Raw genomic sequence first — 144,179 nt, forward strand, 5'->3', positions numbered from 1 at the left:
CAACACTGAGTCACAACTGCAAAAGCTGCTCCCTTTGGCCATTATTTTTAGGAACCCTGATTGGCCTTATTAATGCCTTGGGGCTAGACCAGGAGTCAGCCCACTACAGAACACAAATTTAGTGACATTTCCATAAACTGGGGGTCAAGTCAGCTTCTGGTAATCTAGGGGCTCTGATGAAGTAGCATCTGAACAATGGAATTTGAAAGTTAGGGCCTGAGCTTCAGTCAAAGGGATGATCTTGAGTCTTTTCCATTCTTCCTCTATAAATTAACTTCTCAACTTAGAAGTCCTCGCCAACATTGGCCATCAAATCTGGCACACATTCCCTTCTATAATAAAACCTGACATGGAGGTTTTAATTCACCTCAAATGAAGGTAGATAATTGTTTTCTTTGTTTGTTTTTAACACTAGGTGGTGAGACTCCAAGGCAGGGGTGGTATATTTTCTACCCTTTGTTATAATTATGAAATCTGGGCTTTGGGGGGAGGGTTTAATAACAAAGTCACAAAGTGGCTGAGTTTGTTATCTATTACTACATAACAAATTATCCCCAAATGCAGCAGCTAAAACAACAAACATTTATCATCTCACAAAATATCTGAGATCCAGGGTGCAGGAGCAACATAATAGGTGGTTCTGGTTCAGATCTCTTGTGAGGTTGCAATAAAGATATTTGTTTGGGCTATAGTCTTCAGAAGGGGCTGGAAGACCTGCTTCCTACAAGGTTTCTTCACATGGCTGTTGGCTGGAGGCTTCAGTTCCTTATTACACAGACCTTGCTGTAGGGTTGCTTGAGCACTCATATAACATGGAAGCTGGCTGCTCCCAGTGCAAGTGACCTAAGAGAAAGAAAGAAGGAAGCCAAGAGGTCTTTGATAACCTAGTTCAGAAATTACACGTGGTTACTTCTGCCTTGTTGTAGTCCAGTGGTTCTCAACCTTCCTAAAGTTGAGATGTAATTTCATTGTTATGAAGGGGTCGCAACCCACAGGTTGGGAATCTAGCCCATAAAAGTGAGTCACTCAACCCACATTAGGGTAAGAGAATTAGGCTTCACCTTTTGAAGAGAGTGTCAAAGGATTTGTGGACATATTTTAAACTACCAGAGTAGTTTCCTTTCACATAGCTCCAGATTAGGAAACAAGTTGTTGCCACTCTGTGGCATTGGAATGTTCTGATGGGAGGCTGCAAGAAATATAGCATGCTCATTGAAATGATAAAAAAATAATACTTGTGAAGATAAATGAGAGAATATTCTGTTCTCTTAGGTATGAAAGGGGGAAGAATTTGGAAAATGGGGGGAATGTGATTTAGTATTTTCTCTTTAATATTATATACGAAGTTAACTAGCTATCTCACTAATTGTGCTCTTTGATTCAATAATTCAACACTAGATATTATGATGAATGAACAAAAAAATCCCTACCTTCAAGGATGAAATGGAGAATGGCTAACTCAGCTAATCTGCCCAAACCCAGCCCAGCCTAGACAGAACCTCAGCTGACCCATAGAAGCATGAGAGATTCCAGCAGAGACCAACAGGACTGCCCAGCTCAGTGCAGCTCAGACCTCCAGAACCTGGCAGAAGTCAGACATTAACATTTATTGTCACAGGCCTCTGATTGCATGATTACTTGTTATGCAGCAATAGTAACTGAACAAGTTTACAGAGTCATGAGAGAGACAAACATAAAGGCAAATTTTGCAAAGCAAAAATATGAAAAATACCATATTTGAAGACTGTACAGGGTGCTCTGAGAAGAGTGAGACCTGAGTGTTTACATCTGCTTTGGGTTGATCAGGGAAATTGAAGACTTCAGTTGATGCTGGAATGAAGTCCTAAGGATGAACAGGTATTTGCTAGGGTGGGGTGAGAGTAATGGATCCTTTTCAGATAACTTCAAGTATCTTGCAGTAATCTGGAGGGCAGTAGTAATGGATGGATCCTAATTGTTGGCAGCCACTTCACATTCTGCTGGGGTCTTACACTTCATTTTAAAGGTGACTTTTGGACTAAAGAGGCCTAACATTATCAGACTGATGGTGTGTTAACCTCACTCTGGGAGTGGTATAAGGGAGGGGGAGGCTAGACCTAGGCAGAAATTGGGGAGGTCCATCCTCAGTCTGTGTTCTTCCAGATATGGCCATAGGAAGGGAGGAGGCAGAGAAAGAGATATTCCAGGGTGATGTAGACAAGACTTGGTGACTGATTTAATGAGGGGGTGGTACTGGCTTTAGTCCCAAGGCAGAAAAGTTTATAAGGGGGTGGTGGTGAGCATTTCGTTGTGGTTCATGATAAGTTTGAAGTGCCCGTGGGTGAGCTGGAAGAAGGTGTTTAGTAGGCAGGCAGAGATGTGGTTTGGGGCCTCAGAAGAGAAGCCTGCAGCAAGCGTCTGGTTCAGGACCTCATCTGCATGGGGATTGTGGCTGAAGCTATTATCAGCAAGGACCCAATTTAGTATCTTAGGGAAATGCTGACACATAAAAGATGGACAGAGGAAGAGAAACAGAAGGAGATTGAGCAAGAGCAGCCAGAGGAGACCCAGGGGAAAGTGGTTTTGCAAAAAACAAGGAAGTCGTTTTTAAGTTGGAGGTTAACAGTATCAAATATCCCAGAGAGGCAAGAATAGCTGAGCGTTGAAAGATTTTGTTTGGTTGTTTTTTTTGTCTAGAAACTATGATGAGTTTCATGGTGACCTGAGCAAGGGTTTTGCCAAAGGTCAAGATGGACGGAAGATATACTGCAGAGAGTGAAAGAAGGATCAGGAGCAAAAATAACAGTGGTTCTCCACCGCTTGCGGTTAAACTATCCATCTTGTCTTGGCTTTAGCTCTGCCTTTATCCATGGCTGGATAGACAGGTCTATTCGGGCCTCAGCCCACTTTGGGCAGGCAGCATGTTGCCTCTTGTGTGAACCTTGGATTTTCCTTTCTGTCCCCGGACTTCTCTGATGCCATGAGCACCAATAAGAGCTTGCTCAGCCCAGTGCATACAAGCACGGAAATGTGGCAGAATTAATACCTCCAGCAGGCACACCTTTTGGGTGCAGAACAGAACTACAAGAGGGACTCTACTTAACAAATACAGATATTGTGATTTGGTTGTTTGTATCCTCACATCAACCTGAAATTAAAAAAATAAAGTGCTGAGAAAAAAAAAATTACCTCCAGCAGCAACCCTTCCCCTATAGTGAGGACAGTCAGTGAATATCTTTTGAGGGGGGACTTCTGAGAGGCATTCTGAAATTTCTCAGAGGGGTGACTTTGACAACAATGCTTCTATTGACTTCTATTGACTTTTCTCTTTTACCAGATTCCTTGCTCCTGCTTGTTGGGATGACTACCCAAATAAACCACCTGAATCCTAGGCTGTGTTTTATAAATGGCTAAACTAAAAAGCATGTGTTTTAGACACTAGAGATTTAAGATGATTATATAGGTATCAATCAGTACATTTCTGATATGTGCACTCTCTCTACTACAGCTCTTGTGGCTTAGGTGGCCCTGTTTTGTGTCACATGACCTAACTCTGCATCAGTAGCTCATTGGACCAAAGGTAAGCACATGATTGAGCTTAGCCAATCCACACATGGCTTTTCAGCAACCTATGATGTGACCTGTTGTGAACGTTAAGGGAGAGCTTTTTCTTTTGTTGTAGGAATTCGTTTTTTTACTTAAAAAATTTTTTTTGGAGACAGAGTCTCATTTTTTTGCCCTTAGTAGAGTGCTCTGGTGTCATAGCTCACAGCAACCTCAAACTCTTTTGCCCAAGTGATCTTCTTGCCTCAGTCTCCCGGGTAGCTAGGACTACAGATGCCCACCACAAGGCCAGGCTAGTTTTTTTCTATTTTTAGTAGAGACAGGGTCTTGCTGTTACTCAGGGTAGTCTCAAACTCCTGACCCCAGTCAATCCACCCTCTTTGGCCTCCCAGAGAGCTAGGATTACAGGTGTAACCCCCTGCACCAGCCTCTTGTGGGGATTTGCTTAGGAAGTATCTAGAGAATGAAAGAATAAGCAGTGAAAGCAGAAAGGTTGAAATGAGAAGGGGGAATGGAGAAATCATGGCTGGTTCCCTTTAATGAACATTATGAAGGAGCACAAGCAGTGAGAATATAAACACAGTTAGACAGAACAGAGCTACCATGTAGCCATAAGCAGAGAGAGAAGGGTCCTTTATTCTCTATGGCTCTCTAATTTCTATTCTTCTGTGTTACTCTTCACCACAAGCCCCCTTTTGCCTGAGGTACCTTTAGAGACTGTTTTCTTCAATCACACAACACCTCAGCACAGTGTGACCATAAGAAAAAGCCAGCGGAGAGAAAGTAGGTTGGCTGCCATCACTCACTCCTCCACACCAACTTTACCCTTCTCCACCCTGTTCTGGGGCCTAGAAGTACTGACTTGTGTGGACTTTATCACTGGCTGCTTCCCCTGGTTTCTGGTGGGGTTTGGCACAAGGGAGCCATCAGAAAGGGAAGAAATCAGGTGGTTGGGTGAGGGAGCCTATGGTATTTATTCCAAGCTTTCTCTCTACCATGTTGCCATGAGTTGGTTCCATTTCTCCACCAAAGGCCACAGCTACAGCCAGAGTCCTCTCCATGTGATATAACTACCTCTTCTAGGTTCATGGAAACTGCTTCTTGCCCATGCCTCCTTGGGACTAGGGATAGAAAGGGTCCATACCAGTCCCAGGGGACTGCACTCTCCTTCTTGGTATCCCTAACCTGCCCACGCCTTTATAAATAGTCCCTGTTAATTACATTCTTCTTACACTCTCCATTCCCTCTGGGAGCCTGACTGATGTAGGGAGGTAGTGCAACGATGATGGGAAGGGACATTTGGAAACTGATGAGACAGGAAATGAAAGTGGTTTGCACTTGATAATTGCAGACTATGATGTTGAACTATTACAGGAAGCATTTTCTACTTTGGTGTGGTATTGTGTCACTTATGCACCTGTTGATAACTTCGTTTTTTTTTCCCCCTTCAAATACAAAATAAAGTGATGCTAAAAGAGAGGAAAAGAAAAGGATAAGGTAGGAGGGGTTCCTTTGTATTTGGAAGGCCCCTGGAATTGAAGGGAGACCCAAAGTTAGGGACTTTGTTTTCATTTTTGCAACTATTTAAAGTTTTCTCCTATACACAGAAAAGTATAAACATATCAGTGAATTTTCACTGACTGAACACAGCTGTGTAGCTAACACCCATATCAAGAATAGAATATGCCAGCACCCCAGAAGTTTCTCTCGTGTCTTTTGTCACTATCTGTTCACTCCCAATGGTTACTACTTTTCTAATTTCTAACTCTATAAATGAATCATTTATCCTGTTCTTGAACTTTCTATACAAGGACTCAAACAATATGTTCTTCTTGTATTTGGTTTCTTCCATTCTATGTTGAGCTAATAAGATTTATGTATGTTGGTTCAGCAGGTAATTGCAGTTTGCTCATTCCCATTAATGCAGTGTTCTATGTTTATACAGCCATAATTAATTTCTCCATTCTATTGTTGATGGGCACGTGGATAATTTTCAGTCTGGGATATGAACATTCTAGTACATATCTTTTGGTGAACAAAAGTGTACCCAGTAGACCCCTGAAGAACACAGGTTTCAAGGATGAGTATCCAATTATCTGTGGATTGTTTCCAACCAAACAGAAGTTGAAAATACAGTATTTGTGTGATTTGAAACCTGTGTATAAGGAGGGTGGGCTTCTGTGTATGCACGACTGGCCATGGGACTTGAGTATGTAAGGATCTGGGTAGAAGCGGAGGGTTCTGGAACAAATCTTCTGCGTATACTGAGGGATATCTTTGTTTCTTTAGGTAGATCCTTTGGACTGGAATTGCTGAGTCACAGTTTATGCATGAATTCAGCCTTAGTGTTTATGCCAGTTTTCTGAAGTGGTTACACCAATTATACTGCCACCTGCTGGTAAGGAGAGCTTCCGTGGAACCACTTTTTTTTTTTTTTATTAAATCATAGCTGTGTACATTGATATGATCATGGGACATCATTCACTAGCTTCACAGACCGTTTGACCCACTTTCATCACACTGGTTAACAGAGCCTTCCTGGCATTCTCTCAGTTACTGTGCCAAGACACTTACATTCCACATTTACCAAGTTTCACATATACCCTTGTAAGATGCACTGCAGGTGTAATTCCACCAATCCCCCTCCCTCAACTCACCTCACCCCTCCCTTACCTCCCTTTCCTCCTTCCCCCTATTCTTAGGTCGTAACTGGGTTATAGCTTTCATGTGAAAACCCTAAATTAATTTCATAGTAGGGCTGAGTACATTGGGTACTTTTTCTTCCATTCTTGAGATACTTTACTAAGAAGAATATGTTCCAGCTCCATCCATGTAAACATGAAAGAGGTAAAGTCTCCATCTTTCTTTAAAGTTGCATAAAATTCCATGGTGTACATATACCACAATTTATTAATCCATTCGTGGATCGATGGGCACTTGGGCTTTTTCCATGACTTAGCAATTATGAATAGGGCTGCAATAAACATTCTGGTACAAATATCTTTGTTATGATGTGATCTGGGTATAGGATTGAATGGTGGATCTATTTTTAGATCTCTAAGTGTTCGCCAAACATCTTTCCAAAAGGAATGTATTAATTTGCATTCCCACCAGCAGCGCAAAGGTGTTCCCTTTTCACCACATCCACGCCAACATCTCTGGTCTTGAGATTTTGTGATATAGGCTAGTCTTACTGGAGTTAGATGATATCTCAAAGTAGTTTTGATTTGCATTTCTCTGATGATTAAAGATGATGAGCATTTTTTCATATGTCTGAAGGCCATGCGCCTGTCTTCTTCAGAGAAGTTTCTCTTCAGCCTTCCCATCTCCCAGCCTGCGATGGGATCCCTTGTTCTTTCTTGCTAATGTGTTTGAGTTCTCTGTGGATTCTGGTTATTAAACCTTTGTCGGAGACATAACCTGCAAATATCTTCTCCCATTCTGAGGGCTGTTTGCTTGCTTTACTTACTGTGTTCTTGGCTGTGCAGAAGCTTTTTAGTTTGATCAAGTCCCAGTAGTGTATTATTGAAGCTGCTTCAATTGCCCGGGGGGTCCTCCTCATAAAATACTCGCCCAGACCGATTTCTTCAATTGCAGACCGATTTCTTCAAGGGTTTTCCCTGCACTTTCCTCTAGTATTTTTATAGTTTCATGTCTTAAGTTTAAATCTTTAATCCAGTGAGAGTCTATCTTAGTTAATGGTGAAAGGTGTAGGTCCAGTTTCAGTCTTCTACAGGTTGCCAGCCAGTTCACCCAGCACCATTTGTTAAATAGGGAACCTTTTCCCCACTGAATGTTTTTAATTGGCTGGTCAAAGATTAAATAACGGTAAGTAGCTGGATTCATCTCTTGGTTCTCTATTCTGTTGCAGACATCTACTTCTCTGTTTTTGTGCCAATACCATGCTGTTTTGATCACTATCAATTTGTAGTATAGTCTGAGGTCTGGTAGCGTAATTCCTCCTGCTTTCTTTTTATTTCTCAGTAATGTCTGGGCTATTCGAGGTTTTTTTCTGATTCCATACAAAAAGAAGTATTGTTTTTTCAAGATCTTTAAAGTACAACAATGGAGCTTTAATAGGGATTGCGTTAAAATTATATATTGCTTTGGGTAGTATGGACATTTTAACAATGTTGATTCTTCCCAGCCATGAGCATGGTATGCTTTTCCATTTGTTAACATTTTCAGCTATTTCTTTTCTTAGAGTTTCATAGTTCTCTTTATAGAGATCTTTCACGTCCTTTGTTAGATAAATTCCCAAGTATTTCATCTTCTTTGGCACTACTGTGAATGGAATGGAGTCCTTAACTGTTGTTGCAACTTGACTATTGTTGGTATATATAAAGGCTACCGATTTATGAATGTTGATTTTGTAACCTGAGACACTGCTGTTTTCCTTGATCACTTCTAAGAGTTTTGTAGTAGAATCCCTAGTGTTTTCCAGATATACAATCATATCATCTGTGAAGAGTGAAAGTTTGATCTCTTCTGACCCTATGTGGCTACCCTTGATCACCTTTTCTTCCCTAATTGTGGTGGCTAAAACTTCCATTACAATGTTAAAAAGCAATGGAGACAATGGGCAGCCTTGTCTGGTTTCTGATGTGAGTGGAAATGATTTCAATTTAACTCCATTCAATATGATATTGGCTGTGGGTTTGCTGTAGATGGTCTCTATCAGTTTAAGAAATGGGAGCACATGTTTTTAATGGCACCAGTCTAGGATTTTCCCATGTTCCCAAGGACTCTAGGCATAAAGGGGAATTGGGTAAAGAACCGTATTGAGCCAGACGCTGGGGTTCACAGTCCAGGAATGAAGGAAGAAAACCGAATATGCTGATACAGGAATGGAGAGTGTCATACAGTGGGGCTCTTAGTGGGATTGGCAAGATGGACTCCTTGAAAGAAAACTTAGAAGAAGGTCCTAGAAGTTTAGGTGCATTTGAAGGGCAAGTGTAGAGATGTAAGAACTTAAGAAAGTGGAGATATAAACATTTTGGTCAAAGAACGACATATATGGAATTTAAGATTTCTGAACTTTGGAGAAATGTTGGGTGAGTTGAGACCCAGAATGAGAGTGGCTCTGTGGTGTAGGAGGAGTTATGCATGGTCTCTGTGATGATGGCTGTGAGAATAAAGGCAGAGAGGGGACTCAGAAACAGTTTATTTCAGGAAGATGAACTGGATATGGCCTAGAAGTGGCACTGTAAACTGAATCCCTAACCAGCCTCTCTCCTCTCCTTCCCATACTATTATTGAAATGTTCCTTTTTATATTTTTTTGCTTGTTCCTTTTTAACTAGTTATGTCAATTCTTCCCCATTCTCTCCTGTGTCATCATTTTGCCAGAATTGTTTAACTCCGTTTTCTTTGTCTTAATCCTTTCCTTGTCTTCTTCATGCTAAATTTTCTGGCCCATCACCTCTGAGTCTTCAGGATTCAAAAACACACACGCACACACACACACACACAAAAAAACAAAACTTATCTATTATTTTATCTATCATTTTAAATCTTCAATCCACTGTTGATATTTAACAATTTATCCCTTCCTTCCTTCCTTCCTTCCTTCCTTCCTTCCTTCCTTCCTTCCTTCCTTCCTTCCTTCTTTCCTTCCTTCTTGAGACAGAGTCTCACTCACTCTATCACCCAGATAGAGTACAATGATGTCATCATAGCTCACAGCAAACTCACACTCCCGGGTTAAAAGGACCCTCCTGTTTCAGCCTCCTGACTAGCTGGGACTACAGACAGATGCTACCGCTGGGCTAATTTTTCTATTTTTAGTAGAGACAGGGGTCTTGCTCTTCCTCAGGCTGGTCTTGAACTCCTGGGCTCAGCCCTCCTGCCTTGGCCTCCCAGAGTTCTACAATTACAGGTATGAGCTACCTTAAGCACCCCACTTTAGTCTGCTTTTAAGTTTGTCCTATTTATCTTCCAAATATATTCTAGAACAGTGGCTTTTAAAGACTTCCCTCCCTTCTTTTCTTTCTGCGCTTGTTTTTTAGCAGTGGAAGTTCTTTTTAACAAAATCACAGAAGAAATCCTATATGTGGAACTGGCCAATATGGTGTGAAGGGCAGCTGCTAGGGTTGAGCAGCATGCCCCTTGAACAACCAGATGCGGTGCTCTGGGTGGGGCCAGTAGATGTGTCTTGCATACATTTTCTTGTCTCTGTCTCTTATTCTACCCACAGCAGTGGCAACCATTTTCATGCAGAATTTAGCCTTGTAGAACTACAAGCTGACCATGTCCACCTTAGCCCTAACCCCTTCTCTGAAATTTCTCTGGTCCTCCGGTGTCAAACATCCTTGCAAAGAACCCCTTGGTCTTCCTTCACACAACCCGGAAGTTAACCCCCTGTCCTGTGACAGTCCTTGACCAGAAGGAGCTGGGAGCTGGGTGGTAAATGCTTCTCCCTCTTTTGCCCCTGACAGATGGTCCTATTGTGCATTTCATAGGTTTAGCTATCCCCTGGGATCAAACTGCAATTACATGCTGGGATCATTTCATAGGTCCATGTCGCTGGTTAACTCCACAGTGCATGTTCACCTTGGCTTTCCAGTGAACTGTTCATTACTAATTCTCTCTCCATCCCTCATTCCTGCTCCCTGGAATCCCATACCCAGATAAGCAACTGAGACTTATGCCTTTTTCTCAGGCTTTGTTTTTAGAGGAACAAGCCTGTAACATCCCCTAATTTGGGAAAAGCACTTCCAAAGTACTCTAAAGCTGTTTCTTGGTTCAAAATCATTGCTCTGGAATAACATTATATTGGGAGTGTCAGAAAGGCTATCTCCACCAAAGAACTCCGAATTAGAATTACCCCCAGTGCTGAGCAGGCTATTTGCATTGAAGGTACATAAGCAAAAGTTCTGAGGGTAGAAATGCCAACCAGGCATTGTTCTGTTCAAGTCAATAAGCATGGAAAGCAATGTGGATTTTTAGTGGAGTGGTGTAAAAGCTCTAGTTTAGCCCCTTGGGGACTCCATTTGCCCTGGTTTGGAGCTAGGCCTTTAAAAACAAATGAGAGTACAGATTTAGGTCTCTAGGGCTTTCTATCTCCACAGTCTGAAAGTTTAAAAAAGTACACCATTAGCACTTGCCTCATCTTTCCTAAACTGGCGGTTGTCACGGTTCCTTTGAAGAAGTAAGACAGTGCCTCAGAAGGCAGCAGCCACCTCCCACACCCCCACACCCCCAACACCCAGGATATATCTCGTGTGTAATTAAGCTGTCTCTGACACACATAATTTCTTTTTCATTCCTGAGTCATCAGTCTTTTTTGTCCCCTTAGTAAAGAAAACACTGTGTTTCTGTACAGAAAAAATTGGGAGGAAAGAAAAAAATAAAAGAAACCTCCTTCCAACAAATTTCAGTATAAATTCCCACAAAACAGCAACAAATAAAAGGTGGGAGGGGAAAAACACGGAAGTTTCTAGAATAAGGGCATTTTTCAAGTGTTAGTTGAGAGTCCAGTTCTATGTGTATATTTAAAAATGTTTCCTTTCTAGTTCTGGGTGTTTAAGGGTTAAGGATGGTGACTGAAACCCTATTGCTTTGAATAGGAGGGATTAGTCTCTTTCTTTGGGGATTAAGGTCATTCTTATCAACAGGCTGCCACATCCTGTCACCAGCCATCCCCAGCTCTGAAATCACTCTGCCCATCCTTCCAAATCTCCCTTTGCTGCCGGCCCACTGAGCTCTGTGATTTTCATTTTTATATTACTAAATGGTAAAAACACTAGGATGTATCCCCTCCAGGGCACAATACGCGCCCAATATTAGGATGACACACAGAGCTCACCCCAAGTTTTTATTGCCACGAGACTCCAGAGACACAGGGGAGAATTCTGCATGCCTTCTTGAGGTTTGATGGGTTGACTGAGGAGATAGCCCTTTATTGCACGCTAACTGTATGCACACCCTTTGCAATATGACTTTGAAGAATTTCCCAATAAGGGGTGGAATGTATTTCCCTGTCTGTTGGCTGTGGGCTGGTCTTGTGACCTGTTTTGGCCAATAGGATGTGGCAGAGGTGAGGCAGAGCATAGGCCACAGGAGGACTTGCAAGCCTCCCTGTCTCTTGGGTGGCTCCTGACTTTGCCATGACAGCATGGCCTGGTTCCCTGCTGAAGAACAAGACACCACACGGAGAAGAGGTGAGGGGCCTCAGCCAACAGCTGTCAGCTCCCAGAGGCTGAGCTACTTGGCAGCCGTTGTTGACTGTAATCACATGAGGAGCCCGGCCAAGACCAGAAGAACTGCCAGCCCAGCTGAGCCCGATGTGCCAGACTGCAGAACTGACAGCTAAATATTTGTTGTTTTCAAACATTGTGTTTTGGAGCAGTTTGTTACAGAGCAATATGGCCTCCACTATATTCCTTGGGTCCTTTGTCTGGTTTCCCTTATTATTATTAATAGCAAAAATAGTAAGAATCATTAGTGGCAAAAATAATAAAAACAGTAATGTGAGGATAGAACTGCAGAGTGTACCACTCGGTTTCACAGTAATATCTAAGGAACTATTCCTATTTTTTGGACATGAACTATGGAGAAAGCAATATCCATACTCTTGACTTTTACAACTTTTGGTTAAAGGTCAGAGAGACTATCTGAGCTTTAATGAAGTGAAAAATTTTGCACACCCAACTGCACACCCAACAATTAGGAACATAGAGATACTTAGTTTATTGGTAGATCTGACAAAGGTGTGAAACATCTCTGATGTGAAAATTACTTAAACCTAACATGAAGTCCAGTGTGGACTCTAGATGGACACACACGTGCTGCACGACTTTCCTGAAACAGTGAGCAAGGCCAGTCACTGTGCCTGATGCTGTTGATTCTGTTTTCTTTCACTTTAATTGTCATCTTGGTGGCATATAAGATTTACAAGGCATTTTAAGGAACATTATCCCAGTTGATCTTCCCAACCATCCTGTGAAATTGGTAGGGCAAGCATCATTATATACATTTGGATTATTCTTTTTTTTTCCCTCGAGACAGGTCTTGTTCTGTTATCCTAGGCTGGAGTACAGTGGTGTGATCACAGCTCAATGCAACCTCAAAATCAAAATTCTGGGCTCAAGCAATCCTTCCACCTCAGCTTCCTGAGCAGCTGGAACTACAGGTAAGCATTACCATGCCTGGATATCTTTTTTCTTTAGAGATGGGGTCTTGCCATATTGCCCAGGCTGATCTCAAACTCATGCCCTTAAGTGAGCCTCCAGCCTCAACCTTTCAAAGTGCTGGGATTACAGGCATGAGCACCACACTCAGCTCCATTTTGTTATTCAAATATAGACAAAGGCTCAGGGAAGTCTTAAGACTCCTGGTTGAATTCTTTTTCATAGCATCTCCATGCTGCTCTTTAGTTTATAACTTTGTTGGCAGCAGCAGATTGCCTTTTACTATAAACTTTGGTTTTGTCAACCCTGTTTGGGGAAGGTGTAGTGGGTGCATGATGGAAAAAGCTAAATTTCAGAAATTAAGGGTGGTAGTTGGTATTATTTGCATGTGGCTTCTTGCTCACCAGTGAGGAATGCTGGTTTTTAGACACAGGCAGGAGGCATTACAGGACATTTAATGTCCTGAAGAAGGATGGATCTGGAGAATGCTGGGCAGGAGGTGGAAGGCAGCACATTCCTCTGTTAGCAGTGTTTGGGGAGCTGTTCAGGAGTTGGCGTGAATCTCATGAGGATGCTGTCCTAGGGAATGCTCTCCAAGTAGACCCTGAGATAAGAATTGGGGCCAAGTAGTTTCTTTGAGGAGAGACTCCAGGAAACACAAGTAGGAAGCTGGAAAAGAGAGACTGAAAGCAGCCAATAAGTGAGTACAACTGGAGATTAATTCGGCTGGGGACCCTGGAACCTGGGATCAATGCAGAACGCACGGCAGAGTTATCCTAACCTGGGGCCCAGGACGCCAAGGTTTCACTCTCCATCCGCCTCTGTTCTTGGTCGGCGGCGTCCAGGGGCATCAAAATTTTAACACTTCCTGCTTACCTGCCTCATGGCAGAGAATCGCAGGGTTCTTCACTGTAAACAGCTTTTTGTGAGTAGAGGAGGTGGGCAAGGCACCAGCTGCATCTGTTAGGGGGATTGCGAGCCAAATTATTCTCATTTCTATGTGGAAAGAGAATCGTATTTTCAATGCAGAGAACCCCCGGAACAGTGTGATTCTGAGACTGTGTTATAGCAAGAGGTGACAGAGCTAAGGATTGTGGTCTTTTATTTTTTTTTTCTTTTCTTGAGACAGAGTCCCACTTTGTCATCCTTGGTAGAGTGCCGTGGCCTCATAGCCCACAGCAACCTCAAACTCCTAGGCTTAAGCAATCCTCTTCCCTCAGCCTCCCAAGTTGATGGGACTACAGATGCCCACTACAGCACCTGGCTATTTTTTAGAAATGAGGTCTCACTCTGGCTCAGGCTGGTCTCAAACCTGTGAGCTCAGGCAACCCACCTGCCTCGGCCTCCCAGAGTGCTGGGATTACAGGCATGTACCGTTGATATCCAGCTGTGCAGTGGTCTTGATTTTCATCCCTTGCATATGTTTGTTTCATTCTCTGAACTTGCCTCCTGGCCCACTGGGCCAAGAATTTTCCATGTTTCTTCTGGACTATGCAGGAAATACTTAAAGCCAGTATTGAGTTAATCACTCCCAGCCCCTCTTCCCAAAGCACTCTGGACATCACATTTTTGTAGTTATTCTACCACGCCTGGCTGGCTGAATTGAGAGAGGCACATTTCCGGGCCTCTCTGGAGACTTTGGTGTCACACATTTCTTTAAATCACACCTACATCACTTATTTGCTAAGAGAGCTTATTAATAAACTATCAATTTCCTTATCTGCAAAATGGGGCTAATAATGGCAATTTCACCAATTTTGCTGAGTCTTTCAGAGATTTTAAGGAGTCAATATAAAGGAAGCACTTACAGTGCCCAGCACGTACTGGAGGATTGCAAAAATACGGATTTGCCTCTCTTTCTCTTCATTTCTATTGCAAGCATCAATTTGATGTTGAAGTAGTGTCCCAGAGATTGGGGAAAGTTGTGAAAGCAGAGGTTCAGGGAGGATGCGGAAGAAGGATAGTAGAAATTAGAAGTGAGAGTCAGACCCAAGGAAAGGACTCTGTTACAGGATTTGGGATCACTCTTCACCCTCTGGTCTTTGGCTGAAGGGTCCTCTGCCAGTGCCTTGCATGAGAGAGGTAGAAGATATAGCCTTCACCGTGCTCTGGACTGCCCTGATCATTACATTTCTAATGGACTTCCTGAGCTGGCACATTACCCAGAGCCGACTCATCCCTGGGGAATATGTCTCCTTGCAGCCTGAAGGAGCTGACTGCATAAGAGCCGAGGCTGGACAAATTAAATCATCGAAGGAAATATGCTTTAGAAAGAATCACATGACAGGCCTTAGCACAAAGTGCCTACACCTCACTTTTCATGTATCCAGTGGGAGGTTAAATTACCCAGGCAATGTGGAAACACTCACTCATCTACCGGAGAACAGATGGATTTTAGAGCAGAATTTTCACACATGGCCCATGTGTTGACCCCTTGGTGGCTCTGACAGAGGGAGTATATTTATTTGCTTTTTATGTCTTCTTGCTTCCTTTCTGTTCCTTTAATTTTAAGGAGTGAAAGTGTTACTGTTGTTCCTTAGAATAACTTCCCTGAGCATCTGTGTACCCCCAAGCATCTGCGAAAATGAAACTGTTTTCAGACTTGGGAAGAGGTAAAAGAACGGAAAACATTTATCAAAAAATGATAAGTTCATCATCCCTGTTCTTGCTTCTTAATTGCTTTTACCAAACAACCCAAGATCCTTTCATGGGTAAAATGGAAAGCCAACCAGAAAAATTTATCAGTATTGCTACTCTGTGACTGTAGAGAGAGGTAGAGGTTGATGGTAGACGTGATGAATGTGATGGTGTTGTTGGCACAGCAGTAGAGCAGAGGGTGCGGGGCAATGGTCTTACGGGGGTGGGGGCAACGGTCTTACGGGGTTGGGGGCAATGGTGTTACGGGGGTGGGGGCAATGGTGTTACAGGGGGTGGGGGCAATGGTCTTACGGGGGTGGGGGCAATGTCTTACAGGGGGTGGGGGCAATGGTCTTACGGGGGTGGGGGCAATGGTGTTACAGGGGGTGGGGGCAATGGTGTTACGGGGGTGGGGGCAATGGTGTTACAGGGGGTGGGGGCAATGGTGTTACGGGGGTGGGGGCAATGGTGTTACAGGGGGTGGGGGCAATGGTCTTACATGGGGTGGGGCAATGGTCTTACATGGGGTGGGGGCAATGGTCTTACGGGGGTGGGGGCAATGGTGTTACAGGGGGTGGGGGCAATGGTCTTACGGGGGTGGGGGCAATGGTGTTACAGGGGGTGGGGGCAATGGTCTTACGGGGGGTGGGGGCAATGGTCTTAACAGGGGGTGGGGACAATGGTGTTACAGTGGGTGGAGGCAATGGTCTTACAGGGGGTGGGGGCAATGGTCTTAACAGGGGGTGGGGGCAATGGTGTTACAGGGGGTGGGGGCAATGGTCTTACAGGGGGTGGGGGCAATGGTCTTACGGGGGTGGGGGCAATGGTGTTACAGTGGGTGGAGGCAATGGTCTTACAGGGGGTGGGGGCAATGGTCTTAACAGGGGGTGGGGACAATGGTGTTACAGGGGGTGGGGCTGATGGTAGCAGAGGCAGTGATGCTGGTGATGGAGGTGCTAATGGTGATTGCAAGGGTGGTGGTAAGGCACATGGAGGGGCGGAAGTGGCACTTCAGAAGGCTTAGTGGTAGGGGCAGGGGAAACGATGATTCACTGGCTGGTGAGGCGGGGTTTGGTGGCGGAAGGAGCAGAGCAGGCGATGGTGGTGGTGGTGGAAGTGACGGTGAGGGTGTTGGTGCTGATGATAGAGGCCATGATAGTGGGAAAACAGTGCTAGCAAGAGAATAGAACATATGAGATTGGACAATTTAGTTCATGAACTTATCTTTGAAAAAATGCTACATACCTCATTACTGAATATCACTACGGTCACCTTCAAAGTACCCACCTGGGATGCTATGCACTGACACCAGCACCTAGTCCACCTTTCAAAGCACTTTGTCTAGGATGAGTTCACAAATTTAATTGTACAAAGTCAGCTTTGATAGCTTTCCAGAAAAAGAGTTCCAAAATTTCTTTGAAGGGTAGACTAGGTGCTGGCATCGTGCATAGCTTCCCAAGGGCAGTACTTTTGAAGGTGACAGTAGTGATATTCAGCAATGGTCTGTAGCACTTTTTCTAGAACAAGTTCATGAACTTCATTGTCAGACCTCATATGTCCACACAAAAACTTGTATATGAGTGTTTGGAGAAACATTATTTATAATGGTCAAAAAGTGGAAACAGTTCAAATATTCATAAACTGATGAACAGATAAAACAAAATATGATATACACATACAATGGAATATAATTTGGCCATAAAAGGAAGGAAGATTCCTGTTAGAATGACTGTTACTAAAAAAGAAAAATAAATAAAAAAGGAAGTATTGATAAAAAAAAAAAAAGAAGTCTTGATACATACACTACAATAAACTTTGACAATTTTATGCTAACTGGAAGAAGCCAGTTACAAAAGGCCACAGATCGCATGACTCCGTTTATATGACACGTTCAGAGTAGGCACATCAATCGAAAGATCTAGGACCTGGTGAACTGGCTGGAGCTCAGGGCTGGGAGAAGTGAGATGGGGGTGACTGCTAATAGGTATGGAGTTTCTTTTTGGAGTGTTAAGATGTTCTAAAATTAGGTTGTACAACTCTTTGAATGTACAAAAACCCCCATTGAATCATATACGTATTTAAATGGGTGAATTTTATGGTGAATCAATAAAGCAGGTTAAAAAGAATGTGAGGGCAGTAGTGGTGGAGGTAATGGAGGGCCCAAATCTGGTTGATGGGGATTTGGGGCAGAGGAATGGAGAGAAGAGCTGACCGACACCAGATCTACCTGAATGCAAGTAGGGCCAAGTCTGAGTATCACAGATTTTGTTTCCATTGGAATTTTTCTATGTCTGCCAAAAAAACTACATTTCTCCCACAGCCAATACTGAATTTATACAAGAGTATTTCTAACAGAGTATGAAAATCAAGCCAAGTTGTCAGTTGCCATTGGAATTATGTTTGAAAGGGAAATCTTTGTTTTTTCCACACACTGTCCTTGGCACACAGAACCGGCTTCTTAGGAGCCAGGGGACGGAGAAGCCAGGAGTCCTGTTCTTGTGTGAGTGCCAAACCAGACGGGTCCACGAAGAAATTAAAGCAGGTATCTGGGGTCTATAATTTTTAATAATTTTAAACTAGCTACAAAATGTCAATCACTTCACAAACCAACAAAGGAGACAGGAGGAATTTAATATTACATGCTATAATGATATTTATCTCACAGTTTATCTATATTTCATTCATTTATATTATTTTTTAAAAGGTTTCTTTATCAGCTACTAAACATCTCAGCAATTTGGTGTGCATAGCTCTAGATTAAGCAACAAAGAATTGTACTGATAACAAACCACACAGGAAATGGTGATTAATAAGTCAGCCTTATAAAATTTACATCTCCACAGTTTCACAGCAGGCTTGCTTTCTCCAAAACATAGCCTTCAAAAGCAGCAAACAAAACCTATATTACATCCATTTGACATAGTTTCAGCTAAACATATATTTTGCTGGAAATGATTGAATGGCGAGTGTGTCAAATCCACCTTTTTTTAAAATTCTTTTTTTTAAAAAAGGATGATTGTGGTTTATAAGTCTATATATGACAGAAAGAGAGTGACACTACTGCGGTTTTGCTGGTATAACTTAATCGTGACAGTGTCTCAGTACTGAGCATGCTTTGTTGTTCTGTTGTTGCTGTTGTTGTATGTGTGTGTTTTCTCATCAGTATGCTACTGTCATGGAAAGTTGTTGTTTAAGTAGGAATCTAAAAACTCTATTTAGTTCTCATGCATAAATGCATAAATCACATCACTTTTAGTGCATTGCCTGTTATGTAATTCCACATTGTCTAATCATGAAATCATAAAGACAGATAACAGCCATGAGGAACCAAAGACAGCACATTTTGAGAGATTCAGAGCCTGACACTCAAAGAAAGGACCGTGGCAGTAGCTCTGTGGAATGTCACAGTTTTACAAGAACAATACTGTGTATTGAAAGAATCAACAGCACATTGAGCATTCCTAAACTGTCATTCAGCAAATGCCACTGAAGAGAGGAAAGGAAAAATGAAACTCAAGACATCTTACATAGGGAGTTGGAGCCACCAAATGACCACTATATACAACCTTCAGAAAGAAAGAGACCCAGAGAGAACAAAAGACACATCGTATTGTCAGGAAGCCGACGGATGACACAAGACAACATTCACGATGAGGTTGGACTGGCGTGTGTCTATGTGCAGACCTACTAGGTGATACAATGAGAAAAGCATGAAGGAGCGAGCTTGCCCGACAGCATTCAGAAGAGAACCCGGGGTGTACCCTTAACCACTTCCCAGCATCTTTGTTGCACGTTGGTTAGCTTCATCAATTCTGGTTTTGTTGGAATCAGCCTAGAAAAGGGGAAAAGAAAACAGAACTCAGTTATCTCTTAAAAATCCATTCATCCTTCTGGATACAGGTCAAATGGTTCCTCTTGGGTGAAAACACTTGAAATTTCCAGCCAGAGTTGACTGCGTTTCTTTTGTATCCCCAGAACTATTTGCTATGGCTGTACTTGGACATGACCCTAGAGGTTTGATTTCAGTTTTTAACTGTTTTCAGGATCCTTAACCCATAAGGATCCTTTATTTTCCTACCCTAGAGCGCCACTTAGTGACTTCCGTCATAGGCCTTCACATCTGTTGGACTGAGTTGAATTATCACCACTTAGTTGGTTTTAAATCAAGGCTAACTTACTACCAGTGTCACATTGAGCAAATTACTTCTTGGGTCCTTAGCTTTGCTGTCTATAACCTGGGGATAATAAAGAATATTTCCAATAAGCCTGAACATCTATAGTTGACCCTTGAACAATGTGAGTTTGAACCGCCTGGGTCCACTTATATGTGGATATTATTCAATAAATATATGGGAATTTTTTTTGAGATTTGTGATAATTTGAAAGAACTTGGAGATGAACGAAATATTGAAATATTGAAAAAATTAAGAAAAAGTCATTACTGTACAAAATATATGTAGATACTAGTCAATTCCATCATTTGCTAACACAAAAATATACACAGATCTATTATAAAAGAATATAGTAGATATTATTATGTAAAAATATTACACAAAATTTGTTAAAACTTATGCACACACACACAGAGCCTACATGGCACTATTCTAAGTCAAGAGAAATGCAAACAGATGTAAAGATGCGGATTTAAATCATGATGGCAAAAATTAACTGTTGACCATAATGTACTAATGTAATAATTTCATAGCTACCTCCTGTCAGTATTGTGGTGAACTCAAGTGTTAAAAGTCACTTGTCACTTATCATGCCCCCACCCCAGCGGTTTGTCTCTCTAGTAAATTGCATATCACAGTAAAATGTGGTCTCGCTCTGTTCTCCTACATGTTTCCTTGTGTTTAGTGCAATACCACAAACCTTGAATAACACTACAGGCCCCAATCCAGGTGCCACTTGAGTGGTGCTGGAAGTGCTCCCAAGAAGCAGAGAAAAGTCATGGCATTGCAAGAAAAAGGTGAAATGCTTGGTATGTAAGGTAGACTGAGATCTGCAATTGTGGTCGCCTGCCATTTCAGACAGAGGCTTCGTCTTGTAAACAGATGACATACACAGGACTACGGACTTTGCTCACTTTCAAATCACTTATTGGTAGATTTCTTTACTGCATGGATTATATTTTGCTGTATATGCAGGATGAAACCCAGGGCTGCTACTGAGATAGACCTTTAAGCCTTAGAAAATTAATAATTCCCATCACCACTGAGAGATGCGTCAGCAAGTACAGATGAAGACAAGCATTCTGTTGGAGCTGTTGTTCTGCCCTATCCTGACTGATAATATCACCTGTTCTTCTATAGCTTGGGAAGAGGGGAAGTGGGCTGCAAGCAGTGTAGGTAAACCCAACCATTTCTCTCTCAACCAGTATTACTCAATGGTTACTGACTTTGTACCTAGTAGCAATCAATGATTACTGTGCTTGATGTTTCCAATCTCCACCAAATTGGGTCATCTTAATTCAGTTTGCATTGTGAATTCTCAAGACACGAGAGTTATCCATATTCAAATAGAAATTTGCAAAGTTAAAAGAAACATATTTCTAGATTATTTGTAATTCTGAATTATCTGGCAATATTCTCTGCCATCTGTTTGGATAATTGAGAGTTGTCTTTCAAAACAAGCATTTACATAGTAAGATAGAGCATTGATTTTCTTTGTTTTTGTTTTGAACTATAGACTCCTATTTTTTGACCTTGGGTTCCATATTTGGAAAATAGACCATCTCTCCAATTTTACTGGGCTCTTAAATCCTCCCTTACCAACTACAAATAATATCAGAAGGAATGACACTTTAGGGCAAAGGGAAATGGCAGGCTCAGAGCAACATGAAATGTTCCTGTCAATTGGATTATGCTAACTGTGTTTCCAGACTGAACTCTGAGAAAAGCTCAAATGAGAAAATAACCCACTTAAAAATAGATGGCATTTCTGAAAGCAAATATTCTAAGATCTCTTGTGTAAGAATGCACTGATGAGCCTTCACAGAGTGGCACAAGGACATATTTGAAATAGAGCATGCGGTCACTCCTTGGATATCCTCAAGGGACCTGGGAGGAACCAGAACAGACACGTGTTCAATGGGCATCTGTGACTTCCTAAATTCTTTCTGAAGCATATGAAACTTCCAGCCCATACAGTCTCTGACACGAAACGTACTGCATCTTTATTACACAGAGGAAGCGGTGCTTTTAGAAAAGGAATCCTGAATCTCCTTTTAGACGTCTTCCTGGTATTTGGAGAATGCTTGTGTGTTCACCCTACATGCTTTAGGATTTCTTCTATTCCAGTTTTTATGTTTCTATTTAGAGAATCCTAAATTGTTGGCATACCCAACATATGCTGTACATTTCTGCTTGTGATGGAGCCAGGATGACCACAGAGAGCCAATAAGAGATTGGACAGAGCTGCTCAGCCTGCCCTTCTGAGTCCTCTGGGAATCTCAACTTCAGATCACAGCAAGTAGCGTTGAGGCCCCAGTCCAGACTTGAAGCCTGTTCTGATCTAGGTTTGAACTGTTCTCTTACTTTCCTTCAGGTGGAGCAACCAAGTCACAGAGCTGGTGAATGGGAGAACCTCCTTAGTACCCATAGCCTGAGTTCTCAATGTTGTGGAAGAATTTAAGAACTGCTAAAGCATCAGTCCCACTGTATTTCAATGTGTACCTGATATCTACCACTGACCGCTTTAAATCAAAGTTTGAACATTTCTAAGTTATGTTCTTAGCAACAGCACCCATAAACCATCTGACATAAACTTGCCTCCGATTTAATAGTTTTCTGAAATAATTGTATGTTTTTAATCTTAAAGGATTGTACATATGAACACCCATAAGCAGAAAACAGAAGTAATTTTTTGACAGTGCATGGGGATGTATTGAAAATCTCATTGTTTGGCACTTCCAAAACCTCACTGTCCATCCAGTGTTGAGGAAAGATCATGACTGATGGAACTGGGTGAAGGTGGCTTTTGGGGTCATGAACGAATATGGGAGAAACATCACACACACTCTTTATCCCTACACTGTGATTATAATTACATCTTAGATATGCGGGAAACTTTTCCACACGGTGTCCTGTTATCAGCAATGAGAACTCCCATGAGCAGGTGGTGAAGTCTATTAATAATTGTGCAGCTCATGTAGGGGGAAATTCTGGGTTGAAACAGTCTCTAAATCATGAGCAGACTATGATTTTTAAAAAAGGGCTACAGTGTTGACTGGAATAAACGAATTATTCAAACACAACAGGACCTCTCCTCCACTTCTTAAATGATTCAACACTGCAGGCTTAATACAAACTGGAAAAGCTATTTCCCATTCACTTGCCTGGCTTCTGATTAAACCTTATAGCTACAATATGTCTTGGCCTCTGTAGTACATTGGGCCTAGAATAACAGATTTTTCCCTAAAGATAACAACTAGGAATTCTGCAAAGTATTAGTATCAAGATGCCACTTGCCTTTCCAGGAACACTTTTATATATTTATTTACTTTTTGCTTAAAGCACAGTTCTATCAATAAGAGTTTGACCTTCTATTAGTAAAACCTCTTCTTCGGGAACCCTAATTAGCTTTGATGCATTATCTAGCCACATCTTCCAGTAAATTGGGTCCATTAATAGAAAATGAATACTTCCTGCTCTCTCCAATCATTTTCCTGTTGGAAGGCAGTTCAGCAATTATTTCCTAGTTTATTTTTCTGGGCCCTAATGGGTTAGGTCAGCTTTTGTCGGCTCCAGTGCTTTTTAAAACTCTCAGTATTATTCTAAAGATCTATTGACTTCCACAGCTTTAAAAGCTCTATCATATCAAAGCCTCCCTAACAATGATTATGCATGTTATAACTTGTAAAAACTAAGCAAAGCACAAGCATTTTTCCAACCAACATTGACATTTGTGTGGCTCAATGCTGATCAGGTAAAATATAACACAATCAGATATCTTTAACATGGAGCACATTCAACACAATAAATAGGGCAAAGTGGTTCTCTGATCTGATGTTTACTCGTTCCTTTTTTGAGTCATTGAAGGCTGCTTTTGTATCAAGAAATTACTAGTTAGCCTTATGGTTTGAGAAATCTCAAAAGTATCCTTCTGTTCTCACCAAAGTAAAATGAAATAGAAATTCAGGATCTCAGACTAAGAACTTCCCTGTCTCTCAGGGAATAAACATTCAAAGTAGGGTAGAGTAGGGATTTACAATTACTATTAACCTATAAAGTGTCTGTCTGTTTCTCCTTTTTGGCATTTGGACACTTTATGAGTTTCTAATCAATATTCAATATGCTACTGATTGTGGAAGGAAGGATATAAAGAAATAAAAATCATGCCAGGTTTATATGGTAACAGATCAGTGGTTCTCAACCTTCTTAATGCCTTCTAATGCTGCAACCCTTTAATACAGCTCCTCATGTTGTGGTGACCCCCAATGATAAAATTATTTTCGTTGCTACTTCATAACTGTAATTTTGCTACTGTTATGAATCATAATGTAAATATCTGATATGCAGGATATATTTTCATTGTTACAAAGGAGTTACGACCCACAAATTGAGAACCACTGGTATAGATGTAGAACGTCAGATTTTGGTGCCCTAAATCTCTTTATAGCAGCTTTCCAGTGTTTCTTTCTTTTTTTTTTTTTTTTTTGCAGTTTTGGCTGGGCCTGGGCTTGAACCCGCCACCCCTGGTATATGGGGCCGGCGCCTACTCCTTGAGCTACAGGCACCACTCCTATTTTCTAATTTTAAGCCCTCAAATCCACCTCTTCTTATTTTATCCTCTCCAGTCTTCCTATGGCCCTTGTTGACACTGAAGGCCTTGGAACTAAGTCTGGTGTCCTGGTGTGGTGTGAATTCAGTTTCATCAGATATGAGTCCCTATTTTGAGGTCTGGGGATGTGAACTGTTGGTACTGGAAATGGAGCCTGAATCTTCTTAAATCATCATTAAAGCTTTGGCATTATAAAAACAAAGGTCATAATTATTTTCTAGCTGAACTGACGATTCTTTCCCCCATTTTCTGATTCTATTCTTTCACCATCTTTACTTGACAAACAGTTAAACATCCTCCGAGACTCACCTCAAGGTCAACTTTTTCTGTGATTTTCCTAGCCCCAGCCCCTTGAATTTCTTTCTTATTTGAAAAAACATCCTTCCCCCTGTGGATCTCTTAGTGAATTATATTTTGTGTGCTTAGTAAATTCGTCTGCCTCCTGTGCACTGTGAACATCTGGGCAGTAGAAATGGTGACTTGCTCATCTGTGTCTAACCCACAGTGTCTCCCACATTGCCTGGTATAGAGCAGCCTTCGAGAAACATCTGCTAGATTAAATCCTACCCTCTTATCTTCACTCCAGCTCTACTTTTTGTTGTTGCAGTTTGGCCAGGGCTGGGTTTGTACCCATCACCCTCGCTATATGGGGCCGGCGCCCTACTCAATGAGCCACAGGTGCCGCCCCCACTCCAGCTCTCTTTCTGCCTTTGCTGTCCTGTGTTTTTTGTCTTGGAAACTCAAGGGAAACGTTTCCAGCAATCAGTGTATCTGAATTCAAGGTCATATTTTGAGGATCTTGCTATGCCTTTCACACTTCCTGATGGTCACCTGATGGTCATTTCAGAAGAACTGACAAGCAGTATAGCAACTTGCTGACTGCCAGGCGCCTACCTTCTCCATGATCCTGTCGATCTGGCGATTCTGTGTATCGATCTCATTGCCCATATCCAGGGCCATGTGACGGAGGTTCCCAATGATGCCGCTCACCTGCTCCAGATTTTCATCCATTTCATTTTCTCGGGCATCATTTGTTACCCTGGGAGCAAAAGTGCAATTTTTAGAGGACAGAAGGTGGAAATAAAACTTGAATACCAAGGACCTGAAGCTTAGGGGAATTCTGTAGTCTTGTAGTCATCAATTTTTATCTATCTTTAATCTTCATCTAATACAAGAACAGATTTTGGCTTTTGTATATTAGAAAGCAATTTTTTAAATTGCATTTTGAACCTTGAATTTCTACTTTTAAGGACACAGAATAGCAAATAGATTCATTTATCCAGATTGTCCCAGTTTTTATTTTTTAAATAATTTTAGATGGAAGGACTCTAGGTCAGAGAATGAAAATGAAACTGATAGAAACTTGATTTTTCTTTCTGAAATACCAACCAGAATCTCCAAGACTCAAATTGAGAATTAAAGAAAAAGATTCTGTGCTAAGTCAGAGTCTCTTTGCTCAACTCTTTTCCCACGTGGGACCAACATCTCCGAGAAGAGTCATGGTCATTACAGTCTACCCCTTAATCCTGCTTGCTCCCAAGAACTCCAGAGGGAGCTGCTTGTTCAAGATGATTTTTGTTTACGCATACCTTAATGCTGTTTTTTTTTTTAGTGGTACTATGAATGAGTGATTTCAGAGTAGAAAACCATGATAAAAGATTGTTGAAATGAGGAGGAAGAATTTGGCTCACAAAGTACCTTACCATCTTGCCATTTTTGCATTGTCCAACTTGAAAGTTAAGGATGCATTTTATTGCAAACAGCAGGTACTTATTCTTTTCTAGTACATACAGTGATGGGCTAAAAAACAAAGGGGTTCAAAGGGGTTAACATCTTCCCCTCATGAAAATCCACAAAGTAGACTGGCCCATCACATTTTTTAAAGGCAGCCCAGGCCAGAGAAAATTTAAAAATTAAGGGAGAACTTCCTAGCTTCCTCATGTAGGGAATATTATTTAAATGAACATCAACAGCTAAGATGTATTTCTAGCCCATGGTTCTCGGCCCTGATTGCATTTTAGAATCACCTGAGACACTTTTATGAGGCACAGGTGATTGTGTCTCACTTCAAGAGATTCTGATTCAATTGGTGCTGATTGGGCCCAAGCACTGGTGTTAAAAATAAATAAATAAATATCCCCAGGAGATTCTGATGTGCAGTTGGGTTTGAGAAGTCTGGGCTGGTTTCCCTGGGAGCAGACAGAGACCTGAGTTCTGAATTGGCTGATGTGTGTAATTTGAGATTTTTAAAATAGATATTTAAGTTAGTTGTTGCTTCTATATCTCAAAAGGAATGATTAGCAAGAAGTTTATTATTCTCTATTTTCACGCTGAGTCCATTTTCAGATTTTTCTTACTCTGTGCCCTGAAGGAGGCTGATCTCCACGACTGTGGCACCCAGCTTCTCCTACCTCTGGCTTATAATGGTCTTTTGCTAATGGCGAATGAGAAATTGAAGGGCCGGAAGAGGAAGGGGTGAGGATATTTATCTGCTTTTCACTCCCTGCTAGCTCTGGCAGTGGCTGCATGTCTCTGTCTAGCCCCATGTCCACATTCATAACTATTATTGGGTCCCTCTCTTGTCTATTCAGGACTATGGTGATACATTTCTGCTATAGCCAGTCCAAAAGTGCTTTACCATAACTTGTTATTCACCCTACCCACACCTCAAAGAAGAGACTACAGTCTCTCTCCCTCCCTCTGCCTTTTTTTTTTTTTTTTTTAAACAGAATCTCACCCTGTTGCCCAGGCTAGAGTGCTGTGGCTTCATGCTAGCTTACAGCAACCTCAAATTCCTGGGCTCAAGTGATCCTCTTGCCTCACCCTCCCAGGTAGCTGGTACTATAGGCACCCACCATAATGCCCCACCAATTTTCCTATTTTTAGTAGAAATGGGGTTTTGCTCTTGCTCAGGCTGGTCTTAAACTTCAGAGCTCAATAGATCCTCCCATTTTGGCCCCCCAGAGTGCTAGGATTACAGGCATGAGCCACTGCGCCCAGCCTGTGAACAGTCTCTTAAATAAGCTCTGTTCAATTAAACTCATAGAATGAGACACCAGTTTACTGCCATGTTGAATCCGGATGCAGTTGTGTAACTTGCTTTGTCTAATGAAACGCTGGAAAACCTGATATAAGCAAGATTTGCTAAGTGCTTGTGCACTGGGTCTGGCCACATTGGAATGCTGCTGCCACCATGTAAGAAGCCTGTGCTCTCCTGCTAAAGAAGTCACAGCCAAGAATAGGAGTGTCCTCACTGGCAGCCCCAGCCAACCACCAGACAGGAGTGAGTGAGGTCATCTTGGATCTTCTGGTTCCTAGTTCCATATAGTCCCATGCATGAGCCCAGGAAAGGCTCCTGGAAGAACTGCCGAGCCAACTTGGAGATTCGTTAGCAGTAAAATGGTGTTTGTTTTAAGAACCACCCCAGTGTGGGATGGTTAGTTATTCTACAACAGAGAACTGTTAACAGTGTACATATAGTACATGAAGCTCACCTGCGGATGAAACCACCACTGATGGCCATCTGCTCCCGTTCGTCCACTACACGAGCAGGCTGGCTAGCCACCACTCCATCCTGATTATTGCCCCAGGCTTTTTTGTAAGCATCACTTGATTTAAGCCTATGCAAAAAAGAGGGTAAGTGACAAGGCACAGGGGTGGAGCAGTAACCTCACAACAATTGTCACTTCTTCAAGCGAAGAATCTAACCAAGCGAATGAGATTTAAGTCGAGGCATTAGGGAATACCGATATATCATAATCCAGACCCAAACAGTTGGCCACCACCATGCCTCAGCTACTCGACACTTCATTTCCAATTGAGTCAATTGCAGTTGTCAAGACTGCAATCTTTGCCTGCCAGGTTGTTCTACTTTTAGTTTGTTTTGTGGTTTCCTTTGGATTTAAGACAAGGATTGAGGTAGCTGGAAGACATTCACTTCTATTTCAGTGATGTGGTTGTATTTCGAGACACAAAGCACATACACACAGAGAAACATACCAGCAGACAGACACAAAACAAGACTGCCAAATAGAGTGTGTACGTCACACCACAGTAACACACTGTCGTTAAGAAAAACAGACTCAACCAAATTTTGTACATACCACCATGCAAAGATCCCTGTTTAATATATATTTTTTCCAATACATGTATGAAACTAACATTTACAACTCTGCATTAAGGACATAAAGGATTGGTGGTTGGCCAAGGGTGATGGTCTTTGAATTGCCTCTAGAGTTATTTGAATTAGATAATATATCGGTACTTCCAGTCACCATACATCCAGAGTTGATGTACAAACCTTTGTCCACAGAGACAAAAAGTAAAAGAAGCATAGTGAAATGAATGCAGGAAAATAGAAGAGAGAACAAGCCATCTAGCACCAAAAAAGGGAAACCCCTCTATGTCTTCTTCATGCACCAGCTACAGGCATGAGTAGAAAGTGAAGCATTCTCATTTAAGCCAAACTACTCCAGAAGTTGACCATTCTCGAGAAAGGCACTAGCAGGACAGTAATAGCCTTCATGAGGATTTGAAACGCAGGTTCAGTAGCTTCTTTGTTGGGCTGAGGGCAGGGTGGAGAGTGCTTACAAACTCCTACTTGGAACTACCCTGGGGTGGTGGCGGGAGGCGAGTGGTTTGAAACTGGTGTGGTCTCCATGGGCGGTATTTCACTGAGCTGCCTTGGAGTAAGACTTAAAATCCAGGCATACCTATTGTGCCCAATAGAAACATGTGCAGCATATTTTGGTGGGTGTTATAATTTAAAGCAATCAAAGATGTTTTTAGGTTCTTTGCATAGTAGAAACCACATGCTTTTTCGTCCAAAAACAAGAGACATCCTTTGGTTCTATTTTCACATTTTTTTATTACAAGATACTAGAATTTAACTTTTCTTTTCTTTCTTTTTTTTTTTCTTTCAATAGAGGACCATTTATTAAAAGTGGCTCAAATACTTGCAGATTGGGGACCAAGAAACTCTGGAGACAAATGGGAAAATTATACCAATGGAATTTCAGCAACTCCCACAAAATTTTGGAGGCCTCAGAGTGGCTGAAATTCACTGCACCAGAGAGCCATGGGTCCATTCAGAGATTAGATCCCCAAACTAATTTTAACAGAGTTTAGAGTCTGGCTTTTTTCCCTGCCCAACTCCTCATCCCCTCTTTTCTGGGATAAAAGAAGTTATATGGACTTTGTGATGTTTTCTGCTATGTAAAATGTCTGGTATACCATCTTTGGCACAAAGTCAAAGGAGCAGGAAATACGCGTTTCTGAAAGAAGGCAAACCACTGCACCCACAACGCTGCACATAGACTCACATCACTGCTGTGCATCTACCATAGTCCTGGGATACATGCCGAGAGAGTCCAGGGCACCACCAGCCACTGCATTGTGACACATGGTTTTTAAAGCATTATTTACACAAAATAGGGAACACACTTCAGTCAAGCTTTGAAGCTCCATTAGGGTCTCATGCTCATTTAGGAATTCATGACCACTGATACGTGGAATTCGTAGGGGCCGTCATTTCATAGGAACATTAGAATCCATCCCAGGGGCCCTTGCCTCCCCAACTTTCTTCACACAGTTGATGAAGGGAGGAAAACATATCTGTTGAAATTTATCACAAAACAGATGGAAATCTCACTTGGGGTCAAGTTACCACTGGAAAGGATATACAGTCAAATCTTGACTAACTGGAATGCTTAGGAATAATTTTGTTTTTGATACATGATATGACTTTCTTAATGAACAGTGGACTGGGGAGGACAATTTTATTTCAAGGGCAATGGTGAATACTTTGTTAGACTCTGGAGCTACTTTCCTGTTTGAGTAGCATAGGGTTGGAGCCATACAGTAGAATCTCTGTAAGTTGACCACCCAAGGGACAGTAACAAACTGGTCAACACACAGAGGTGGTCAACATAAGGAACTGGGCCTAATGTATTGATATGTACAAGTGGTGCAGGTCCAGTCTATGAAAATTAGGTCAAGTTAAGGAGGTGGTCCGTGTAGGGATGTGGTCAACTATGGAGGTTCTACCGTGATTGAATTTTTCCTTGGCTATGGTTTACATTGATGTGTCTGATGGCCAACCCTCAGAAGATCAGTTCTTATTGTTTGGTCCTCATAGATGTGGAAATTGTAGGAGGATGAAGTCTGAGTAAGATAATGCAAACTATCAAGATTGCCCTGGAAGAAAAAATATTTTAACTATCGAATGGGATTTTTCTTTTTTTTTTTTTTGTTTCTTCTTAATAAAAGTGGGAGGTATCAAAAGTATTGTTTCCCATCAGCTAGATTCCAGTTAATCAGACTTTGCTGTAGGTCATTCTTTGAAACATAAAAGATTGTAATTTATTTGTAAATTGAGCCCCTCCCCCTCCTAAACAGGAAGTGGGATATTTTAAATCAGCCTCAAAGTTTAAAGGATGTGAATGGTCATATAATCTGCTAAAAATGACATTGATTTCTATTCTAAAAGCTAGGATCAGGAGAGCTTTTAGGAAAAAGGCTTCTTTTAAAGGGGGAAGGTGGGAAGGGGTGAGGGAGATTGGGTGACGAGTTTAATTTTCCAAATGCATGTTGGACAATCCACTCATGCATTTAATTTTGTTTTTTGTTTGTTTTTACTGCTAGTCAAATGAGACTATCTTCCAGAACCCTCAGTTTTAGGTTCCTTCTGTTGCAAACCTTTATAACCACATGTCACATTTCTGCTACATTCCAAAAGAAGCATTGCAGAACCTTTAGAACAGTTGAATGTTTTGTGATGTCGTGCATGCAAAATCTACACATTTCAACATTTCAGCCAGTGTACGGGTAGATCTTCCAAGGAGAAGAATTTGAGAGGGACGGGTACAATTTAGGTGCAATTTGCCAAAGAACTCATCGCCTCTGTGTTGGGTGCAGTGGCAGCCCCTCGTGACCAAATTTGGCAAACTGGCGAGCAGTAGAGAGGAAGAATCTCTGTCATACTCTCTAACTTACAGAATGCTTGCTTGGGCCAAATTACCTGTCTCTTTCACTTCTGAAAAATCAAACCTTGCTATATCTATTTCTTGTCTTTCCAACTTACCGGCAGCCTTTTCTCAATCTGCAATTTTGGTTAGGGGGAAATAAAGTTCCCTGGGTGCCTCTTTCTTGAGGCTAGTCTCTGTCTCAAGGTACACTTTCTGGAAAATGTTGAAACGTTCATCAATAAAAATTGCTGACAGTGAAGCTTTCACTGTAGTATGCCTGATTTTTAATGCATCAACAGTAACTTCCACTAGTATCATCTAAGCTATGAGATGAATGCATTGGAGACGGTATTGATCTGTTCTGCATGCCACATGCTCATCCTGTCTCTGAGCCTGGCAGGAATGAGCTTGTCAAGGCTTGGAGATGGGCCTTGGGAAACCAAAGCTTCAGGCAGGCAGGCAGCACCTACTTGTTACAGGGACACACACAAAGCCCGCAGAATTTTCCTAGGTCCGTCAAATTCTTTTCTGCTTCTTTCATGTCCTTATTGATTTGGTCCATCCCTTCCTCAATGCGTTCCAGTTGTTCTGATTAAACACAAGTATTTTATCCCCACAGAATGAAGCAGATGGAAAAGGACAAAGAAAAAAAAGACAAAACTTCAGACATTCACTTTGACATTAAAAAAGAAAAAAAAAAGAAGAAAAAGAAAAAGAAAAAGAAAGAAAACTGGACGCCACAGATTAGAGCTGGTACCCAGTACCTACTTGTTACAAGGACATATGAAAAGGCCACAGCATTTCCCTAAATCTTTTAAATTTTTCTCGGCCTCCTTCATGTCTTGGTTGATATGGTTCATGCCTTCTTCGACACGATCGAGTTGTTCTGGTTAGGACAAAGGGATGACAGTGTGGAATGAATTTTTGGGGGGTTTCCAACAGAACGTGAGAAATGACTATGTGAAACAGAATTTGAAAGAGAAGGAGAAATAGCTCAATGTATTGTCCAAGAGGATGCACGTTGTAGACGCTATGGCTGCCCCAGCAGGCATGAGTTGGTAGGTAAGGAACAGAAACCATGCTCAAAGTTGCTTGTAATTCAAACACCATGTGAGGGGGTCTGAGCGTCCAGGAAAACAGCACTGCAATTACTCACTCAGACACCAGTGAAACCCAAGAGAAAGAAAAACAGGTGTTAGTTCACGTTTCAGGCATGCCAATTTATTGCTACTGGGGAAAGTATCTGTTTCAATTTTAAAATATCTGTATCTTTTGGTTTTTAAGCATCTTCGACCAGATAAAGGTATACAATACATTTTCTTCTTTGGGAACAACATGGGCAGCAATCCTTAGCAATGGGTATGGGCCTTTTTTCTTCCCCTAGCTGTGGCTATCTAACCAGCGGTAGCTCATAGTCTGTTCTTGGGTTTACATATTTAATTCATAGAAACTGTAAAAAAAAAAAAAAGAAAAGAAAAGAAACATCAGCACAGCAACATTGTAAGTACTGGGACATTTCTATTCTTCTCTCATCCTATGACTTATTTTCTATAAAAGCTTTGGAAGGGTTTTGAATTTTCTGCCCCTGATTTAGTCTCCCCAGTGGAGAGCATGCTAACTACTGAGCCCAGGCAGAGAGAGCAGGGAAAACAGCTGTCTCTTTGGAGGAGCGGTGATGGATCAGATGTAGGCAGTACCCTGCTGCTGCTGGTAGCAAAGCTGACCTTACTGTATGTAGGACATAAATCGATAGTCATAAAAATGAACCAGACTTCTAGGTTGCTAGGGTTACATATACCAAGTTGCTTAATTTTTCAAAAATTGTGAGGTAACTAAGTTCAATGAAGGAATTTGTCTTAAAACAGCTTTTAAGACCATTAAAGGAAAGCAGTAATGGGTGTCTTGATTGTCTAATTGCAAAACCTAATTATATTTCCATTCCGTTTTTTCATCCGTATTTTCAGGCATGTATGCCTATGCTTCTGGGAATAAAGGAAATGCTTGGAAAAAAAACTGATAAGTACATTTGCAGCCTGGGAACATACACTATCACTTAAAAACAATTTCACATTAAATCTTGCAGTAGAAATTGTTATTATAAAAAACTAAGATAGTTTCACTAGTGAAACTATTTCCAACCTATTTCCAATAGGTTGGAAAATAAAAATGTGAAAAATAAAATCCTATTGTGTTCTTCTATTCAGCTTATTAGGAATTTTCTTTTTCTGCTGTGCTTTTCAAATGACTGGTGAAAACTAAATCTCAGTGTTTATATATCCATCATCAGATACCTGGAAGATATAACCATGTGTTGCTAGAGAACCTTCATTGAATAAATACAGGTACAGTGATGTCTTCAAAAAACCCTTAAACGGGTGTGTGCGTGTATATATGTATATATGTGTGTGTGTGTATACATTCTCTCTATTTGTAGATGGCAATATTTATTTACTTTAGAGATAGGGTAAATCTCTGTTGCCCAGACTAGAGTGTAGTGGCAAGATTATAGTTCACTGCAGCCTTGAACTCTCTTGGGCTCCAGTGATCCTACCCCTCAGTCTCCCAAGTAGGAGCAAGTGGGACCACAAGCACACCATCATGCCTGCCCTAGATGGCAATTCTTTACATTCCAGAAGATATTTTTTCCCTAACATTTCATTTCAGTTTCCTTCCTTTCCTTTTTTTTTTTTTTTTGAGACAGAGTCTTACTATGTCGGTAGAGTGCCATGGTGTGACAGCTCACAGCAACCTCAAACTCTTGGGCTTAAGCCATTCTCTTGCCTTAGCCTTCCAAGTAGGTGGGACTACAGGTGATTGCCACAACACCCGGCTATTTTTTGGTTGTAGTTGTCATTGTTGTTTGGCAGGCCCGGGCTGGGTTCGAACTGCCAGCTCTGGTGTATGTGGCCAGTGCCCTAGCTGCTGAGCTGCAGGCACCAAGCCACACTCCAGTTTTCTTTTTATAATGCAAATGTTAGTTTGTAGCACAAATTAAACACTCAAGTGAGGGAACTGGTGGGAGGAAAAGGAACTCGATATCATCAAATGAAGAACAATTACATGTGCGTACTGAAAGCAACACGCCAAATCCCAAGTGCTGGAGGCTTCTGGTTGTCTGGGTTCAGAGGGAAAGGAGGCTAGGCTCAACTAATGACAGCTGAAATAAGCCACAGGATGAAGACAGGGGATACATATTCAGTTATCTGTCCTTCCTGGGGAGTTTATCCTAAGTTAGAAAGCAAGTTATTAAATTTCTTTTTGTGAAAATATTGACTCTCTAATGAGATTTCAAGAACTCCATCGACTGTGTCCGTGAGAATTAGGAGGTAACATCTAAAAATTCAAATTGTTTTACAAGTGTTATACCTCTGAACCAGAGAAATAAAATTAAAAGTAAAAACAAAAAGGCAAGTCTAAATCCATCTTTCTGAGAGCTGGGTGCTGCCATGGGTCGCCAGCTTAATTTGGCAAAAGTCTGACTAAAAAGAGGAAATTCTGAAGCTGAATTTGATTCAGAAAACTATTTTCTACCTATCGATATCATTTAAATGTGTCTTTATATAAAAATTCTAAGTCATTAAAAAAATGCACTGGGACCAATTTTATCACCACATTCAACAGTTATATTCGTTTTTAGACAGTACTGAGTTATGTTTTTGGATACATGTGGCATCTTGGGACTACGCAGCTCTTCAGTGATTTCTGTGAATACATTTCTTAGGAAATGCTTAAAAATAACTAATGCCTTCATTCCATTCAGGGGCAGACAGCAGCATCTCTGAGGCCGATATAATGCATCATCTAGGGTTGATTGCTTCTTACCTCCCTAAGCTTGTTTTTTGGCTGTTTTCACCTGTACTTGAAGTCTGTGCAGAGAATAATATTTTGGGTCAGGAGAGGTCTTCCAGTAGAAACATTGTATGTTGGGGCAAGGGCTTGGGTTTCTTTTGCCAAAATATTTGGATGATCAGTTATTTGTGATAGATCCACCAATGGCAGAATGCAGAATGATCTAAATTGATATGTATTTTCTACTAATCTCACCTAGATAAGTCAACACTGGGCCCTTAGAACCCTCAACCTGGTAGAAAACAGTACAAGGACAGCAAGAATCAATGCTATTGACTTAGTGTGAAATACCCAATTACAAGATATGGCCTATATGATTTCCAGTTTCCTTAGCATTAGTAAACACATAGAAATTCATATAAATAAATTTAAATAGCCAAATGTGACCCATAGCTACCATATTGGCTAGAGCAGCCTTAGTCATTTATAAAAGTAATTGGTGACTAAACTTTAGCAACTGCAGCCTTGGAGTGCCATGAACCCTTTAAGATAGCTGCTGGCCTTCCGGTGGGGTTTTACTTAGGCTTTCTTCTTCCAGGCAGTGGTTAGAGATAGCTAGCAGTTGATCGCAGGGAACGTCTAAGAGCCACATCTTCACCATCAAAACAAACATGTAAGCCAGCAAAGACCCACAAAAGCAACAAGAGGTATGGAGGTGAAAGCCCACATTAGTGTCTCTTGGAGACAAAGTTTTCTAGAGGAATGAAAGTCCCAGGGTTCAGCATGTCTCCAGGGCTGTCTCTCATGTTCATTGCTCCTTGGTGTCTCCTGATACCTGGGTATAAAACAAGAAGCCCACAAGGAATTTCCCAGTGCAACCATTTAGCTGGACAACCTGGAATGGTCTGGCCTGACCCAACAGTGGTTGGAATGGTTCTTTAGAAGGATGACTGTTTCTTGAGAATCTTGTGCAGCTGTGGGGTAGAAATCGTCAACACATTTGGTGTTCAGGCACAGATAAAATTAGGAAAGCATAACTGAAGAGAAATTTTAAAGCAGTTACAGATCTAAATAACTAAACATGGCATATATAGAATTAAAATGCATTTAAATGGCAATAAAGGTTGTTATTGTATAAATGGAATGTGTCCCACTTCAGACCAGGCAGAAATCACCCACTTTGGGGGGCTTTATAGTTGCATGCCTTTTATCAATATCAGCCTATTCACTACACATCTGATAAAAACCCAGACGATACTTGTTCAACTGAGGAATTCACCAACTGTGGTATGGCCACAACTGAAATGTTTTAGCCAAGAGCATTAACTATCTCATGGGGGAATCTGTCAAATACACTCCATTCTGTTTTGTTTCACAAAAAATAATATGTGAATGATCCTGGTAATCATTTGTGCTAAAGAATTATCTATTTCTGCATTTGTATGAGGATTTTGGCAAATGATATCTCTAGATTTTCTTCACTCAGTGAAATTTGCAATTCAGGTAAGCAAGTTATTTATTTTCTCTTTTTTTGATTTCTGGTTTGTCTGTATGATTTTCCACGTCTTCATGTCAGTGCTTTATAGTTGGGGGGGAAAAGGCTCTATCTTGAATCTTTCCTAAACTTTTCTTACGTTGCAATGTCCCTTTCCTATCCACATTACAATTATTAAACTGAAAAAGTTAATAAGGCGGAACTGCTCATTATTTGAGTGTGTATCTTTCAATTTTGCTCTGGAAATGAGGTACCGCTGTTCTACATGGGCACCTGCTGTTTTCTTTAAAGCTATGACTTGAAAAAAAGAAATAAAGCCAGGACTTGCTGTATCCTGAGTTTCCAAGCCTTTGTCATTGTTATGCAGATCAAGCCAGCAACTCTTACAATGATAGCCAGCTCATCTGGAGACTTTTGAAGGCTGCCACTGCTATTGTAATACCTTCAAAATAGAAACCCACTGGACTTTGCTATTTGTGTATACATTTTGACAATTGGGGTTTTGAAAATTGTAAGGGAAGTGCTGGGGTTGATGTTCAATTGTTTTTTCAAAACTTTTCTCTTAATTTTTTTGATCGATTGTTGGAAGTTTATTAAAAACATTTAATACAAATAAATAATGTAAAACTAAAAGTCTTTAAATGACAGCCATGGGGGGTGCCCCCTCTGCGCTCCTTTTAAGAGGGACTCTCCTGGTGGGCGTGTAGTTAAGTGATGCCTCCAGCTGCACACCTGTGCGACCTGCCACAGGCTATACTGAGACCTGGCTCTCCCTCCACGCCTCATCCCAAAGGCTGAACACAATGGAGTTGCTAAATGGGGCTTCTCTAATGAGCAGTCTTTGCTCCTGGGCTCCACATTGGCCTGCCTGAGAGTTTCTGGAGCATCAATGCAGTCTGAGGCTCTTCCCACCCAACACTGCTTCCTTCCTCCTCCCTTTTACAGGTGTCAGACCCACAGCCCCGTCTGGAGGCTCTCCCAGACCACTCTTGCTTCCTCTCCCCTTGACCCATCATAGACATTCCTCTAATAAATCTCTTATACTTGTAACTGACTCTTAGCACTCCCAGAGGACCCCAAACAATGCACCTTCCTCCAGTCACTGCTCCCACCCCAGTCCCTTTGAAGCCAGTAAATACAGATTTACCTCATTTATGGTATTGTTCGCATAACAGTTCTTTTCTGGCCTCCCCACTGACAGGCATTTAGATTCTTCCTAGTCTTGCACGATTATGAGTAAGGCATGTACATTTTTCTTTTAAGTGTATGTCTGCACTTAAAATTCTAGGAGTAGAATGTCTTGGTAGAAGATGGGTGCACTTTAAAATTTGAATATATTATCAAGTTACTTCTCAAGACATTTGTATCAGCCTACAGTTCCCATCTGTAGAATGAGAGTTTCTGTTGTCACAACGTATTCACAACATTGGTTATTATTGATTTTTAAAATTTATGCCAGTCTGCTACAAAAAGTGGTTTCTCATTACCACTGATGGTTAAAGCATGATTTCATAGGTCTGTGATGGTTCAAGTCTTATCTTACATCCATTATTCTTACATGTTGCTGACTGTTGATGATCTATGCAAAGGGTCTCTGTATTCCAGGAAAAGCAACTTATAAGGCAATTTCCCCCCAGTTTGAGATTTATGCTTGGTGTTTGTTTACGGGGGCTTATGCTGTGAATAAACTTTACATTTTTGTTTTATGCATTTAAAAAAAAGCCTCATGATCTGAGAAATTTTCTAAGGTCTTCACAAAATATAAATAAAGAGAAAAACTGCTCAATGTTTGTTTATTATGACAAAATTCAATATGGAATTAAGTAGCTAACTTGTGGCTAGGATTATGTATAATATTACCAGGTAGCTCAATACAGTGAGGCAAAGAAGAGTTAGTGCATCACTCTTTTAGGTTGTACTTCAGAGTACTGAGATGCTATACCACTGGCTTTCTGATTTTCACTGCTTGTAGCATTTGTATAATAATTTAAAGAACAGGCCAGATATTTCAGTTGGTTCAATTTTCTGTTTTCCAGATAATTCCTCTCTGCTTATACCCTGTTAAAAATAGCTTTCAGTTATTTAAGGAATCCTCACAGTGACTTGGAAATCAAAACTGTCAGATATTGAATCAAGATGGTCAAAAAAAAAGAAGTTGACAGCATGACATATTATACTGTCCTTCTATCTAAGCATTATTTGAAGGAAGCCAAATTTACTGGGAAAGTTTGGGGGCATGGAGAATAAAAGAATTCTCACATTATGCAACATACTATCATTAAAAAATACAAACCGATGGCTTTTGCCTTCAAAATTCTGTTACCACAATGTATAGGACAGAGACAGTTGTACCATTCATTCAGTAAGGAAGAAAAGCCTCGGCGTTTTCAAACATTCACCAATCTTTTCAACAGAGAAAGATAAAAGCAAGATGAAAATTCTAGAACCCTCACATTCACATGGGTAACACATGTCAAAATGGCCACATGCATCTGCACAAATAATTAAAAAAAATACACATTATTCAGATGAGGATTGTTCTTACTGAGGAAATCCGAACTTACCTCCTTGTTCATCCAACATAACCAAAGTCCTGATACCAGCATCTTTACTCTATATTCCAATAATGGTAGCAAAGTTGAAAAAGGTTAGAGAGAGAAAAGAGAGAAAGAGAAATCAGTAAGGGGACAATTAGCCCTAGAAACGGGAAATGAAGAAGGACCAAAGGAAAAAAGGGAGGAAGTATGGCGAGAGCCTTGAGGTTGGGGAAGGACTTGCAGGAATGGGTACCCTGCAGACTGGCTCCATCAGTGATGCTCATGGGGCCGCAGCACAATCTGTAGGGAGGGGGCCTGGGGATGGGCCTTGGTGTGGAATTGGAACATACACACTTAATATTGCATTGTGATTTTATATTCAGAAAATAAAAATGCCTGTGTTTTCATAACACCAACCACAGAAAGCAAATCTTTCCAAATCTTCTAGACTGAATTTTTCTCTCTGGCATAATCTAACAGAAAGCTTCCATCAGTGAAGGGAGAAGGATGTCCCATTGGGAAGATGTGCAAAAATCTTGCAGGAATGGGGTTGGAGGGGAGAGAGATTTGTAGGTTTATCAGGTGGCTTCACAAAGGTGGAGAAACACAGCTTAAAGGAAACTCGCCTTCCTATTTTCCCTCTATGGAGAGAAGTTCTGTGATATTAAGAAAGGAGATTGAGAAGAAAAATGAGGGCTCTTTATTCTGAAATCTGAAATTCTGCACAATTATGTAGTGTAAGGAAGTAATTCCTCTGCAAGCTTTACTGCAGCTCTTTTGTGCAGGAGAAGTCTTCAAAAGGCATCTTATTCCTTATTGTTCAAATAAACTGAATGCTGCCCGAACCATAGGCAGGAGGAGAGTGGGAGCTGGTGGGTGGAGAGAAGGCACCAAGCTGCTTGCCTCCCTGGTACTTAGGAATCACCATTCGAGGAATTCCAACCAGTTTTGACTTCTCATTTTACAGAGCGCCTGTTAGTGAATATCAAATGGCATCCCTTGCAGCTCAGATTCATTGGTTTTTCAAGAAAAGCTTACGCATGGCAGCTCCCAGAATAAATTCTAGAACAAGACCTCTCTCATAGCCTCATCTTATTTCCCACTAGCTTGCTTTGAACTAAGAAAGACAAAGATGTTAGTCGAGGCCAACAGAGGCTCTGTAAAAATATATACAGTATTTTAACAATTAAATTCCAATAGTGCTTCTAAATAAAATTAAACAATGAAACACTGAAAATGATTTCTGTGAGCTTCTATAAATCCATTATTTAGAGAATGTATTTATTTAAGTCCCTGGGAGTCAAAATCCTACCTCACCTTTGAAAATGCTTTGACAGACTTTAGTGGCAAAGCCAGAATGCAGTTTGGAGAGTGACCACCCAGCGTGACTGCAAGAGTTATTACCAGTGCAGATCCTGGGGCCAGACTTTGGGCTGGAGCCCTGGAGGCTTCATTTCCTGGCTCTGCAACCTCAGTCAAGTGTCCTAACTGCTCTGGGCTTCAAGTTTCTCCTTTGTCCTACAGCATTAATAGTTAACACCTCATTACGCTTTTATGTGAATTAAATGAATTACTGTGTGGAATGTGTTAGAGTGGAGCCTGACCTACAGTTGGTATTACATAAGTGTTTCTAAAATATATATATAATTCCAAAAATGCATCTGTAGCAGAATATCTAGGCAAACTAGAAATATCATCATCACCCAATATCATAAGAAGCTTCTAGATCACTAATTCTCAAACTTTAATGTCCATATGAATCCCCTGCAAGATGGGTCACCTCGAAGATTCTAACTCAGTAGGACTGGGACAGAGCCTGAGATTTTTATCTTTAACAAGTTCCCCAATACATGCAGCTGGTTCAGGGACACACACAGAGCAGCAAGATTTTAGACCTCAAAAGATACTCTAAATTTTTTTTCTTACATGTGTTGTAAATGAACTTTTATCTGTATTTCCCTTGTACTTTTATTATTTCTTTCCCCTTTTTCGTGTAGTGTAGCCATTTTTTTAATGAGATGGAGTTATAAAAAGCAGATGGCTGTTCAGGCTATAAGGCAACGTGAGTTCTGGGAAGGACCAAGGCATCTCAGAGAACGCCTTGTCCTTCAGGGTCCAGTCAAGGCCATGCGTGGGACCCCTGCTCCATTCTACTGGGGACAGTGGATGGGGAAAATGTTGGTGATGTTAGTTCATTCAGTCCAGCTCTCATCTGTTAACACATTCTTGATATTCTGCTCTACCCGTTTATTTTTATATGAAGCCCGGCAAGCATTCACATGTGTCCAATGTGGCGCTCCATGTTTCAGCATTAACATGATTCTCAGACATAATCTGAGGGAGCCAGAGCTTTTTAGGCTGCTCTAGTTTGGGAGAAGAGCAGCAGAGCACTGATCTGGGAGTCAGGAAAGCTGGGCTGTCTCGTAGCTCAACCACTGACTAGCCACGAGACTACGGAAGAATCCTCTGACTTTTCAGCATCTCTCCCCACATTTAAGATGAGGGTAGAGACGCCATATAAGATTGTGTGGCTGATAGGTCCATTCACTCACTCTCTGGCTCATTCTCTCTCTCCCTCCCCCCCTTCATTCATTTATTCAATAAATGTTTATGGAGACTTTGCTTTGCCCCAGGCACTAAGCCTAAGGGGTTAGATAAATGCTTGGCTTCTCATCTGCACTTCTCAGTGTAGAAACCATTTAACCAGGTGGGCAGAACGACGATCTAGGAGTCAGGAATACTGAATTCTAGACCTATCTCTACTGTCATGGTTCTCTAAAGTGTGTGCCTCAGCTTTCCCAGACGTCAAATGGGGACAGAAACCTTTCCTTCCCACAGTAGTTAGGAGCACAAGAAAAGCCACAGAATGTGAAGCCTGTAGGGGAGGCTGAGCTGGGCTCAGAAGGAAATACATGAAGATAAAGAATTTAATTTCGGTAGGATCCTGATCAGTGGAGAACGAGCTGCTTTGCTTCCATGGATCCTTTATCCTTTTGCTTTTTGTGTCATTCTCAAAGAAAAAGAATTCTCCTAAGAGTTGCTGGTGGAAGGGAGGTTAAGTGCTGTGCATAAGAATGTACAATCCAGGGCAGGGGATCAGAGTGCTCCCACTTAACGGACACAACCTAACTGTACATGGCACACCTTTGGGTGCAGGACACAATTACAAGAGGGACTCTACCTAACATATGCAAATACTGTAATGTAGTTGTTTGCACCCTCACATTAACTTGAAATTAAAAAAAAAAAAAAGAATTTACACTCTAGAATTCAAGTCAACCTGGGCTTTCATTGCATCTCTGCCATTTATAGCTGTGTGTCTCAAGCAGATACTTAGTCACTGTGGACCCCAAACTTCTCCACGGCAAAATCGAGATCAAAGTGGTTGCAAAGGCAGCTATGAAGATTAAGTTAGATACTAGAGGTTTGATGATAACGATGCTGATAGCTCCAAGCTCAGTACCCGGCACATGGTCAGTTCTCAATAGATGCTAGAACTTACATGTAGCCCCGATGCTTTGCCGGTAGCTTCTATCAGAATACCTGGACTGTTCTTGGAAGCTCCAGGAGACGAGCAAAGATGAGGACAAGATTTCAGGGAAGGCAGAATATTACTTTCTCTTGTTCCCTAAATAGTATTTTGTTTTAGTAGCTGGGAAGTGAGAGGAGGTGGTTCTATTTTTGACTTAGCACAATTCTTGGGTTCTGTTTGAGATGGCTGGGAAAACAGCGTACCTAAAAGCAGGGGAGTGGAAGTTATGAGGATTTTTATTCTTTATTATTTCTTCCTTTTTCTTTTTAAATTTATTTCACTGGTTTACTTTTTAAAATTTGTACTTTTTTGCATATGAACTAAGACTATGTTTCTGGAACATTTATAATCTTTCTTCTGTCATTCTGAGATATTTTCCCTGAAATCTGATACATTTGAGTTAAAATAGAATACCCTAGGCACTCCCTTATCTGCTGAGTTCCAAAGGACCCCATCCATATGTGCATATCTGAAAAAAAATGTCCAACCTGAATCTTTTCCACTTTTAAGAGAAAGTCCAGCATAAGGCAAACAGCTTCGGAATGCTTATTCTCTTCCTGTGGCTAAAGTGTCATGAAAGATAAGCTGGCATAAAAAAGGAAAAACACTAAAACATTCGCAAGATGTTAGCAGTTCAATCACCACTCCATGAAAGCTGTGTCTGTTGTGCCTGTGAACTGGCCTGCCCAAAGCAGTGTGGCTTTTGCTGGTTTAGTTTTCACATTGAGGTGTAGAATCCAATGCTCTTTCCTTGAATACACCTTGCATCAGACTCAGTTGTTCCTTCTATGCCTCTAAGGCAAATATGGCCTTGAATTTGGAGAGCTATTTGTGTATCTGTTCCTCTGCAAGATATCAATTTACATCTCCCCTCCTATCCTCAGAGTTAGGCATTCCATAAATATTTGTTCAAATGCATCTATGAAAATAGAGTTCCCAATTCCAGGGGTGGGAGGACCAAGTGCTATGGGATTTTCTAACCTTGTCACCTTTCTATGGTATTCATTCGGCTTTTCTGAACTTTCCCCACTGCCCTCTGTGTAACTTCACTTTGTCCTTGAAATGCTGAAAATGGCTTCTACTTAAAAGCTGGTTCCCATCTGGGCCATACTTTAGGTATGGTGCAAAGTTATATATTCCACTGAAAGTGGGATTGTTTGCCTCAGGGAGATCTCACAAGTTTAGTCACCTTTCCCTTCTTTGAGCCTGAATTTCCATAAGCATTCGGCTCAATTCAAATTATGTGGCGCTGATGAACCTTGGGATCATGGGCAAGATCCGGGTATTTCAATGCTCAGATTTTCTAAATGATTTCTGCCCTTGATGAATATTTCATGCTGGTTCTCTTTAAAGTGAATTCCCTTTTTGATTGAAATACAGAACATCATCTGAATAATCGATGTCCTAGACATTGGGGTGTTGGATCATAAATATAAAATAACCCAGGAGGAAATAAGAGCAAATCAACCTCCTTTAACAGTGCCTTGCTCACAGCTTCCTAAGGATGAAAGGCTGGTAGCCTCCTCTCTCTTATTAGAGGTAGGAGATATCTTCCACCCATTTTGCTCCTTGTTCTAAGATGCAGCTTCATGCTTGATTGAGAAATGCTTTAGAAGAAACAAAAATACATGATTTGAGAAACCTACTTCAATCAATAGAGCTTTTGAGATTTTTTCCCCTAGACTAAATTAGATTCCTTTGCATATTAAAAATTGCTCTGATTTGCTTAAAGTGATCCAATCTTTTGTAATTTCTTGGGAGCATTGACTAGGAAACACTTGCTATCCAAGTCTGGTTGTCACTGGTTGCAATTTAAGAAGACACATGAAAAGGAAGCACTTGTGTCCCAGAGACTCTGACGGGTTAAGTGGTGCATCTGATTCACTTGTGTCACTACTTGCCATGGTCTGGGCGGCATCTCAATTTGCACAGGTAGGCAAATTGGTGACAGTTTCTAGTATTTTAGAAATTTACATCACACGTGCATAAGTGCAAACAAGAAAGAAACATCAGCTTGGAGGTATGGTTCAAGGTCATAAAGATGTATTATGATAATAATATAATAATATACAATAAGTGATTATGTCGGTTGACTTGTGGACATGAGGAACATTGCTAACATTTTCTTTCGTTTTTCTTTCTCATGACAAATTGAGAGAGAATACGTCTAGGCTGAGAGCCTTCCCCAGCACTCAGATTTAGGATATCTGCCTCCTTCTTGGTCCTCAAGTATTTCTACAAGAGCAGTGTTCCCAGGACAGAGCAGGAGAACGTTTCTCCTCATGTAGAGAAGGAAGATTGCTTTCCAGGGCTGAGGGTCCTTTTGTTGGGCCTGCCTTCCCGGGGGGCCCAATTTGTGCTACCCTGCAGGCTTGAAGTGTCAATTATGTTTATGGTGAGAGATCACGCTGTGTGCACCCTACCCCAGCTCTCTCAACTTCCCCAGCCTCCTGGGGAGCGCAGGCTTGCTACCTTCTTCCTACTGCCCCCGTGGCATTTTGCATTTAGCCTTAGCCTATTTCATTCCTAGGTGAGAAGATGAAGCTGCACACGTGAGGGAAGATGTCGGCTTCCGTAGTGTGAGAGGCAGCTGCTTTTCCTTTTAGCCTTGTAAAATTTATCTTTTTTTCCCTTTCATGTCATTTCATAAACAATTTACAGTAGCATGAGGTGAGTCGGCTCATTTAATAATTCCACTAGAGAAACTCCAAGATCTCAGAAAATGATAATCACACACGAATTTCTACATTGATAAGCAGTTTTAAAGCATAGCTAAAATGGCATCTCACTGAATAAAAACCATTAGGCTTGTTTTATTAGGTTAAGATAAATATAGTCCAACCCATTCTTTTTCCACTTCATCTCTCCCAATGGACAAGTTCAATTAATCCTTTTATTCTTTCTTCCTGGTTGATGACTGCTGTACCAAATTGGAATGAGTGGGGTTTATTGCAAATGCCCTTTTGATTCCATTATTGCTCTCTGCCCTATTTTACCCATTTAAAAATAGTTTGGGATTCATTAACATGCCTCGCAAATGGATATTTAATCCAGAACCCGGAATAGAAAAGAACTTCTGGTCTTTATATTATTGGATTGGATATTTCCCTTTGTTAAAGACTTTTCCTATTTGCCCATCAATTTTAGTGACTAATGCTAAATATAGCTGTTTCTAAAATGGTATACAGGGGCAGTGCCTGTGGCTCAGTGAGTAGGGCATCAGCCCCATTTACCGCGTGTGGTAGGTTTGAACCTGGCCCTGGCCAAACTACAACAAAAAATAGCTGGGTGTCGTGGCAGGTGCCTATAGTCCTGGCTACTCAGGAGGCTGAGGCAAGAGAATCGCCTAAGCCCCAGAGCTGGAGGTTGCTGTGAACTGAGACGCCACAGCACTCTACTGAGGGTGACAAAGTGAAACTCTGTATCTAAAATAATAATAATAATAATAATCATGGTATACGGATACATATTTTTAAAAGTCATCTATGTGACTAAGTTCAGATCAGAATGTCAAGATTAGATGAGATTTATAGGCATCGAAGTAATTGAAGTTTTCTTTTTTTTTTACAGTTTTTGACCGGGGCCAGTGCCCTACTCCTTGAGCCACAGGCACCACCCTAAATGAAGCTTTTATATAGACAATTCCTTTGCATATTAAAAATTGCTCCAATTTGCTTAAAGTGATCTAATCTTTTGTAATTTCTTGGGAGCACTAACTGGGAAATAACTATCCCTTTCTGTCCCAGTTTATAAAGGCATCCTGGGTTGGGAGGGAGGGTGAGACACTGCATCTCCCTCGTTATGCAGCTATGGGGTACATTCAACCTGGACTCAGTGGGGTCATGGCTGAGGGAAAGGCAGCAGGCAGCATCTCAACCTAAGGGATTAGTTTCTTCATCTTAAAATATAGTCACTCCTTACCTCTTCAACCAGTTGCAGCATACGACGGGTGCTTTCCAGCGACTAAGATTAAAAAAATAAATAAATAAACATTATGAGTGCAGGATCCAGAGGTCTTGGAAAGTCAGAAATTCTTCACTTGAGCAACACAGAGGGTCCCTATCACATATTCTTTTTCAGTTTGTAAGTAAAACACACCAATATTGTTCCATTTTCAATCTCTTAGTCCTATCAGGCTTTCTACATGATTAGATTCCCTAAAGCAATTACATTAAAGCTTATCTTCATAAAATCAAAACCATATGAAGCTGATCTTGATATCAAAGACAGAGTAATCTGGAAATGATAATTGTGCATGCTCAGAATACATGAAAAATTATCCCGAATGCTCAGAGGACTCATTTGGTCTCCCTGGGCCAGGAATATTGAATTTTAAACACTGACATAATTTTTCATGAATTGAGATGAATATAATATCAAGTTTCTTATAAAGCACTATTGCAAGAAGTTCTTATCAATATAAATTAAAGCTGTTGCCTAAGGGTGAAAAAAATCAAGCATGTTTGAAATAACTATCGTAGAAGAGACAGCTATAATAATTATCTTCATCCTTAGATTAAAAAAAAAATGAGAAGGAATGTCTGAGCTCCAGGATGGTCCCTGGGGCACAGGGTGTCACTTTTTTCTCTGTTCCTTTGAAACTACTAGAATGTAACCACTGGTGTGATTTCTCAAAGCCGAGCTTTTAAGTGACAAACTTATTTTGAACAAGATTCTGCAAGAACTTGAAGGATGTTAACATTTCTGAAAGAGCTGTCAGCATGGCTCCTTTTTGAAATAAAATGGCTGTAAGCAATGGTATGCTAGCAGATGTTTAACCAGCTCTCCAAAAGAAAAAAAAAAAAAAAAGAAAGAACAAGAATATATAAATGTATTGAAGATTACTTTACGAATATAAAGAATGAATAAAATTTACAAATAATAATAAAATACATAATACTCTTTATTGTAAATTTCCTATAGCCAATTGATTCTCACAGAAAGCTTTTGTTGATTTTTGCTGAACTCTGGTGTCTGTTGCTAACTACGTGATGAACAAGTATAGTTCTGGCATGAATGGTGGTTGAATATTTTCATTTATGTTAATGAGTAACTACAGGAAAATGAAACAACAAAGACATATTGGAATTGTTCTTGCTTGTCCATGACAAAAGGGATTTCTTTGCTTTAGAGAATCATAGTTTTCAAATACTGGAAGATTTCTCCAGTTTTTGGTGTTAGTCATAGTGTAGTGGCTGAAGACAAGCACACGTCTAAATTTAATCTACCTTATGTTTTTTTCCCCACTTTCTTAAGTCTAGGCAATCCAGAAAACAGTAACTTAAGCCCTGATTGCAGTGTTTATGAGTTCCCATGGCATAAATATTACTCTTATCCTGTCTTGTTTTTAACTGTAATATAATGTCTTTGAACATGAAATTGGGAAGGTAGACAGTAATCTACCCCTACACGGTATTCCTACCCTCCCTACACGGTATTCCTACTCTCCAGACACAATGGCTTTAGCTCAAGAGCATAAATAGTAGTAAAATAACAGTAAAATAATTAGGAGGTGATGAGTTTTGAGTATTTCTTCCTTTTGTTTTAATACAAGCTAATTGTCAGGTTATACAAGCCCATGTTAATAATGGCTGTGTTTAGCCACCAGCTTGCAAAGCCCCGCAAAATGTTCACAATCAGCTTTTGGAATTGGGGCAGCCCCCACTGAACTTATAACACCCACAGATGCTACTTCCCGCAGAGGACCTTGACTTCTCAGGATTTCTAGAAGTCGGGAGGTAGGGCCAGGACTTCAAGTTGTATGCAGGTTTTATTATCAACCCAGTGTGATCCGCAGAGGCCTTACGTGTACAGGAAATCAGAATCATACCCACACCCCAACTCTTTTTGAGACATTAAAACAAGCCCATTTCCTACCCAAACCTAAGACGAACTCTCAGCCCCCGTCTTCCGCCTCCCTTCGCTCCTCACCTCGTCTGCCAGCTGGTCGGCCCTCCGCTGCATCTCTTCCAGCTCATTGCGCATGTCCGCGTCCTCGGCCATGGTAGCGGTGGGGGGTGGCTGGGCGCCCGCACTGGCGGATCAGCGATGCGTTTGGCCCCCGAACCTGGGAAGAAGCAGATTGGAAAGTATGAGGGATTAGGCGTGTGTGTAAGTGTGTGCAAAGAGTGGAAGATCCGAGTGACCCACCGTCTGTCTCCAAGGCTCTGTCATCTTCTGAACTGGCAGCCACGCCCACACAAGAATCTACAGAATTACGCTCGTTCCCCCAAAGGCTCCGTGAATACACTTGCCAACTTTACCATGGAGACAGGTACCTGTCTACCTATAAAGTATTCTTAAAGACACAAACCACTTAAGGGTTAGGAATGATGGGAGGGAGCAATGTGGTTTGGGGTTGGTACACTTTTAGTATCACATTTATTTATTTTTCTTGTTTCTAAACAACTTTTACTGTGGTATAGTTGACATACAGTCAACCCCACGTACTTGAACTGCATAATTTGAGAAGTTTTTACTTATGTATACGCCCAGGAAACCATGCCCACGATAAAGAAAATGAACATATCCACCACTCCTAAAAGTTTCCTTATGCTGTTTATAGTCCTACCCACCCACTGCTCCCCTTCCTAGCCCCTCCCACCTCCATGCCCAGAAACTGCTGATCTATATTCTGTCACTATAAATTGTTTTGCCTTTCCCAGAACTTTATATAATTGAAATCATATAGTATGTATTTTGTCTGCCTCCTTCACTTAGCACAATTATTTTGAGGTTCACCCATGTTGTAGCCTGTATTAATAGTGCATTCCTTTTTGCTGTTGAGTAGTATGCCATTGTATTTGGAGGTGCCTAGAAATGAGATTGCTAATGGGACTTGTGCAGGGGTGAGCCGCTATCACTCCAAAGAGGGGTGAGTCTTTGGCCCTGAAATGTGACCAGCCCATTTCTTGGCTATTCTCTTAAAATCTCATAGGGTGCAAATTATAGGTAGCAAGGCTGAGCTCCCTAAAGAGCAAAGCCTCTCCCTCCCTCTCTCTCCTTTCTCCCATCCTTCACTCCTTCTCAAATATTTATTGAGCAGCTATAATCTGCCAGGGCAGTGTTAGACATTAGGAAGACAGGCAAGTTCACTGCCTTTATAGAACACAGTCTGATTGGGAAGATAGAAGTGAAAGAAGGAAATTAGATGATTCAATGCGATAGTTAAGTACACTAGGGGACATGTCTGGTGTCAAGGGTGTCTCTGGTTTTGCAGCCGGCCTCCCTAACAAAGCTGTGTCCCCAGGAATGGCCATTAGGGGAAGGGGTGAAGGGCTTGCAGATGGGCTGCTGCAGATGGTAAGTGTTTGACGTGGTGAGACTTCTCTGTTAAGTAACACATTTGCGGAAGGCGTGGGCTCTTGTCTTGTGGCTGAGATGGCCAACTGTGCACTGGAATTTATCTTTTCTCCTGCATGGTAGAGCACTGTCTCTGGGAAACAGCTGTCCAGCCAGGAATTACATTTCAATCCCATTCCAAGGAGGTGATGCCATGTAGACGGTCCACAAATTGTAGCAAAATCATGTGTGTCCCTGTCAGACAGGGATGGTTGGTTCAGAAGCAGGCATTCTATTCCCTCTCTTTCCCCTTCTGCCAGAAAAACAGAGCCCCAGAGGATGGCTTATCTACGAGGCAGCAGCAAGTTGGGTCTTCCGGATCCTTGAATGGAGGAAAGTTGACTACCGGCCAGGAACACCTGAACTCTTAGATGAGCAAACAATACACTTCTATTGTGTTATGCCACTGAAAACATGAGGGTTTTGTTTCGTTCTAGCAGCTGGTATCATATTAACGGATAAAGGCCTGAAGAAACTTAAAATGGGATAGAAACACCGCTTAAGAGCATGACTAACCCAAAACGCATTTGTGATATTTGTGCTTGTGCTTCTATTGAAAACTGAAGCTGGGAAAGGAAATTATATTTAGGGCGTTGGGGCAATACCATGTTTGTATTATTATTTGCATGATAATTACTTTTTGCAAACATAAAAATGAAAATTCTTTATCCCCCCAAATCGGGAATATATTTACTGGAAGGAAGGGAACAAAAGCTCACTGAAGCAGGGCCTTGTTCTGAGCCTGGGTCAAGGCTCTGAGATCTCAGCTCCCAGGTTCAAGTTTATACTGCTTTTTCAACTGCTCAGGCTGAATTCCTATGAGATTCTAATTTAGTACATATTATTAGAATCTTTCACATATTATCACTCTTGTGAAAGAAGTCATCCTATTTAAGGGTACTTAGGGGGAATCCTAAGTTGAAACTTCTTTGGAGATAATAGACTTCATTGTTCTTTTCTGCTCATTGATTCTGGGTAAAGCATCAAATATGAAATCAAAGTGAAAAAAATGAAATAAAAGATCTTCAAGGCTGCATTCTGTCACTGCCATGAAAAAATCAGGTAATAAGCTTGAGTTAGGTTAGTTTTATAAGCATCCATTTAAAAAACTGACAGAGCATCTTATTGTATTCCTGTTAATTTCCAAACACCTGTTCTGGCCACCAGAATGTGTGCTTAGGATACAATGTGAAGCTGTAAACACAAGTCTCCATTAGAGATCTAGAAAACAGAAAGTGGAAGGAATTTATACCAAATCACTCCCGAACCTCAGGATGAGCAGGAACAAAATTCCAGTGTCCCCCTTCGTGACTGGAAACCCACCCTCCAGTGTAAAACCATGGGCCCACGGAGAATTGAGCAGACTGTGGGCTATAGCTTCCTGGAGCCAATAAAGGCTTTGAGGTATGAAAGGCCTGTTTGGCCTGTTGGCTCTGGCACACAGAATCTGGGTCTGTGCAAGTCATAAGCCTTAAGTTTTCTCAACAGGATAAACAGTGCCAACACAGGGATAAACAGCCCTCACAGGGCTGCTGAGGGGAATAAATTATAGAAAGTTCCAATCAACCTTGTTTGTAAGGATGTGAGGGCTTAATGTTCAGAAAGCCTTGCTCATGCAGGATAGGCTCATCCCCTTTGCTCAGAGGGGAAGGAATCCAGTGTTTGTTAATTAGCTTTCCTTTCTTAACAGGCGGGGCGAGGCCGTTGCCGTGGTGCTGGGCACCCATGGAAACCAGGAGAGCACCTGAGCCTTCAGTCTCTAAGGGGCTCCTCTCCCAGGATCCCAGGAGCACCAGCAGGAGACAAACACGATGCCTTCTGGCCCTGCTCGCCAGCCCTGTTCTCCAGCTTGACATTGTGCTGCTGGGCTCTGTGGGGGAGCCTCATCCTCCAGCCTAAGCACAGAAATGACCTTTGAATAGCCCAGTTTGTTGGAGGCAGGGGTCTCTGTGCTTTCAGATCTGTGGTTCTATTACCGGTCCCCACTCCTCTGCCTTCTTGCCCATGGATGTTTGTGTGCTCTTTCTCTCCCTTTCTCTCTCTCTCTCTCTCTCACTCACACACGCACACTGAGAGCTCATGTGTTTCCTTGGCAATCTCCTCTCCAGGCTGCTATTCTCAGCCTGTGAAGAACAGCTGCAGGGCCCTAGCTCTGAGCTGACAGCAGCACATCGGGTCTGGCTGCTGGGCAGTTGACATGATGGCAGAGAAGCCACAGGGCAGATACCCTTGATTTCTGTCACTTCCATGGTTCCGCCAGGAGTTCTTACACCTTTGTGCCTCTCTAAAATTCTGGGATATGTCTGTAATGTGGTAGGTGGGCTGACGAATCTGACAGGTCTCAAACGCACAGAACTGCAAAGCTGAGAAACCATAGGATCTGGCTAGAGTCACTGCATGCACCTCCATACCTTCTGTTGGGATGTTTATTGCTAGTGTTTGATAAATCGTTCCCATGAACCCCACCCCATGCAAGTTAGCATTCTATCAAATAGTGACTGAAGAGGCATACCAAAGTTAATTAACAGTAATTTCACTAGCTGAAAGGATGTTAATAGGGAAATGGTATTTATTTTCAAGATGGTCTCTACCATATCCCTCATATCAGCACATTAAACCACTATCCTCTGTTACCTGAGCTAGTAGCTTGGCCACAACCAGCAAAACCTACTTAGTAAAGGAGGAAACCAGGAAGCAGAACTGCTCAAAACTATGCTCTGAGGCTCTGATGTAAGGCAATCAATGGCCCGGTCCATTAAAGGGCCAATAGTATCTTATTAATTATCTGAAACCAGTGCTTACTGCAGGGGCTGGCCATTCATAAGTGTTCAATCTAGGTTAATTGCCTGTGCAATGAATAACTACATGAACTATTCTGGCGTCCCTAGGCAGCATTTCATGTTTCCAAATCAACACATTTCAAGGTGTGGTCTAGGACAGTGCTTCTTAAACTTCCACAGAGTCAGAATAACCTGAAACTTTGTTAAAACAGGTAGCTGGGCCCCACCTCAGGGATGGGTCTGAGATGGGGTCCCACATTGCATTTCTAACAAGCCCCCAGGTGATGCTGCCATTGCTGATCCACAGAGCACACTTTGGGTACCTCTGGTCTATAGAATACCATCTCCTGGGATGTTAATAATTGCCACCACGTTGTGGGGGTGGGAGGTTCTATAGTTATACACATATATGAGTGGAGAAACAGCAAGATAAGTTAATCAGAGGCCTTGGAAGAATTAGGGTCCCTGGGGTTTGCTACCTATTTTTGTATTGGTCTTGGGCTAAGGATGAGTTTTACACTTTTTTTCTTTTCTTTTTTTTTTTTGTATTTTTAGAGACAGGATCTCACTTTGTTAAGGGCTGGAGTTCAGTGATGTGATCATCGCTCACTGTAGAGTAACCTTGAACTCCTGGACTCAAGCCTTCTGAGTAGCTGGGACTACTACTAGTGGTGCCACGATACCTGGCTAATTACTTTTACTTTCTGTAGAGACAGGATCTTGCCGTGTTGCTTAGGCTTATCTTAAACTCTTGGCCTGAAGTGATCCTCCCTCCTTAGTCTCCCAAAGTGATGAAATTACAGATGTGAGCCACTGCACCTGGCTGGTTTTTACATTTTTAAAGGGTTAAAAAGACACAGAGAAGAAAATCTGTGACATGTGAAAATTACCTGAAATTCAAATTTCAGGTTCCATAAATAAAGTTTTACTGGAGCATCCACAGTTCGCTTACCCGTTGTCAGTGGTTCCCTGCACGCTACAATAGCAGAGTTGAGTGGTTAACAAAGACCAGATGGTCCCCAAAGCTGAAACTGTTTACTACCTGGCTCTCGACTGAAGACATTTGCAGATCCTTGGCCTAAAAAACGTTCAATGGAAATCTTTAAATGTTCCCCATGACTTTTTACTATCCCTGGGGCACTGTACTTTTCCTAGAGACAGACAGCATAGGATATTTTTATCTGTCTGTGTTTGTCTGTAAAATCCCCTTTCATGGTGCTTCCTATGGTGGGGTTAGTGTTTGCTGCAGGATATTTTAAAATAAGAAATGATGCATGGAGTAAAATATAAAATATGAAAACAAAATTGCCTCTGACTAATCCTATGGGGTCTGAGGATTGCATGCCAAATTTAATCTGTACGATTAATTGCAAGGTTATAGGGCGCTCTCGCAGTCCTCATAAAGATTCCTAATTTCCATGACCAGCTGCAGACGAAGTTTCCCTTCCTCAGTAAGAAGTCCTGGGCCATTTACATCTGAGACAGGAACATCTGAGGGTCTATCACTGTCGAGGTATGTGGTACGAAAAGGGTAAGATGCAGTTATTTTTGGTGTCAGGGTTATTTGCAAAGCTCTTTATTTTGGTACATGCCAGTCTATGTAAGACCCTCATTAGACAGGGGACACATGGAGTCCAGAGAAAACTTTTCTCACTGTCAAGGGCTTACTTATTTAGCTGCATTAGGGTAAAACTGCTTTCTCGATGCAGAGTCTAGAACCAAGTGTTGAGAGGTGAAAGTGGATTCAGCAGTGTACGCTTTCTGATAAACATGGTGGATAGGGGCACAGCTATCATGTGAGGACAGTGGCCATTTGGGTAAGAAGAACGTGCCCTGAGCTAATAAATAATCTACTTCTTTCCACGTTTCCTCTTTTAATTAATAAAAGCCAAGAAATTTATATAAATCAATACCTATCATAGAGCTGAATTATTATAGAGAGCTGAAATCTACTTTTTAACGTCTTCCTGCATTGCTATTTATTTGGATGAAGCTTCTGCAGGGCAACCTTTCTTTTCTTTCTTGAGCCTGCCTGCTTTCTGGTGGAGATGCTTTTAAATTTGACAAAAATTGATGAATACTCTCTATATGCAACAAAGCCCAAAGAAGAACAAAGAGACTATAAATCAAGTTGGACACTCTCTTTGTATATTACCAATAATCATGTTAACTATACTTACTGAGGGCTTGCTCTTTGCTGGGCACTATTTCAAGTACTTTCACATAATGCACAACCTTACAAAAACCTTAAATGACGAGATGACTATCACCACTTTGTAGATTAGGAAACTGAGGTTTAGTGGTAACTATTAACATTTGACTAAATTATAGATCAGGAGTATAGGCCATAAAAATTTTTTTTTTCAAAGCATATTTATTCTCAAAGCAAGATGTGTGGATAGTTTGTATTTTAATTGAAAACTGGAGACTAATTTTTAATTTCATTGTCATATTGGAAAACAACACAGAATGGGCGGATAGATACATCTCATTATGTCCCAGCTTTTGATAATATTTAGGTGTATTATCTCTACCTATGTTTTTAATCTCTGGCTCCTCCATCTCCCACCTTTATTATTCTTATTTGTCTTTTTTCCCTAAGATATGTTATTGTGTTGGGCATAGTATAACTCTTTCAGTTGACAAATGATTATTTTTAATTTTTTCTTGTTTTTGGTACAGTAAAAATTGTCTATAAATTGTCCTCAGTGTGTTACTTTGGCTTTACCCTGGTTTTGGCATACAGAGTGTCCTTTGTTATTTATTTCTATATAGTTTTAAATTACAGTTTTAATTTCCTCTTTAACTCAAGAGTTATTTAAAAGTGTGATTTTTAAATGTTAAGTATTTGAGTTTTGTGTTTTCTAATTTTATCTTCATTATGGTGAGTGAAGGTGGTCCATGTGATTTTTGCTTTTTGGAATTTGTTGAGATTTCCTTTGTGCTCTACCATGAAGCCATTTTCAGTGAATGTTTAATTTGTGTTTGAAAAGAAATCCTACTCTGGGCTCAGTGCCTGTGGCTTAGCCACATACACCTGAGCTGGTGGGTTCGAATCCAGCCTGGGCCTGTTAAACAATGATGGCTTTAACCAAAAATAGCTGGGCATTATGGTGGATGCCTGTAGTCCCAGCTACTTGGGAGGCGGAAGCAGGAGAATTGCTTGAGCCCAGGAGTTGGAGGTTGCTGTGAGCTGTGATGCCATGGCTCTCTACCCATGGCAACAGCTTGAGGCTCTGTTTCAAAAAAAAAGAAATCCTACTCTGTCTTTAACCCTATCTAGTGACATAGATCAAATCAAACAGAAAAGGAACGTTTATGTTTTATTTAAACCCTCTACATTCCTTAGTCAACTGTGATCCATTGATTTCTGAAAGGGGAGTTTTTAGGTCTCTTATAATGACTGTAGCTTTATCAATCTTCTATTTCAGCCCATTTTTATCTTTTGCAGCTGTCTTGTCATATCTATAGGTCCATGATTGTTACCTTTTCATGGTGGGTTGTAGCTCTTATTATTAAGGATTAAGTATTGCCACCATACACTCCATTTCCTGATGTTTATATATTGCACAACTTTGATCAAACTCAATCAAATCAAATATGCACTTAACCTTACCCCTCTTATCTTCATAAACCAAACCAAAACAACAGCAACAACGTCAAACTAGCATTAAGCATCTAAGTCATGGGTTAATGTGCTCTCATTTGGTTTAAGACTCAGATGCTAACAGTAGGTCAGTCACTTTTTTTCTCTTGGTTTGTAGTCTCTCCCTCTGGGAAAAGTCATGGATTTGTTTGGAGGCTAATGATCTCTTCCCCCTGCTGTAATGGCATGAGAATATGAACAAGTGCTATTATTTTCATTGGATAAAATTTTTCCTTTAAGTGAATGCAACTGGGAGATGCAAAGTGCCCATTCTCAGGCAACAGCTAAGACAGTGATTGCTGCTGAAACAACTCCTTACAGCTGGGCAGGTGCCTCTGCAGCAAGCCAGGTGGGATTGGTGAAGAGGTGACTCCTTCACTTTTCTAAGTCACCAGAATTTGCCCCAGGTTTGAAGCAGACTTTTCCGCCTAAGCAAAACCAACATTTTATGACATGCAACTCTTAGTTGTCAAAGTATTATTCATAATAATAGTTATTTATTGAGAAGTAGGAATCAAACAGGAATGCATGCTACTCCAAATGTGGTCCCCAGAACAGCATCAGCCTCACCTAGGAGCCTGTTATGCAAGCACAACCTTAGGCTCCACCCCGTACCTGTTTGGTCAGGTCACTTCCTGAACAAGTTGCCAGGCATTAAAAGTTTGAGAAGTGCTGCCTCAAACCACATTATCTTCACATTAAGCATAAAAAAAAAGGAAGTGCAAATTGATTTGATAAGTAACCAGCTAAGATCTCAGAGCTGGTAATTGGAAGAGGCTGAGCTTCCCACTTTGGGGTTGATTCTATTTCTGTGTTTCCACTCTTGAGGATGAATTGCTATTTTAATTTCTACAATTTAGACATCCTGCAGACTTCCAGTATCCTTTGCCTCCCAAGAGGACTGGAAGTCTGTGGGGTGATGGGTTTTAAGAGTGTCCCAATAGTGCCCTGCCTGGAACTGTGGACAGTCTGGCTGATTTACATAAGATAAAGTTTTTTATTCAGAAAACAAAAGGGAGATGGTTATCAGAAAAAGCACACCAAAGGCCTTCTGTCTTCCTCAAATAATAGTGTCTGTGAAATCTAAGAAGATTGTTTAAGATAATCAGAGGAGGAAGACACTGAGGATTTTGAATACTGGAAATTCTAAGGATGGTCCTAATGTAAATTATTCTTCTTCCTCTGAAAATGGTAATTAAAGCTCACATCTTAATGCTAACTCAAGACCAGAGCAAAGAGTACTTTTAGCAGATAACATGGAACAAGGTTCTGTTAACACTCCTATTATTAAAAATGGCCATTTCTTAACTCTTCTGAGTCCATGGTTGTAAATTTGTAAAAGTGTGGACTGGACTCGGCTCCTTGTTACTGTATTTTGAATGATCTTGCACATGAAATTCAATCTCCTTCTCCTTTCATAGAGGGTACTATTGGGTTTAATCAATATCCTAGTTAAATCAATAGATTATATTTCAAACACAAAAAAGTCATGGTTCATGAGTGAAATGATTTAATATCTTGCATTCATTTTTCTCCCATTTTTGGGTTAGTGAATAGTAATTCATTCAGTTGTAATGAATACAACTGCTTGCAACAGGACTTCTCAGTCACCTGGTCTCCTTGCATCAAAATCTTTTATAGCTGCTTGTTGAAAATGCAGATTCCCAGTTGTGTCATCCGTGGAAAGAGATTTATGGAGGTCGGGCTAGAATTTTCAACAACCACACGTTCTTCTTATGCCTCCCAGAATGGAAGGGAGGACCCGCGTGTGGCATCACCTCGGGCTGAAGGTTGTTTCAAGTATCTAGAGGGAAACACTGACCCCCTGTGATAAAACATCACAATCTCATAGTTCCCCAGCATTTAGGAGGTCATCCTGACCTGAGGTGGTAGCTTCCTTTTCTTCTCATCATGTTATTTTCAATATTTGATGACATCGTATATACTTAGTTAAATACCATGAATACATGTCTTAAAGGAGGGGTTGGCTGAAGAATAATTTCAAATGGCAGGTACTTCAACCAGCTCACAGAAGTGTCACTCCCTCCCTCAGAAGCTCAATTCTTTTCAAGCATGGCTTATTTATTTTCTAGACTATTCTATCCCACATCATTCCTAAATTGGACTCTATCTATATATCTGGGTATAAATAGAAGCAGTCCGGATATGGTTTCTTCTGGGAAGGGAAGTCTGGCTTCCCCAAACAGCCCCTTCCCTGGGCTATTCCAGAATTATTGACAGCAACAGGGACAGGAACCTTTGGCTTATGTTTTGTTTTTTAGGGTGCTGGGTCTGGGGAGGCTGGCATTTAAATGCAGCTAGCATTGGCGTTTCTTAATTGCAATGGGGCAGCCGGCCATAACCAACACTGATTATGCCTAAATCTCTCTTTTTCAAAAATGCCAATGTTTCTTTTGTCTGTTTTGCAAATGTGGCTAAATGGGTATTTAGCCCTGTGGTTTGTGTTATATAACAGTTCCTGCTTGTTTACTTGGGAGCCAAAGCACAGTGAACTCACCGACCAGGAGAGAGGGAAAGGCAGAACCCAACCTTGTCCCCTTTATCCTGATCAGAGTCAAAGTGGGCCACAGTAACTGGTCCGTCCATTGGACCAGTTTATCCAACATTGCCTGAGCTGCTGTTAGAGCCCCATATCCTGCCCATAGCAGGAGAGCCCCTTAGTGGTGATCCTAGGAGCTCTAGCAAGAAGCCTCCTCCACTGTGCAGTGACAACTGATGGAAATGTTTATATTCTGAGGTGCACGGCTTGGTTCTTGGGAGATGAGCAGTATCCTCACAATAAAAAACAAGTCAGGGAGACGAGATTAAAGATGGAGGCCGAGTAACAGCTTCCCCGCAACTGGGAACAGCGAGTCTGGGGAGACAAGACTCCAGGCATCTCTGGCCGGTGGAATCTGCCTATAATCATCCCTTTGAGGATACATGGAGCCAGAAAGGGACTTCTGGACCCCAAGAGGAGGACAAAAACAGTGGAAAACTGGCAAGTGGTTGCGTGTGCTCGATTGACCTAATCACACAGGCAACCCTAAGTATAAGCAGCAGTGTGACTGTAAACCGGAAAGGCCTTACCTGTGAACTGTTTCCGTGTTCTTGGACTTGGCACTCAGTTGAACTGCCTTGGGGAGAGCTTGAGCAGGAGTGTGGAGAACTTTGGGCATTGTCTGGTGTCCCAGACTGAGACACTGAGCTGGGCACAGGAAGCCATTGTGAAAGAACTGCCCCAGCAAGCTTCCGCCCTCAGGGTCTCAGAGCAAGGATTGGGCGGGTCAAAGTAACCTACTGACTGAGCAGCCTAAAGGCGGGGGCTGAGCTGCCTTACAGCCTTAATCCTTAGGGGCAGAGTGAGACGGTTTTGGCACACTGGAGCCTTGGGCTGTTGCCCTGGGTAGAGTGCCGTCATGTCACAGCTCATAGCAACCTCAAACTCCTGGGCTTGGTGCCGCCCAGACCTCCATAAGAGCTGTGCAGCGACTCCCAACTTGTGACCCGCACCCACCGGGCCTCCGCATTCCCTGACCAGGAACTGCGGGAGCAACGCAACCCTGCATCCTCCCTCCTGTGTCCTCCCAGCTTCCACACTAGCCCATTCATCTGGACAGGGACTCTGGTAGCTGTGTGCCCTTTGGAGCCCTCCTTGCCACTGCTCAGAGCTCTTCTCCTGGCCAGAGACTGCTGGAGCCTTGGGCTCTCTGTGCCAAAGTCACTGGGCACCTGGCACTCCCAGAACTGTGCGCACCACCCCCAGCCCTGTTGCTAGATCCAGGTGTGTCACAAACTGGGGCTGCTTCCACAACCAGAACTCCCTAGCTAGAGCAGCCCCAGAGGAACTACACAGGGTCACTCCCTACAAAGATCCAGCAACAATAGAGTGATCCCGCTGGGGTCTAATTTTGGAGAGACACCTCCCCAACTCTGAGGACAGCCAGAGGCAATGGTGAAAAACAATCATGAGGCGAAATCAACAGAAAAACTCTGGCAATATGAATAATCAGAGTAGATTAACTCCCCCAAAGGATCAATGGGGCAGAAACAGCACAAGACCCCATGCCCAAACAAATAGCTGAGATGTCAGAAATTGAATTCAGGATCTGGATAGCAAATAAGATCGAAATAGAATTCCAAAAGTTATCTCAAGAATTCAATAGATTCAAAGACCAAATGACCAAAGAATTCAACACATTGAGACAAGAAGTTGCATCCCTCAAAGATCTGAGAAACACAGTAGAATCCCTCAGTAACAGAATGGAGCAAGCAGAAGAAAGGATTTCTGACATTGAAGACAAAGCTTTCGAACGCTCCCAAACCCTCAAAGAAGAAGAGAAATGGAGAGCAAAAACAGACCACTTTCTCAGAGAGCTCTCAGATAATTTGAAGAAAACCAATATCCGTCTTATAGGGATCCCCAAAAGTGATGAAGTGGCTTCACAAGGCACAGAGTCTCTTCTCCATGAGATTATGAAGGAGAACTTTCCAGACATGCTAAGAGTTTCCGAAATTCAGATAGCAGACAGTTTCAGAACTCCAGCACAACTCAACCCAAATAAGACATCCCCCAGACACATCATAATCAATTTCACTAAAGTTAATATGAAGGAGAAAATTCTGAAAGCTGCCGGACGAAAGAAAACCATTACCTACAAGGGGAAGAATATCAGAATAACTGCAGATCTCTCTGCTGAAACCTTTCAAGCTAGAAGAGGATGGTCATCGACTTTTTATCTCCTAAAACAAAATAACTTTCAACCCAGGATCCTGTACCCAGGTAAACTGAGCTTAATTTATGACGGAGAAATTAAAAACTTCAACGACATTCACATGTTGAAAAAATTTGCCACAACTAAACCAGCTGTCCAGGACATTCTTATGGACATTCTTACCTATCCTCCATAAAGACCAGCGTAATTCTCCACCACAAAAGTAAACCCACCCAAAAATTTTTTGATCAAATTCCAACTTTCACAGTCGCAAAAGGATTAAAATTGTCCACCGGTCTCTCGAAAGGCTTATCAATACTCTCAATTAATGTGAATGGTTTAAATTGTCCTCTAAAGAGGCATAGGTTGGCTGACTGGATACAAAAACTCAAGCCAGATATCTGCTGCATCCAAGAATCGCATCTTACATTAAAAGACAGATATAGACTCAAGGCGAAGGGATGGTCATCTATATTCCAGGCAAATGGAAAGCAGAAAAAAGCAGGCGTTGCAATTCTGTTCGCAGATGCAATAGGCTTTAAACCAACCAAAATAATTAAGGATAAGGATGGACACTTCATATTTGTTAAAGGTAATACTCAATATGATGAGATCTCAATTATTAATATTTATGCACCCAACCACAACGCACCTCAATTTATAAGAGAAACACTAACAGACATGAGCAACTCGATTTCCTCCACTTCCATAGTAGTTGGAGATTTTAACACCCCTTTAGCAGTCCTGGATAGATCCTCCAAAAAGAAGCTCAGCAAAGAAATTTTAGATTTAAACTCAACCATTCAACATCTGGACTTAACAGACATCTACAGAACATGTCACCACCCAAAAAACTGAATACACATTCTTCTCATCAGCCCACGGAACATATTCCAAAATCGACCACATCCTAGGCCACAAGTCTAACCTCAGCAAATTTAAAAAAATAGAAATTATTCCTTGCATCTTCTCAGACCATCATGGAATAAAAGTTGAACTAAATAACAACAGGAACCTGCATACCCATACAAAAACATGGAAGCTAAACAACCTTATGCCGAAGGATACATCGGTTATAGACGAGATTAAGAAGGAAATCACCATATTTTTGGAACAAAACAACAATCAAGACATGAATTACCAGAACCTCTGGGATACTGCAAAGGCAGTCCTAAGAGGGAAATTTATAGCACTGCAAGCCTTCCTCAAGAAAATGGAAAGAGAGGAAGTCAATAACTTAATGGAACATCTCAAGCAACTGGAGAAAGCAGAACACTTCAACCCCAAACGCAGCAGAAGAAAAGAAATAACCAAAATCAGAGCAGAATTAAATTATATTGAAAACAAAAGAATTATACAACAGATCAATAAACCCAAAAGCTGTTTTTTTGAAAAGATCAATAAAATAGATAAACCTTTGGCCAACCTAACCAGGAAAAAAAGAGTAAAATCTCTAATTTCATCAATCAGAAATGGTAATGAAATAACAACAGACCCCTCAGAAATTCAAAAACTCCTTAACGAATACTACAAGAAACTCTACTCTCACAAATATGAAAATCTGAAAGAAATCGATCAATACCTGGAAGCACGCCACACCAAGACTTAGCCAGAGCGAAGTGGAAATGTTGAACAGGCCTATATGAAGTTCTGAAATAGCATCAACTATACAAAACCTCCCTAAAAAGAAAAGTCCAGGACCAGATGGCTTTACGTCAGAATTCAACCAAACATTTAAAGAAGAACTAGTACCTATACTACTAAATATAGAAAATATAGAAAAAGAAGGAATATTACCCAGCACATTCTACGAAGCAAACATCACCTTGGTCCCCAAACCAGGGAAAGACCCAACAAGAAAAGAAAATTATAGACCAATATCACTAATGAATATAGATGCTAAAATACTCAATAAGATCCTAACAAACAGAATCCAAAAACACATCAAAAAAATTATACACCATGACCAAGTCGGATTTATCCCAGGGTTTCAAGGCTGGTTCAATATACGTAAATCTATAAATGTAATTCAACACATAAACAAACTTAAAAATAAAGACCAATTAAAATATGATTCTTTCAATTGATGCAGAAAAAGCTTTTGATAATATCCAGCATCGCTTCATGATCAGAGCACTTAAGAAAATTGGTATAGAAGGGACATTTCTTAAACTAATAGAGGCCATCTACAGCAAACCCACAGCCAATATCGTATTGAATGGAGTTAAATTGAAATCATTTACACTTAGATCAGGAACCAGGCAAGGTTGTCCATTGTCTCCATTGCTCTTTAACATTGTAATGGAAGTTTTAGCCATTGCAATTAGGGAAGAAAAGGCGATCAAGGGTATCCACATAGGGTCAGAAGAGATCAAACTTTCACTCTTCACAGATGATATGATCGTATATCTGGAAAACACTAGGGATTCTACTACAAAACTTTTAGAAGTGATCAAGGAATATAGCAATGTCTCAGGCTACAAAATCAACACCCATAAATCTGTAGCCTTTATATATACCAACAATAACCAAGCCGAAGAAACAGTCAAGGACTCTATTCCTTTCACAGTAGTGCCAAAGAAGATGAAATATTTGGGAGTATACCTAACAAAGGACGTGAAAGATTTCCACAAAGAGAGCTATGAAACTCTAAGAAAAGAAATAGCCGAAGATGTTAACAGATGGAAAAACATACCATGCTCATGGTTGGGAAGAATCAACATTGTTAAAATGTCCATACTGCCCAAAGCAATATATTATTTTAATGCAATTCCTATTAAAGCTCCATTGTCATACTTTAAAGATCTTGAAAAAATAATACTTTGTTTTATATGGAATCAGAAAAAACCTCGAATAGCCAAAACATTACTCAGCAATAAAAACAAAGCAGGAGGAATCACGCTACCAGACCTGAAACTGTACTATAAATCTATAGTGATCAAAACAGCATGGTACTGGCACAAAAGCAGAGAAGTAGATGTCTGGAACAGAAAAGAGAACCAAGAGATGGATCCAGCTACTTACCATTATTTGATCTTTGACAAGCCAATTAAAAACATTCAGTGGGGAAAAGATTCCCTATTTAACAAATGATGTTGGGTAAACTGGCTGACAACCTGTAGAAGATTGAAACTGGACCCACACCTTTCACCATTAACTAAGATAGATTCTCACTGGATCAACGATTTAAACTTAAGACAAGAAACTATAAAAATACTTGACGAAAGTGCAGGGAAAACTCTTGAAGGAATCGGCCTGGGTGAATATTTTATGAGGAGGACTCCCCAGGCAATTGAAGCGGTATCAAAAATACACTACTGGGACCTGATCAAACTAAAAATCTTCTGCACTGCCAAGAACATAGTAAGTAAAGCAAGCAGACAGCCCTCAGAATGGGAGAAAATATTTGCAGGTTATACCTCTGTTAAAGGTCTAATAACCAGAATCCACAGAGAACTCAAAGGTATTAACAAGAAACGAACACGTGACCCCAACTCAGGGTGGGCAAGGGACTTGAAGAGAAACTTCTCTAAAGAAGACCAATGCAAAATCTACAAACACATGAAAAAAAGCTCATCATCCTTAATCATCAGAGAAATGCAAATCAAAACTAGTCTGAGATATCACCTAACCCCAGTAAGAGTAGCCCACATAACAAAATCCCCAAACCAGAAATGTTGGTGTGGATGTGGAGGAAAGGGCACACTTCTACACTGCTGGTGGTAATGCCCACTAATACGTTCCTTCTGGAAGGATGTTTGGAGAATACTTAGAGACCTAAAAATAGACCTGCCATTCGATGCTATAATTCCTCTACTAGGTTTATACCCAGAAGACTAAAAGTCACAATATAACAAAGACATCTGTACCAGAATGTTTATTGTACCCAATAATAAATGTACCCAATTCATAATTGCTAAGTCATAGAAGAATGGAGTGCCCATCGACCCATGAATGGACTAGCAAATTGTGGTACATGTATACCATGGAATACTATGCAGCCTTAAAGAAAGATGGAGACTTTACCTCTTTCATGTTTACATGGATGGAGCTGGAACATATTCTTCTTAGCAAAATATCTCAGGAATGGAAGAAAAAGTATCCAATGTACTCAGCCCTACTATGAAGCTAAATTATACCTTTCACATGAAGACTATAACCCAATTATAGCACAAGACTATGGGGAAAGGGCCAAGGAGTGGGAAGGGAGGGGGAAGGTTTTGGTGGAGGGAGGGTAATGGGTGGGGTCACATCTATAGTGTATCTTAGAATGGGTATAGGCGATTGCACTAATGTACACAGCTATGATTTAACAATAAAAAAAAAAAAAAAAACAAGTCAGGTGGTTTTCGGCTGGTGGAGCCATGAGAGGATCTTAGATGTGCTGCCAAAAACGTATGCTCTAGAAAGATTTACCAGGAAAGAAGGCAAGTTCTGTCTTCATTAAACTTCTAATTTCATTAAACTAAGAATCTAAAAAACCTCAGCCAGTCTAGCTATATCATACTTCATATCATTTTGTTTTATATGGTTAACATTTTATATGGTAAACATTTCAAAGAACAAAAAAGTTCAAAGACAGTAATTATATTCTTTTTTTAACTGTTTTCTTTTTCTTTTCTTTTCTTTTTTTTTCTTTTTGACAGACTCTCACTCTTTCAGTGGAGTACCCTGGTATCAGCCTATCTCACAGCAACCTCCAACTTTTGGGCTCCAGCAATTCTTTTGCCTCGGCCGTATGAGTAGCTGGGATTACAGGTGTGTGCTAGTTTTTCTATTTTTAGTAGAGATGGGGTCTCACTCTTGCTTAGGTTGGTCCTCAATTCTTGAGCTTAAGCAATCCACTCACCTTAGCCTCCCAGAGCGCTAGGATTACAGACATGAGCCACCCTGCCCAGCCTTGTTTTTGATCAACTTAATTTAAGTGTGTCACAGAAGTTTAGCTTGTGCTGCAAAAAAAGGTTGAGAAACACTGTGTTAGATGCTAAATGCAATAATTCCTTTCAGGGGTGCCTGAGCAGACAGAATACAAGACCAAACAGAAATATCCCCATGCCCCTGTTCTCATTAAAACCAAACTATAGTAGAAGCTGTGTAAATTGACCACCAAAGGGACTGTAACAAACTGGTCAACATACAAAGACAGTCATCATAAGGAACTGGGCCTACTGTACTGATTCATATATGTCTGGTGTATGGAAATTAGGCCAACTTAAGGAGGTTATCAGTGTGGGGAGGTGATCAACTATGGAATTCCACTGTATTTCTGTGCTCATATGGCCAGATCAATCTGGAAGCTCATATGGAAGGTGCTGTGTATGCTGGCTCACTGCAGTTTTGCCCTCAGTAGTGGATGTTATGGTGCTTAGTTCTCTAACCAGTTCTTTAAGGTCAACCCTGTTCTGTGCCTGGGACTCTGTTTGTAAGATCACCCTAATTATAGTTTGTCTGACCATTGAGTGCAGCAAGTATCTGGGAGCTATGGTCCCTGGTAGGGCAGCCCCATGGCTAACAAATGGCTGGAACAGGCATTCTAAAGGCCAGCTCTTTTGCCTTAAGGTATAACAAGCCACCAGGTATGAGGAACCCTCCAAAGATTCCCCCAGGACCTCACCCAAGCTGGGATACTGCCTGCAATGGTTCCTTTGCTTGGTTTCCACCCATCCTCATTGCCCTTCTTTTCCCACTTCCTTGTGGGTTTCTCCTGGGAGCACTTTCTTAATAAACCACTTGTACATAAATCCTCGTCTCAGAGTCTGCTTCTGAGGAACCCGAGACAGCTTTCATTTGTTTATGAGCTATATTTTATCACATATAGATGGCTGAATGCTAAGTACTTCAAGGAATCAATAAATTATTGCATGAAGAAAAGAAGGAGAAATAGAAAAAAAATTTTCTGTATTCCCAGCCAAACCAAAAAATATCCATATTAAGAATATCACAGAGCATCTAGAACCTGAAGGTTATTGGAACATCGTTTGTCGCAGGAAGAAGGGAAGCTTGGAGAGGTGAGATAATTTGAGACCATATAGTCATCCGGAGCCTGAATCTTTTAACTTCCCGATCTGGGGCTCATCTTAAGGTATCTTTGAAATAGCAAACATCAAAAAACTTGGAGGAAGGGACTTGTCTCATCTATGCTTATTGAGGATGTTTTTAGAGTATATAAAAATAACATGACTAAGGCTGATGTGACCGTGCTTTTTTAATGTTAATTCAAGATGTTTACTATTTTTATATTTCATGATATCATCCTAGCAAAAACCAAAACTCTAGTTTCTTCTGGCTTAGATCTTTCTTGGTGGGTACTGTATGTGTTAGAATAGAATGCTTTCTCTCCGAATTAAAAGGAGGCATACAAACTTCAGGGTATTTATCAAAGAATCAATGTAGTTTGTGTTGTTAAACTAATTGAGTTTTGGCATTTTCTATTATTTTCTACTTTCTCCTGGAGACAAGATGAGCAGATTGGCAGGAGAATGATGCTAATCAACATGACCTCTGTTGTTCTAGAGAATGTCCTTTGGGTGAAAGAAGGCATCTATGGCCAGGGGCCCCATGTCCTGAACCCTTTATCCTTGTGAATAGTTTTTCCAAAACCCTGGATTTCTTGTGCCTTCTTTGTAATTAAGGCATAAATGCACACTGGATTATTAATTTATTTAATCTTCTGAAAAACTGATTTTATTTATTTATTTATTAAATCATAGCTGTGTACATTAGTGCAATGTGCTGGTTTCATATACAATCTGAAATATTTTCATCAAACTGTTCACCATAGCCTTCATGGCATTTTCTTAGTTATTGTATGTAGTCATTTGTATTCTGCATTTAGTAAGTTTCATCTATACCCATTCTAAGATGCACCGTAGGTATGGCCCCACCCATTACCCTCCCTCCACCCCAACCTCTCCCCCTTCCCTTGGCCCTTTCCACATATTCTTGTGCTATAGTTGGGTTATAGCCTTCATATGAAACCTATAAATTAGCTTCATAGTAGAACTGAGTACATTGGATACTTTTTCTTCCATTCCTGAGATACTTTGCTAAGAAGAATATGTTCCAGCTCCATCCATGTAAACATGAAAGAGGTAAAGTCTCCATCTTTCTTTAAGGCTGCATAATATTCCATGGTATACATGTATCACGATTTGTTAATCCATTTGTGGGTCAGTGGGCACTTGGGCTTTTTCCATGACTTAGCAATTATGAATTGGGCTGCAATAAACATTCTGGTACAGATGTCTTTGTTATATTGTGATTTTTGGTCTTCTGGGTATATATCTGGTAAAGGAATTATAGGATCGAATGGCAGGTCTATTTTTAGATCTCTAAGTATTCTCCAAACATCCTTCCAAAAGGAACGTATTAGTGTGCATTCCCACTGGCAGTAAATGATATCTATAAAATTAAAAGTTTTGTGGCTATGTTTTCTTAATATACATTGAAATAGAAACACAATTAGTAAAATTTAAAAAACAGACATCTTCTATCTTCCTCCTGAGCTCATCTGCCCAGCCACTGAGGGCATATGTGTTCTTTGGGAGTTCATTGCTACAGATGGGGCTTGGGGTCAAATGCCCTTCATTCTTGCCTATATTTCTACATGTCTGACCCACGTAGAGAGTACATAGAGGGGCCAGGGAAACTTGGCAAACAAGGACTCTGTTTGAGCAAAATCCAGGTTGCAAGGGCCCAGAGCATAAAAACGAAAATTTTGAGCGCGTGTAAGAATCTTCATCTTGGGATCAGAACCCCTGCAGGACAAATGATTTCCCTCAGTCATTCACACTCAGTTTATTTGTTTTTACATACATTCAAGCTGGGAGGGACACAGGGTGGTCAAGAACTTTGAAATTACATTGTACTAAGGGTGGTTGAAGGTATGAGGGTGTTTATCTGTGAGAAATGAAAGGAGACAACTCAATAGTTTACCACAAAGAATGGATATTAGACTTGTTCTATGATAACTTAAATTATTTGTGGTTTAACTTAAGATTCTTTAGCATGGATATGTATTAGTTGTGATCTGTACCAGAGAGGGGGTTGGTAAACCCTGTAGCTACCCTAATCAGGGACGGTACATGTTCAGGACGGGTAGACGGTACATGTTCAGGACGGGTAATTAGCATTTGAAGGGTTTTTATGAAGAGCTCACATTCCTGAGACACATTCCTTGAGCTGCTGTAAGTGCTTCAACTCCCTCTGTCTGTGATCAACTGGAAGGTTTGCTAAGTAACATAATGGATGTATAATTTTTTTTATTAGCACAATGAGTGTTCAAAATATATGAATTGGCTAAAAATACTGTATAGACCTCGACTCCTAAAAAAATGAAAAACCCAGCCTGGTGCTGCGTTGAGCACCTGCAATCCCAGCGGTTTCCAGAGGCTGAGGCAGCAGGATGCCCACAGCCCAAGTCTGAGGCCGCAGTGAGCTATGACACCACTGCACTCTGCTCAGGGCACAGGGTGGGACTCTGTCTCAACAACAACAATAAACACAAAAGCAAAGAAATCAAAATAAAAAATAAGTTAGGAAATAACAAAATATATACATATGAATTGGCTAAAAATACTGTACAGATCCTAAAATGCCATATAACATAAACAGGGTGTGTGTAGATGTTGTGTATTATGTGTCTGTATAGTTTATATATACGAGGCGGACATAAAGTTCGTGTGCAATTTAAAATAGTTTAACATAGTAAATTGTACACAAACTTTATGGACACCTTGTATACAGTGAGTCTGAAGCTTAAAGCTTAAATTTGCCCCTTTATTCTTTCTTGTTTAGGGGATTCTCTTGATCCCTTGTTCTCATCTGGAGGTTCTTGCTAAAACTCAGATTGCTGATATAGTAAATGAGTCTGGGGTAGGGCCTGATAATTTCCACGTGCAAGGTTCCCATCTGAAATGTGGCTTTTGGTTCAAGGAACACACTTTGAGCACCACTCCTTAATCTGATCTGATCTGAATCCTGCCATTAGAATTTTATGTGCTTATTGGAAGGGGCAAAAGAACAGAAAGCTGGTACTTCATTATGCTACTAGAACAAGTGTTGCGATTAGCCTTGGGTCTGCTTGCTAGTAAATCCTTGAATGAGGGAAGAACGCATCCCTCTAACAAAATATCTAGTTTCATGGTCATGAGGGATGAGACCTAACAACTTCACCTACTCTAACTACATCTGTTAAAATAATTACCGAGAATTACCATGTTGGCAGAAGACAATGTGCATCCGGCTCCAGGAAACGGAAAATCATCGAGCACTGAGAGGAAGTTACAGAAGAACTTCGTAAGAAATCTGTTCAAATGTGGATTGGAAGACTAGGAAGAAGTAGTTCCCAGTTCTTGGAAGTATTCAAAGAAAGGCCAGCCAGTCAGCAGGTGGTCTTTATGGATATGATCCTTTTATAAGATGGGACATCAGATCAGGGGATGTGTAAATTTCCTTCCAAATCTGGGATCTCTGACTCTATGGAGAAAGGCAAGATGTACCGACAGTGCCAATGCCACAGCCTGGCTCTCTTTATAAAAGTAGGTTCTTTGCAGCAATTGAAATTGGGATTTGGGGATTAGCTGGGGCAAATCCTTTAACTTCCTAAGCCAGCAGACTCATAGGAAGGAGCTGATTCACTTTCAGGAAACAAAAATGCCAACCTAATTGTTATTTCTCTGGTTAATCTGATAATCTCAGAGCAAACAACATGGGCATTCACCCTGGACTTTATCATGTTCACCTGGGATGGAGATAATTGTTTTTTCCTTAGATAACAGGTCTGCTATGTCTCTCCTTGGAGGAACCAGGACTTTGAACAAACCCACCAACCTACTAAGCAGTTAAGCAAAGAGACTTCCCTAGAAAATTATTTGCTCTAGAAACAAATTCGCCATGGGGTTTCTTTAAATAGCAAAGCTACAAGCTTACATACATTTTAGCATCTAACAGATCCTTAAGTACTTGACACAGAGAATGGGAACAAAAAATAAAAATGGCCAAAGTGTTCGGAGTCCCAGCTGATGGCAGATGGGCTCCGTGTAAGTGGATGGGGACAAAAGACTGATTTGTTAAATTAGATTTACCAAATATCCAGTTGCTTAAGATAAGTAACTAGGGTGACTGTAACTCCCTCAGTGTGTAAATTTGACTTCTCCAGTTACGCAGTTTGGCATTCACTATCATTAACATGGGAAGGATTGAGAAAGCACTTTGGATTAGAGCTTGCAGGCCAAGAACCTGGGGATTTTTGTAAACCAAAATCCATCTTTGTACAGAGAGCATGTACTGAGAATATCAGTTGGAAGGAAGCAGTTTGTGGCCAATTGCTAAGATGTTTTTGCTGGATCAGCCTCCACTCAATGTGAGTGTTTTATGTTCACATCTACCACTGGATCCATGTTTGACTATGGCTAGTTTCAAGGCACCATTTCAAAAAGTTCAAAACATGACTGTCATAAAGATAAAGAATGAATGTGTGCTGACAATTTATTAACTCATTAATGAAATAACGAGTGAGGTGATAAAAAGCTGGTTCAAAGATAATCCATACATGATACCGGAGAAAGCTGGCTGATAAAGCTGTGACTTCGAGAGTTATCTCTTCTATCAGACAGAAATCATTTAAATTTTTATCACACAAAAATCTCCAGATTAACAAACATATAACCGTACAGGGTCAGAATCCTGATAAAAAGTTAATGGTTTAGTCAAAGAAAGAGAATAGATAATTCTTGAGTGGGTTCACTGGAAAATGCATCAAGTGAAAAAACATGCATCCAATATTTTGCCTTATTTCTAAGTTTTGGATAATAATATGCTTAATAATACAAACAGGTGAAATTTGGTAGCACCTCCCAGTGAACTACAACGTCTCTTGCTTTGGAAGGCTGAATAACTATGTAATATTTCTCCCGGTGTTCTTAGTAAGAACTAAAAACAAATATCTTATGTCCACATTTGTTGAATCCAGAGGAGCACATTCAAGCTTTCTGGGGAACTTTAAAACAATTCCAAGTTGACATCCCAGACCAGTTCAATCAGAATCTCATAGAATAAATCCAAAGAAGCAATATATTTTAAAGCTTCCCAGATGACTTTAATATTCAGCCAAGATTGAAAACCACCGCACTATTTAGAATCAATATATATGTATGTGTATATATGTATATATATATACATTTATTTTAAATAAAAAATCAAAGTTATATCTGTCTTATCTTGTTTTGACTTTATGAATTTTTCCGCTACTCACTAAAAACTGCTCAAATTCCATTTTTAAAGACTGCATTGTGGCCCATCATATAATGTATTAGGATTTATTTAGTTAATCCCCTATTACTGGATGTTTAGGGTTATTTCCCTCCCCCTTTCTTTCCTTTTGCCATTATAAATTAGCTTGCCATAAACTTTCTGAAAGTTTTATCTTCATCTTGGGTTATTTCCTTGTAATGGATTCTTGGGAGTGGACTTATAGGTCAAAAAAAAGTGAATGTTTTAAAGAAATCTGAGATTTATTGCCAAAATGCTTTCCACAGAGGCTTATCAATGTGTACTTGTGATTTCCTCATTTATTTACTTGTAAAATATTTCAAAAAGAGTTTATAATTCATTTTTTTCTAATTTCCTCAGTGGCCATTTATAATTTAACTTTTTAATCCAGCGAAAATTTATGTTAGTATAAGGAAAGAGTTAAAGCTCTAATTTGATATCTTTACAAACAGTCTCCTTTGCAATATCATTTGTCAACTAATCAACTAATCATCATTTGTCAGTCTTTCCCTATTAGTTTATGACTCAAAAAAGTTCATAACAAAATATGTAGGTTAATAAACCATACTTTGTAATACTGGATGGACTCAAGAGATACATGTGATTCTAACAAACTAGTTTGAGTGTATTCTTGCCTAAATCTTAACCATTATTGTTTCTTAGAGACACCTAGTTCTGGTTTTAACTCTTACTCATTTATAGAATACTTAGGTGTTGAAAAACAACCCAGAGCTCATCCTCTCTAAGATGGTTTAAATCTGTCTACAAGCAGCTTGTAGCTTTGCCAGTAACAGGTCTGCCTAAACCCATCTGTTCTCCTTTACAAACGTTACTTCTGTGATATTGTTTATGCCCTTGTATTATCTGGGAAGATGTTTTTCTACATAACATCTCAGAATGATTTATTACCAATTCTGAAGTTAGTGGGATCTATGTTTTGTTCTTATAGATTTATTTATATGTTTTCATCTTGTAATCACTGTAATCTCACCATTCTTGCCATATAGCCCTACTTAAAATCAGTAAGTAAAGCTCAGAGTTATTAAAGTCACGTGACTCACAAAAAAAGGAAGCTAGAATTTTTAATCATATTTAAGAAAACAGAAAAATTTTCTCATTTCTACAATTCCTGTGTTAAATCGTAGAAAAGGTAGCCTTGCCTTTTTTTTTTGTAGAGACAGAGTCTCACTTTATGGCCCTCGGTAGAGTGCCATGGCATCACACAGCTCACAGCAACCTCCAACTCCTGGGCTTAAGTGATTGTCTTGCCTCGGCCTCCCGAGTAGCTGGGACTACAGGCACCTGCCACAACGTCCGGCTATTTTTTTTTGTTGCAGTTTGGCCGGGGCTGAGTTTGAACGCGCCAGCCTCGGTATATGGAGCCAGCGCCCTACCCACTGAGCCACAGGCTTGCCTACTAATTTTTGTAATGATCATACTTCGTTTGTAACTTCCCTATGCAACTCTTTCCAGTATTAGCTTTGTTGAGTCTGAGAAACCTTTCTCATGTGTCTCCTGTTGCCGGCATTGTACAGATCATTAGTGATTGTTATGAAGAGGAACAACAGGCCTCAGTGAATTCCCCATAAACTCTGAGCTGGCAAAGGAAATAACATATGTGTGTGTTACTACTCCAGAAATATGGAAGCGCTTACTCTGACCCATGTAGCCTCTCACACCCAGTCTCTGTACTGACTGAAAAGTTATTTGCTCATTTGAAGAACATGAACAAAATGGTAGTTAAGATTAAGGGTTCTATCCATGGCAGGGGAGCAGGCGTCGCTCTATGGCCCTATAAATAATCAGTCTGAAGTGCTTGGCTGCACCTGTGAGTCTGGGTGTTACCATCCAGACTTTTGGGAACCTGGCAAGGTGGCAGTCACGGTCATTACTCTCACCCATGGGCCTGCTTGGACCCTGTGGTTTGGCAAACTCCAACAGGCAAATGCCCAGGTCTTTCTCTTACCCAAAGGTTAGGCTATGGGCTGCCCTGAGAATTGGGGTGGCGGAAGAGATCCCCCCACCCATATCATTTTAAGTACACTCAGCTAGCAAATGGCAGGTCTCAGGAGTCCCACTGGGATCCAGATGAAGAAACTAGTCTGAAGCCTCACACCCCTTTCTATGTGGGCTGAGCTAAAAATGGAGAAGCTAGGGAAACTTTCTCTGTGGTCAATGAGGTGAAAAGCAGGTTGTATTTGTTTTAGAAGAAGTTTCTGAGGCTCTGGGATTGCCCAGTGTATTTAAAAAAAAAAAAAAAAATCCTCCAGACTGGGGCAGGTCTGACTCTCTAGGACTTTGCCTTGGGGGAACCATATTTTCCCTGGAGGATTTTGAAAGGCTGCTTTTCCACCTGCTGCGAGGCCCATATCTTCCTATTGGCTGCTCCTCCTGCCGCCACAGTATTCATGAAGCACATAGCATGAGATGGGCAAACTGCTCGAGCAAAGCATCATGTTTCTGGGAGCTTCAAAACAAGACTGCCTTCTTTTGGGATTTCACAAGCCATCTGCAGAGAGGAGCTTCTCTCCTGGAGGTGGGAGTGGTGGGAAAAGGAGGTGGTCCTTCTAGAAGAAGCCAACCCTGAGGCAAGGGTCTATGTGCAAGTGATTTATCAAGGGGTCTCCCAGGGAGACCAGGAAGGGAGAGGAAGAAGTAAGTAAGAAAGGAGGAGAAGGCCAGCAAGGATGGTGTCCCAGTGCCAGCCTTACTCTCAGTGGGGGGGAGGAGGGGGGAGTCTGGAGTCCTTGTTTTGAGACAGAGTCTCGCTACGACACTCTCAGTAGAGTGCGTGGCATCACAGTTCACAGCAACCTCAAACTCTTGGGCTTACGTAATTCTCCTGCCTCAGCCTCCCAATAGCTGGAACTACAGGCACCTGCCACAACGTCTAGCTTGCTTTCTTTCTTTCTTTCTTTCTTTCTTTCTTTCTTTCTTTCTTTCTTTCTTTCTTTCTTTCTTTCTTTCTTTCTTTCTTTCTTTCTTTCTTTCTTTCCTATTTTTTGTGGAGACAGGGTCTGGCTCTTGTTCAGGCTGGTCTTCAACTCCTGAGCTCAGGCAATCCACCTGCCTCTGCCTCTCAGAGTGCTAGGATTTCGGGTGTGAACTACTGCAACCAGTCAGGAATCTGGAGTCTTAAAACACACCACAGAGTACACCTCGTCTGCAGGCCAGAGTGCTGGAATCTTGTACTCTTACATCAGCCAGTCATGGGCTAAAGTCACTTATAAAGTTCAAAGACTCCCAGCCATTTCTGGCATCCATGCGGATGAAGCGATCCTCTGTACAGGTAACGCCACACATTGCCTTTAGCAACAAAACACGCAGAAGCTGCTCACTGGGCTGGTGGAGTAATCCAAGGGGCTCTCAGTGCCTGCTGGAGGAACCCCCCCCTCCCCCGAGCAGTACCCCAGAACTACAAGGAGCCTCCTTCCCAAGGCAGGTGGTGGGCCATCTGTGGGCTCTGTGGGAGCAGGAGGGCACATCCTGCTTAGGGAGCCCTGCCAGGCAGCAGGGGGAAGGCCTGGCTAGGTCAACCTGAAAACTGCCTGGCCAGCCCCTTTGAGGATGTCTGCACCTTTTCTCCAGTCCCAAACTATGTGTGACATGTAGATCATGCAATATTTTTATGTATATACAGCTGTCAGAAAACTCGTATTAGTACTCCAAATACATCTTTGCAGTTATTGCCTAGTGACACTCCAGAGGGGAACTGTCCTCCACATAAAAATGACATTTTCCACTTTTGTCACTCTGGAAGTCCGTCAGCACTCCACTTGCTGGGTGTTGGGGACCCTGGGCTGCCCAGTTGCTCATTCATAATTCCTAGTAATAGAAGTGGTGATTGTTGAGCATGCAGTGTCTGCCAAGCACTACATAGATCTTTGGTTGTGATAACTCAGTGTAATAGTCCCAACAACCCTACGTGAGGTGGGTGCCTATATTATCCCTGCTTTATAGATAAGAAACCAAAACAGGGGTTAAGTGAATGGCTCAGGGTCACACAGCCAGTAAGTGGGGAGGCAGGATTTGAATCCAGAGAGTCCTCACTACTGACCACTGAGCTACGATACCATGGATGGACAGCCCCAAGAGATTATGGGTAGACTGCATGTGAGGCAGCCAGGATGCTACCAGAATTCATTTTGAGGCCTGGTAAATTGAATCCTACTCTGAAACTCAGAACCTGCCTTGTCTGTCTCCTACTCTTCTCATAGCATATAGCTGGGGAAATTGGAGAGAAGGTAAAGACACGTGACCCGGTTGAGATCGCAGCTCTAAGTGTCAGAGCCTGGGTTATGGTCTTTCTTACCCCATCATTTCCTTTAGACAGCTCCTCTTATGGAAGTCAGGTTCTAATTCTGTGGAAATTATATGTTGCCACTACTGAATTTTCATATGAGCGTCTTGGTATATGCAGATAGTGTATAAAATATTCTTCCTTAGAAACAATAATTAAGAACAGCTAACATTTACTAGATCCTTAATATGTACCAGGTGCTAGGCTACGCATACCACATGCGTAATTTTATTTATTTCTAGTGCTATGCCTATATCTTTGGAGTTTACTATTATCTCTATTTTTTCAGATGGAGAATCTGAGCCTTAGGGAGGGTTTAAATATTTTCCCTAAGGTTATACAATTAGTAAGTAGCCAAAACATAAATCTTTTAAACTCTAGAACAATTATTATACTTTAATTATTAATGTCAATAAAATTATGCAAAATTTAGAAGCAAAGAAAAAAAGAAGACAATAGCATTTTTTATATTGTAAGGGAACATTTTCTAATACACTTCCCCAAGGATTCTCTAATTTTCTAGGGGAAGGTACCTTTGTTTGGCTTATTATTTTTCTCTCTTCTTTAAAAGCTTTACTGAAGTATAAATTATATTCAATTAACATACATATCTAATGTATAATTTAATAAATTTTTATATATGTATTTTGTGATGAAACCAGCACCACCATGAAGCTAATGAGCATACCTAACACCCCCAAAGGTTTTTGCTATTCACTTTTGTTTAGAGACCACACTGACAAATTACATATTATTTTATGGAAGATTGAGGACATGAATTTTGTCCAATAGAGATGCAAATGATATCTTTCTGGTAGAAAAGATAATTCCAAGGGTTATAGTCCATTAGTCAGTTTTGAACCCAATTTACAAATCTATTTTAGCCTTCCTTTTCTGACTGACTATATGTAAATCTTTATTCCTCAAATACTCTGTAAACTAACTTACTGGTTCTCTCCCTAATAAAGTAGGAAATCAATCTTTGACAGGTACTCTATATTATACTTATGAGAGTCCGGTCCTAATTCTCTGGAAATTGTATGTTGCCGCTACTGAATTTTCATGGGTGTGTCTCAGTATGTGCAGATGAGGTATCAAATGCCCCAAGAACAAATCAGAGGACATGTTGTGCTGCCTACCTGAAGGTGGCAGGGTTACAGATGGGTCTGTAACAGTGCTTCTCAACCTGTGGGTCGCGACCCTTTGTAACAATGAAAATAGATTGCGGCCTCAGGAAGAACCACTGAGCTAGAAGGTCACGGCAGCCATATAAGAAAGCAAGCCCATGGAACCCCCTCTACCTTGTTGGTGTATCCCGGAGAAGTGGAACACCGGTCGGCAGAGAATTTAGGCCTCAAGTCTCTTTAGGTTCCTGTTCTTTCCATCTCTCCAGATTTGAGATTTCCTCTCCTGTCGCTGCACAAATATCCAAAATTTCCATAAATCCACTTTCTAGGAGGAACGCGCTATAGGCAAACAGGCTTTTCTAGGCCTGTAGTTCATTTATCTGGAACCTCAGGGGATAGGATGAAAACAGAAGATCTCGTGAATAAGCCACCCAGGAAAGGTTAGCCTGCTTTAATCACAAGTGCAAACATGGTTCCCTTCCAATAGGTTTATGTGTCCCTTTCTGGAGGTAGCAGCAGGTTTGCCTAACATTTTCCAAGGGATCAGATCTAATGCTTATTCATCATCGTTCCCTTGGGAGCAAACCTGATGAAAATGCTTATCTGCCTAATGTAATCCTTCAAATGTCTGCTATTTCTTTCACCATAATATCATTCCTTAACCTTGCACTGCTTTCTAGATGAAGAAGCTTCCATCCAACCTTTAAAATTCAGTACGAATGGCTTCTCCTGCAGGGGCCTGGCAGCCCGGACCAAAGCCTCCTTCTCTGTACTCTCCTGTGGTTCTCAGATCCCGTCCTGGCACTTCTTGCTTCACCCACATTGGCCTCTTTATGTCATCCGTGTCCCCCACTACACTGTGATAGGTTCTCAAATTCCCCTTGAGGCACACATCCTCTGTACATTTTTTTTTTTTAGAGACAGAGTCTCACTCTGTCGCTGTGTGTAGAGTGCCGTGGCATCATCATAGCTCACAGAAACCTCACACTCTGTGTAAGACAGGTCACTCCACCAGCACCCTTATAGTCTGTGTGCCTCTCACATAGAAGGCACCATGTCCTCAATAGTAGTGAGGACGGGGATCATACATATCTCATGCTTCTTTATAACTTTCTTCACTTGACATAATGCTGTGTGCTCAAGTTTAAGTATATAGACATGCATTGCTTAACAATGTTCTGAGAAGTTTGTTATTGGGGGATTTAGTCATTGTGCAAACATCATAGGGTATTATTAGCAAACCTGGGTATCTAGGCTGTACAGCCTTTTGTTTCTGGGCACAAACATGTACAGCACCTTCCTATACTGAATACTGTAGGCAACCATAACATAATGGCAAATATTTGTGCCATCTAAACATAGAAAAGACACAGTAAAAATATGATATTAAAATTTTGCAGGACATAGCCAGGTGTTGTGGCGGGCGCCTGTAGTCCCAGCTACTCGGGAGGCTGAGGCAAGAGAATCGCTTAAGCCCAGGAGTTGGAGGTTGCTGTGAGCTGTGTGAGGCCACGGCACTCTACCAAGGGCCATAAAGTGAGACTCTGTCTCTACAAAAAAAAAAAAATTTTGCAGGACCACCACCATACATGGCATCCTTTGTTGAGTGAACCATCATCATGTGCCCCAGGACTGTGGATATTTCTTAATTTTTTCCCAAAGCTTTTTATATCAGTCTTCCTTTGACCATTTAAGGCAACACATTTTCAACCAATTTGAACATGTTAATATTTATTGGAGAGTCCAATGAGTCATGTAAGAAATTATACACACCTTTATCCATTAAAGTCTCGATATTCTCTCAGAGAAGCAGCATTTAACTAAGTTCTGAACTATCCCCATGAGGACTAGAACCTCCCCAAAAGAAAGGCATGAGCTATCCAATGAGGTAAAAATTGTCCATGAAGGCGAAGTTGCTGACGGCTTAAAAGCAGAGGTGAGTGAGTGTAGGGACAACTCTTTCAGATTTCTTCTTCAGAGGACTTGGGGACCACTCTTGGACATTTGGGCTTCACTTTCACGGTGCTTCACTAACGCACCCTGAACTATGTAGCTGACATAGTGTATCTCAAAAGTGCGCTCTCCTGCACCACCATCCACTTTCCCTGTTCTGCCCTCTATACCCAGTGGTCAAATTTCATCCTTTTATGGGAGGGTTTTAGATACAGCTGGACGATCAGTAAGGGTAAGTAGCAGGCAGCAAGTAGAGCAGAAATGAAGCCAGCTAGGGAGATACATCGGTAATGGACGGTGCCGTCCTCACAGCCTTCACTAAGAGGAAACAGGCCAAGAGGAAAAAAGGAAACCGGACTTAATCTAAATTTTTCATATGGCATCTCAGGAACAACTGGTGATTCTATTCTTAGCTTCCTTCTCAACTAAAGCTAACATTTGTTTCCAGTTTAATGCCTATCTTGGTCTGAAAAGGAATAATGAAGTTGTGGGTTAAGACAGGAAGAATGTTGGCAAAATAAAATTTTGTAACTTCAGGATCCTGAAAAAAAAATCACTGCAGGGTTGGCCCCAGATGTCACTGCTGATCAGCCCAGTCGATTGTTGGTGGCACCTCTTTACTGCTCTGCTGATGGTCATTCATTAATGAGAGCTCGGGGGCAGTGTCCTGGCAGAACCAGGGTGTTCTCTGCAGCTTCCCCAACTCTTTAGGGAGTAAGAAAGATCCTCGTCTTTGCCATTGAGAAATTGCCTGTTATTTTTAAACTTTTGGATCGTTTGGGTCTTAATCAGATGCATGATGCTACCTTGAGTGCCTAGAAACACCAACCATAGTTGGTTAAACACGTGGCATGAAGCACTCGCTTCACATCAGCTAGTGTTTCACCTCTTTATGTGTGCTGATGCTCACAATGCCACCTTCTCACCCCCACTACTTTAGATGAGAGGAAACTCAGGAACAGGAAGGTTAAACAACTTTCCCCTAGGTTAAGAACACCAGCCCCTAACCCTTATGTGAAATTGTCACTGGCTGCAGGACTGTGCCTGGGCAAGGTAGATGCCCAATAATTATAGTGCTTGACTATTATGTGAGCTGAGCCCTAACAGAGATGCTGTACCTGGGGGCTGGTGAACACGTACGTGTACATAGAATGAATATTGGTGATGGGGCATTGATTTATTCTCTCCTGTCACTATCTCTCAACTTAATGGGCCACTCTTGACACATCTTTCTGGATTTCAAAGGGCCCATGAAATTAAAAGGTGGCAATTTTGTAGGAAGATGGGGAGACTTGTTTGGAAAGCAAGCTTTCTCCTCAAGCATGCAGTTTTCACTCAGCTGTGTGTGCATCGTGGAGGAGGGCCAGGCATTGATGGATTCTCTCTGGGCGTGGTGGGTAACAAAAAAATCCACCTGCCTGCCACTGTCGGGTGGCTTCCTTCTTTCTTTCTTTTCTCTGAGATGTTTTAGCCAAATATCAAATTTTCCTAGGCTCAGCCAATTATTCTATCTTCACTGACAAGGAGAGAACTTTGCAAATGCAATTTGCTGTTCCTCTCAATAAACAGGTCAACCCCTTTTATCTCTATTTTCTACTCCACCCTACTTACATGTACAGATATGCCTAGAACACACACACACATACATACACCTCATCTTCTCTTTTACTCTAATCCAATAAAATTCAATGTGAGACCCTGTCTTTAAAACGTAATGGCTCAGAAACAGTTCAGAATCAGTTGGAATCAATATGTCCTCAGTGAAACCTAAGTGAATTCTAAGTTTTCCCAGCAGGCTTCAGACAGAAGCACAGTCAACATATTCAGACATAAAATGAATTTCAATGAGCTCCATTAGATAATGCCAAGGCTCAAGGACGTGCGTCAGTTACCTGGGCTGAAGGGCATGCAGTTTGGAAGTCTCAGACTTGGGTAAAGGGATGTTTAAAATTTCAGTCATGAAGTGAATTCAGATACTTTATTCCTTGCCAATTTTGGAAGCAGAAAGATGATTTTACAAATAGATGGGGACAAGATGGGACAAAGGAAAGGACAAAGCTTATGATTTACATGTGCTCTTGGAACTTCAAATACAGGTGCAGTGGTGAATAAGCAAGTCACAGCAGCTTATCATGCTTCTATTTAATTATGCTAATAATTCATCTATAACACATCTGAGGCCAGGTATAATGACTCAAGCCTGTAATCCTTGTGCTTTGAGAGCCCAAGGTGGGAGGATCACTTGAGGCCAGGAGTTCAAGACCAGCCTTGGCAACACAGTGAGACCCCTATGTCTCTACAAAAAATAAAAGAAATTATCTAGGCATGGTGGTGCATACCTGTAGCTCCAGATACTCAGGAGGCTGAGGCAGGAGGATGACTTGAACTCAGGAATTTGAGGTTGAAGTGATCTATTGACTATGCCACTGAACTTCAGCTTGGGTAAAAGACCAGATCTCATCTCAGAAAAGGGCACATTTGAGCACCTACTATATGGAAATTGTCAGTGTGTGTGTGTGTGTGTGTGTGTGTGTGTGTGTGTGTGTGTGAGAGAGAGAGAGAGAGAGAGAGAAAGAAAGAGAGAGAGAGAGAGAGAGAGAGAGAGAGAGAGAGAAAGGTAAAGAAGATAGCATTCCTGTGACCCAGAAGTTTACAGTTGAATTCAGGTGTAAGGCTTTGTATCTGGGGACACCTGCAAGGTGAGGGTGTAAGCGCAATACTTTGAAATCCACATTATCCCAAGAAATAGTACTTTTTTTTAGATCCCAAGATTCAAATAAACATTCATTTGCCCTAAACATAATTTGATAGCTAATTTAAATTCTCACAATCAGAAACTTTCTTTTTCTTACCAAACTCCTGACCTAAAAATTAAGGATGGTGGATTAGTTTTCTTAAGCATAGAAGACAAAGCATCAGGAAGTTGCTTGGAATGGTCTGTGTTCTTTTGGGCTGGCATTGGTCCCAGCTATTAAAAGAGATGTCCTACCTACCCCAAACTTCCTAAAATCAAAGACCTACTGAATTTCCAAATATACATTCAGAAACAGAGAGAAAGAGATTGAGATTTTATGAGACTTTCCGCAGAAAGGATACTTCCTTTCGGCTGGGTTTGGGGGAGTATGCTGCATCTGGCCAGGAGGCTCTTTATAATCTCTCCAAACAACACTCTCTTTCCTCCCTCCCCCTGGCCTGCCTCCCCCTCACTTGCCTAGCATTTGCTTACCTAAGATTTAGCCGATGATTTTCCTGACTGGGCTCCCCTCACCATACCAAACCAGCTTTCATGCAGTCTCATAACACTTACCCTTCTTGTTTATGCCATACAGTGAAATGTGGTGGTTACAAGCATGGATTTTGAAGTCAGATGGCTTCAGCATATAGACATCTGATACACAAGGTTAGGGTAATGAAGGCATTATTATTATAACAGCTTCTATTATTACTACCATTCGTAGCTAACATTTGTTGAAGAATTATACTATACTCAAAATTTTATGGGCACTATCTAATTTGATCTTTGCAATAATTCTTATAATACCCATTTCTCAGATGAAGAAACTGAGACTCAGAAAAACTAAACAAACTTTCCTAGGTCATATAGCCCGGAAGCACTGGTAAGTGAGTTCTTATTGATTACCAACCCCCTGCACATAGATCAAATTTCCTGGGTGGGCTAGACTCAGTCAAAGACTAGAATAGAAAAAGGGAAAAATACAAACTTTACAGTGGTGGGATCCAGTAAACATGACTGTCCCCCAAAATGAAGTGTAATGTCACCAGTCATGACATATGATTTGCTGTACCTCCCAACATGATGTGATAAGTAGGACTCTTCACTTTTGCTGAATTTTTTCCCAAACCCAGCATCTCGGTCTAATAACCCTCGTCATGTTCAGGTACAAGAACAACAGCTGACAAACCCAGATTGAGGGACATGCTACAGGATACTTGCCCCATGTTCTTCAAGACTGTCAAGGTCATGAACAACAAAGAAAGACTGAGAAACTGTCACAGACCCAAGGAGAGAGGGGAAGCTTGACAGTTGTGTGCAGTGTGATACCCTGGATTCATCTTGGAATGGAAAGAGCACATATTAATAGTAATATATTAATGTTGATTTCTCAGTGTGATAACTGTACCATGGTGTTAACAATGGGGACCTTTAGATGAGAAGTGTGCTATCTTTGCAAGATATTCCAAAAAGGATAAAAAGTTCATTTAAAAAATATGCTTCCCCCAGCCAGACCTGTAATTTGACTGGTTTAGGATATTGCCCAGGCTTTGGAATTTCTATAAGATCCCAGGGTATTCTGATGTGCAGGCAAGGCCTAGAAACCACTGATCTACATTCTAAAGAGCTACACAGTCAGGTGTCAAAGTCGATATCATTTAACTAAAGCTACAAACATAACTGGAACAGCTGTGTTGGAGGCCCCACTTCTTAGCTATTAGATCCTTCTCTGCAATCACAGCATAGTGGTTATTTCCAGGGCAGCTCTCCTTACTAATAGACTGCATTAACCTTCTGGTTTCTCTTTAGATCATATAAATCTTTTTGCCTAAAGGCATAGACTGCATTTATTCTCAAAAACAGAGGATTGGACCTCTTTGGTGGAAGGCTTTAATGTACTGGTTAGGTGTACCCTTATCCTAATCTTGTTTTATGCTGGCTAAAAGGATATTCAGATACAACCTTTCAGCGTGTGATGAATTATTCCTCAGAAGTTAGGTGAATGGAATGCCTGCAAATAATTCTTATTTTAAGTACCCAGTGGAAGCTGATTATTTGAAGGTATTTTGAAGACAATCTGTGGGCAAAGAGACTCCAATAATAGTCCGTCTATGTTAACTCATTTAGTTTTAGAAATCCGATCCTGTTCTTTCTTGCAGCTGGGCCCCTTCAGAGTCAGGCATCTTTCCTCTCCCTTTTCAGTGAAGCCATGGCTGTGATAACAGGGGCTGGAGGTGCCCCGCCCGCGGAGGTGCCTGGCCCAGCTACCTGTTAGGCCTTAGTGGCAGGTGGCATCTGCTCTTAGACGCACTCACATTCACACCTGACTTCCCCTGAGCTCTGCCTTTGACCACCAGGAGCCACCTCCCCTACAAATATTTGGGGGGGTCACTTGCACTGCCATGCTGTGCTGGGTGCCACCTGAAAACTGAATAACGTCCAGTTTCCAAAGCCTGGCCCTCGGTGTCTTGAGGCAGGAGTCACTATAACATGATGCACCCACACTCCAGAGCTCCTCTGGAATCAGACTGAGGCCAGTCTCCAGCTGTGACCACCCCCTCCTGCCCAGCCCTGGCTCCCTCACTTCCCTGCAGGTGAGGGAGAACCTCCCGCGCAGAGGCGCTTGCGCATGCGCTCTGCTGCACGCACCCAAGGCGCTCACCCTCAGCCTCTGCTCTATTCCGGATGGTGATGGAGGGGAGAGGAGCTGGGGCTCTCTGGTGCCCCCCAGATGACGCTCACCGGCTGGCTACCCCGATCTAGCCAGCAGTCCCCAGTAAGTTGCACCGCTGCTCTGGCCCTGCGTTTCTTCACCCACAGCCCCGCTCTGAGACTGCAATTGCCGCCCTCTCTCCACCCAAACTCTGTGCAGATCTAGAGTGATCTTGTAAAAAGATAAATCAGATCACATCGTTCCGCTTCTTACAGTTCTGGGGGCTCGGCGGTGCTCTTGGAGCAAATGCCAGCCTCCTCGCTGGGCTGTCGGGCTGGTCTGGCTCCTTCCTAACACTCACATCTTCCTGCCACTTCCTCTGGCAGCACCAGGCCCCCTGGGTCGTGACCCCGTGACTTCGTGACCTCGAGCTCACCACACCGGCCTGCCCTGCCTGCCGCACTCTTTCTATCATCTCCGGACGTCAGGCCTGTTCTTAGGCCTCTCCTCCTCGGATGGACCGGCCCTCCCTGACCCGTCTCTCAGGACCTGCTCACCCTATTTTAGTCTCCCTCTTAGCCCTCTTCTCCATCTGATGTTTTCCTTGTCCGTCTGTCTGTTTTAAGTCTGTCTCTTCCCATTAAAATGTTATTGCTGTGAGAGGGGAGCTTGCCTGATGTGTTCATCCCCATTTTTCCAGTGGCTGGAGCAGCTTGTGACAGATGTTCAGTAAATGCGTGGACGACAGGAAGAGGGAGGAGAACTGGGGGATGCCGTGGGCCCGGACACTGCATGACCCGGAGCTGCCGCGCTGAGCCCAGCCCAGCCCTCTGAGGCTCTGGAGCCCCCGCCAGGTTTCCAGTGTGTCCCAGAGCAGAGATGCTGCTCTCACCCCCACACCCCACCCCCGCCAGCCTGCCCCGGAGGTCTGCCCCTTCCCTGCTCTAGCCTCTGCGGCCCTTTTTGGCTCAAGGCAGCCCAGCTTTGCCAGGAAAGCCCACCTTGGCCCTGTGGTTCCCACTAGGCAGCTCCTGAGCAGGGCAGGCGGCCCTGAATGGGAAGCCCAGAGTGGCTGCAGGCTGTTTCCTTGACCCCAGCAGCTGCTTCACAGAAGCTTTTCTGCAGCTCATGTCAGGGACCCCCAAAGCCCGCTATGATTGCTGGCTCCACTGAGAGAGCAAAGCCACTGGCATCCCCTCCCTGGGTCGCTAAGGGCAAACACTGAATGGCAAACACTCCTGAGCCCCCTGCCTGCTTGCAGGCCTCTTCGAGGCTCACCCCCGCCCCTAGTCTGGCCTGTCTGGCAGTGATTGTGGATGAAGGCAATCAAGAACAGAGCAAGGGGGCGGCGCCTGTGGCTCAAGGAGTAGGGCGCCGATCCCATATGCCGGAGGTGGTGGGTTCAAACCCAGCCCTGGCCAAAAAAAAAAAAAAAAAAAAAAAAAAAAATCACAAAAAAAGAACAGAGCAAGGCATGAGGGGCCCCAGCTCAGGCAGGCAGCCGGGTCTGCAAACATCAAAATTACCCTGTTCAGAATGAGGCCTGGAAGCTGAGAAATGTTCACCAGGGAGGCCTCTGTGAGATGTGGACCTTGGCCCTCTGCAGCCTAAGGGAGAGGCGGGAGTAGGGCTGAAGGAAGCAGGGCAGCCCTTTCCCAACGTGGAGGGTGGAGTGTTAAAGTGGCCCCCAGCATGTCCCATGTCCACCCTCTGGTGGTCAAGTTCTTGGGTGTGGGTGGCACCTGTGAATATGACAGGATGTCACCCCAAAACTCCACAAGTGAAATCAAGGTCCCCAGTCCATTGATAAGCAAAAATGAGATTACGTGGGGTGGGTCTGACTTGATTTGATGAAATCCCTACGCCTTTCCTGAAGAGAAATGTCCTCTGGCTGTGACTGAAGTCAGCTGTCCTGTGGCAGGTGGCCCCAGAGAGCAGGCGGTAGAGGGACTAAGGGTGGTCCCTGGCTAACAGCCAGCCAGGAAACAGTGCAAGGAACTGGCTTCTGCCTCAGCCTGAACAAGTTTGGGAGTGAAGGGAGGTCAGGCTTCCCTGGATGTCAGCCTTGAGAGGACCTGAGCAGAGAGCTGGACCCCAGCGCATGATCCTGGACACTCTGGGATAAGAAATGTGTGTTGAGTTAGGTCACTAAGTTTGCAGTAATATTGTTCCATGGCAATAGCTAATGAATATACCCAGGTTCCAAGAAGGCCCCGTGGGTTCCTGGTGCTGTCTCCCCAAGTCAGGGGCTTCTAACCCCTCTCATCCTCCTCTGATCCTCTGCTAGGGCTGAGCTCATGGGACATTGTGGGGTGGCACTGGGCCTGGGGCTCAAGGTCATGCAGGTGCCAGGGATGCCACCCTACTGATTAGCATGGGACTCTGGGCATGTTCCTTATGACCTCTTGGAGTCTCAGTTTCCCTAGTTCCCCCTCCCCAGGGGAAATGTTGCAATTACCAAATAGCATTCAGCCACCATTTGTACTAAATGACTTCATACATGTAGAGTGCTCAGCTCAGTGTCTGGTAGCATGTGAAATTTGCAACGACTTCTTAAAATAATTCTCTACTGCTTGTACTCTTGCTCACAACCACTAAATTAAGTCTAGGTTGGGCCTAGGAAAAATTCCTTGTGCTTCAAAGACAAAACATTTAAAGGAATGCCCACTCTGTTTAAATACAGTAGAACCTCTGTAAATTGACCACCCAAGGGACTGTAACGAACTAGGTCAACATATGGAGGTGGTCAACATAAGGAACTAGGCTATTGTACTAATATGTGCATCTGGTGCATATCCAGTCTATGAAAATTAGGTCAATTTAAGAAGGCGGTCAGTGTGGGGAGGTGGGCAGCTATGGAGGTTCTACTGTAAAGGCCCCCCTCATTCTCTCTATTCTTTCCTTTATTTTTCTTCAGAGCACTTATATCACCTGAAACATCACCCATGACACCTGTGCTTGTGAATTTCACATATATAATACATATACAGGACTAGAGCCACAGACATGGCTCAATACACCAAGTGGTTCTAAAGTACCTGGAGTTGGGACCTGGGATGGGATTTTAAAATACTTTGGATTTTGTCATTTAAATGGCCCATTTGGACACATGGTATAAAATTTACACTTCCTGATCTCTATGAGGGCATTTTCCATCAAAGATCTCTGTCACATTCTTTCAGTTCTTTTATTTTTTTCATTAATATTAAATCACAGCTGTGTACATTGGCACCATACACTGGTTTTATAAACAGTTTGATACATTTTCATCACACTGGTTAACATAGCCTGAGGCATTCTGAATTGTCTTTCAGTTCTAACTTTATTTTTTATTTTCTGTTGTTTTTGTTGTCGTTCTTGGGTTGTTTATACCTGTGAGAGGTGGAGAAAATCTGTCACTTGCTGATACTGGCTTCTGAGCCACCATCAGAGACAGTATTAGCATTGATGTTTTATTGATATTGTTTTTAAAATAATTGTTTGATTTCCCCGAAGTTGAATATATTGGGTCTAAAATGGAGCCACACAGTGTCTGTGGTCACCCCGCCCACTCGCCTTATATTTCCTGCCACCTGGAAACCACAGTTCTCTGTGTTATTGTTGTGGTGCCTCCTAAGAGTCTGTGGGAGCTGCTGCCTCCCTCCCATTCCCTAGCTGGCAGGTTGGAATTAATTACTCTTACCTCATGCTGTCTTATATTTAAAATATTAACAACAGCAAATTGGGACTTACATCTTGGCCTGGTGCTCAGCAACAAATCATTTGGTTCAATTTGCTGAGGGCCCATGGGTGAAATAAGCCCTAAACCGACAAGATGCCACAAAGAGATGGTTCTCCGATTCCTTCTATCCTAGATGCCAGAAACAGCAGGGTCTGCCAGAGCCCCTGGCACATGCTGGTGGGAGGAGCACAGATGGTGGGTGGGTGTGAGTTGGAGGATGTTTTAGAACTTAGAGATGCAAAGATGTCTCAAGCTTGGAGACAGTGGTCACAGTGCCCATCCTAAGGAGGCCTGTGTGGGATAAGAGAGACAGCCCACTCCTCCAAGACAGGGTTTGGAACAGCAAAGGGGTGGTAGTTAATTCCATAGAGTCAACTTGAGAAGAAGCAATAAAGGAACAGGAGAGACAGAGAAGGGAAGAACTTAAGAGAGATGGCGATAAGGCCTGGGCATAGCTAGGCCTTGACTCAGACTAGCAGGAGGAAATACTCCCCACCTGATTGGGCTGGAGCTAGCAGTGGATGGAGCTTGGGCTTGAATAAATGTGGGCTGAGATATCAATATGCCCAAGCTGGAGACAGGTGTTCTCACACTGGGGGTGTCTGGAGATGAGTTTGCAGCCAGTGATACCCACTATGTTCCCTTGGCACTCACCTCTTCTGTATATTCTTAATGTCTAACCATAGATGGTTAGGGCCTCTACTCCTGGCAAGACAAGACTCACCACGTTGGGATTGTGAGTTTCAGTTTCAGACATACACATAGCCTCCCCCAGGGATGAGTGCGAGTTCACAGCCCTGGGAACAGACCTTAGTTGCTAAAAGATGGAGCTGGGTGGATAGTACCCCTTCCTTGCTTTTCAGGTGGGGCAGTTCAGACACATTATACGCTGCCTCTGAGAGATATCCCTAGCTGGGCTGAGCCCCAGCAGGTGGCAACCTGCTCATTAGCACCCCCTGTATTGGCCTTCTTGGAATCCCTGTCTGGATTCTCCACTCCCCTACCAGCATTTCGTAGGATCAGCTCCCAAATAAAATATGTGCACTCATGTCCTTCTCTCACAGTCTGCTTCTGGGAGGACCCAACATAAGAGACAGTATTCCAATCAAAGAATTTAGAAGTCTTTCCTTTTCACTTTTTTTTTTTGCCTGGGGGCTCAGTAAACTAAAGCTGGTGTAGGAGCTGAAACAGTGGACAGTTCTTCTGCCAAGGGCCTGAGCTTCAGGGCTCCGCCATCTGATATTTAAAGCAAATTGAGAAAATGCACAGCCAGGTATCAGAAGGCTCTTGAAGTGTCTGCCTAGGCAGCTGGGTGAGTCAGCTGTGCCCTGCTAATCTATGGAATAACTAAAGAGAAGGTTCTGGTGGGGCTGCTGCCAGGCTGCCTGCAGTGGCTTGGTTTGTTTTCCATGACGCAGCAACACGGTTGAAAAGCCTTCAGGGTTTTTTCCATTGCCTCCTCCCTCGGGTTCCCATTTCCAAAATGCTCACTGGGCAGAGGGATGGCTGAGAATTGTTTCTACCAGTATGGGTATATAATTAGAAGATAAATCAGGGGTTGCTTATACAGGGGTACTTCAACAGAGACAGAGAAAAAACTTAAAATACTATTGTCCTTACCAAGACTGGCCTAAGTGAAATTTCAGATAAAGAAACATTCCACAAAACAATAAGAAGTGGATGTGCTTTTCCAGTTTGAGTACAGAAAGGCTTATGCATCCTCAGTGTTCAGAGGAGAAAACTTTCCCTTAAATTTACCAGATACCTGGATACCTGGATTTGTGATTGCTTAGATACCTTAGAGAGATATAAATAGATGTTTCAGGTATCCTCTTGACCCAAGGATATCCCAAACTTAAACTAAGGGCCCAAGTTTGGCTAGGGAGGGGAAGAAAACTAACAAGCCAGGTCTATGCTCCCTTGGCTGTGGAGTTTAGAAGAAGATGTGCCCCTCCAGGGTGGATACAGAGAGTTCACTGCCCAGCCTGTAGCATGTGGGAGGGGATTTCTCTGACTTATGCTCCTAAGATTGGTGGGGTTTGTGGTAGATTATTTGTAAAAATAGCTGTCAATTCTTCCTTCAACTGAGTCTGTGCTCAGCCACGTGACTTACTTTGGTTAGTAGGACAATAGCAAATGTGGCCTAATGGAGACTTGAAAAGTGCTTCATGTTGGGGTTCACTTTTCCTGGCTATTTGTGGAAACTCTCAACTTCTGCCACGTTCATATACCAATAGCTGAGCTAGCCTGTTGGATAATGAAAGTTATATGGTCCAGTCACACCTCATGCCTCAACCAAGAGCCAGCACTAAGCACAGACATGGGAGTAGACCGATCAGGCCCCAGCCAATCTACCAGCTAACTGAAGCACCAACTACTTTACCCACAGACTCCTGAGCAATGGGAAATGGTTGCCCCATTTAAAGACACTAAGTTTTGGAGTGGTTTATTACACAACTAAAATAACTGCTTCAGGAACTCCCCACTATCACTAGTGCCTGGATGACATGTGACTTCTCTCTCCACTCAACTGGCTTCCTCCTACCCCATCCCCCACAGCAGTGCTGGAGAGTTCCAACACTGATGTGTTACTAGTAGAAATATCTCGGGTGTCTTTATGTTACCTTATAGTTGTTTCAGATGTCTCGAAATACCCTATATTCTCATTATCATTGTGAAACAATGATAGTTTTTAGATTCACCACTAAATATCATTCTTTAATGATTTAACTTAAAAACCACACACATTAATATATATATCACCAGCTTGGTTTTTCTAAAAGTATTTTGATAACTGTACTTCAATATGATTGGTGTCCTATATAATTCCTATGTATTTTATTATATATGTGTTTAAAAAATTACTATGGGCTGGGAGCAATGGCTCATGTCTATAATCCTAGTGCTCTGGGAGGCTGAGGTGGGAGGATGGCTTGAGCTCAAGAGTTCCAGGCCAGCCTGAACAAGAGTAAAACCCAAATTCTACAAAGAATAGAAATATTAGCAGTGCATGGTGGCACATGCCGGTAGTTGGTCCCAGCTATTAGGGAGGCTGAGGCAGGAGGATTGTTTGAACTGGGGAACCTGGGTAAGGTTTCAGTGAGCTGTGATGATGTCACTGTGCTCTACCCAGGGCAAGAAAACAAGACCCTATCTAAAAAAAAGTCTCTGAAAAGAGATCCAAAGGCTTCACCCTACTACTAGTAGGATCCATGAGAAAATTAAAAGCAAAGACCCTGTGAATTCTATTCAGATTAAAAATGTGGTTGGTCTATGTAGTACAGTTTATTTACCCAATCTTGTTTCCTGAAATACTGACATAACTAGGAAGATACTCACAGGTAAAAAGTATAGTAAAATGACCCAGAAATGTTCTGATTTTGGAAGATTACAGAACCATCAAGAATCCATTAATTTTGGTAAGCAATGGAAGCAAACTCAAATGGGTACAGGGTTGGGAAGATAATATAAGATTTTTGGACTGGACCAGGTATTTAAAGATAAATAGTGTTAGGCTCAGTGGCAAATGGAAGAGGAAATACCCTACTTGAAAGCATCAAAGATTAAAGATTTAAAAATTCAGTTTTGGTCAAATAAAATAAATCTGTGTCTAGTATTAAGCCTACAGATCAATAATGTTCCATTTATGGATTAGAAGCAACATCAGGAAACAGGCCATCTGGTCAACCTTCTTCCTAGAACTGGCTCTGTTCATTAAATAAGTGGGTAGTCTTTTCCAGGACAGTCAAATTCCTATGCTCCAGTTTTTATATCTGGAAAATGGTAATCGTTTCTTTATTATCTTCTTTTCCAGAACTGACATGAAGTTAAAAATTAGATCAAACATATGTGGGGGGAAACAATTTGAAAAAAAAGTTAACAAGTATTATCAAATAGATGCAGAGTGAATCAGTGCAATTGTTTGGTAAGTGACCTGATAAAACTTAAGTCTGTTGACATAGGATGTGGTTCCTTTAAGTCACCAGTCTGTCAAATGCAAAAATGTCACCTCTAAAATGATTAAGGGGACCTTGCCTGCTTTACTGAGAGGCCAACGTGTCCATTGGGTCAAAGTAGCTTAGTAGAGTTGGAAAGAAAATGCACATAAAAGAGATGCCCATGTGAGTCTCATGCTCTGGTAAGGAGGACTAATTTCTAATTTAATAATTCATAAAAAAGCTACACTTGGGAAACTGAAGTTGAAAGCAAGCTCAAATTAAAAAAAAAAAAAATCAAGAAAGAAAGAATGACCAAACTTCTAGAATACCAAGGCAAGAAGGGACTAGAGCAAGTGGAATGAGAACATGACTTTGAACCCATCTTTGCTGGTCTAGAAGTAAGATCTTACATCCAGTAGCACCTTGGGCCCGGTTCTTCCCCTTCTAGGATCTGTGTACCTTTTTTGTATCCCATCATTCAAATAGATGCCAACCCTTAATGTTCCCCTTCTCCATGGTCCAGAGATAGATAACTCAGCTTTACACTGGGCTTTTCCACCCTGGATCTTTTTGATGATTGATGGAGTTATGGATTTTAGTCAGTGACTGCCAAGGCAGGAGATTCTTCCTTTCCCTCCCTTATATGTCCAAGAAAATCTGTGACAGGGCCAAACATTATGGTTGGCTGAATCAAGGGACCATACCCATTTATTTTCCACTGGGAAAATATAAAGTTTACATGTGATGTGGCCTAAGTAGATATAGAAGAAACTCAATCTTGGGCTTAACGAGAAATCCACCACCTAGTCTAAAATCCAGTGCTGAGACCCTCGGTGTGGCTCTAATCTTTGAACCCTTTACCAACTCATTAGACTGTGCACATAATACATCAGGCTGGGAAGCAGGATGGGCCAGAAGAGGAAAGAGGCGAACCAGAGGACCAGAGTTATCCCATATTTCTGCTGCTGTTGATTGTTTAGATTTCATGAAGCCATTTTCGCATACTGTACCCTGGAGCTATCAGTGTTCTGGGGCATGAAATCTGGGAGACAAATGATAAGTTGATGGGAAAGTAAATCAGTAGGATTCAGACCAAGGTCCAGTCTATTTTTATTGCTGAGAAATGAGGGAATCTAGTGCTGGAGTTCTGCTGAAGACACAAAGTAGAGGAGACATAAAAATCATTGAGCCTACAGATGATTGGGTCTCACATGTTGCCTCTCAGAGAAGCCTTCCATTTACCCCAAATCATCATTGTACATATGAAGAGTCATCCTTCTACCCCCTGTCCTGCATTATTTTATTTATAGCACTGTCTGTCATTCTTCACTAGAAAGGAAGCTCTATGAGAACCTGACTTTCTCTGTCACCTGCTTATTCCCCTTGCTTAGAACAGTGCCTGGTATGTAGGAAGGGCACAATAAGTATTTGCTGAATGAACTGTAATGTGGAGGCAACATCCTACAGAATCGGGATAGTGGAAGCCCAGAAAGATGCGAAAGAAGCATCCTTCTTCATTTCTGTTAAGTTCTGTTAATGGTCTCAAGGGTGAGATGGATTATTCTTCCAAAGCAGCAGAGATTTTTGTCTGTGGTTTATTAATCCAATCTAACCTTTTGGGGAAAAGGAGAAAAGTTGGCTTATTGTGTCTGCTTTGGAACTGGTTCTTCCCTTGACTAAACTGTGTGGTTCCCACATGTAAATTGCATTCTTCCCTGGCACTCCACATCCACAATTGATTGGGCCCTGGCCCAAGCCAGACCAATCAGTGACCTTCCCTGATAGTTTTGAACATAGGGCACAGAAGGCAAATGACAGTTCCTTTTTCATAGTGGATATACAGGAAACATAAATTGCATGCCCTTGTTTCCGGTATGGGTAGGGAGGAAGTGTTGTTGTTTTTTTTTAATAACAAGAGAAAGTGAAATCTATGGACAGAAATGATCAGGGATGGGCTGGGGGGTGAGGGTAGGGGCGGGAGAAAGCAAGCTCTGGTAGCATTTGCACAGTGGGCTTGAGTCGTTCCCAAATTTCAGCTTCCTCTCTGCCTGTTCCACAGAGTGACTGCTCAAAATCTACTCAGATTATTTAAGCCAATATACCTTGATTTTTTTTTTGTCAAAACTACTTATATTTGGGTTTCTGTCATAGGCAAAACCCAAATAGATGTAAATGATACAGGTTGAGTATCCCTTTACTCAAAATTCTTGGGACTAGAAGTGTTTTCAATTTTTAATTTTTTTTTATTTTGGAATATTTGCATTAAAAATTGCCAGTTGAAATCCCAAATCCCCAATTCTGAAATCTGAAATGCTTTAATGAACATTTCCTTTAAGCATAATGTTCATGTTCAAAGAATTTCAGAAGCATTTAAGAGTTCCTATTTTTAGATTTGGGATGTTGGACCTGTACAACTAACTTTTTCAGGGAAGTTCTTCTGGCAGCTCAGTCATGGGGAATGTTTCTGCCATGCGTCATAGAGGTTGGATAACCCCCTGAGGACGATAGACAGAGAGATTCCTGATTGGAGAGTCAACCTGCACACAATAGAAAATTTGAAGAGATGGAGACAGATGTGGCGAGGCAGTACAGGGTGGGGAGAGAGTCCTGATGTTTGCATCAGAAGCCCTGGCTACATTGCTCAGCCTGTGGCCTCAGTTAGCATTTATCTCTGGGCTTATTCATTTGTCATTTTTTAAAAATGCAATTTTTAAGGTCTGTGTCAGTTCCCCAAATCTATGATTTCAAGGGAGAGTAGATAGAAAAGAAAGACAACGTGAAGCATCAGGATTCTTTTTTGAAGTGCAGTTGGTGCTCTGATTGAGGGAGGAAAACAAGAAATTACAGGGGAAAATATCAGGTCAACTCTTTGTATTTCTGGCAGTTTATTGTTGGTGTTGTTGGGGCCAGAGGAGGAGCAATGGAAATGAAACTGCTTTATCCTTTGCACAATGGACACCTTTTTTTTTTTTCTTGTATTCTCCAGAGGCTATGGGTTGGGGCTGCAGAAGGAGGGAAGGGACTGTCCTGTCATTTGGTGAAATTTTAAGCCTCAGGGGAAGATTCTGGGAGCCAGAGATTGAGAATGCTGTAGCAGAAAACCAAGCATAACAAAAGAGCCATCGCACAGCCTTGTCCTCCTTCTGTGGACAATCACTTTCTTTATCCTTCAACCTCATTCTGATGAACAGCATCCTTAGTGCTAAGTCAGGAGGGTGAGTACAGAGTTCTCATCCAATGGCCCAGCTCTTCTCTGTCTGCCCAGTCTCAGCTTTTATAAAGTAGAGCATAATGGAAACCCCCTCATCATTACCAGATTCAATCTGAGTCAGATGTGACTGCCTGAAGGCACACCTAAGATCTCTACGACAATGGCTCTCAAACTTGAGCATGCACTGGAATCATCTGCAGGGGTTTAAAACACAGGTTACTTACTGGGTCTCACCCTAGAGTTTCAGATTTAGTAGATCTGGGATGGGGACAGAAAGACATTTCTAACAGACTTCTCTGATAATGCTGAAGGTCCAAAAGTCATAGTTTGAGAACCAATGGCCTAGAGTAATGAGTCTTTGATTGCAGAAGGTTCATGGCAAATTTGAGTTCAAGTTCTCTCCCTTATTAACTCTACAGAGGAAAAAGGAACTATTTTCTCCCCTCAAAAACTCATCAATTCTCACCTTGACCTGTAAAATGGAATCTTGGCTCTTTGGGTAGAACCAGTGTCTAGAAGATAATCTTTCACCATTCCCTCCATCCCTTCCTTTCCTTGTCCCTCACATCCCAGTTTCAGTGCTCTATGATATGGGAGCTAGAAGGTGAGGAAGAATAACTCAGTCCCCCCTTGGCTTTTTCTTTGGAATCTGCCTGCCCACAGCAAGCTTGCGTTTTCTGCTCCACCAAACTGCAAGCCTCCTGAGGCAAGTTCTGCCACATGGGAGGAATGGGTTGGGGAGGGAGGGTAGGGCCTATGGTTTTCTAGCTGTCCTGAATATAGCTAGAACTAAAATCAGTTAGAAAATCTGGTGGTCTGACTCCAGCTGCTCATTTTTTTCTTCAATTCAGCTTTCATAAAATGCCTGTTATTTTAATCACTGTCTATTTATCAATTGGTTCATGGGAAAGGGTAAGAATCCTTGGTAGGACCTCTATCAGACAATGTTCTCTCTTAGTTAAGTGTAAAAAATAATACCTACCACTCAGGAGGTTGCTGTAGAAATTAAATGTAAAATAAGCTACAACAGAGTAATATAGAAAGTAGCAGATAGTAGATACTCAAAAGATAGTGTAGGTTTAAAAAACATTATTCAGCAAGCTCCCTTACCATGTATCCTATAGGCCTAGATTTGTGGCAATTCTCCCCAAAGCAGAATTTGAAGTTATTATTGAATACAGGGTTTCTTTGGAAGGCTTTTCCAATTTTTAAGGGGAATCATTTTTGTGAATTCAGCTTAAGAACATTCATTCTGCTGTTCATATAACTTGCCTATGCAGGTTTCCAATTTATTGGTTTATATAATGAATAAAGCTAAGGGTTTGACAATGAAGTGATGGATACAGGAATCTACTCAAAGCTGGCTCTAAGAAAGAGTCTGAGTTTGCACTTCTATGATTGTATATTGTATACACATAGAAAACAACACATACACATACAGTATTTATGCCCCCCAACAAAATACCTTAATGCAAAGCTGAAAATAAAATGAAGCTGACAGATGTAGCTTCAGTAATGGTTCATGAAATAGCCTAGAGCAATTTTCTTTTTCATAAACTAACAAATAGCAGGAAATTTTGCTTATCATCTTTAATTCCACAGAGGCATTTAAAAATCCAAGTATTAAGCAAGAGGGGACCAGTGTTTAGTTAAATGACAACTAAGCCTCTTTGGGTACCCAAGCATTATCCTGAAAATCACGAGGCCATTCCCAAAGCAGAGATGCAAATCAAAGGCATTTTAAAATTCTATCCCAAATTAAAAAAAAATCTACTGACACATTTTACCATTTTACCCTGCATACTGCTTGAGCTAAAAAGTAATGATACCAAGACCTGTTATTTCTTTTTTTTTTTTTTGTAGAGACAGAGTTTCACTTTATTGCCCTCGGTAGAGTGCCGGGCGTCACACAGCTCACAGCAACCTCCAACTCCTGGGCTTAGGCGATTCTCCTGCCTCAGCCTCCCGAGCAGCTGGGACTACAGGCGCCCGCCACAACGCCCGGCTATTTTTTGGTTGCAGTTTGGCAGGGGCTGGGTTTGAGCCCGCCACCCTTGGCATATGGGGCCGGCGCCCTGCTCACTGAGCCACAGGTGCCGCCCAAGACCTGTTATTTCTTGAAGCAAACAACATAATAAAGAGGAAAAAGAAGCATATGGCCTTCATGTAACCTGCAATACAGAACACTGGATATTTGGCAGATAGTGAATAACCAAACACAACAACACTCCTTGCCTTTCTCTAAGTGATGGAGGTAACAGTACTTGACAAGTATCAGCTTCTCCAAGTCTCATGACAACCGCTTGACATATACATGGAACCCATTGCTTTCACAGATATAAAAAGTGAGGCTCAGTTCAGATTAGTGAAGCTGGAGGAGCAGAGCCATCTGCCACTCAGTCCAGTGTTCAGTGTACTCCTCTGGACATTCAGCTTTCCTGGGCACTCACACCACCATATCTCATTTGGACTTTTTAGCTCAGAGGATTGAGCTCTTTGGATTTTGCTGACTCAGGTTCTACACATCAGATTTTTATATCTGTGTGTTTTCTCTTAGAGGATCTCAAAGGATTGTACACAATTCATGGGAAAATGCATGGGGTAGTAGGGAAAAACATGTACTTTGTTTTTGTCTTTAATCGGAGAGACAAGAGTTCTGAACTCTTTTAAGGTTGCCATAGAAATCACATGAGATAAGTTATGCCAAGTGCCCCAGTGCAGCATACCACAGGCATTCAGCCAGCTAGTTACTTTTCTTCTTTATGGTTATTAAGTGGTAGTATCTTCATTGTAGAATCCCATTGTTTCATGAGAAGGAATAGAGAAAAAGTAAATGGAAAATTCAAGGCTGAGTTGGCAATGGCTTTTTCCTAAAGACAAATGGGACTGATTTATCCTATCATACCCACGCTTATGATTCTCTCCTAGGCAAGAGGAACCTAACTGAAAAGAGAAGTTAGAGATTGGTGTCTTTAGAGAACACTTTCCAGGAAGCCGAATCAACATGAAAAGCTTGTATACATCATGCCATTTCTAATATAGCCCAGCAAATATGTGACCCTGAAGACAGGAATTGGACAAAGCCATAAATCCGTGCTCTTGGGTGACTATAATATTAATAGCATCAATGGATGTATGAACAATGGCATCAAAAATATCCTTTACATCCTAGTGAACAGTAAAGAATTTTAACTGTAAATTTTACATATGATAAACACTTTGGCTTTATATCTGAAACTGATTTAAACATTGGTCAGTGGTTTTTAATGTCCAAACATAAATCTGCTTTTTGCAATGTTTTTCGTGAGAATCCTCTAATCCTGACTTATGGGTGATAAAACAGCAGGTCGGAATACTAAATTGTCTGCTGTAGTTTGGCCACTAGTTGGGGTAAACCAATGTACTTCCTTTAGATACAATTTTATTCCAACATTTAGAGTGAACCTACACACAGGGATACACAACTCCTGAGTTGTTTTGATGGTCATATTTGTTCTGTAAAAGGCAGAATTACTTACAGTTGTAGAATTCTTTTCTCTGTACAGAGGTAGCTGGCATCCCAATTTGCTCATTCATTTCCTGTACACCTGGGCGGGACCAGCACTCTTATAGGTACTCAGGATTCAAAGGTGGCTAGCATATTACCCTGGCTCTCAAGGAAAAGAAATGCATAAATAGGTATTTACAGAATAATGTGATAAATCACATGGGGGAAGATAGGGGCATTTATCATTGACAAGAAGAGGCAAATTTCTAAAAGTAGGGGTTGGAGGGCTAAGACACTTCTACTTGAGCCTGTATCACTGAACCTTGTTTAATGATGGGAATTTTCCAAGGAGGGAAGTAGATTAGTGTGGGAGGTACCTTCATCCAAAGCACCTCGTATTTTCTCTCTTAGTCAATCTGTTTTTGCCTTGATCCATGAGTTTTAGAGTTGGGAATAGGTTTTCTGGCCTAGGAGGTACCAGGTTTCTTGAAGGTTGACCTTTTTCCCCCATGAGTGATGGGAAATGGTCTGTCTATAGGAAGACAACCTAATAGACTGGGATATAGACATGTATTTAAGGGACATTTTAGTGATGTACTAGTTGACTGAAAATTTACACAGAGGCATACCTTAGGTATTTAACTTAGTTCCTTAATGTCCAAGACTGGTTTTTAAGATATATTCCTCTATGACGTAGCAATCTGTCTGTGGGTACTGATCACTCAGTAGTAGAAACCTTCCATCAATTGTATATTTTGGATAGAGTGTCAAGTTCTTTTCTAAGTTGAATTAATGTCTTAGATTCTAAACAGCATCCTATTTCAAATATTTCTTCTAAAATAAAAATACCTCAAAAGGAGATGCCTGGCTTAACGCATTGAGGGCAGAAACATGCCTTTTTATTTACTGCTATATCTACTGTAACTAGTATAATGTTTTCTTAGTATATGGAAGATAATAAATATTTGTTTAACTAATTAATAATGGAGACTGCCACAATAACAGCTGGTTTGTGATGGGGCAGAGGAATACACGGACAAGTTATCTTGGATTTCGAGACAGTGGATACATTCAGCAATTTCTCATGCTTAAATCAAGAACACTATTTTGATTCCTAGTAAAGTTTTCTAGTGAAGTGAAGTTAAAATGGACTTTCCCAAATAAAAGATTTACTCAACAGGGCTACTGCATATTGAAATAGTGTGTCCATGCTCTTTCTAGCAGGCCTGTCTGGGATGCCTTTTCTTCTACTTTCCATTTTCCATAGAGAAGTCTGGTGTAATTTACCTATAGCTAGCTGCAGGGACTAACTGTAGGGAAATTTAAGAAATTCACTGTTTTGTGATTTGCCAATTATTAGTTTTTGAAACTGTAAATAAAATAAATATAAATAAAAGAGATAAACAACTTGGTCTGAGACTGTTCATGGAAAGGGAACTCTGTCCAACTTGCAGGATTCTTGGACCTCAATGGAGAGAGATCTCTAAGACAGGATGGGGAAGGTGTGCAGGGCTGAATTCTGGCCTCAGAAAGGAACCTAACAGGCTTTCAATTTTTTTTTTTAAATGTGCTATTATCAGTAAAGCACAGAAACCACTGATTCAAAGTTGTAGGCATAGAAAGTTCAAAATCCCAAGTTCCAAATCTGTGACTAGTATCTTTTAAATAAAGGAAGGGATTGGGAAGCTGGGGCCAGATGGTCATTTTGCAGAACCTGTCACTGTGGAGAAAAATAACCTTGCTCTTTAAATCTAAAAATGGACCACACTGGAAGACAAGAAGTGGTGAATCAGCAGAAAGTGAAAACAGTCTCAGTTTAAGACATGATAGTTAGATATCTTTGGGTAATATGAACCAAATCAGATCAATGACAACAAAGAAGAGGATGAGCTATATTTTTCCATGACCAGAGAAAGCATACTGTAAACCCAGTGCAGCTGTCATTCAGCATCAGTCTAAGGCAGCATCCCGTTATTGAATTTCTAAAGAATGATGTTGAGCATTTAAAAGGAAATGCTAATTCTGAAGCAGAATTTTTTTCCCTTCCCTCTCTTTTTGGGGATACAGATTTTTTTCTTACCCATCAATTAGTCACTGGTACAGTTAACCTCTGTGAGTCAAAAATAAGAAAATCAGTTAGTTCCTCAAGCTTTACCTTGGCAGGAAGATGCTGAAATATGCAGCAGGTTGTGACAACAAGGAGAACAATTTTTCTTTCTGAGACATATAAATTTAAGTGACATATGACTATGAATTAAACTAACTGGTTGTACCAGCAGCTGATGACCTCTGAACTTCAAATCATGTAGGCTTTGAATCTTCCTTCTTTCCTTGTTCCACATCCTTAAAGCTTTCCTAAAATGTCATTTTACCCCTCATCCTCCCAAGGTGATTAGTTTCTGAGCTGGCTACCAGTCTATGAGATTCAGGTCACATGGAAATGTTACATTTAAAGTCTTTTATAGATCAAAGATTCTATAAAAGCTCCTGTTTTCTAAGTGGCAGAGAAAGAAAGGCTGGAGAGAGAAATAACAGCTAAAAAATTGCTAAGTCAGACATAGAAGATGATAAAGTATGGGCCTAGAAAGGAATTCACAAAATAGTTAATTATGTTGAGAAAGGAATTATACAAAGTTTAGGTAGGTTGTAGGAGATAGTGTGAGCCAGACACCTGTAAATCCGATTAAGAAGGATGGGAGATACCCAGAGTGGTGATGAGTCAGAATGGGGCTTTGAGGAAAACACTAGGATTTCTCAAGTCAGACTGGGAATGCTTCAGAAAGATGATGCCACAGCAATTTTGAGGGGGGAAAAAAAGGATCGGGGATGAGAGAAATGATGGATGTAGTCACTCCTATAACTGAGGGCCAGATCAGTTGTTGAAAGCATTATTAATGCAGTGCCAGTTCAGACTATCTGCCACTGGACCTGAACTCACTGCCTGGGGTTTTTAGCACTGATTTCATTGATTTCTGAATGGTAGAGCTATTAAACATCAGTCTACTTCTATCATTCTGCCAATGAAGACACTGGAGGTCAACAGTGACTTATTTGAAGACAATGTGATTCCAAACAGGAAATTACAGTTGTTTCAGGGCTAAAACTGGATCTATCCTGGTTCCAGACTAGCATTCCTACCACTGTGACTTGCTGTGGAAATGAGAAAGCAAACATATTACAATTATGTACATTCTCTATGCTTCATTTGGCCAAGATGAAAAATGTAGATGATTCAAGAGGTAGAATAAAATATAATTAGTAGCTTAATCTCTTAGTCAGGCTGACTGCATTTATGTCCTGGCTCTGTTCTGTGTGCTGAGTTACTTATCCTTGCTCTGCCTCAGTTACCTCATCTGTAAAATGGAAATTTTATAACGGTAACCTGACTACAAAGATTAAGTGAGCTAGTACAGGTAACAAATGCTTGCAGAATGAGTGACTCATTCTTCTTCCCATAGGCCTTTTCTGATTAATCACTGCATTGGGTCCCTTTGTCCTTGTAAATCAGATTTATGGCTTACCAAATGTGATCTAATATTATAGCCGAATATAGATGACTATGGTTTGCATTATTGATTTACAAATCAGAAACTACATGGACTTCTGTGTTGGGTGAAGTGCTCAAGACCCTTGTAAAGAAAATTATGTCGAAAGAGTAGGTGTAGTGATTCTTAAGAATTCATAGTTCAGTGCAGTGGAGGATACTCTGGACATTCTCTATAGCCTCTTTCCTCTTTTAAAGCTAATTTCTTTTGAATTTTTCCTCCACTCCTCAAGTCCTACTTCCTCAGTGCTATGTTATATATCCTCTCTTTGCTTACCTGATGTTTGGAAGGCCCTCTGGACTCAGAACAACAACCAGCTGGATCTACTCCTAAAACATCAAATGTCATTACTTCCGAATCCCACCCCCCGCACCTCCAGGTAGTCAACTTGGAAATCAAAATGTTACCCTACAGTGTCTCTATGATAGTGTTTTGGTGAAGAACAGATGAGGATAGTCTGCTGACACTTCATAGCCAGAAATGAAATAACAACAAAATCTATGTTTTCAATTGGCATTTCTTTCTCTACTCAAAGCCACTGACTCTTTGGGCTCAGCAGTTTGAGTTTTGAAGCTCTGCTGCAAGAGTAGTAACCACAGGTTAAAAAGAACAGGGGTGTAGTGTGGACCTCCAGCTAGCCCTGGGGTGAGAGTAATTAGCATGAGTTAGCAAGGTAGGTCGAGAAACAAATTCGATATACTGCCCACTTCACTTCACCCCAATTATTCAAATTTTTATTATAGCATCTTTTTACTCCCATTTTTTATCATTTGGGGCTGGTTATATTTGTCATGCTGTTCAAAACGTGCTCAGAAAAACTGATTTCTTTTTTCATCCCTCTAGTGAGCGTGTTTGATGTTGCAGAATACTTGGAGTGGGCAAGAGAGCATTTTGTGTCATTTTTAATATCCCAGTATACTTCTGAGACCTCTCATTCACAGATTCCTGACCTGCTTTTCAAACTCCCTGGCAGGTTCTCATCTTGAATAATTTCTTTTAATCTATAATGGGAAACAAACTTACAATTAACTTCTGAGCATTACTTATATATCCATATAGATTTACGTATCCTGAAAAGCGATCTTGAAGATGATTGAATGAGGATGAATTTTTTTCATTAATCATCTTTTATGATACCAATTTTCTTCTCTCTATTTCTGAAAGAATGAAAATTAACTTCTCTTTGTCAATAGCAATTTCTAGATATTGAAAAGGACCTGATTACTTTGTTGTATCAGCTTCTATTAATAAATCAACTTTAGAAGTTAAAGTATCAGAGTCTCAACTTGACCTTCTAACCTTCCACAGAAGTCTCCAACTCTTATTCTAGTATATCCTCCCACCCTTCATCTCCTCAAGCTTCCAATTCCACCCAAAAGGATAAGCATTTCCAGAGTTTCCTGACTAAAGTGTGGGCTTGCCTAATGTGAAGTTTTGCTTATACTGTGACTCTTACTTAGCAGACCTCCCCTACCTCTCTGCAACCTCCAAAACCCAGCTCAAGCCCCGCTCCTCCTCTTAGACCACTCTAGTACACTGTGATTCTGCCCTCTTCCAGATTCACATTCTTTATCATGGCTCACATTCATCTGGCAATTAATTATATGTGTCCTCTTAAGTTTTTTCTAGTGTTTTATTGCATTTTTACTTTAGTATTATTTATTAACTTTTATTGTTTATTATTTTTTATTAAGATTTAAAAATACTAAATTTATTGAGGTCAAAGACCATATAATCATGAGACTTTATATTCCCCATGGTGTTCACTTATGTATCTGGTGCTTACAGATTAATCAATATGTTCCTATCAGGTTGGGCCCTGCTGACAAAGGATGACACTGCAGAAATGTATCCAGCGCCCAGGCTACCTTTGTAGAATTTTCCTACCTTTGTAGAATTTTCACGCAGTCTTATTATGTGAGAAGCATTGTTTATTCATAGAACATCATCTAAAAAGTAGCTTTATCTATTTTTTCTTTTTCTTATCTCCTCTATTAAGCTCTTTCTCAGATTATTTTCCTCATTTCTACTAATTGTTAAAACCTACATGTTTTGCTGAAGGCCAGCTGCTACGCAGCTGCTGGTGTCACTGGTACAAATGGCAATTCTCAGTGCACAACCCTTACTCTGGGGTTAATATTTAGAGCTTAGGAATATCCTTAGACAAGTTAAGGAGCAGTGTTATTGTGTTTGCCTATATGTGATTGTGCATGTTTAACAGTAGAATCAAAATTGTGAATTCTTGGGAGATTTTACCACAGAGAGATTAAGAGGATTGTAAATAGTTTTGTAATTTGAATGCCAAGGTGGTAACACAGAAAAACGTCAATGAACAAACAAGCAGGTATCATCAGGGGGTTTGTGTGGATGATTCCTGGGTCACCCTTATTTCCCCTGCCCCTGCCTCTTCTCATTTCATTGCCCTGGATTTTTAAAATTCAAACTTAAAATAGGAAACCTGATTTACATGATAAATTCATGATTCAATTATGTTTTTCTTCAATTTCTCAGTAAGCCATTCTAGAATTACTTCTATAACTGTGCACATTGCCTCTTCTTCCCTGCTCTGTGCCCTCTGCCAGCTTCACTGCAGTCCTCCACCTCCCTCCTCCCCACCAGTCTTCCACTAGCAAACAAACCCAGGAGTAATTACTAATGTCCAAGCACGTAATTCTAGCAGTGTTAGGCTTTTCATTTGACGCAACTACGCAGAGAGCTGTCTGGGCACGCAGCATGAAATTAAAGCGTTTTTAAAGACTCTTGCCCATATTTTCTCTCCCCTTTCCCATCACCAAAACACAGTTTGCCGCACCCCCGGCATCAAGCCGTGGCGGGATGGCTCTGTCCGCGTTGTAAAAACTGCGGTAAGGCGGTGGGTGCTTCTCGGAGCGTTGCCCCCAGTCCCCCTGGTTTGCGACAGCAGCGCATAAGTTGCCTAGCATGCCTTTTAGTGAACGTAAGAATTCATGAGGTGCGGCATAAAGGCCTGAATAACCTTTACCCTGAAACCTGTTTAAAACTTGTTTGTTGAGTTGAATGATTAAATGTTGCCTGAATGCCTATAGAAACTAAGAATGAACATAATGATTTACTAATCCATGACTTCATCTACTCTAAGAGACTGAATGTCTCCAAGGGAACATGTTCCCACCATAAAAGTCAGTTAATTGAAACAATGCATCAAGAGAATGCAGAAACGGTGAGTTAAGATGTTCCTACCAGATACCCACTCCCTCCAGCTTCTTATCTCGTTCTTTGAAACTACATTCCTTAGTAAAGTCTTTCTCTGAGATCTATTTTTTCACTATAATTGTTTTCCACACAATTTTACTCATTACTCTTTAAAACTTAAATCTAACACCTAAATCATACACACATAACTCAAATTATATATAAAATCATAATTAAATGTAATGAAAGAAAAATATAAAATGTGAACAAAGCAGTCCCACAAAAAAGAAAGGTTTAAACATAGATTAAAGAGAAGTAAAAAAGTAACTGCTGATAAGCAGCAGTCTTTGTTCCCCCTTGCGGGCAAAAGCATTGTGTAAGAAAAGACGGTTGACTACTCACATCTACAAAACTCGATAAGAACTTTGTAAGCTTCAGCAAGTCATAAAAATATCTTTTGTAGTCTGTAACACATTGTCAAAAATGTATAAAAACCATGCCTAAAATTCAGTAAAGTACAACTGCTTTCTTCATCATCCTTGGTGTGTGGCAGTTTGTCATTTTCCTGCGTCGCCCTTTCAATCAACCTGAGCCGTTCTCGCCCTGAAAACCCTCGGACTGAGACTCATTCGACTGGCGGTCCGCGACAGCTGGCGCCTCGAACAGGGACCTGAAGGACAGGTGATCTTTCTTTTTCTTTCTTTCCTCTCTTTTTCAGATTGAAGGCGACTCTCACCAGGGAGCTGCAGTCCCGCCGGTAAAGGCTGACCGGTTAAGTGTGAGTAATCCGCAGGACAACATGGGGCATACATTGGGTAAGGAAGAACACATGCTCAGTGTCATGATACAGCGTTTATTAGAAAAAAATGGTTTTCATGTGTCTCTCAAACGGTTAGAGGAGCTTATGCATTTCATAAAGTTGGTAAGTCCTTGGTTTCTGGAGGAAGGTTCTCTCTCTCTCTCCGATTGGAAGAGAGTGGGACGCGAAATGCGGAAATATATGCAAGAACATGGGGAGAAGGTCTTGCCCCCTCAGGCTTTTCCTTTATGGTTACAAGTTAGAGAACTTTTGGCTGACAATACCTTTTTAGAAGCATTTATAAGAGAAACTGACTCGGAGGCTGGTGATCATGAAACTAAGGTGGCACCTATTTGTGATGAGGTTCCCCCCGAGGTTCTTAAAGATCCTGAACCGGTACCAAACACTGAGAGCGTTGTCCCTTCGGCTCCAACGCTCAAAGACATTCTACCACCACTCCCACCGGTTGATAATTCCTCAGACAGTGATGAGTGGGATGTGATCGATGAACTTACTAAATCAGATGAGAGGGACGGAATGAATGATTCTATTCACCCCCGCCGAGCTTATCCGGCAGTTCGCGTCCCAAAGGTCGCATCTAAGACATCCTCACGAGCCCCGCTTCCCCGTGTGCCTCCTTGTCTCCCTCCACCGCCCGCGGGTTTTCAAGCGGCGGTGCGAGAAGCCCGTCAGCAGGGAGATTTTACATTTGCTTTCCCGGTACGCTTTCCCACTGAGGAAAGGGCACCACCCACCTGGGAACCTCTGTCGTTAAAGACGCTTAAAGAACTGCAACAGGCTGTCCGTACATCGGGAGCTTCTGCCCCTTATACTTTACAAATTGTGGAATCAATTAGCAGTCAATGGCTTACCCCGTATGATTGGCAACAAACGGCCAAAGCCACGCTTTCCCCAGGTGATTATATCCTATGGAGAACAGAGTATGAAGATAGATGTAGAGAAAGTATTAATCAGCATGTGGGAAGGAAAGCACAGCCCACACTATCCATGCTTCTAGGAACAGAAGAATTTGCCTCTTTTGAAAATCAAATTAAACTACCCCGACAAATTTTGGAAATAGTCAGCCATAACGCAGTCTCCGCTTGGCGAAAAATACCTCCTCCGGGAACCAAGGGCACAACTTTAGCAGGCATAAAACAGGATATGGAAGAGTCCTATCCTGCCTTTATTTCTCGCCTGGAAGAAGCTATTAATAGAATGCTTCCGCCATCAGAGGGCACAGAATTATTACTCAAGCAATTGGCTTGGGAAAATGCAAATACGCTGTGTCAGGACTTAATACGTCCACTCAGGAAAACAGGTACTTTACAAGATTATATTAAAGCATGCATGGATGCCTCACCAGCAATTGTCCAGGGAATGGCGTTTGCTGCAGCTATGCGGGGTCAGAAATTTAGTTCATATGTTAAAGGTGCTTTTGATAGAGACCCCAGTAATACATGTTTTGGGTGTAATCCCCCACATGACTTGCCCACTTGTTATAACTGTGGGAAGCCAGGTCATATACAGAAGGATTGTAAGAAATCCACCGGTGCTAATAATAATAATAATAAGTCCCGTGGACTACCCCCGGGACCATGCCCTCGTTGTAAGAAGGGCAGGCACTGGAGAAATGAATGTAAATCTAAATTTCATAAAGATGGAACCCCCTTGTCAGACAAGGGTGCTAACTTTATTGATACCAATCAGACAAAAAACTAGATAAGGGGCGTTCTCCTAGCCCCGACTCCAAGGGAGAGTCTCCTGCTTCTACCGCAGTACGACCTAAGTTAGAGCCCACATCTACTATTAATTGTATACCACCTGAATGGACAATTCATGATCTCCCACGTGGGACTCCTGGCAGTGCAGGCTTAGACCTTGCCAGTTCTAAAGATGTAATCATATCCAAACATGATGGTGTTGTGTTAGTTCCCACAGGAATAAAAGGAAAATTATTACCAGGTACTGTTGGTGTTATATTGGGACGTAGTTCCAATTACACTAAACATTTTGAAGTTGTTCCAGGAGTAATTGATTCTGACACTGAAAATACAATTAAAGTCATGGTAAAGTCTTTAGTAGAAACTACACAAATTCATAAGGGACAAAGAATTGCTCAGTTATTGTTATTGCCATATATACCGCTCCCCACCTGGCATTTACATGATGCCAGGGGAGAGGGTCAATTTGGATTTACTGATCAGGATTGTGTGGCTCTTATACATGATCTATATGATAGACCAATGTTAAAAATGAAAATAGAAGGCAGGCCCATTAAGGGCCTGATGGACACAGGCGCTGATGTAACCTGCATTGCTGCCTCCGACTGGCCGAGATCCTGGCCGGTTCATCGAACTGGGTCTTCTTTAGTTGGTCTCGGTTCTGTTTCTGGTGTCATGCGTAGTACATCTCATTTGTTATGTGAATATAAGGACAAGAAAATTTACTTTCAACCTTATGTGTTACCCTCTCTACCCTATACTTTATGGGGACGAGATCTTTTACATGTCCTAGACATGAAACTAGTTACAGGTGATCAACTTAACGATCAGTGTTTTTCATAGGGGCCACTGCAGAAAACTATGCCTGTAAAATAAAATGGTTAACAGATGTTCCTGTGTGGGTTAGTCAGTGGCCCCTAACAACAGAAAAGTTACAGGCATTACAAATTTTAGTACAAGAACAATTAGATAAAGGTCATTTAGAGGAATCCACTAGTCCATGGAACACTCCTGTGTTTGTCATTAAGAAAAAATCTGGTAAATGGAGACTTTTACAAGATTTAAGAGCAGTAAATGCCATTATGGAAGACATGGGCTCCCTTCAACCTGGGCTTCCGTCTCCTGTAGCAGTACCAGCACAATGGTCACTTATAATTATAGATCTGCAAGACTGCTTTTTTACTATTAATTTACATCCTGAGGATTGTCCTCGTTTTGCTTTCAGCGTTCCTTCTTTAAATTTACAGGAACCGTTTAAAAGATATCAGTGGAAAACTTTACCACAGGGCATGAAGAACAGCCCTACCTTATGTCAAAAATTCGTGGCGGCTGCATTAGCAGCACTGAGAAAACAATTCCCTAGCGCCTACATAATTCATTATATGGATGATATTTTACTAGCTCATCCGGAGCTGCCAAAAGTACAACTAATGTTAGAAAAGGCTATAGAACAATTAACTAAATTTGGTCTAGTAATTGCCCCTGAAAAAATTCAAAGGGATAAACCATTAAGTTATCTGGGACAATGGATTCACTCTGACTATATTGCACCTCAAAAGGTGCAAATAAGGAGAGATAAATTACAAACTCTTAATGATTATCAAAAATTACTGGGAGAAATAAATTGGATTCGACCTTTTCTAAAAATTACTACAGGAACTCTTAGTCCTTTGTTTGCTATCTTACAGGGGAACTCCAATCCCCGTTCCCCTAGACAATTAACTCCAGAAGCCTTGCAGGCTTTAGAAGTTGTTGAACAAGCTTTAACCCAGGCCAGGGTTAAACAACTTAATTATCAAAATTCATGGTCTCTACTCATTTTTTCTACTGAGTATACTCCTACAGCTTGCCTATGGCAGGAAGGTATTTTAGAATGGATTCATTTACCACATGTTCAGACAAAGATTGTTGCTGATTATCCATACCTGGTGTCTTTATTAATTGATAAAGGAAGAAAAAGATCACGGGAATTATTTGGTAAAGATCCTCATGTAATTGTAACTGCTTATAATAAAACTCAAGTGGAACAACTATTTCAAAATAATGATGATTGGGTATTGGCCTTACAAGGCTATGCAGGTCAAATCTTATACCATTATCCTAAACATCCTTTAATTGAATTTACAAAAACAGTTTCACTTATATTTCCTCTTATGTGTTCCAAACAGCCTCTGTCTGACGCAATAACCTTGTTCACAGATGGTTCCTCTACAGGTCGAGCCGTAGTTTTTAGCCCAGGCCTGTCTCCTATTATTAAGGAGGTTACACAAGCCTCTGCCCAACAAACAGAGTTATGGGCTCTAATCTCAGCTTTTAATAACTTCGAACAAAAATTTAACTTGTATACAGACTCAAAGTATATTGCTTCTCTTTTTCCGGCTCTTGAAACTGCTCTTTTAACAGGAACCTCAACTATTCTACCTTTATTAAAGAAACTACAAACTTTAATTCAGCAAAGGAATAACCAATTTTATATTGGTCACATAAGAGGACATACTAATTTACCTGGCCCTTTGGCCCAAGGAAATGCCACTGCAGATTTGTTAACACGTACTACGGTGGCATCAGTGGCTGAAGCTGAAGAAAGCCACGCCTTACATCACCAAAATGCTAACGCATTAAGAAAAATGTTTCAAATTACTAGAGAACAGGCAAGGCAAATAGTCTTAAGGTGTAAATCCTGTCCTATTACTCATCATCCTTTAAAATTCGGTGTCAATCCTCGTGGTTTACGTCCCAATGTATTGTGGCAAATGGATGTAACACATGTCTCTAGTTTTGGAAAATTACAATATGTACATGTTACTGTTGATACCTTCTCTCATTATATATGTGCCTCTGCAAGATCTGGAGAGGCTTATAAAGATGTTGTACAACACCTATTTTACTGCTTTCAGCAGCTAGGTGTTCCTCATCAATTAAAAACAGACAATGCTCCAGCTTATACCTCTCGAGCATTTGAACAATTTTGTATACAGTGGAAAATTTCTCATTCTACGGGGATCCCGTATAATCCTCAGGGTCAAGCGATTGTTGAAAGAACTAATCAAATATTAAAATTACAAATTGAACGCCTACAAAAGGCTCACAAATATTTCTCTCCTCATCATATTTTAACCCATGCTTTATTCGTCCTAAATCACCTTAATGTAAACTCCAATAATTTAACCCCTGCTCTCTCCCATTGGCAGCCACAATCGGCTGCCACCCTTCCTAAAGTTCTTTGGAAAGATTTATTATCGGGCCAATGGAAAGGCCCTGATGTGTTGTTAACCTCCGGACGAGGCTATGCTTGCATATTTCCACAGGATGCCGACTCTCCCATCTGGATTCCAGACCGGCTCATCAAACCGGCTCCTCCGGAGACCCCGGCGCAGAAGACAACGCCTGCGGCGGATAAAGATCCTATCTGCACAGATGAAGACGACTGTGACAGTTTCACCGAGACCCTCCAAGATCACGTGGACACAGATCCGCACCCTGGTGAAACAAGCTAAACAACTTCTCATATCTCAAAACAGCCCTCTAACTCCAACAATGTACTTTGTTGCCTTTTTATCATTAATTTCTACTCCTACGGTAGAAACTGCAGCTTATTGGTCTTATGTTCCTAACCCTCCATTATTACATCCTGTAGGCTGGCTAGATACAGACCCCATAAAAATTCTTTCTAATGATTCAATCCGCTTAGGAGGTTTAACTGACTCAGAATCCAGACATCATGCTGCGGCTTTGATTAATTTCACTGGCAAAGCCGACTCCTTACCTATTTGCTTTACTTTAAAAGGCAAAACGCCTCCTTTTTGTTTACCCACAAGTTACAGAGTCTTTTTATCTGATGCTCCTGATCCTCATGATGCCAATAGACGTTATATGTGGGAATATGAAATACAAACTATTGGAAGTCCTGATTATAATGAAACTTGTTTATCTGTGGACCACTTACCTCTCCCTAATTGTAAAGAAAAATATAGAGATAAAAATCATTTCTGGGAATCCTCTTTAACAAAAACCCCTACTTGGCTTTCTTGCGGATTCCCAGACGCTGCTAACAAACATTCTCCCATTAATTCTAATACAATTATCTGGGATTATTCTCCTACTTCCTGCTATGATCATAACCAATATTTATCGAATCACTTAGATAAATTTCATAAATATCAATGGTCTGGTAGCCCTCAACCAGTACGAAGGTGGTTCACACCTGGTTTAGTTGAGCCCATATGGGTGGCTCAAAACAATAATAACACTCAAATACATTATGATTTATTCAGACTTGTTGCTGCATCCAACTTGATCTTAGAGAAGAAACCTAACATGCCTAAACCTAATCCAATTTCTATAAGAACTTGTGTTGGATATCCATATGCTCTACTTTTAGCTCCTAATAAATATCTAACTATCACTCAATCTAAAAATTCTTACCATATTTCTTGTACCACTTGTAAAGTTACAAATTGTCTTACTTCTACTGACTTGTTTAATGAACGTTTATTTAATTCTGTTTTAATTGTTAAAAGACCCTCTTATGTACTATTACCTGTTGATTTACAAGATGATCCTTGGTATGATAATTCTGCTTTACAAGTTCTACATACTGTTAATCAGTTACTCCGCCCTAAAAGGTTCGTGGCTGCTTTAATTCTTGGTATTTTAGCTTTAATTTCTATAGTTACAACATTTGCTGTAGCCACCACTGCTTTGGTTCAAGAAGTTCACACAGCTCACTTTGTGAATTCTCTCAGCAGCAACATCACTCTAGCTTTAATGACTCAAGCCAGTATAGATAATAAACTTGAAGCAAAACTTAACATCTTGGAAGAAGTAGTTTTAGCCTTAGGACAAGATATCAAGTTTATACAACATAAACTTCAAACCAGATGTCACTCTTCCTTTCCTGCTATTTGTGTCACTCCTTTACCCTATAATATGTCCACTTCCTGGGACAAAACTAAAGCTCATCTACAGGGTGTCTGGAAGGACAATGATATTACACATGATTTACATACTCTCCAAAAAGATATCACTGCCATCAGTGAAGCTCATTTACCTAGCACTTCTCTTGATTCACTGGCTCAATCCCTCTCTGACAATCTTAAATCTTTAAATCCTGTGTCTTGGATTCAGTACATTGTGTTTATTGTCATTATTGGATGCCTGATATTTTTTGTTGTCTTACTGTTACCATGTCTCCTTCGTTGTGTCTTTTCCTCCTTAAAGGCTGTTCGCCAAGACCTCTTTGAGCTACGTTTCATTAACAAAAAAGGGGGAAATGCCGCACCCCCGGCATCAAGCCGTGGCGGGATGGCTCTGTCCGCGTTGTAAAAACTGCGGTAAGGCGGTGGGTGCTTCTCGGAGCGTTGCCCCCAGTCCCCCTGGTTTGCGACAGCAGCGCATAAGTTGCCTAGCATGCCTTTTAGTGAACGTAAGAATTCATGAGGTGCGGCATAAAGGCCTGAATAACCTTTACCCTGAAACCTGTTTAAAACTTGTTTGTTGAGTTGAATGATTAAATGTTGCCTGAATGCCTATAGAAACTAAGAATGAACATAATGATTTACTAATCCATGACTTCATCTACTCTAAGAGACTGAATGTCTCCAAGGGAACATGTTCCCACCATAAAAGTCAGTTAATTGAAACAATGCATCAAGAGAATGCAGAAACGGTGAGTTAAGATGTTCCTACCAGATACCCACTCCCTCCAGCTTCTTATCTCGTTCTTTGAAACTACATTCCTTAGTAAAGTCTTTCTCTGAGATCTATTTTTTCACTATAATTGTTTTCCACACAATTTTACTCATTACTCTTTAAAACTTAAATCTAACACCTAAATCATACACACATAACTCAAATTATATATAAAATCATAATTAAATGTAATGAAAGAAAAATATAAAATGTGAACAAAGCAGTCCCACAAAAAAGAAAGGTTTAAACATAGATTAAAGAGAAGTAAAAAAGTAACTGCTGATAAGCAGCAGTCTTTGTTCCCCCTTGCGGGCAAAAGCATTGTGTAAGAAAAGACGGTTGACTACTCACATCTACAAAACTCGATAAGAACTTTGTAAGCTTCAGCAAGTCATAAAAATATCTTTTGTAGTCTGTAACACATTGTCAAAAATGTATAAAAACCATGCCTAAAATTCAGTAAAGTACAACTGCTTTCTTCATCATCCTTGGTGTGTGGCAGTTTGTCATTTTCCTGCGTCGCCCTTTCAATCAACCTGAGCCGTTCTCGCCCTGAAAACCCTCGGACTGAGACTCATTCGACTGGCGGTCCGCGACAACAGTTGTTTATTTTGTCTACACATCACAGAATTATAAACTTCTTTCATGCATTTACATACTCTTGTATAAATTTCCACCTAAATAATTTTACATGTATGCACAATAACAGGTCTACATGCATAGAAATACAAAGTTAACCATTAAAAACTAGTAAATAATTAAATAGCTTGTGAATAAAATACTGTCTGTATGTGAACAGGAAATTTTAGTATCTGTGGAATGCAGATGATTTGAGTGAAGACTAACTAAACAGAACTCAAGATTTTATTCTGGGTCTTTTAATAGAATAAAAATGGGGTTTCTTTAATGCCTTGTATATATTCTTACAGATGACGCGGTTACTCTCCTTTACCAGCTACTCCAATGGCACAATTTTGATCCTAGTCATTTTATATCGTTTTTATCTTTATAAAACAGAGGGAAATATCTCTGTGATGGTTTTTGCTTGCTTAATGCTCCAAGCCTCAGAGTAGAAAATGGTTAAAGTACTTATCACTGCCTCAGCAAAATCCCGCAGTGCCATAATAGAAATTGCAGTGAGCTTTAGGTCAGAGTCCTGTTCCAGGCTAACACTCTGGTTCTTTTACCTGAATTACCCTAAAGGACATAGTTGGATTCTTCTGAGGAAAACCAGTGTTAATGTTGTCAAAATCAAAAGCGACCAGCCCGCGATAACAAATGTCGATTGGAAAAATTTCTACTAACTCTGAAACCATGGCCAAAGAGGTTAAATTCCAGAGAACCTGTAATATTTCTCAGACATGCATTTTTGTGTCTTGTGTTCATGCCTAAACACAAGGGTGGGGGAAGAAGGAAGGAGAAGAAAGATTCCTTTTTAAAGTTGATTCTGCCTAGTTCAGCTAGTCTCAAATTTTAATCAAATAGCAATATATGTAGAAATATATCACTCTTGTAAACAGATAAACAGGTATCATCAGAGGTACCATCACATGATCTACTCTGTGTTAAAATCAAATCCAAAAACAAACCCTTGAGATCATATTGAAGAATAAAGGCATATATTTAAACATACGTTTATTTCCTACCTAAAAGAAGGGGCAGAGAGTAAGGTAGAAGATTTTCACAAGTGGACTATTATTTTGTTGACGCTATGCAGGAAGTGAGGAGGGGAGCGGGCAATTGTCTGCAAAGGAGCCCCCGTGGGCAGGATTTATTCTTCTGTCTCTCTTGTTTTCTTTTAACCTACTATGCCTGCTCTATTAAGGGTCTCTGTAAGATCGAGGTCAGAGAGAGACTATTTAGCCCAAAGCCCTAGCACAGCTGGCCTTGGCCGGGCATTTCTGCCGCAGGTAGCTGCGGCGCCGCGGCCGGACCGCTGTCCCCGGTGCTGAAAGGTCGCGGGCGCCAGTGACAGCCCCCGGCTCCGCTATCCAGGGTGCTGAGCGCCGGCCGCCGCAGCCTCCGCGCCGAGCCCACCAGCGCCAGCCCTCCGCAGAGCCTCCCACCCAGCACCACCCGCCCGCCTCCCGCCAGCCTGCGGCTGACGCGGAGCAGGCGGCTTAAATCAAGTCCGTGGGGCAGGGAGGCTGCGGTCGCTGCCGCAGCTCGGCTTGCCCGGGGCGGGAACTCCCCCTTTCTCCTCTGGCCTCCCCAGCGCCCACATCCTGCCTTCTTCTTACTTCTTCCCTGGATAACAGCGCCCTAACAACAACAGTCTTAATAACAGGGTTAGAACGAAAGAAAACCTAACAGCTTAAACATCTCTGAAAACTGCATCGCAAAAATGGAAGAGAGAAGGGGTCCCACTACTGTTTCAAAAGAGTAAGTTATTATTTGGTTCATATCCTTGCTCTTTCCCTCCATCGCTTCATTTGCAGAGTTCCCACTCATCCCTTCCCCAAGCAGCTCACCTCGAGAATACTTTATCAAACCCCAGGCGGGAGTCCAGCCAGACGTGCACACACGGAATACCGCACCCTAAGTGCACAAATACTTGGATTTGCCCGAGCTCACTTGGTCTGACCAGCTGCGGTCCCTTCTGGGTGTTCAGCCATTCGGAGGCAGGACCACGGCCTGGGGAGGGGGTTCCTTACCTTGGCTTCTCCAGAGGGTGGTGTTCGCTGGGCCCCTGCGGGTTCCAAGTGTGGAGGAGCCGCCGAGCAGGGAGATAAGGAAAGACAGCGCCTGACCTCCCCGAGGTTTCGTCTTCAATGCAACGTGAGCTGTGCCCTCATCAAAGATGGCCGTCCCTTTTGACGTCAGCAGCTTTTAATAGCCGACTCCTGGAGGGGCGGGGAGGAAGTGCGCTGGGGGAGGGGGGCGCGGCGGGGGCGGGAGGGGCGGAGCCCGGAGGTGCGGAGGGCTTGACTCAGCTCCCCGCGTGCTTTGCTGCAAACCCTCCTGTTTCAATCTTTTATAAGCACCCGAACGGGGTGATTCTTTGGACTCCATTTTAACTCTAGGTCCTGGGCAAACACATTTATCTCGAGACTGGTTTCTAGATGTTCTTTGTTGTGTATGCGTGTGTATATATGTCTGCAAATGTGTGTGTGCGCGTGTGTATCCCCCCGCCTCCGCACCGCGTCTGCCCCCAGTCCAGTGGAGTCTCGGGTTGAGTCACGTAAGGGCAGGGAAGGCAGAGGAGGAGTGGAGGCGGGTGGTGGGGGAGGAGGTTTCAGCGGCGACCTGTTTTCTTGGAAGAGGGTCCGAAGGGGCATCCCTGTCCACCCTCCCAGCTCCATCCATATACGGCCTGGTTACGTGGGTTGCTATTTTTAATGGGTGGTTTCTTCATTTTATCAGAAACAGCGCCGAGGGCTCGGAGTTCTCACTAATGTGGTCAGCTGGGGGGAGAGACTGGCGCACGGCGTTTGAAGTACGTCAGAGCAATTATCGCCGAGAGACCGCGGCGGAGCCGGGGAAGGGGCGGGCTCGGGGCTTGGAGTTGAGAGTTCTTTTGCTGTGGGCCAAATAGGTGACGCTGTTTTCGGTTGAATTTGCAGTCGGAGCCTGGGGTGTGTGTTGCGTATCTTAGGAAGAGTCCTCTGAGGCACGTACGCGCCTGATAGGACTGTCCAAACAACCCCGGAGAAGGTGGAGGGTTTCGGATTCAAGGACAAGACAGAGTTCTGGTGGTGACTTAAACCTTGATACCAGCAGAGGCTGGCTTGGAGGCCCTCTAATACTCAAAACAGGGCATGAGAGAGGAAGGCTTCTTGTTTTAGTCATATTAGAGATTAAAAACGATAGTCACAATGTAATAATCCTAATTGTCCTCCCTCGTAGTGCATTAGTCGCCTAGGGAGGGCGGGTGGTAGTGGGTATGCAAATAGTTCCGCGGTGGCAGCCCCGCCCCGTGACTCACAGGTGTCGGGGAGGCTGTAGGGGGCTCTCCGCGGGGAGGACGAGCTGGGGAGCGTGTGGGAGGTGGGGGACCTCGTCTGAGGAACTGTTTGTACTTTTCCGGGAAGGATGCGATTAGAAGTCGTGCCTTGCAGTGTTAAATGTTGATGGCCTCTTTTAGGCGATGGAAAATCCTGTCTTGTTTAGAAGACATCATTTGGAGCTGAGTCCAGAAAAGAAAAAAAAAACAAAAAAAAACGGGGTGCTAACACCTTTCTCTCCCCAATACACACACGTACACGCACAAATACATACAAACACCCTCCCTCACTGGTCTGAGAGCCAAGTTTAGGCAATAGTATATACGTCTTTTAATGGCATATGGTGGGAGAGAGAGGGCCAAAGAGTTGTGAAGGAACCTCATTTAGAAGGAGAGGGACTGTAAGAATTTAATAAAGGATGCTTTTAATTGAAATCCGTAGAAGTAATTGTTCTTAGAGATTCCTGACCTCAAAGGGTATTTTGACATATTGATGTTTGCAATAATAATTAACAAGTAGTGTTTGAATGTTTATTAAAGCCACATTTCTAAAATGAGACGTATTGCTGAAATTTGTTTACTTAAATATTCATTAAACATTTAAGATTTCTATACAATAAAGAAGAAGAAAAATCTGCAGGGTCTTTGAGTACTTAATTGCCAATAAAACTCCCTAAGGGTTCTTACTTGGAAACAAGCCTGAATAGGATGGGTAAAAGTGGTGACGAATTCAATGGCACTGCCAGATTTTTTTTTCCCCCAAAATGTGACATTTAAAAAAAAAAGTAGTATGTGGAAGTTCAGAGAGAAGAAAAAAACAACTTGCAGTGGGGAGATACAAAATATGTGTATGGCCCTCAGACTAGATGTCATTCAGGCAGAAAGTCTTGTGAAGGAATGGAGGAGGCGGGGGATTTTCCAGATTAAAAAAAGGGAAGTTAAAAAGCAGCTACGTCAGTGAAGGAGACTTATCCTGCAGGCAAAAGCTATGTGGGAAAGACTGGTTCGGTATTCTGAGTTTTCAGCTGCTGATGCCTACAGTGACATCTTTAAAAATGACAGATAGGAGGAGAGAGTCAGACAGATTCAAGGCCTTACGGAAAATACCATGGGCCCTGCAGGATTATCTTGGGGGTGGTGACAACATTTTCCATTGCCCTGAGCTTGTTTTGAAAATGATGCTGTTTGAGAGGTTCTTCGTCTTGCTCTGGGAAAGGTAACAGAATCTAATTTGAGAAGCATAAACATTGGATTAATATAAGTCTACTAAGGATGACCAGATAGCACTAAATGTATTTTGAATAGGAAAATGAGATTTTCTTCCCCCTAGGATTTTCTCATTGCTTGATTAAAACAAAACAAAAGCAAATTTAAAAAATTACCATCCTTGCCAATAAGGAATCAGCAGATTTATGTCATGCAGGGTTTACGAAGGCCTGAGCCATGCAGAGAAGGTAGGTGATGGAAAATTTGCTCCAAAATGATTAAGCTGCTTGTGAGTTATTTCTACAAAGAACCAGTGCAAAGAGTAACTAATGCTTAGGAACTCATTCCATGAGTAATGAGAAAATTACCTACTCTGCTGGATAGATATTTATACTATGTTAATTTAGTCTTTGAAAGCTTTTATGGTACACTGTGCCCAAAAGTATTCCTGTTTTCAATAGCTCCAGGTTCAAGGTATTTAGCTTATACACATATCCAAGGTAAGGTGCAAGATTTGTGGTTGACTTTCAATAATTACAATTTCATAAAGAAAAATAAAAAGCTTTTATAAATACCATGTGATCTTTCCGAAGTCAGCTTAGAAGTAGGTTAGTTCTAGCCTAGCTCAGAAGCCCTCTCTTTGGGACATGCTTGGCACTATGTGACAATATTTCAAAACAGTGAGGACACAAGGTTTGGGCACAAGGATGGATCAACTGTTTCCATCTCTTGGCTTGCTTTCTACATTGTTTGTTTTTTCCTTCTCTTTATATGTTCTGCCAGCGCTTACTCCAGCTCTGCCCTGACCATCCCCATTTATAAATGGTGAATTAGTATAAACCTGCAAAATCTTAAATGCCCGAGTCTAAATTACCCAGGCTGTCCTTGTTTCCTAAAGCCACTGAAATAGGAATATATCTTATAAGAGGCAAAACAGAAACAACAATATTAGTTGCCGTTCCCGGTTTGCCACATTAAGAAAAAATAAATCTGTACACAGAATTTTAAATAACACTTTGTTCTTTACTAAGAACAGCATTGTGGGAAGGGAGGAGGGGAGTTCTCAGAAGCTAGAGAATTTTGTATAATCAAAATTACAGACCCTCTTTCATATGTGACTGCATCCTACAACCCTCCCCAATGCTGAGAGACATGTCTGTGGTCAAGTAGGGAGGAAGAGCCTTGTGACAATCAGGAACAGAGAGGAGAAAATGGAAGTCAAAATTAGTGCAATTCAAAAGGTTATTTGAAAGGGATCACAATATTCCTTGAGCAAGTCTGTAAGCACTTTGTACCTCAGTAATCTCATAGGCAAAATGGGTATAATAATTATATTCAATTTAGAAGGAAATTGTGAAGCACTTAGACTCATGTCTGGCACTGTGAAGAATATTTCTGTAAGAAATGACGTATAATTCTTCTCTTTAATATGGAAGATTTCTTTATTAGCTCTTAATAAGAAAAGTATCATGCAATCATTCTGGGCCTTGGTCTTTTCATCTGTGTTAATTCATTATTACCTCAACATCTAATACCTGCCATATGCTTGACACTGGAATATATTGGAATCTGGGTAAAATCAAGGAAATAATTGAGGGTTAGAGAGATGAAATAACCTGGCAAATGACAAGTGAGTCAATGATGCAGCTAGGATTTGAACCCCAGGGTCCAAGTTCAGAATCACTATGTTTTAGTCACAGATGCTTCCAGCTCTTTCAGACTCACTTCCTCTCTGCCTTGGCACACTTCCTCTCTGCCTTGGTTTGTGCATGCCTTTTCTCATTAGTGGCTTTGAGTTTCATTTGCTAGAGGGATGTGTCTATGAATCATGGTTTGGTTGAGTGAATCACAAGATTTGGTTGGGGTGAATTCCAAGGAAGGGGTCTAGGCTATTTAATCTGGAGTAAACTGCAGCAACATATTCAAAGGAAGAGAGTGCAAATTACAATCAAGGAATGAATTCAGACAGTAATGTCTAATAAGCAGCTTAAATAAGAATCAGAGCAGAAGATGCACTCAAAATACACCTGAGGGGGTCAGCCAGAAGTCCAAACAGAATGACCATGTAGATCAGTGGTTTTGAGGGAGATGATATGAGGTCTCAAACAAGAATTGATTACAAGGGTAAGGAACTCTGAAAGTGGGTTGATCAGGTTGAGAGGGATTAAAGTGAATGATTCAGGATATATGTGGGAATGGAGCAAGGCTATATTGTGCAATTTTATTAATCATGGCAGGGTAGAGCATCACAGTTCTGCCAGCTAAAAGGTACCAGGCTAGGCAAGGCACACTCTAATATGCCAATTGACAGCATCAACAATCTCTTGGTCATGTCTGATGGACTTTTCATCTTGCTTGACTTCTAAGTTCACTTGATACTGTGTACCAACTCCTTCCATTTCTTACAGCTCTCATTATCTGTTGCCCTCACCACTGTTTCACTCTCTCTCTCTCTCTCTTTTTTTGGTTTGGTTGGCTCTTCACTTTTTATAGCAGATGGGTTGAAGCAACAAAATTGTAGTGCGTCACGGGCTAAAGTGGACATTTCCCTGAGTCCCACACAAACCCCCTGGGAGCTCCATATGTCCACAGAAACTGTCCTATGCCAAAGAGAAAAAACTTGAACAGATTACATTTGTATAGCTCTGTGCGAGTTGTAAAGAATTGTCACACATGTGATCTCATTTTATTCTTGCATCAACTCTTTGAAGTATGTCAAATAATAATCATTATTTAAATTCTCAATTAATATACAAGAATCTTACACCACATAGTCAATTGGTAGTGGAGTTAGAATAGTCTTGAAAACTTTCCAGCCTAAATCCCTATCAGATTACACAGAATTCTGATTGGTCTTCCAGACTTCAGTACTGACCATGGGACATGGAGACGCTCAATGTCCTATTCCTTCCTTCACATGTTGTCTTAAAATTTTTTGAATCATGCCTTTAACTATCATTGTATATATATACAAATAACTTTTATTTTCGTATTTCCATTCTCACTTTCATGATCTTCAGAGGTATATTTCTAGCTCCTTAATGGACACACTCATCTGGATAGCTCAAACTGAACATATATATATATATATATATATATATATATATATATATATGCATAAGTTGGGGCTGGCGCCCTACCCCTTTGAGCCACAGGCGCCACCCGATTTTTTTTTTTATTCTAAGAGGCTCCCTTCCCCTTAGTCACCCACATTAGTAAATGGTGCCTGCATCCCCTAGTTCTTAGGATAAAAATCTTACTGCAGTGACCTTTCATATGCACATCTCATCCCAGAACAAATACAAAATATTTTCCAAAGACAACTACTTCTCAACACTTCCACAGACACCACCTTAACTAAGGTGGAGCCACCCTCATCTCTCACTTGAGCTATCACAGCAGGCTCCTAATTTGTCCTCTAGCCCTATTTCTCTAAATAGCTGCTGCGGCGATAATTTTAAAAGACAAATCTAATCACATTCTTTCTCAAAAACGTTCACTGGCTCCCATCACACTTAGAAATTCTTCCCTTACTCTATGTAACCATGCTCCCAGCCACCTCTCCACACTCATTTCCCAGCACTCTTTCTCCACTTACCTCCATTCCAATCACATTGCCCTTCATGCTGTCCATTGAACAACCAAGCACCCTCCTTCCCTTTTTGACCTTTGTATGTGCTATTACTTCTACACTCTATATTCTCTCCCAGGTCTCCTCGCATCTCATCTCTGCCAATGCCACTTTTTGAAAAAAGCCTTCCCTAGCCATCCAAACTCGTGCAAAATCATTAAGCTCTAACTCACTATCATGTTTTATTCTTTACTCTTATACTACTTTTCTTCATAGCACTCTTCTCCTCTTGCCATTTTATATTTGCTTAGAGCTATATCTATATCCTGTTTCCCAGAGGCAATCATTTTCAATGATATTTGGTTGTTTTTTTTTAGTAAATTCTTCTTTGTCATAATTCCTGACAGTTCTGAAAACTTTCTTATTCGGACAACCAAAATGGTATTGACTTTTATAGTGGAGGGAAAAAAAGATGCATTGAAATGTGTTTTTAATCCCTTTGTTTTATGAACAATACTAAAAAGAGATACTGCAATGAAAGTTGAAAAACTGAGAAATGAGAGCTGACATCTGGACAGGAGCTCTATTGGAGGCAATAATTTAATAATAAAATTAAGATTACAAGAGAGCCACTTTTGGAATGATGCAGTAGGTGTCTCTGAAAATTTGTTCCTCCACAGAAGCAACAAAAGCATTGGTAAAAACTGTCAAAATAAAATTTTTAGAACTCTGGAAATTAACCAAAGGGTTGCAATAATCTGAGGAACATTTATTCAAGAAAACTGGCTGAATTTTGGAAAGGACAGCAAACTTCGTGTCATATAACTTGCTCTATTCCTATTATTCTTTCCTCAGTTCTCTAGTAGCCTTGAAAATTATCAGCCTATATGTTTTTTGGAGGCAGAAAAAATTGGTTTTGAGCTCCCAAGAATCCCATCAATATTTAAAGTTCCCTTGAAACTATCACTCTTAAGACTCGTCTTTATTTGATGTGACATACAGTTCACATAGTGTAAACATTGTTTCCCCAGGGAACTTGTCAAAAACAATCAGCATCAAATGTTTAACATAGCAGCTGCCTGAAGCAGTGATAATAGTTGAGACAAGCAAGAAGGTGACAAAAATCTTAAAAGGAAGTGATGGAACATGAGATGTCTATAGGGGGCATTAAAAAGCTTTGCCATATTCCTGGAAACCTAGATACCCATGCACATGTATAGAACTGTACACATGTCCAAGATCTGAGAAGGCCCTGTACTCTCACCTCTGTATGACCTGAAATTCTGCATCATCAGGGAGAAAAGACCAAGGCAGTGTTCTAAACTGTTTAGTGGAGCATTAAAAGATTATCACAACACACACATACATAGAACTTCCCAGAAAGAACTAGAAAACTTAGTGGTGCAAGACACTTAAAGAAATCTTTGTCCAGTCATCAGCTGAACATTAAATTAGCTGAGCAGAGGCTTCAAGGCCACACACAATAAAGAACACTTACAGAAGTAGTTCAGGAAAATTACTAAAACCAACAAACCCTTCCCCAATAGTAGCAGCAACAAAAATAATAACAAATAACAACAACAACAACAACAAATGGTGGAGGATGAAGGTGCAAATCTGACTTTGAGAATTTCCACATTGTATTATTTAAAGTGCCCAGTTCTTAACTAAATATTAAGCCATACAAAGAAATATGACTTGTAAACAGGACAATACAATCAAGAGAAACTATTCCTGAGGACACTCCAGCATTAGACATACTGGAAATTAAATTTGTGTCTCTTCATTGATATTTTCTATGTTGTGAAACATTTTCCTCATATTTTCCTTTAGTTCTTTAGACATGAGCTCATTTGGTTCTTTAAAACATTCAAAAACATTCATAATAGCTGATTTAAAATCTTTATTCAGTATATCTAATGCCTGGGTGTCCTCATGGATAGTTTCTCTTGATTGTACTGTCATGTTTACAAGCCATATTTCTTTGTATGTCTTAATATTTGGTTAACGAGCTGTGGTGTAAGCATACCATGGAATACTATACAGTCATTAAAAAGATGGAGACTCTGTATCTTTTGTATTAACCTGGATGGAGGTGGAACACATTCCTCTTAGTAAAGCATCAAAAGAATGGAGAAGCAAGAATCCAATGTACTCAATTCTAATATGAAGGCAGTAGATGAGTGAATACAAGAAGAGGGTAGGGGAAAGAGGGAAGGGAGAGAGGGGAGGAGGAAGGGGAACGGGGCTCATGGTGTCTGGCACACGTCTTGGGGAGACACAATTACAAGAGGACTACACAATCAGTATAACTTAATTCTTTGTACCTTCAATGACTCCCAAACAATAAAAAACAAATAAACAAAACCAAAAGTAGTACTCCTAATTCAGGTTCTCAGTTAGTTTACAGATCATTATGTTAGGACTTAAAGGAGACAGGCAACCTCAGGCCAAATTTAGTTTAACAAATCATTAACTGATTTAGTTTAACAATTCATTAACTGATTAGGGTGATGTTTCATGGGAGTATGCATATGTCAAGTCATCAAATTGTACCCTTTATGTGCAGTTCATTGTATGTCAATAAAGCTGTTTTCTTAAAAGAAATTACAAATGAAAAATAAAACAGAAATTCTCAAGTTAAAAATTATTAAACCTGAAACGAAGAATTTATTAGGATAGCATAACAGCAGATGTAATCTGGCGGAAGAAAAAACCAGCAAATTTGAAGGTTAATAAATTGAGATAATTCAGTTTGAGGAAGAGAAAGAAAAAAGGATGAATAAAGATTAATGGAGACTCAGAAATCTGTGAGACACTATCAAGCATACCAAATATGCATAAAGGAAAACCACAAAGAAGAGAGAAAGGGGTAAAAATAATATGTGAAGAAATAATAGTCAAAACTACCCAAATTTTAGGAATAACATCTGAACATCAAGGGGCTCAACAAACTCCAAGTAAGATAAACTCAAGAAGATCAACATCTGCATTCATTATAATCAAAATTAAAAATCACAGAGAAAGAATATTGAACCAGCAAAAGAGAAGTGTCTCATTATATAGAGCAGATTCTTAGTAAGATTAACAACTGATTTCTCATTAGAAACCATAGAGGCAGTAGGATGGCTTATTCATATGTAAAGTACTCACAGAACAAGAAGTCTATGTTCAGCAAAACTATCCTCAAAAGGAAAATAAAAAAGAGAGAAATTCCTAGATTAAATGACAATAACTGAAAAAAGTTGTTGCTAGCATACCTGCCCTATGAGTACTAAAGGTAAATTTAAAAGCCAGAATTATTGTAGTTTTTGGTTTGTATTTCTTTTCTTCTCCTACCTGATTGAAACTACATAGAACAATAATTACAAAATTGTTTTGATGGGTTTATAAAAGATAAAAATGTAATTTGTATGATAATAAAATAGCACAAAGTAGGAGAGGGAATGGAGGTATGTGAGAGCAAAGTTTTGGTATAATATTAAAATCAAGTTTGCATTAATCCCAACTAAATTTTTAAAAGTTAGCATATTAATAGTACTTACCAGGGCAACCATTCCCAAAATAACTAGAAACATTTAATAAAAGGGAAGAAATGGGAAGGAAATTAAGAGGGAACACAAGAAGATATCCATTTAACACAAAAGAAGGCAGTAATGAATGAACAAAGAAATAAAAAAGAGATAGGACATACAGAAAACAAATATCAAAAAGAAGACAGAAATCCTGCTTTATCAAATATTAAGTGTGAATAGATAAAACATTCCAATCAATAGGCAGAGACTGGAAACACAGATTAAGAAAATGACGCAAGTACACGCTACCAACAAGAGACCCAATAGAGAGTTAATAGCACAAATTGGTTGAAAGCAAAACTAGATAGAAAAAGACATACCATGCAAATAATTTTTAAAAAGGGAAAAAATGGATATCAGACAAAATGGATTGTTAGAAAAAAATTGTTACTAGGGACAAAGAAGAACATTTTATAATGGTAACAGTTATTGATCAAGAAGATCTAACAATTCTATATATGTAAAATTATATATTAGTTTCTATGAATGTATAATGACAGAGTCTAAAACTGGCAGATTGAAGGGAGAAATAGACAATTCAACAATAACAGTTGGAGACTTTAGTACCCCATTTTTAATGTGTATAGAAGATTTAAGTAGAAGACTTTAAAAAATGGAATATGTGAATAGCACTAAAAATTCACTAGACCTAACAGACTTCTATAGAACATTCTATAAAATAACAAAATACATATTCTTCTCAAGCACACATGGAATTCTTTAGGTTGGCCATATGTTAGGCCATGAAACAAGTTTCAATAATTTGAAGAACTAAAATAATAATAATAATAATAATGACAATTGAAGAACTGCAATTATTCTAAGTATGATCATTGACTACAATGCAATAAAATCAGAAATGACAAAGGAAATTTGAAAGTTTCAAAAATATGTAGAAACTAAAGAACATACACCTAAATAATCAATAAATCAAAAAGAATTCATAAGAAATATTTGAAAATATTTTGGAAACTATTGAAAACAAAAGCATAATATATGAAAACTTATGAATGCAGTGAAAACTCAGGGGGTAATTTATAGCTGAAAATACCTGGATTAGAAAAAAGAAAAATCTTTAATCAATAATCAACCTTTCATCTTAACAATGGTAGAAAACAAAGCAAACCAAATCCAAAGAAAGCAGAAAAAGAATATAATGAAGATTAGTGTGGAAATAAATGAAATACAGATTAGCTAAGCAATAGACAAAATCAATGAAACCTAAATTTGTTCATTGAAAACATCAACAAAATTAACAAATTTTTTCACTAGAGTAGTCAACGAAAGCAGCAACAAAATCAAGAATAAAAGAGGTAAAATTTCTAATGGCATTAAAAAACTACAAAGGATCATACGCACGTAAATCTTGTATGTCAACAAGTTTGATAACCTAGATAAAGCAAAATGATTCATAGAAATTTTCAAACTAGTGAAACTGACTCAAGAAGACAGGGAATATATAATAGACCTATGACAAATAAAGAGATTGAATTAGCAGTCAAGTAAACTTCCCAGAAAAGAAGTCTCAGAGCAGATGATCTCCCTGGTGAGTACTAACACACTTTAAAAAAAATTAACACCAATTCTCTTAAAACTCTTTCAACAAATGAAAGTGGTAAGACTTAAGACTTCCCAACTTATTCTACAAGGCCCACATTGCCCTGTTCTCCCCAACTGAAGAAAAGATACCATAATAAAACTGCACGATCAATATTGCTTTTGAATCAGACACAAAGAATCCTCAACAAAATATTGGCAAATTAAATTTAGCAACATATGAAAGTATAATATATGATTACCAAAAGGCATTTGTCTCAGGAATGAAACAAAACACAGAAGTCAGCAATGCCATACACTATGTTTACAGGATAAAGAACAAATCTGCATAATCATCTCAGTAGACACAGAAAAGGCATTTAACAAAATTCTGACACCTTTTCATCAGAAAAAACACTCAATAAAGTAGAAATAAAAGGGAATTTTTTCAACCTGATAAAGGCCATCTACCAAAAAATCCAGAGCTAACATTATACTAGATGGTAAAATACTGAAAACCTTCCCCCGGAGATCAGAAGAAGAGAAGAAAGTTCATTTTCACCATTTCTGTTTGAAAATATTCAATACTGGAAGTTATAGCTAAGCAATTAGGCAATACAAAAAAAAAAACTAAAAGACATTCAGATTGTAAAGAAAAAAGTGAAACTATTTCTATTTGCAAATGACGTGATCTTGAATTTAAAAAATCCCAAGAAATACACAAACATACAAACGTACAAAAACTCTTAGGAGTAATAAGTTCAGCAGGTTTGCAGGATACAAGATCAATATACAAAAATCAATTGTATTTCTATACATTAACAATGAACAATATAAAATGAATATATCAAAATAAAATTAAGAAAAAATTGCATTTGCAATAACTTTGAAAAGAATGAAATACTTAGACATAAATTTAACAAAATTAAATATAAAATTTGTACAATAAAAACTACATAACATTATTAAAAAAGAATACCTAGGGCAGTGCCTGTGGCTCAGCGGGTAGGGCGCCGGTCCCATATGCTGGAGGTGGCGGGTTCAAACCCAGCCCCAGCCAAAAAAAAAAAAAAAGAATACCTAAATAAATGGAAATACAACTCATATTCATTGATTAGAAACCTTAATATTTTTAAAAATCCAATTCTTCCCAAATTGATCTGTGTATCAATGAAATCCTTATCAAAAACCTAGCTATGTTTTTGGGAAAATATACAATATGATTCTTAAATTTATATGAAAATGCAAGAGACTTAGAATAGTAAAAAACTTCTTGAAAAAGAACAAAGGTAGAAGACTCACACTTCCCCATTTTAAAACTTTATACAAAGATACTATAATCAAAACATCAGTATAAGAATAGATCAATGGAATAAAATCAAATTCTACAAGTAAACCTTTACATTTATGATTAATTTGTTTTTCCTAAAAGTGCCAATAAAATTCAATGTGGACAAAGAATAATATTTTCAAGAAATGGTTCTGGAAGAATTAGATATCCAGGTACAAAAGTATGAACTTGGATATCTTCCTCCCCCCATATTAAAAAAAACTAGCTCACTCAAAGTGATCTACAGATTCAATGCAATTCCAATCAAAATTCTATCAGCATTTATTTTGCAAAAATGAAAAAACTATCTAAAATTCATATAGATCCTCAAAGGATCCTGAATAGCCAAAATAATCCTGGAAAAAAAAAAATTGGAGATTTCAGACTCCTTGATTTTAAAACTTACAACAAGGCTACACAATTAAGATAGCAATAAATTTGCATATAGTATGATCAGCTGACTGTTGATAAAGGTGCCAAGACCTTCAATGGGATAGTCTTTAGCAAATGGAGCTGGCAAAATTGGACATTCCTATGCAAAAGAACGAAGTTGGATCCTTGACCCGTCCCTCAGGTCAGTTGACAGGGATACCTGAGGGGGTGAGAATGGGAAGGGGCAAGAGGCGCGAAGAATGGAGACAAGACACAAGCCTGATCAAGTCTCATTTATTACATTGTTTCTCAGGGTATATAAGGGTAGGTGAAAGAGGAAGTTTGCCTCACCTGGTATCCAAGCAACCCGGCCGCAGCGGAAAATTCCCAGCGGCAAGTTTCCAAGTTTTGCTCATATGATTTACAAGAAGAGGCCTAGCGTTTGCAGGGAAATAGAAACTTAAGTCTGTTAGTATAGTAAATGGCACTTGGCCTACAAAATGGATGCTGTGGTGTCAGCCCTCCACAGATCCTTTCCTCATATATATAAAAATTAACTCAAAAACTACTCAAAGACTCAAATGTAAGTGCTAAAACTATAAAAATCTTAGGAAAAAAACAAAGGCAGGAATCTTCATGATCCCAGATTAGTTAATGGTTTCTTAGACATGACACCAAAACATTAGTGACAAAAAAGAGATAAATTTCAGGCTTGGCACCCGTAGCTCAGTGAGTAGGGTGTCAGCCACATACACTGAGGCTGGCGGGTTTGAGCCCAGCTCCCGCCTGCTAAACAACAATGACAACTGCAACCAAAAAATAGCAGGGCACTGTGGCAGGCACCTGTAGTACCGGCTACTCAGGAGGCTGAGGCAAGAGAATCTCTTAAGCCCAAGAGTTTGAGGTTGCTGTGAGCTTGACACCACAGCACTCTACTGAGGGCGACCTAGTGAGACTCTGACTCAAATAAATAAATAAATAAAGATAAAATTCACTTCCTTAAAAAAAAAAAAACATAAACATTTCTAAAGACACCACCAAGAAAATGAAAAGGCAAAAATAAAATGAAAAGCAAGAAAATACTTGCAGATCATATATATGATATAGGACTTGTATGCAGAAGACATAAAAAATACAGCTCAATAATAAAGATAACCTAACTTAACAATAAAAGATTTGAACAGATATTTCTCCAAAGAAGATTTATAATTGGTCATGAAAAATGCTTAATATTATTAATTATTAGGAAAACACAAATCAAAACAGTTCCCCCAAAACTTAAACAGAGCTACCACGTGACCCAGCAATTCTATTCGTAGGCCTATACCCAAGAGAACTAAAAACATATCCACAAAAAATTTGAACACAAATGTTCATAGCAGCATTATGTCTAACAGCTAAAGAAACGCAACAACCCAAACTGATGAGTGGATAAACAAAGCGTGGTCTAGCTATATCATGGGATATTACTTGTTCGTATAAAAAAGTGAAGTACTGATACATGAATAGTACAACATAGAGGAACCTTGAAAACATTATGCTATGTGAAAGAAGCCAGACTCAAAAGGCCACATGTCATATGACTACATTTATACAAAATAGAGATATGAATATTTCCCCAGAATAGGCAAATCTATGGAGAGGACAATAGATTAGTGATGGCCAGGGGGTGAGGGGAGGAGTGAATGGGGAGTGACTATTAATGGGTATATGGCTCCCTTTTGGAGTTGAAAAATGTTCTGGAATTAGTGATGATGGTTACACAACTCCATGATTATACTAAGAAACCAATGAGTTCACATTAAAAAGAAAAATAAACCTGGGTGGCGCTTGTGGCTCAGTGAGTAGGGTTCTGGCCCCATATACTGAGGGTGGTGGGTTTAAACCCGGCCTCTGCCTAACTGCAACAAAGAATAGCCGGGCGTTATGGTGGGTGCCTGTAGTCCCAGCTACTGGGGAGGCTGGGGCAAGAGAATCACCTAAGCCCAAGAGCTGGAGGTTGCTGTGAGCTGTGTCGCTACAGCACTCTACTGAGGGCGACAAAGTAAGACTTTGTCTCTTAAAAAACAAACAAAAAAACCTAAATGAAAGGATTATGGAGAATTTTGCATCTATGCAATATTTATTTACATTTCCCTGTAACCTACATATGTCCTTTTAAAGTAACCATTCCTGTTGCATATTTCCCTTTCCCCACACACGTTCTCTGTCAGGGTTCGTTCCTATTCACAGAACCCTGTTTTTCCTCTCTGAAAAACTCTGCTTTTCTTGTACCATCCTGTATCTAAACTGTCATAAACTTTTCTTCCCAGGCATCTGGCCTTAACCCCCTGCTTCAACACTTCTATCTGTTTCAAACTCAAAACTTCTATAAAAAGAAAAAGCCTCTTTCTATTTGACAAATGACCCATCTTACCTCTTCTCCCATCCTGTCCAAAGTCTCTGCTTTCCATGGATTCCATGATTCCTCTGTTCATTTAAGGATCACTTTCTTTGCCACTTGTTGTCTAAGCCTTAGCATCATAATCCCCTGTTGCCTCCCACTCCTGGCTTCTAACTTTCTGGAAAGAATCCCTAGAACATAAAAAAAAAAAATGTTACTGCCATATCCCTAAGTGCAACTTAAATTGAAATGATGCTGACAGGGGTAAAAGATACATTAGGTTTCCATTTTCACGCAAACCCTGCCTTAAACCCTACCTTCCTACTTACACAGCTATAGGCTAGTGGTTCTCAATTTTGGCTGGGGTGGGATATAGATTCCGAATCTCAAACAAACTCCTAGATGATGCTGATACTGCAGGTCCACACATTGATCAGTGAGCTCTAGACAGGGCACAGCACTCAGGTCCATTGCATCCTTTTGAAGAATTTCGTCTACTGCAAGTTTCTGGGAAAATACTGAGTATTATCTCATGAAATCCCATGAGACTTACATCCATGATAGAAAATATAATTATAAGCATTTTGAAATTTGGAAATTGGAAAATGATGACCACATCATAGGTGGTAGGGAGCAGAGTGAGATTGGTGGTTGAGCAGAGGACTTGTGTGGGGTCTGCAAGCTTGGAACATAGGGTCATGGCTTTGCATAACAGAGCTACTTTGCTTATAAGTTATAGAAATCCAGCCCATAATACATTAGGCATAAAGGGGAATGTATTGGCTTATATGATTAGAAAGTCTGGGGGCAGATGCTTGAACAATGTCATCAGGAATTTATTTCACATCATCTCTGCGTTGATTTCATTCTCAGCTAAACTAAGCCAGGTATGATTAATAGCAGAAAAGAACATGGCACTCTCCAGCAAAATCCCTGACTGCTTCTTTCATTGGTCAGACTGGGGCACATATCCATTTCCAGAATGATGATAAGTCTGAAACACAAGAACTGGGAGTGGGAAAGGAAAGTCCTTCCAAAGAAAAATCAGAATGAAGTAAACAAGAAGAAAGTGCATGTTGAGTGACCAAAAATAACATGCTCATCCCAGAGAGTGGGGCCACTTGAAAACTGAATGTGTTAAGTGCTCTGGTGGGAGGTGGGAAAGCTCAGCAAGGTGCTGGCACTTGAAGGATTTTACTCATCTAATACAGTAAATCTGGCTACAGATGCTTTACCAATAATATGACTCTGTTGTGATTCTTGCTGAAGAAGGGATTCTCAGATTCTGATCTAGTAGACCTAGGTTAGAGTCCTAAAGTCTACATTTCTAACAAACTCCCAACTGATGCTGATGTTGCTGGTTGCCAGCCTGCAGTGTGGTCTAGGGCTGTGTTGGAGGGCCAATGCTAGTAATTTCCAGCTGTGGTGAACTCCGTGTCTTAATTGCCCTGCCCTTGAATTGGTGGGGGGTGGGAAGCTTCTGTATGACATGTGAGCCCTTGGTGGGTTCTGTCCTGTCATCTCTCCCAGCGGGCACCTAAGGATAAGAGGAGCCTTTCTGCTGGAATCAAGGGCTTCCTTATTTCCATATTTCAGTACTGTGTGGGTTTAAGGCATTAGACTAAGAGAAATCCCTGGCGTGGGATTCTGGGCAGGTTAGTTAGCTGGCTCATGATCAGGATTTTATTCAATAAGGGAGCCAGAGATTACCCCGTTTCCTGCTGCACACTCGTTGCTTTTTAAGTAAAGAGATTTGCTTAGCCCAGATGACTGCATGAATGGGCCCAGCAAGGCCAGCTCAAATCAACAGAAGTGCAAGGTTGACCCTCAGCTGACGAGCCACGCTGAATGGTTATTGCCATGAGCCATTGAGTTGTGGGGAGGTTTGCAATATTGTATTATCATGGCAATAGGTCAATAATGGACTGTTTGAACTTGGGACATGTTTAAAATGTCTCTAAGCCTCTGTTTCTTCTGTAAAATGGAGATAAATTCTTATGTAGTTATTGTGAAGATTAAATAAAATAAGATAAATGAAAAACTCGACTCTGTATTCTGATAAAAATGGCAGAATTAGGACTACCTTTCACAGCTAGTCTTCAAGAATCCTCATGGATCACTGCCCTTATGTGTCCCAGCAAAAATAATAAAAAGTTAAATTAAGTTAAATTAAATTAAATTAAATTAAAAATTTAAAAAGATGCCTTATGGAGAAAGAAACTTTCTAGTAGAATTAAGAAGAGGTAGTGAGAGAAAGTCAGAAGAGAGGAAAAATTATTTATTATTCCCTGCTTAGTGTTAGGTACTTTTCTAGGTCCATTAACATATTCCATAGAGTTCTAGTCTCCCTAACAACTTATGTGGTTAAGTTTTAGCATTTCCTTTTTGTAGATGAGAAAACCAAGACTCTGGTGAGCTGATTTTGTCAAGGTCAGACAGCCAGTCCTGGAGGTCCTGGCATAAAATAAATACCTCAAGCTATGAACAAAACCTAGGTCTTTAACTCTAAATGCCTTGATCTTTCCACTATTAAATGCCAATTCAAAACTTAATCACATTATATTTTTTATTAAAATATTTTTAGTCAGGGCTCCTACCACAGAGTAAGAAAATAGATGTCTTATCCAAACCTTTCAAAGATTATTTTTTCTTTTTCTATTTGACTTAATAAATTTCTTCTTTTCAGAACCAGTCTCTCCATCTCTCTCTCTGAATATCTCTCCCTGTCTCTGTCTCTCTTATATAATGTTAACTATATATAATGCTTTCTTTCTCTATTTCTGTTTCTCTGTATTTCTCTTTCTCTTCCTAGTACAGGTTGCCTTCAGATCCACGTAATTAAAATTCAAGTGGAAAACAAATGACTCAGCAAGCTGGATGTTAACCTTTTTTTTTATTAATATTAAATCATAGCTGTGTACATTAATGCGATCATGGGGCACCATACATTGGTTTTATAAACAGTTTGACACATTTTCATCACACTGGTTAATATAGCCTTCCTGGCATTTTCTTAGTTATTGTGTTAGGACAATTATATTCTACATTTACTAAGTTTCACATGTACCCTTGTAAGATGCACCGCAGGTGTAATCCCACCTATCACCCTCCCTCCGCCCACCTAACCCCTCTCTCCCCTCCCCATTCCCCATATTCTTAGGTTATAACTGGGTTATAGCTTTCATATGAAAGCCAAAAATTAGTTTCATAGTAGGGCTGAGTACATTGGATACTTTTTCTTCCATTCTTGAGATACTTTACTAAGAAGAATATGTTCCAGCTCCATCCATGTAAACATGAAAGAGGTAAAGTCTCCATCTTTCTTTAAGGCTGCATAATATTCCATGGTGTACATATACCACAGTTTATTAATCCATTCGTGGATCGATGGGCACTTGGGCTTTTTCCATGACTTAGCAATTGTGAATTGGGCTGCAATAAACATTCTGGTGCAAATATCTTTGTTGTAATGTGATTTTTGGTCTTCTGGGTATATACCTAGTAGAGGAATTATAGGATTGAATGGCGGGTCTATTTTTAGATCTCTAAGTGTTCTGCAAAGATCTTTCCAGAAGGAATGTATTAATTTGTATTTCCACCAGCAGTGCAGAAGTGTTCCCTTTTCTCCACATCCACGCCAACATCTCTGGTCTTGGGATTTTGTGATATGGGCTAATCTTACTGGAGTTAGATGGTATCTCAGGGTAGTTTTGATTTGCATTTCTCTGATGCTTAAAGATGATGAGCATTTTTTCATATGTCTGTAGGCCGTGCGCCTGTCTTCTTCAGAGAAGTTTCTCTTCAAGTCCCTTGCCCAGCCTGAGATGGGATCACTTGTTCTTTTCTTGCGTATACGTTTGAGTTCTCTGTGGATTCTGGTTATTAAACCTTTGTTGGAGACATAACCTGCAAATATCTTCTCCCATTCTGAGGGCTGTCTGCTTGCTTTACTTACTGTGTTCTTGGCTGTGCAGAAGCTTTTTAGTTTGATCAGGTCCCGGTAGTATATTTTTGAAGCTGCTTCAATTGCCTGGGGGGGTCCTCTTCATAAAATACTCGCCCAGACCGATTTCTTCAAGGCTTTTTCCTGCACTCTCTTCTAGTATTTTTATAGTCTCATGTCTCAAGTTTAAATCTTTGATCCAGTGAGAGTCTATCTTAGTTAATGGTGAAAGGTGTGGGTCCAGTTTCAGTCTTCTGCAGGTTGCTAGCCAGTTCACCCAGCACCATTTGTTAAATAGGGAATCTTTTCCCCGCTGAATGTTTTTAATTGGCTTGTCAAAGATCAGGTAACAGTAAGTAGGTGGATTCATCTCTTGGTTCTCTATTCTGTTCCAGACATCCACTTCTCTGTTTTTGTGCCAGTACCATGCTGTTTTGATCACTATCGATTTATAATATAGTCTGAGGTCTGGTAGCGTAATTCCTCCTGCTACAGCAAACTCACAGCCAATATCGTATTGAATGGAGTTAAACTGAAATCATTTCCACTCAGATCAGGAACTAGACCAGTCTGCCCATTGTCTCCACTGCTCTTTAACATTGTGATGGAAGTTTTAGCCATTGCAATTAGGAAAGAAAAGGCAATCAAGGGTATTCATATAGGGTCAGAAGAGATCAAACTTTCACTCTTCGCAGATGATATGATTGTATATCTGGAAAACACCAGGGATTCTACTACAAAACTTTTAGAAGTGATCAAGGAATACAGCAGCGTCTCAGCTTACAAAATCAACATTCATAAATCAGTAGCCTTTATATATGCCAACAATAGTCAAGCTGAAAAAACAGTTAGGGACTCTACTCCATTCACAGTAGTGCCAAAGAAGATGAACTATTTGGGAGTTTATTTAATAAAAGACGTGAAAGATCTCTATAAAGAGATCTATAAAACTCTAAGAAAAGACATAGCTGAAAATGTTAACAAATGGAAAAACATACCATGCTCATGGCTGGGAAGAATCAACATTGTTAAACTGTCCATACTACTCAAAGCAATATACAATTTTAATGAAATCCCTGTTAAAGCTCCACTGGCATACTTTAAAGATCTTGAAAAAATAATACTTAGTTTTATATAGAATAAAAAAAAAAAACCTCAGATAGCTAAGACATTACTCAGAAATAAAAACAAAGCTGGACGTTAATCTTGATGGTTTATTTGTTCTTAAAGAAAAAAATATTCTCTTAGCAGCATATCTAGAGAGAGAGAAATGAAAATGTTAAGGCTCTTATAGAAAAAGCATCTCACATATATACAGTCTAGTAGTATTTTTCTATTCAACCAGGCAGGAAAAGAAGCTCAAGGTCACAGCAGGGTTGCAGTGAACCTCTTCATACCATTTTTGCTCATACTCAAGAGCTGTTGTTTTTTTATGTTTAATGTATGTAGGAAGCCATACCTAGAATTACCTTTGTCAAATTTGATCCCTCATCTCTGATTCTTGATCAGAACACATATAGCTTTTAAATTTGTATTCATAAAAACAAATGACTCAGAGCCCATCGTTTCCATTTGGTGCCATATAACCTAGATGTGGATAATGTATTCATCAGAATAGGCTAGGTTATGGTGCAGTAACAAACATCAAATATGCTCACACCCATAAATGTACTCTTCTATTTGCTACTTATTGATGCAGATTAGCAGAGCTGTTCTTTATTATAATCATGGGTGAATTTCTACTGAAGGAGATGTCACCTTGGGATTCCATGATTGTCAACATAGGAAGAAAGGGAAATCAGTCAAACATAGGTACCTAAATAACTTCCACTGGAAGATACATGCATTATTATCACTCCTGCCCATATTTAATTGTGCAAACTAAGTCATGTGGTTTTACTTCAGAGGGTGGGGAAGTATAGTCTCCCTATATTCCTGAAGAAGAAGAAGAGCCAGAGATTTCACAAACAGCTTTATAACTAGCCTAATGATCTCCCTGATGGTCAGGTAAGGCTTTTGTCTCTCCTGGAACAATTATAAAGTAGGATCTTGGCAAATTCACTTCCTTTTGGGGTGAACTAACTTCTTTTCTGGGAAAGAAGTGACAGTTTATCTTTTTATGCAGTTTAGTAGATTAACATGCACAAGGAATTTCTGTGATTTGAATAAGGTAACAGAATTTTATTCTTTAAAATGGTATGTACCTGGGAATAATACCCTTAAAAATAAGCAGCCTCCTTTTTTCAGTTCTTTCTTGCTTCTATTGTTACCTAGAAAAAGGCTCATATTGCTTATATTGCTCATAAAGCCAGATAAAGTCATTGGCTTTATTTCTTTTTAACCTGTAATCCATTGTTTTTTTCTTTTTTTGAGACAGGGTCCCACCCTATGCCCCTGAGCAGAGTGCAGTGAGCGTGGTAGCTCACCGCAACCTCAGACTCGGGCTGCGGGCACCCCGCTGCCTCAGCCTCCAGCCGCTGGCGCTCGCTGCAGTGCACCCGGCTGGGTTTTTCCATTTTTTTCATGAGTCGGGGTCTCACTGTCGCTCAGGCGAGTCTCCAACTCCTGAGCTCAAGCGATTCTCCCTCCTCACCCTCCCACAGTGCTGGATTACAGGCGTGAGCCACCGCGCTGGGCTTGTAATCCATTGTTATCACTAAGCTCCAGGAATTGGGAAACTTTGTTCATATTGGAGATGTAAAATTTAGCTTTCCAAGGTGACTGACCTTTCAAATATGTAAAATTTATTTTAAGAAACTTCATGCATATGTTTAAATTCCAGCCAAAAATGCTTTTTTATTTCCTAAAATGCTTATCATGTTTTCTACGAAATCAGGGCTAGAGATAACTTGACCTAGAAAACTGCACACACTAACTTCATGGGGACAGTTTCTAGAGAAGTGCTATCCAGTAGAACTTTCTATGATGATAGAAAATGTTCTATTGCTGCACTGTCTGTTGAGGTGCTTTCAAGCCCCACATGGCTATTTACATTCGACATGTGGCTAGTGCCACTGAGCAATTGCTATTTAAATTTTGTTTAATTTGGATTAGTTTAAATTTAAATAGCCACATGTGGCCAGTGGCTACTGTATTGAATAGCACATTTCTATAATAAACATATGTTGAATATAAAATACATCTTTAAACTTGAAATAAAGGAAGCTCACATGTCCATCCCTGGTCTGCTTGCTAAGAACCTGAGGCTGCTAAGAGTTATTTTCTAATTTAGGGGTATGGGTACCTTGGAATTGTAGCAACTTGCAGAATTGCTTCTTTGGGAATACACTCTGGATTAGGTCATACTTGGTGGCAGTTTTGGATTGTGCGATGGGATGAAGGGCAAGTAAGAGATTGTCCTAGAGCAGAACTATTATGTCAGGTGGTGTAGTGGCCCCAACACCTTGTCCTGGTAAGAAATGGGCTCATGGAGGTAATCAAAGGTGATCAAGCAGAAGACCCTGCCATTACATGCTGCACAGACCTGAGGTTGACAAACACACAAACATCTCATCACTTACTCCCACCATCCTCAACTACCATCACTGTGGGGATCAAAGTTGACAGTTTCATATCTCCTCTTACCACACACCTCCCACATTGGTAAACCCTTCATCGTTCCATGAAATGCAATTGCTGTTTTCTCAAACTTTTCTAGAGTATTGAACAAACATAGTTTCATCCCTCCTCCAAATAGACACACAAAAACAGATGCCCCAAACTCCCTGAAATAGATATTTGGAAGTGGGCATTGACCATCATCATCATTGGGACAAGGCAATTGAGAACTTGTCTTCTTTTCTGATGTATACAGCTTTTCCAATCTTTCTTAGATCTAATATGTGCCAGCTAGTGTGCTAAGTCCTCAGTGCAGAGATGTATTACAGATTCCCTCTTTCAGAGAGCTCCCAGCCAACAGTGGAAGATAGGCACACAGACAGTTAACTCATGACAAAACATAGTAAGGCCTGGCGTGGTGGCTCACACATATAATCCTAGCACTTTGGGAGACCAAGATGGGAGGATCGCTTGAGGTCAGGAGTTTAATACCAGCTTAAGCAACATAGTGAGACTCCCATTTCTACTAAATTAAAAAAAAAATTAACCAACCATGATGGCACATGCCTGTAATGCAAGATACAGATACTTAGGAGGTTTAGGCAGGAGAACCCCTTAAGCCTAAGAGTTTGAGGTTGCAGTGAGCTATGATGATGCCACTTTACTCCAGCTTGGGTAACAGAGTGAGACTTTGTTCCAAAACAAACAAACACCAAAACATAGCCATTGTATAAGATGCTTAGAAACACAGGATAGGGAATGACAAAATAGGAATCTTTAAAATGAGATTAATATTGGGCAGCGCCTGTGGCTCAAAGGAGTAGGGCGCCAGCCCCATATACTGGAGGTGGAGGGTTCAAACCCAGCCTTGGCCAAAAAAAAAAAAGAAAAAGAGATTAATATTTGCCCATGTTACTTTGAATTTAGAAACAGAAGTATTTCAAAAATAATATTTATAGCAGAGGATGGCTCAACACTCACCAATCCTGTCATTTCTTCTTGGTCTTAGAAACTATATTACTCACTAAGTCTCACTTTTATTTAGGCAGAGGCCACGTGACAAGGTTCTGATTAGTATGTATGATAAATTTAATGTGCCTCCCATAAAAACCTCTTGTTTTATTATTAATATTCTTCTCTTACAGGAGCCATGGAGGCCAAATGCAAACAATGGTAGCCTCATAGAATGAATGGAGCTGGGTTCTTGACATTGCTTGGAGGAAAGCCTCATAGGTCCAACCCAACTATTAAGTGAGAAATAGACTGTTATTGTGTTATTTAAGCCACTAGAATTTGGGGGCTGTTTACTATGTCACTTACCCTTATTAACATATTGTTCAACTGGATTTAATTGGATATTGATACACTCATAAAATTTTAGAACTTAGAAAGTGATGTGCCTAAGTTCACAAGTCTGTTTTTGGAAATACTAAAAGTAGAAGCCGGTCTCCAAGTTCTCAGTCAAGTGTCAGTTATCCAAGGCCAAATTTGCCTCTATAAATAGTTTTCAGTGACTATCATATGACTGCTAGTGAAACAGAAACACATACATTGAGTTTTATGGGAAATAAAAATTGTTACGGGGAAGGATACATTGGAATTTAGCCAAAAGTGATTTATTTCAGTATTATTATATTTAGGTTGCTTGTAAAGCATTGAATTTAAAACATGACTGAATTTGTTCATCAGGACAATTTTAGGTTTATTATCAGGAAAATTCTTTGTTGTATTTTTTGGTTTTATTATGCTATGCCTGGTATACAAGTTTATCTATTGTTGGGAGGTAGGAAGTTGAAATTCATTGGATGCAATATATGGGTTATTCAATTACTGAGAAAAGTAGACTATAACTTTGCTGAGAATCAATGTGATCACATTGAACTCTAAATTTCTTAGTCTATTGACTTAATTCATAGCATCTTTACTTTCTAGAATTGAGTGGGACAAAAAGAACATAGGATAGTTTAAAGGGTAATTTAATTGCTGTGAGAAATGCTATTACTTGTATGATTAATAGACAGTCTTCTCTTCTGACATAGATTGCAGAACCTTAAACATTTGAGGGGCAACAAGCGTAGCCCAAGTGATGATGAATGGTGACGAATGTAAACCAGAAGTGGCAATCTTGGTTTCCTTCACAAATGATTTGTCTAGTAGTGGGAGTGGGACCAAATCTTTCCAATAAAATGTAACTAGAAATCTGCTGGAGGCTCCTGAGAAATAGTTTCCTCTTTGGTAAGAGAGAAGTTTGAGGAAAAATCATTATTGTGTGTCCTTTCCTTTCTGCATCTGGATTTAGTTGTGGGAGGATATGACTCTGTGAAGGGCAGCAGCAGCCCAAGGTTGGGAAATACCTAATGTAGGTTGGGGCATTTTGTTTTTCATATCCCTTTGCAATACTCCCTCCCTATGAGTGCACAGTTGCATCTTTCTCAAGTCCCTGGAATGAGGAATTGAGGATTAGGCTCTGTGTTGGCTTAAAATCCTAGAAAGTCTCAACAGTCTCTGTGGTAACAAACCACACCAAAATTCAGCAGCTTAAAATAATAACCACTTTGCTACTGTATGATTTTTCAGGTTGGTTGTTTGGCTTTGGTTAAGCTGGGGTTCCTTCCCCCTACTTCTCTGAAAACTTGGCCTAGTTACTATACTTCCATACCTTGTACTTGCTCTGAGTGTGAGTGATATATTCATAAATAGTGCCTGCTTTGAAATTTCTTATTTGTATAACTGGGTGAGGTGGTGCCTGTGGCTCAGTCAGTAAGGCGCCGGCCCCACATACCGAGGGTGGTGGGCTCCAACCCGGCCCCAGCTGAACTGCAACCAAAAAAAAAAAACAAAAAACAGCCGGGCGTTGGCGGGCGCCTGTAGTCCCAGCTGCTGGGGAGGCTGAGGCAAGAGAATCGCTTAAGCCCAGGAGTTGGAGGTTGCTGTGAGCTGTGTGATGCCATGGCACTCTACCGAGGGCTATAAAGTGAGACTCTGTCTCTACAAAAAAAAAAAAAAAAATCTAGATAGTGTTATTGGAAGAATTTCATTTATTTATTCAATTGATGTTTATTGAGTGCCTACCATGGGCCAAAGATTGTAGTAAACACTGATGATGCTATGAAAAAAAGTAGACATGGTCTTGGGCCCTCATGGAATTTTGGATGTGATAAAAAGGTCAGGCAAGAAAATACAAATTGGGAAGTAAATACACCAAGAATCAGCAATCATAATGCTTTCAATGAACTGAATAGGGTATGATAATGGAGAAAAATGGTGGGACAGGAAGACCACTGTAGATAGAGTGGCCAGAAAAGAGCTCCAAGAAGTGGTGAGATTTAATCTGGGACAAGAAAGACATAAAGGAGTCTACAAGGCAAATGACAAGAAGCCAGGGATGAAATTTTTTTGTTCAGATGAAAGAGCAAAAAATAAAATCTTTAATGGGGAGGAGCTTGGTTATTCCAGAAGAGGCGAAAAGGCCAAGGTGGCTGCAAGGTGTTGAGTTAAAGGGAGAGTGGCAGGAAGAAAGATTGGAAAGAATAGCAGGGACTAGGCCATGTAGGGCCTCATAGGCCATAATATGAAATTTAGATTTAATTGTAAGTACAGGGGAAGGTTTTAAAAGTCTTAAGCAGAGGACTGATGAGACTTTCTAGGATTTTAAACCCAAACTCTAGCATTTGTGTGAAAAGCTTTTGGAGAGGTTCAGCAGTAGAGCAGGGAGAACAGACAGGAGGCTAGTGTAATACCATTGACAAGAGATGAGAGTGGTTTAGACTGGGAGAAGTGATATTAGTGGAGCTGGAATGAAGTAAATGAATTACAAAAGAAATTTGGAAAGTAGAATTACTAGGACTTTCTGACAGATTGGATCTTGGGGGTGAGGGAAAGGAAGAATTAAATGGTATCATCCAGAATTTTGACCTGGAGAACTATAGATGGTGGGATCACTTCCTGAGAGAAGAACCCTAGAAAGGTAAGATTTTGGTCCTGTGGTGAAAATCAACAGTTTGATGAAGTGTTGTTTTTTTTTTTTTTCAGTGTAATAAAGAAAAATTTTATTTATGGAGAACAAAGAGAAAATGTAGAGCACTTCCAAAGAGAGTTGGAAGTGGGTCCCTCTCATGATGGAGAGAAGTTGAGAGAGACCTGGTGCAGTCTTTTTAATCATGGCTATGAGCTATCTATATGGATATTGAATATATGTCTTTATAAGTCTAAGCTGGTATATCAGTGAGCTATTACTGTGTAACAAACCACACCAAAAGTCAGCAGCTTAAAATAATAACCACTTTGCTGCTGTCTGATTTTTCTGGTTGGTCGTTTGGCTTTGGTTAAGCTGGGGGTCTCATTTGGTCTCACTTGGGTTCTCTCATGCTAAGTAGTCAGCTGTGAGTTGGCTAGATGGCTTTGCTTCCAGGGCTTGTTTGGCTGTCAGTTAGTATAATGTGCCATGTGGTTTTCATTCTTTAGTGGGCTGCCTTGGGTTTGTTCATATGGTAGAGGAAGGGTGCCAAGAGTAAGCAGAGGCTTAAGTTGGTAATACAGTTGGTAT

At 40.8% G+C, this 144,179-nt stretch overlaps 1 protein-coding gene across 2 annotated transcripts; it reads right to left on the bottom strand.

The window, feature by feature from the left end:
* Window positions 1-17,857: 17,857 nt before the first annotated feature.
* Window positions 17,858-117,028, bottom strand: SNAP25 (synaptosome associated protein 25). Of its 2 annotated transcripts, none has more exons than XM_053574761.1 (8): window positions 116,871-117,028; window positions 48,341-48,476; window positions 46,331-46,372; window positions 38,905-38,953; window positions 31,527-31,644; window positions 27,586-27,711; window positions 24,986-25,130; window positions 17,858-19,142 (listed from the first exon to the last, which is right to left on the bottom strand). In XM_053574761.1, exons 2-8 carry the CDS (start codon window positions 48,410-48,412, stop codon window positions 19,074-19,076), a joined length of 621 nt encoding a protein of 206 aa, XP_053430736.1. In that variant the 5' UTR covers window positions 48,413-48,476; window positions 116,871-117,028; the 3' UTR covers window positions 17,858-19,073. The 2 variants fall into 2 exon arrangements, with proteins under 2 accessions (XP_053430736.1, XP_053430737.1); XM_053574762.1 differs by lacking the exon at window positions 31,527-31,644 and adding an exon at window positions 31,825-31,942.
* Between the last annotated feature and the right edge of the window lie 27,151 nt (window positions 117,029-144,179).

This window comes from Nycticebus coucang, chromosome 21, assembly GCF_027406575.1.
Source record: "Nycticebus coucang isolate mNycCou1 chromosome 21, mNycCou1.pri, whole genome shotgun sequence".
In the NCBI taxonomy this organism is placed as follows: Eukaryota; Metazoa; Chordata; class Mammalia; order Primates; family Lorisidae; genus Nycticebus; species Nycticebus coucang.

Coding starts and splice junctions, on each gene's coding strand:
- SNAP25 (XM_053574761.1), bottom strand. CDS start 48,412: ATGGCCGAGGACGCGGACATGCGCAATGAGCTGGAAGAGATGCAGCGG. Junction 46,373..48,340: donor CCGACCAGCTGGCAGACGAG/GTGAGGAGCGAA, acceptor TTTTAATCTTAG/TCGCTGGAAAGCACCCGTCG. Junction 31,645..38,904: donor TATGTTGGATGAACAAGGAG/GTAAGTTCGGAT, acceptor GTGTTTAATCAG/AACAACTGGAACGCATTGAG.